Source organism: Canis lupus, chromosome 1, assembly GCF_003254725.2.
Source record: "Canis lupus dingo isolate Sandy chromosome 1, ASM325472v2, whole genome shotgun sequence".
NCBI classification, from domain to species: Eukaryota; Metazoa; Chordata; class Mammalia; order Carnivora; family Canidae; genus Canis; species Canis lupus.
Window position 1 is genome coordinate 83,308,835 of NC_064243.1, and position 101,766 is coordinate 83,410,600.

Below are 101,766 nucleotides of genomic sequence, written 5' to 3' on the forward strand. Positions count from 1 at the left end.
TAGACACGGAAATACACTTAGAAAACAAATTAAACTTTAGACCAGGATGAACGCAAGACCTCCCCCCCAGGTTTTCTTAACTAAAGATTCCTAATAAACTCACCGAGGCTGAACTTCCTGCCGGCCCGCCCCTCCTTTCGCCTCGGTTCAGCTGCCCGTCCCACCTCCCAGCGCCCGCAGGCTCTTCGGCCCCACCTCCGCGGCTTCCCGCAGGTGCCGGCCCCACCCCACGAGGGATCTCCCCGGTCGCCCCGCCCACCTGACCCTTCGCCCCGCCCACTGGGCGCGTCGTCCTTCCGGCAGCGCGCCGTCGCCAAACCCGGCAGCGAATGAGCGCGGGCGGCGGCGGCCCTCCGTCGTACCCTCGCATGCGCATGCGCGCTCGTGCCGGGCGCTCCCGAAGACCTGGCGGAGCCCGGCGCGGATGGAGGCCTGAGGGCGGCGGGGGCGGAGCGCACCGCGAGCTGGGGGCATGTCCGCGGCGGGCGCCGTCTAGAGGAAGGCCGAGCAGCCGCCACCACGCTCTCAGTTGCGGCGAGACGCAAGCGAGCCAGGCCTCGGGCCGCGGCGGCGATGCAGCGACGGCGGCGCCCTCCGCCGCCCGCTTCTCAGCTGCCCGAGGGCTGCGGGGGAGGCGGCGGCGGCCGCGGCGGGAGCGAGGAGGTGGAAGTGCAGTTCTCCGCCGGGCGTTTGGCCTCGGCCGCGGCGGTTTCGGCGGCGGCGGCGGCCGCGCGCAGCACGGAGGAGGAGGAGGAGCGGCTGGAGCGCGAGCACTTCTGGAAGATCATTAATGCCTTCCGCTACTACGGGTAAGAAGCCCGTGGCGGACCCCGGCGCAGCCCATCGAGGTGCCCGCTGGTCGCGGCCGAGCCGCCGGAACGGGGGCGCCCGCCGCGCTCGCCCTCGCCCTCGCCCTCGGCCTCGCCCTCGCCCGCGGCCGCCACGCCTCCGGGCTCCCGGACCGGGCCGCCACAGCTGCTGACCTCCGGGCCCCTGAGTCACCTCGTACCACCTTAGCCCCCCCCCCCCCCCCTCCGCCCCGGCCCGGCCCGGCCCTGCACAGCCGCGTGCCTGCCGCGCCGTCTGCTGCCCAGCCTCGTGTCTTCCAACCTCAGGATCAGATTAGCTCTCTTGCCTTCCATCATCCCTCCTTAAAGGTTTGGCTTTGAGGCCGGTGGGGGTGACCGGAAAAGTGCTGTTAACAATTGCAGATAGAAGATGATGGTGGTCAAAGCGTCCAGTGCTGGGCATGATCTGTATGTGTTGTCGATGTCCTCCAACCTGAACACGCCGAGAACCCAAGTTCACCTACACGTGGGATGCCGTAGGACGAATTTCCCAAACTGTTGCCAGTTCTTGCGAGAGCAGCTGCGTAAGATTTCCACCCCAACCCCCCCGGGCGCTTTGAACGTCCAGGCACAGTAGTGGTGAATGATGGCGCTCAAAGTCTTTAACTGGTGGGTGAAATTAAGGTCGGAGGTGGTCCGGATGTTCTAAAATTTGCTCATTATTGAAGAGGGAAAGGAGAGGAGGCACAGTAGAGGATCACTTTTTTTGATATTTTATTCTGCAAATATGTATCGAATTCTCACTACGGGCTGGGCACAGTGATGGGACTTTTAAACTTGCTTAACTTCCACTTTTTTTTTCTTCTTTTTAGATAAGGTGTTAAAATAGCCTAGTCACAAAATTATGATTCCAAGATCTGAAAGGGACTTAGATTTTTCAGGTAAATCTAGCACTTTTATTCGTGTTAAGAGTTGAGTTCACCGACAGCGATGTTCTGAGTCTGCAGTTGGAATGAGATAGACAGGAACTGCACGGGTAAAACTGTTCCCTTAGATGGGATGCTGCTGTGATTTATGCAAACTTTTTTTTTTTTTTAATTGGTTGACTGTGACCTCTTCAAGGGCAGGGACTGAGCCTTATTTATTTTTGTGTCACCAGTGCTTGGCATATGTTGTTGAAGCTCTATTTTTAACAAATAAGACAAGTAGTAGCAAAGAAATACATTTGTGCTGCCCAAATAGCCTGTAAGTTTGTGACAAGTTGGTAGTTTGTTACTATTTTGAATTTGGAAACTTGCTTAATAAAAGCCTAAAGTTATTTAGAATCTGATTGCATTTCTGCAACCTGAAATTTTGAAGTGCAAAGATCTTGATGAAATAATCTACTGATTAAACCCAGGCGTAGGAACTGGACCGCACTACTAATGGAGCCCAAAAGGGAATTAACTAGTGTGGGGATTGTATTTAGTATCAACAGAGGGAGGAAGGCATACAACCACAGAATTGAACTTGATGCAAGTATTGTTGTTTGAAAGAATCACACAGGGAGGAGAAACAACCCTAGATTTAGGTGAAAAATCTAGAAAAGGATACTGGAATATGTCCTGGAAAGGAAGTGGACCCAACTAGTTAAAATGTGTGTTTGTGCTGGTTCCAATATACTAAGACTAATTTAAAATCGATATTTAAGATTAGGTATCAAATGGGCCTTTTTATGGGGGGGGGGGCAGGAACCTTTGACCTAGAAGTAGGGCTCAACTGTGGCAATGTAGAGAAGAGTTTTTATGTGCATATTCTAGTTGTTGTGATATAGTTTCCTATACTGTAATCCCTCTTTAGCAGTTTAATGTGAGATTTAGGATAATTTTATTTTTTAAAAACAATCCTTCTTATTTGTGTGTATTCTCTTGATGAAACACTTCAAACAGACTGTAAATATTGTTAAAAATATGCTTTTAAAAACATCACTGAAGGACTAGGGGTATGGGAAGCATTTTGTAGCAGAAAACACACTAGGTTGTTCCAACAGTTTATGATCTTCTAGACCTGCACTGTTCAATCCTGTAGTCGCTAGTCACATCTAGCTACATTAAAGCTTAAATTAATTAAAATTTAAAATTCATTTCCTCAGTCTTACTAGCTACATTTCAAATGCTTAATAACCAGCCACATGTGGCTGGTGTCTGTTATATTGGACAGTGCAGATGTAAGCCTTTCCATTATTGCAGTAAGATCTGATGGACAATCCTATTCTAAACCTTTAGCAAGTACTTCTAGATTTTAAAAAGCTTAGTTTCACTGCTGTCTTTTAGTGATTATATAGGGGATTTAGATTAAAGGTCAAAGGACAAGAAATGTCCTGATTAATATGTTCTAGTAATATGGCTTCTAATTTTGTGTTTCCTACAGGTTTTGCTTAGATGACATATTTTTTTGAGTTCTTTATTTTTTTTTTTAAGATTTTTTATTTTATTTATTCATGAGGGACAGAGAGAGAGAGAGAGGGGCAGAGACACAGGCCGAGGGAGAAGCAGGCTCCATGCAGGGAGCCCGATGTGGGACTCGATCCCAGATCTCCAGGATCACACCCTGGGCTGCAGGCGGCGCTAAACTGCTGTGCCACTGGGGCTGCCCTAGATGACATATTTTGATTAAGGCAAAAATTATTGTAGCATTGTAGTGAATAGCAAAAAAAAAAAAAAAAAAAAAAAAAAAAAGTTTTTAGGTTGTTAGCCCTAAAATACCAATCTTGTTATGAATGAAGAAAAATAAAGGTCTTCTGAGAAACATTCTACTTTTCGAAATAGCAGTTAGGTAAGATTTTAAAAATTGAGATGTAGAGTTCTTTTGTACAGCTGAAGGAATAGGCATATAAAGAGGTGAACAGATTGTGCAGGCTTACACAACCAAATTATGGTAGAGTCTGGCCTGAAATCCAAAATTGTTGACTAAAATTTTACCCTGCATTAGTAAGCAGAGATACTAGTAAGACCATTTAAAACTTGTGTTTTAATACATTTTAATTTATAATTATTTTATTTTATTTTATTTTATTTTATTTTATTTACTTATTTTTTCTGTGTGTGTGTTTTAATACATTTTAAAAATGGATAGAGAAGGGGTCACCTGGGTGGCTTGGCCAATTAATAGTGTCTGCCTTCAGCTCAGGTCATGATCTCAGGGTCCTGGTACTGTGAGCTCTGCATCGGGCTCCGTGCCCAGCAGCGAGTCTTCTTCTCCCTCTTCCTTTCTCTCTCTGATCTCTCTGGCTCTCGCTCTCTCTCAAATAAATATACACTTTCCTATTTGGAATTCTAGAGTAGCTCAACCGGTGCAGAGGAATGGGTCTATGACCTTGGCCCTTGGCTCAGACCCAGTATCAGACCCACCCTAATGAATGGAGACTGAGTCAGAGTTGGGGTCACTGCCAAGACCAACCTTCTAGAGAGAGCTGAAGGTAGAGATACTCTTGAGCATATGGCTGGTCACTCTATTTTCTCCCCTTAGTTATCAGAAGACATGGCCTCTTAACTGCTGACTGAATTCAGAACCAAGGAGAGTCTGAAGGTTGTAAAACATTCTTAAAAGAATGTTGGGAGAGTTGGGAAACTTTCATTAAAGGGCCAGGCAATGAATATTTTTAGGTCAGAGGGCCTAGGTAGTCTCTGTTACAGCTATTTGACTCTGCCTCTATGTGGGAGCAACCACCATAGGAAGTATGTGAACAAATGGGCATGGCTATGTTCCAGGAAAAGTCTTTACAAAATGGACCCAGTATCCAGGGAGCCATAGTTTGCCCACCCCTGCCTTAAAGTACATTGGTTGTTTAAGCATTTCCAGAAGAGTGAATTTAGCCCCATTTAAAATAGTATTGCAAAGATTGGACTTGTATCAGCTTCAGTAAGACCTCACTTATTTCAGGAGAGTCATTGTGGATGGATGTACATTATGGACAGTTTTGCAGACCATTTTAAAAATCAGGGGTTAAGACATATCCTGTATCTCATAACTGTTCTGTTGTAGTTACATCACTTCAGTATCAGTAATTGACAGTAAATATGTGTGGGCTCTTCTGGCAAATCCATAACTTCCTTCAACTACCCTACAATCTTGGAAATTAGTCTTCATGGAGAATGAAACATGCCACCTTGGGAGCATAACATTTGTTGATTGTTATTTGCATAGGTTGAAATCTGGAGATTCAATATAGGGACAAAGATGAGACTTATATTTTAGAAGAATTCATTGGGTGTGGTAGATTTAATCTGGGGACAGCATTCCTAGGGAGCAGGCCTCTTAGGAATCTTTGGGAGACCGAATGAGGGTTTGGGAGAGGTAGTGATTTGCAGAGAGTTTATGAAGTAGAATCAAAAGGATCTGGGGCTTGTGATTGTGGGGTCTGTAAGAAGAGGTGTTTTACAGTGACTCATTTGTTTCTGACTTGAGTGGATGTATGGTATACCATTCATCAGTGTCAGCCATAGAGCAAGAGGTGCAGGGTTTTTTTGGACGGGCTATTGTGTGCGAAGTTCAGTTTGGATATGTTGAATTTTGAGATATGTTGAGAGGGAGATTGTGGGGCATCCAGTGCTCAGGAACACTAGAAATGAAGTACTCTTTAACCAATTGACTGTGAGTTGTAACCCTTCATAACTCTGCTGTTTGCTGTTATAGTCACTTTAAATAGTTCCTTTAGTGTCATCCTTTATTTTCTAGGAATGTAACTTGATTCATTTTCTAGGAATGTAACTTAATTCATTCTGAAAATGAATCTGTGTCAAGAGCCTTAAAAATACTTTTTTTTTTTTTTTTTTTTAAGATTTGCTTATTTTAGAGTGAGCTGGGAAGGGGCAGAGGGAGGGGGATAAGGAGAGAAGCAGACTCCCCACTGATCATGGTGCCCACTTGGGGCTCCATCCCATGACCTATGAAATCTTGATCTAAATCAAAATCAAGAGTCAGATGCTTAACTGAGAGCCACCCAGGCACCCCAGTACTTAGCCTTTCTGACTTGGTAATTATCCTTTTGGGAATTTGTAGTAATTCCCCCCCCCCCCCCCCTAAAATATAGACAGATTTAGAACACAAAGTCTTATCATGTAGACAAGTGAAAGTATATAGATACCCAGTGTTTGGGAAATAACTAAATCAATTTTGGTTGCATAGATGGTATAATGAACAGTCATTATAGTCATTTGTCTTATAGTCATTAGAGAAGTTTTTTCTGATCTGGGAAAATTATTTTGATAAAGCTGAAGAATTACAAGTGCTTCTAAAAAGTTGATATGCATGTGAATCATTGGAGATCTTGTTAAAAGGCTACATTTCAGTAGCTCTTAGGTGGGCCATGAGATTCTTCATTTCTAGTGATCTCCAAGTGATGTGCTGTTCTGAGTATTACTTTTTGACTAGAAAGGCAATTAAAAAAACTATCTTAACAACAAGGAGAAATATGCAAAAAAGAAGTGATTACCTTTAGAAGAGGGATTATTAATAGCTTTTTTCCTGGAGAATTTTTACTTTACATTTTTTTGTATCTTCACTGTGAACATATATAGTTAAAACTACCACATTTGATCTATGTTTCAGGCCCTGGGCTAAGTGATTTGTATGCGTTATTTTGTTACATTTTTAGTGAAATCCCATTGGATTGGTAGAGGAATATAATGGTACCCAACCTTGTAGGGTTTTATGGAGATTTCTCAGAGTAATCCATGTTCAGTGACTTTTGTAGGGCCTGGCTTTTATTAAATCTCAACAAATAATAGCTTCTATAATTATCATCATCATTGCTGTTGTTATGTATTACCTTGTTTTGTATGTGAGACAATTGAGGCAGGGAGAAAGGAAGTAACTTGCAAAGGGTCTTGTAGCAAATAGGTGGCATAACCTGGATTTCAATCCCTATCTCTTTGACTCTACAGCTCACTGTTACACTGTCTCTAGGGGGACCAAAGCAAACATCAATGCAGAACCTGCCAGCTTGATCTTTTCACACTACCCTACCAATTCCCCTTTTGCCCCTGACCACCACAACCACCACCACAACCACCACCACATACCAGTTTCTAAAAACCTGATCAGGTTATTGCTTTACTCAAGAGCTTCTTCAGAACTTCTTTATTACTATTCAGAAATTAAAGAGTAATTTGGCATAAAAACGAGACAATTAACTTGAGTGAATAGAAAGATTCAGACAACCAAATGAAAACGTGTTTTTCATTTTCATTTAGTACAGAGTAAATGCCAAAGAACTTTGAGGAGAAACACATTTATTTATTTGTTTATATAAAATGTAAAGAATGATACAATGAAAACCCATGCACCTAACACTTGGTTAAAAAAAAAAAACCCTTTCCTTTTCCCTGCAAAGAACATCACTTTCTTAATTTTCATTTCTTTGCTTTCTTTGTAGTTTTTTTTATGTGTTCAGTCCCTGTAATATATTGTTTATTTTTATATAAAATGGAATTGTACATTTTGTATTTTTCTGCAACTTGCTTCTTTTCAACATATACTTATATTCATAAGTTTTATCCATATTATTGTGTATAGTTGTAGTTTATTAATTCAGTTGCATTCAATTGTTTGATTATACTGTACTTCATTCATTTTACTGGTGATTAACTGTTAGGTTATTTGCAGGTTTCTTGTTTGTTATATGTAACAGTGGTAATAGGAAGATAGTTTATGTTTCATGGTGCCCCTGTGCAGGAGTTTATCTTGAGTATATAATTGAGTATCTAATTGCTAGGGAGTGTGCATATTAAGCTTGTTTGGGTAATGCTAAATTATTTTTCGAAGTGGTTGTACTAATTTTGGCACCTGTCATCAATCAGTATGTGTATATATATTCAAGTTGTTCCATATTTTTGGAATATTTCTTAATATTTTTTCCCATATTTCTTATAATCAGGCTTTTAGATTTTGCCCATCTGATTGATGTAAAATGACACTCATGGCAAATGTAATGTTCAGCTTTTAAAAATGATGTGTTTTTTTGTTTGTTTTCAGATTTTATAAATAGGTAATTCTCAAAGTGACCATTAGAGTTATCTGGAAACTTCTGGAATGCAAATTGTGAATAATATGTAAAATGCTATAGAATTTCAAGTTTTCCATTGTTTACTACTTTTGTAGTACATAAGATCCTTTGTGTGTGTGTGTATGTTTAATTTAGCTTGATTGGTTCTTAGTTAATTTCAAAACATATATTGTATATTGTCAAGTAATTTCAGAGCAGTATTTTGCTATTTGATGGAGAAATTCAAAGCATTCATCTAGTTTGCTAAAAATTCCAAGTTTGGAAATTATAATCATAAAAATAAACTAATTGTACATTAATCTTCTTTATGTTTCCTTTTCCCCCTCCTAATTGGTGCAAATGTTTACTTTGCTAGTTGTAAAATATTTGTCTTTTGTTTGGTTGCTTAGAGAATTTGTTAAAGTGATAACATAAAACTTTCTAAGTTGATATCCTTTAAGAAACCAGAAGATTGTAAATGACAGTCTCCCAACATCATAAAGAAATAATTGTACAGCAAGACAACCTTTAAGTTAGATTGGCCCTGGTGAGAATTCTTTTGCCAATTTAAAAAACACCTTTTATGTTTTAGCACCAGTATGCATGAGCGAGTGAACCGAACAGAAAGACAATTTCGATCACTTCCAGATAATCAACAGAAACTACTTCCTCAGTTTCTTCTTCACTTGGACAAGATTCGGAAATGCATTGATCATAATCAAGAAATACTACTGACCATTGTGAATGATTGCATACATATGTTTGAAAATAAAGAATATGGAGAAGATGTATGTGAAAGTTTGTTCTATTTTTATTTTAGGGTTTAACCTCTGTATTTTGAGGTCTTTATCTTTCTGGATTTCACTTTTATATTTTGCATGGGCCATTTGCTCTACTTAGAGAATATTTTCACTTTTATGCTCAGGCATTTGATTAGGCTAAACAGATTACCATGCCAGAAACTAGGTTTGTTCAGGGATTATTTTTTTTTATAAAAATAGTAAGATAATTATTGGCATATTGTTGTATGTTTCACATAATGTCCTGACTGTTCTAGCATATGGAGTTAGTGACAAGTTTTTATGACCAACTTTACTAGCTGTGTAAAATTAATTTCCTTTGCTAAATGCATTTTCAGTATCTTGTATCTGTTGATATTTATCTTTTACTTTAAGAAGTTATTTTCACTTATAAATCTCAAGGGACTGGCAGTAATAGAAACTGAAGTCCTCTTTTTGTATCCACAGGATAGCTACAGTTAGGCCACTCCAGTGTGAGCCTCTCCATGCTGCCCCATCAATGACCTGGAGGGACTTTCTTCCCTCTCTTAGAGAAGATGTCCCGTCTCCATAGCAGCTCAGTTCTGGTCCTCTCCTGAGTAAAGACTGCTTAATTATATGGTGGTTTCATGATTAGTGGACCTTAAATCTATTGAGGGTAGAAGTGAGACCACCAAACTCTTTTCATGTAGGATCTCAACCCTACATGAACCCTGGTTGAGGTGAGAGGCTAGTGATTTATCCACCAAACCATCTATATAGCCCCTTAGTAGCAAGTCTGTTTAACCATATTCGTGATTGATTCCTTGATCAGAAGCTAATTGATTTCTGTTTTCTAAACAGGGGAATGGAAAGATTATGCCAGCATCTACATTTGACATGGATAAATTAAAATCCACACTGAAACAGTTTGTGAGAGACTGGAGTGAAACCGGGAAAGCAGAGAGGGAAGCCTGCTACCAGCCAATCATTAAAGAAATTTTAAAAAATTTTCCAAAAGAGAGATGGTAAATAGTATCTTATTTTTAACCAATTTGTCTAAGATAATGTAAGCACTAAGTTTCTCTATAAGAAATTTCATAGTCCTGATTCATTTTTATAGTCACTGTGTGCCTGTATTTTCCATATATGGGTGTGTGGTGTTATACGTGTTCATAGATGCCTTGTATGAGGTTGAAGTTAATATTTTGAATACTCTCTACACTTAAGGGAAAATCATTCTGTATAGAAATTAATAAGGTTAAGTTGAATGTTCGTTATCAGTGATGTTTTCTTTTATAATTTGCTTATGGCATCACAAAAAGCTGCAGGCTATTTGCATTTTCCTCATTATAACTAACTTGTAGATAGATAAGGGATCTATAGCTTAGAGATTCTTTTTTGTGCCATGAAAAGCCTAAGCAGTCCACTTTTCAGAATAGCATTGATAAACGAATAAAATAAAATGCATAAGGTTGCAAGATAACCAGTTTTGAATAATAGTTATCGAAGTATTTAAAAACCAGATTTGTGCTATGACATGCTTTGTATTTTGTATCACATTAAACAAGATCTAGCAGCAAGTATAATTCCTGTATTTTTGAAAATACCAGTGTATATGTCATTTTGAGAATCTCAACAACTTCAGAATAACAGATTCGTTGCATGCATTTTACAGCACTCTATCCTCTCTACTTAATCACCAATTCTTAAAGTTTTACATTTTATTTTTTCTTCCTCCTACTTCCCTTGTTTCCCTGCTTTATGATTATGTCTAAAACTGCATATATGCACAATTATTACTTAAAGCATTTGAAAGATCAATTTATATATCATTTTTTAACCTCTTAATGCTTCAGAGTTTATTTCTTAAGAACAAGGATATTCTCTTACATAAACACATTGCAGTTATCAGATTGAGAAAATTTAACCTAGAATATGATTTTCTAATCTGTAATCTGTATTCAAGTTTTATAAAATTTTCCTGAAAATGTTCTTTATAACACTTCTCTTTCCAGTCTAGAATCCAGCCCTGGATGTTGCATTGCATCTCATTATCATACCTTAGTTCTTTAATCTGGAACAGTGCCTTAGCCTTTCTTTGACTTTTATGATGTTGATATTTTTGAAGAATACAAGGAAGTTATTTTATGGAATATGCCTCGGTTTGAGAATATCTGATGAAATGATACCTAATTGATTATCCTTCTCAGGATATCACATTCAGAGTCATACAGTGTCTATTAGTCCATCATTGACCATTTAATTTTGATTATCCATTTAGAATGTCACTTAGTTTCTCCATTGTGTGGTTACTGTTTCTCCTCTTGGGACTAATAAACAATTTCTGAGGAGATGCTTTAAGACCATACAATTAATATCCTACTTCTTCTCAGACTTTCTCCACCTTAGAATTGTCAGCCACTAATGATTCTTGCATGAACTGATGTGTCCTGTGCTGGTTATGGAATGGTGATTTTCTACCTTTATGATTATCAGTTGGCGTTCTACTGGATCTGTAAACTATTACCAGAAAGGACCAATGGTTCCTATTTTACTCATTGGGTTATGATCCATTACTGTTGGATTTCTGTTGTTGTTGTTGTTACCTCACATTTAGCACAGCAGGAGTCCCTTCAAGTTGGCTCCTATGTCTTTTCAAATGGCCCATTTTTTTTTAGTGCTTCCTTATTTTCTGGTACAGTAAGTTATTTCAGTCCCATTATGTATCTTCCCTACTTTAGTCCTGGAATTGGAGATTTTTCCAAGTAACTGGTTAATGTGGAATGGTATGTAGAAACCACGATCTGGTACTAGGCATGTTCATCGTTACTAAAATGTCACGGCTTTTGAGCCTTTTTTTTTTTTTTTTTTTAATTTTTATTTATTTGTGATAGTCACAGAGAGAGAGAGAGAATGAGGCAGAGACACAGGCAGAGGGAGAAGCAGGCTCCATGCACCGGGAGCCCGACGTGGGATTCGATCCCGGGTCTCCAGGATCGCTCCCTGGGCCAAAGGCAGGCGCCAAACCGCTGCGCCACCCAGGGATCCCACTTTTGAGCCTTTTATAATGGATAGAACATACATGCATACACACATTAGAAAGCATTAATTCATACTGATCCCTTCAATTCCAATCCACCCCCCAAAGTTTCCATCTTGGCTTCACCTGTTCTCTATATCTGTCTGCCTTTTTCCACAGTGAGAACTCGGCTTCTGACAACATCTGTACATTGACTCATCCACTCAATCCACAGTACTCACATAATGGTTTCAGAGTTGTTATCTCCATACCACTATGAAAAACAAACTACTGGCAGAAGTTTAGGATTTGCTAGCAATTATTTTTTCCCCCTAAATGAAGGGTATTCACAAAAATAGGCTTCACAAGTTCCTCAAATTAGCTTTGAAGCAAAGCTTGCTTTGCTTCAACCCCCTCTCCTCAGTGTGATTGTGTTTTTTATTTGAAATCCAGTATTTTGAGGTTTGTTTTTGTTTGCTTTCAATTTTCAGGGTGGTTATGTCTTGCCCCCACACCACAACCTTGCTGATTTATATTTTTTTGATGGGTTAGCTATCAGTTATCAACTTGTGATATTCAGAAAAAGTGTATTCCCTTCTCTGTTCCTTTGATAGCCAATCTCAATCCCTCATTCTCAATCCCATGCCCCATGTAGCTAATCAGTATCACTGATTTCTTGTTTATCCTTCTTTTTATTTTTTTGTTTCTTATGAATGTAAGCAGATACAGGTTTCTTCATAATTACTTGTTTGTTTCATACACAAAATGTAGCAGCCTGTATACTTTATGTTGCACTCTACTTTTTTCCCCTAAATAGTCTTAGAAAAGCTACATTTCAGTTCATGGAGGTCTTCCTAGCCTTTTTTATAGCTGTAGAGTACTTCAACCAATCTCCTGTATTTGTTTTTTTTGTTGTTGTTGTTGTTTTGTTTTTTGTATTTGGTTATTTAAGTAGTTGGCAGTATCTTACAATTATAAAGTTACAATTAATAACTGTATACAGGAGTATTTTTGTACTGTTGAAAGTATATCTTTAGTATAAATTCTTAGACATGGGATTGCTGAGCCTGCAAGGTAAATGCATATGTAGTGTGGTAAGTGTGTTAGTTACCTATTGCTGTGCAACAGATTACCACAAATTTGCTTAAAACAGCATACATTTATTATTTCACAATTTCTGTGGGTCAGAAGTCTGGGCATAGCTTAATTGCATCCTCTGTGTAGGATTTCCGAGGTTGCAATCCAGATGTCTGCTGGGCTTTGTTCCTGACTGTGGAAATACCTGCTTTCAAGCTCACTCATGTTGTTGGCAGAATTCATTTCATTGTGGTCGTGGGACTGAGGAAGGGCCCTGGCTTCGTGTTAACCTCCTTGGAAGCCGAGGTGCCGCTTGCAGTTCCTTGTCTTGTGAGCTTTCCCAAAATGGTCATTTCATCAAGCTGTCAAAGAGAGCCTTTAGAGTGAGCAGGCTTTCAGTGGAGTCTTTTATGATGTGATGTTACCACAGAGGTGACTCTTGGTTAGGAGCAAGTCCTAGATCCCTGTGCATACTAAAGGGTGGAGATTATAAAAAGGCATGAACACCGATAGGTGGTGCCGACTTTACAGTCTGTGCCAGTTATTGCCACATATGCCTGTAAGGGTTGTACTGTTTCCCCTTCTGGCCAGCAATGTATGAAAGTACCTGTTTACTCACAGCCTTGCCAAACATTGTATTACCAAGCTTTTGAACTTTTGCCAATCCAATGGGTGTTGAAGTGTATCTTGGCCTACTTCTCATTTGCATTTCTCTTATGAATGAAATTGAATATCTTCATATGTGTAAGGGCCATTTTATACCTTGTTTTGAGAAATATAAATGTTTTTCCCCTCATTTAAAAAAGTTGAGGTGAAATAAGTATAGTAAAAGTGACCATTTTTTAGTAAACAATTTGATGGTATTTAGATATTCACAGCATTGTGTATCCATCATCTCTACAGAGTTTGAAAAGATTTTCATGAGCCCAGAATAAATCCCATACCCATTAGGGTATGGATACTCCCCATTCTCCTTACCCCACCTGACCTCTGTCAGCAGTTTATGAGGTGCCTAGATGTAGTTTTCTTTGAGTTTATCCTACTTGGGGTTTGTTTTGCCTTGGAGGGTTTGGGTAGATATGTATTACTAAAGACTATTTGCTCTTATTTTTCCCTTCTGGGACTTGAGTTGCTTGTATATGAAACTGCTTGACATCATCTCTCAGGACTCTTTCTATATTTTAATTTGGATAATTTCTATTGACCTAACTTGAATTTCACTGATTGTTTATCATGGCAGTCTGTTGATAAACTCATTGAAAGACTTACTCTGATACAGAATTTAAAACACCTGTCTAGTACCTCCATATACACATTTATTTCTGTGTGTGTGTGTGTGTGTTCACTCTGTGCTCACATTTCCCGTTTATATCATGTGATCTGCCTTTTCCACTTGATGCCTTAATGTATTTTTTATGATTATTTTTAAATCCTGTCTGATAATTCCAACATATGTGCTGTTTGTGGGTCAGTTCTGATGATGGTTTCTTCCCATAACAGTGGGTTACATTTTCTTTCTGGTTTGCATGTCTCATTTTTTGATTGAATGCCAGATGATGTATGTAAAAAGAACAGTAGAAACTGAAGTGAGGGATGCCTGGGTGGCTCAGTGATTGAGTGTCTGCCTTTGGCTCAGGGTGTGATCCCGGGGTCTCAGGATAAGTCACGCATCAGACTTCCTGCATGGAGCCTGCTTCTCCCTCTGCCTGTGTCTCTGCCTCTCTCTCTCTGTCTGTTTTATGAATAAATAAATAAAATTGTAAAAAAAAAAAAAAAAGAAGAAGAAGAAACAAGTGAATAGTATTGACAACTAGAAAAAAGGCATTCCCTGGCAAGCTGTGAGCATGGGGGGGGGGGGAGGGATTGAGTGAATCTTGTGTTTTTAATTTTTAATATTACATGTATTAGCTGCTTCAGTCACTTAAGAAAATTATCTATAAACCTTTCATCTAGAAATGTGGCAATGTAATGTGCTTTCTAGAAAATGAAATAGTTTCTAAGTTTTCATCTGATCTCACCTTTTACTTCATGTACATTGATTGAATCTTTCCTGCAGTAGATTAGTAGGACGATTTTTGCAATTTTAAAAAACACTTGGATTCTCAGTTGTGAAAATATAGTTACTTCTTCAGCACTAAATGAACTGCTACCGTGTCCACAGGAAACCATTGGTGTATTGGAATTGTCATCTGCAAAGGATAGGATTGGGGCTCTTGTATTGTCTAGTTGGCTTTTAACAGGTAATGGCTGCTAATCCATCTGGTTTGGATTTCTACATGGGTATGCCATGTAGATTGTAGCTGGGTGCCATGAAAATCATCCAGTTATTCTTGTGGACAGTACGTTTTTGACATGCTGTGCTATAGTTACCTGCTGAACACATAGTTAAAGGGATAATAGGTTCATTATAGGTTTGTGATTCCTGTATCACTTAAAGCTTTCATTATTCCATCATTGATGGCAGTATGGCACTTTACTGATTTTCAATTCTATGAATATTTCTCCAATCAGATTTATAGAGTTCTGGGGTCTGAGACCCAGAAATAACTCTGTAAGTGACTAACATTGGAAGCACAGGTGAAATTATTATATTCCATACCATGTTATATTATATATATATTATATTCCATTATATGCCATGTTATATCACTCTTTAAAAAAAAAACAAAATAGCTTCCAGTGCTTGTTTTTGCATGTCCAAATATCTGATGTACAAGGTTCAGAAGTAATGTATGTAATAATTCACTGACTTTTTAAAAGATAGAATTTAGGAAGAAGTGTTTTTTTTTTTTTTTTAAGGTTTTATTTATTCATGAGAGACACACAGAGAGAGGCAGAAACATAGGCAGAGAGAGAAACAGGCTCCCTATGGAGAGCTCAATGCAGCACTCGATCCCAGGACCCTGGGATCACCAGAGTTGAAGGCAGATGCTCATCCACTAAGCCACCCAGGCGTCCCTGGAAGAAGTTTTTTAATGACATATTTTTCTAGAAAGAAGTTTACTTCTTTCACATTTCAAATACTTCAGCCATTAGAAGTGATTGACATGTATAGTACTCACTTAAGCTCTTGATTCACATTTTTAGCAGCCACAGACTTGTTAACGCATTTTGTATTCTCAGGTTTATCAGTGAGGGTATAGTATGCTTGGGGTTCCTAATTTTTTAAAATACTGACTCTTCATGGTTTTTGTAGTCTTTATTATGTTTGAGTTAAAGATGATTTGCATTGGTGAAACTCTGTAATCTTTGACCTTTTTTTGGTTTTTATGCAAGTATTGATTCTTTGTTGGATATATGATTTGCAAGTATTTTCTCCAATTCTGTAGTTTGTCTTTTCACTTTCTTGATGTCCATTGATGTATAAAATTGTATAATTTTGGTGAAGTTCAATTTACCTGTTTTTTTCCTTTTGGTGCTAGTGCTTTTCATGTCATGTTTATGAAATCATTGTCAAATCAATGCCATGAAGATTTTCCCTAATACTTTCTTCTAAGAATTTTTTAAAAAAATTCATGAGGGGGGCGGGTTGGCAGAGACATAGGTAGAGGGAGAAGCAGGCTCCCCATGGGGAGCCTCATGTGAGACTGGATCCTAGGACGCCAGGATCACAACCTGAGCTGAAGGCAGATGTTCAACCACTGAGCCACTCAGGCATCCCTCTTCTAATAATTTTATAGTTTTAATTCTTTGAGTTCATTTTGTATGTGGTGTAAGGTAAAGGTCTAACTTCATTTTTTAACATATGGATATCTGGTTTTCCCAGCAACATTTGTTAAAAGACTATCCTTTCCCTCATTGAATTATCTTGGTACTATTGTTGAAAATCAATTGACCTTACATGACAGGGTTTATTTCTGGGCTCTCTGTTCTATTCTGTTGGTCTGTACGTTGGCTCTTATGGCAATTCCGCAGTATTTTAATTTCTGTAGCTTTTTAAGTTCTGAAGTCAGGAAGCATAAATCCTTCAACTTATTCTTTTCCAAGATAGTTTTGGCTCTTTGGAGACCTTGCAATTCCATATGAATTCCAGAATCAGCATTTTCATTTTTGGAGAAAGGCTATTGCAATTTTGTTAGGAATTGTGTTAAATATGTCAACTGGTTTGGAAAATATTGACATCTTAACGATGTTAAATCTTCCTATCCATGAACACAGGATGTCTATTTATTTAGATCTTCTTTATAATTTTTTTCAGCACTGTTTTGTAGTTTTCAGTATAAGTCTTTCTTGACCTTGGTTAGATTTATTCCCTAAGTATTTAGTTCTTTTTTTTTTTTTTTTTAAGATTTTATTTATTTGAGAGAGAGTGAGTGTGAGAGAGAGAGAACAAGCGGCGGGGGGCGGGGGAGGGCCAGAGGGAGAGGGAAAAGCAGACTCTGCTGATTAGGGAGCCCGATGGGGGCTTGATACCAGGATCCTGAGATCACGGCCTGAGCTGAACACAGCTGCTTAACCCCAGGCACCCTGTATTTAGTTCTTTTAGATGTTACTGTAAATGGAATTGCTTTCTTAATTTCCTTTAAGATTGTCCATTGCTAATGTATAGAATCACAGCTGATTTTTATGTATTGATTGTGTAACCCTGCAACTTGGCTTAATTTGTCTATTGGAGAAGCTTTCTTGTGGATTCTTTGCAATTTTCTACATACAGGTTCAGAGCATCTACAGATAGAGATGGTTTTCCATCTTCTTTCCACTCTGGCCAGAACTTCTGGTACAATGTTGAATAGCAGTGGTGAAAGGGGGCACCTTTATCATGTTCTGGGTCTTAGAGGGAAAACTTTCATTCTTTCACCATTGGGTATGATGTTAGCTGTAGGTTTTTAATACCCTTTATCATATTAAGGAATTTTCCCTTGATTCCTAGTGTCCTGAGCATTTTTATCAATAAAGGGTGTTGGTGTTTTATCAAATGTCTTTTCTGTGTCAAATGAATAGAACCTTTGTTCTGTTCATGTGATATATTGATTGATTTTCTTATGTTGAACTGCTCTTGCATTAATGACATACTACTTTTGGTCCTGGTGAAGAATCCTTTTAATATGTTGTTGGGTTCAGTTTGCTAATATTTTGTTGAGGATTTTTACATCTGTAAAAAAGGGTTTTACTGCTGATTTGTTTTTGTGACTTTTCTTTTCTTGTGATGATGTTATCTTCTTTTGGTATCAGGATACTGTTGGCCTCATAGGATGAGTTATAGGAAGTGTTTTTTATTTTATTTATTTTTAAATTTATTTATTTATTTATGAGAGACACAGAGAGGCAGAGACATAGGCAGAGGGAGAAGCAGGCTCCATGCAGGGAGCCTGATGCAGGACTCAATCCCAGGAACCCAGGATCATGCCCTGAGCCAAAGGCAGACACTCAATCGCTGAGCCACCCAGTTGCCCAAGGAAGTATTTTTTAAATTTGGGGTAAGTTTGAGAAGAATTGGTGTCCATTCATCTTTATTATTATTAAAGAGGCAAAGATGTCTCCCAACAAAGAAAAATCCTGACCAGATATTTAATAGAATTTACTTCTAAAACCATCTGGTCAGGATTTTTCTTTGTTGGGAGACATCTTTGCCTCTTTAATAATGGAATATTGAAGTGGCAATGTTGAAATACGCTTTTAATTTTCCTTTAAGATATGAAGTCTTCCTCAATAATGCTTGTTTTGAAAAGTAGGCTTTAGTTGGAATAAGTAGCCAAAAATCACAGAGTTTTTAAGGAATACCTTTGTTTAATAAATGCTACAATTCTTTTTTCTTTTTTTAAATTTTTTTATTTATTCATGAGAGAGAGAGAGGCAGAGAGGCAGAGCCGCAGGCAGAGGGAGAACCAAGCTCCATGCAGGGAGCCCGACATGGGACTCGATCCCCAGACTCCAGGATCATGCCCTGGGCCAAAGGCAGTGCTAAACCGCTGAGCCACCCAGGCTGTCCAAATGCTACAATTTTTTTTTAAGTGCTACAATTCTTACCAGTAGTCTTACATTAAATATTCTACAACTGTTACAATTGTGATGTGAAGGCAGCTTGGGTGACTCAGCGGTTTAGCACCGCCTTCAGCCCAGGGCCTGATCCTGGAGACCCGGGATCGAGTCCCATATCGGGCTCCCCGCATGAGCCTGCTTCTCCCTCTGCCTGTGTCTCTGCCTCTCTCTCTCTCTCTCTCTTTCTCTCTCTCTCCCCCTCTCGAATAAATAAATAAAATCTTAAAAAAAAAAATTGTGACGTGATTATTATGGACTTTTATAAACATTGATATATTATAGGATGTATTGTATTGTAGGATGTGAGTTTCTAGTTGGTTCTCTGTCATGTATATATCCAGTGCTCTAAAAATAATCAATAATAGTTGAATAGTCTGTAAACATAAAGTCCAGATCTTTCTCAAAATTCAAAATATATCTGTTTTTGAAAAGTAGGTTATAAAGTAAGGCTCTTTACAATTAGAATGTACAAAGTTTGTGTATATTTGAAAGGCTGAATGCCAAATGCCCATGTTAACATCATTTCTAGCACTTTAAACATGATTTTGTTCATATTCATTGAATCATGTATATTACCATGGTGTCCAAACAGGATAACAATGTCCACTATGCCAAAGGGCATGCCATTGTTAAAGGTACTTAGTGAACTGACACAGAGTATTATTTTACTGTTTTCTGTCTACTATTTTATTACCATCATTGCTACTGACAGAATGTGGGCTGATGAGAAAAGAATGAACTAACTCTTGATGATTTTAATAGGTTATTTTATTTTTTAAAGATTTATTTATTTATTGAGAGAGAGAGAGAGAGAGAGAGAGAGCATACAAAGGGAGAGGGAGAAGCAGCCAGATGCAGGGCTTGGTGAGCCGAAGGCAGATGCTCAACCGACTGAGCCACCCAGGCGCCCCCCCTAAAAGGTTATTTTAAAATAAAAGAATAATTTTTTCAATTAGTTAAAACATACCATAGTGCTCAAAAATTTTAAAACTTCACAGAATTTAAAGTCTCTTTGCCATAACTTTTACCCAGCCACCCATTTCCCTTCCCTGAAAATAATCAATGTTATCAGAGTAGATAGATAACCTTTAAATGAAGTGTGCCAAAATATCTGTCAAACTTTGTTTTTGTGCCATTCTTGGACCCAGTGGAAAAATTTCATTATCTCTTACTATGTCATTTGTTTTGCTTAATTAATTTAGATTGATTTTCTTACAGTTAATAAGATGAGCTATCAAAAAACCTTAAAGAAATAAAGTTAATAAAGTCCATATCCATGTTAAAGTCATAATTTTGCCATAAAAAAGTAAACCCCTAGTCCTGAAAAAAGGACATTAATTACAGCCCTTCAGTATCCAGATTGATTCTTAGGTAAATCCTGGTCAGCTGGGTCATATAAATTTCCAGGATCCTGTTTATGCCACAGCAAGCACATGAGAATTTGATGTCTTTATGCTTCAGACTAGATTTGACTCAAATTTGTGTCAGCTTTTGTTCGTCCTTTTTGAAATTTCAGTGAAGGCCTTTTCTAACCAAGCTGCGTATTAAAAATAGTATACTTAAATATGCATAGAATTAACTATACCTGTGAGCATTAAAATATTTTTTCCTGTGAAAACACACTGTTTTGTTAGTTTGTCCAGTTTATCTCTGTTTAGAGTTTATTATTATTTTTTTAAGTAGGCTCCACACCCAATGTGGGGTTTGAACTCACAATCCTGAGATCAAGAATCAGATACTGTACTGACTGAACCACTCACACCCACAAGCAGCTTTGAAGTCACAGATTCACATTGTATTGGGTCTATTTGTTAATAAAGGAAATGTTTTTTTAATTGTGCTGAATGCCAACCATTTTGGTAGTTGGTAGCCTCTAGTCTGTTTGGAGTTTTAAATAGATTTGGACTGTACTTTAGTGAGCAGTTGATCATTGAAATGAACAATGTAATTTTTCTTGAAGTATGAGCTCAGAGTTTAAACCTTTTTCTCAAGTATGAACATAAGCACAGTAACTTTTCATGTCATGGTTTGAACAGTAATAATTGAGAGTTTCAAGTTTTCAAGTGACTTAATTATGTTATCATTTGAATTTAAGAATTTTGTGTGATCGAGGATCCCTGGGTAGCTCAAGCGGTTTAACGCCTGCCTTTGGCCCCGGGCGCGATCCTGGAGACCCGTGATCAAGTCCCGCATCGGGCTCCCTGCATGGAGCCTGCTTCTCCCTCCTCCAGTGTCTCTGTCTCTCTCTCTCTGCCTCTCTCTCTCTCTCTCTCTCTGTGTCTGTCATGAATAAATAAATAAATAAATCTTTAAAAAAAAATTTGGTGTGTGTGTGATCAAGTTTATAGTTGCTAAGGAAAGAAATTCTTAAGTTTGAGTCCCACCTGAAATGAAAAATCACAGCCGTGGGGAACCATATTCTTTTGTGAATCCTGAAAACTGTTGGACTGTATTTTTATATCTTAATTTCACTAACCCATCCTATTTTAGAAGAAAATGAAGTGATACTTTGCATGTGGGAGAAATCTATTGTCTTTGCATTTCACTCCAAAGAGATACAGATATACTATTGACTAGATGAATGTATTATTTCTTTAATATAGTTGGTCATTAAAAAAATATATATATATATATAGTTGGTCATTAGGGAAATATATGGTGAACTTTAAAGAAGCGTTTTTTTCCTACTTACATTAAACTATATAAATCATAATTTATGAAAGGATTCTCTTAGCTAAAGAAACCATTTAAAAAGAGAAAATGGAAGAAACGTAGACTGCCAAATAATGCAAGAGTGGAGACTGAAAATTTAGGTCTATCCCTCATCCTAAAAGTTCTCTTAGACCAAAGACAAATATTTATTTCAGATCTTTCAAACAAGATCCCAGCTCTTAAAGTTCAGGATTTCAAGTGCTTATAAATCTAGAGTAATAATAATTCAGTGGAAAAACAATTCAAGACTAATAACCCAGTAGAAAAATGTGTAAATAGTTCACAGAAAAAAATACAAGACCTCAATCTCATAAGAATATGCAAATGTGAAAACCACACTAAGATGACATTTTTCACCTATTACTTTGCAAAGTTTAAAAGTTATATATCTTACTAAGGGTAGAGAGACATACAGCTTGCTGAAGGAAGAATAAATCAGTAAAATCTTATGGAGGGCAACTTGGTAGTATTTAACAAAATTTAAACACATATCTTTTGACTCCTGGAATTCAATTTTGGTGAAGCTTTCTACAGATTCTTGCATTTGGAAGATCATTTATGCCAAGGATATTGGCTTTAACATTATAATAACAAAAGATTGGGAAAAAAATCTAAATGTTCTTAATTAGTGGATTTTAATACATAATGGTACAGTCATGCAGTGGAGTATTTATTCAGTCATAAAAGAGTTAAGGAAACTGTATATAAATGGGAAAGGTGTTTAAGATCCATTTGATCAGGGATGGCCAACTTAAAGGGACAGCTAGTATATATTTTAGACTGTTCAGGGGGTACGCAGCCATAGACAATTTGTGTGCGTGACTATGTTCCAGTAAAACAAAAACAAGTGACAGGCCTGTGGGTCATAGAAAACTTGGTATATAACTATAACAGAGGTATGAAGTGCTGAAATTACTGAGAAGTGAGTTCAAGCTTTGCCTGAGATATTTGGGAACGGCTTCAGAGATAAGGCGATAATTTAAACTGAGTTTCTGTGGGTATATAGCTCTAAAGATTAAGGTGAGAAAGTGTTTTTCTGGAATTGGTGAGAAGCTGTTTGCTACATGGGAGTTCTTTGTTGAGAGTGGATGAAGAGGTAAACTGGGATATTTTTGAAGGGACCAGACACTAATGGAAGTTTTAACCAATTTTCTACTTTGAATAAAAAATATTTCAACACCTAGCTCTTAAACCTTGAAATTTTGCCATAGTTACTTCAGGGTCTTGTTTTGTTTGTGTGTGGATTTTTTGGTATATTTTTTAAAAGAAAGATTGCAGATACAGTTGAAACCATGCCCTGTAAACCACACTGAGTATATTCTTCTCTCTTTCCAGAGGTAACAACTAATATGAAGTTGTTACTCTAATCTTGCTTTTCCATAATAACTACATGTTTATATACCTTTAAGCAAAACATTTTATTCTTTATATTGTGGAAGTTCATAGAGTGGGTTGTGTCATTTCACAATTGGCTTTTGCTCAAAATTATGTTTTTACTATTTCTCTCTGTGGATCAGCACTGGTCAATAGAAATATAACACAGGCCATATATGTTATTTTAAATTTTCTAGCAGCTACATAAAAAGCCACAGATAAAATCAATATACTTTAATAAGACAATTTATCAGAAATATTTCAGCATATAATCAGTATGTGAGATTATTAATGAGGTATTTTACATTCTTTTTTTATACTGAAATCTGGCATCTGTTTTACACTAGCAACACATTGGACTAGCCACATTTTAAGTGTTCAGTAGCTACAAGTGGTTAGTGATTTTTACTGTATTGAACAGAGAACTGGGATTCAAACAGAACCGAATGCTTCTAGTGCTTGAAAGTGTATACACTGCTAAATGCCAAAGGCCAGCTAAGTGTCAGCATATTGACACAAGAGAAGTATTTTGTGTGTTGGAACTTGCTAATCTGCAACTGCAACACAAAAATCATTCTGTGTCCGATAAAGGAGACTTCTCAGGAACATTTACTGCGGGTAATAGTTGGAACACAAAACATGGTACAAGCAGGATCCACAGCTTCTTTACATTCTGTGTAGGTACACACACTTCATTTTTGCTTGTATGGGATAAACTGTTGAAATTTTTCCTGCTGTTATCAGGGGTATCACATTTGTAACAAATATACTGCTTCTGCATAGTTGGACCTAAATAACTAGGTAAACTATTATGCTTTATTTCCCCTTAGAATCGCTAGCAGCACCATTTGATTATTGAGTGCCATATTATAATGCCTCTATTCCTGGTTTTCTAAGTTTCAGTCAAGTATAAAGTCACATCACCCTAATGGTCCGTATGTAGACTTTATTTCCCTTATTTTGCACAGAAATACCTTCATAGAAATGCCCTAGAGTTGATATGGAGTCATAGCAGGAACTCCTTTTTAAAATGCTTTAGTTTTATACATATTCATTGCTTGATTTTTAAAATCTTTTTTTCAGTTCTCTGGTGTTTGTTTTAATGTATCTCCTTTTGTATGCCCACAGAAATCCTTTTGTCATACTATAGATAATTGATTGATCTATCATAATCTTTGCGAACTTTTAATCTAGGGCCTTTTTTTTTTTTTTTTTTTTTTTTTTTTTTTTAATCTAGGGTCTTAATACAGTCTGCATTCCCTGGCTTGAGGACACCTTTTAGTAGCAGTTTTATACAGCACTTCCTGCCACAAGGTGGGGTTAGAGAGTTCTGTGGGCCTGTTTAGATTTGGAGAATTTGATCTTAGGGGTCATAAAGTTACTTTCCATAAGTTGACAAAATAACTGTCAATTCTATTATTAACACAGCTTTCCCTTAGGGTTAGCATGTTTTCTAATTTCTTCTTGGTAGGTTTTTCTCAGCTCATCAGCCATCCAGACAATATTAGTGATTATTTATATTGCTATTTAAATACTCTTCTATGAATTTACTTTCAAGTCCAGTTACTTTTGTTGCATTATGTTGCCTTTTTTTTTTTTCCCCCTTAATCTAAGGTGAGAACAGCTGCTTGGGAAAAATGCATGTTTTGATTGGGCAGATGGGAACTGAGAAAAGAAAAGAGGTAATTCTGGGAGAGTATGGGTTTTGGTGGGTCTGATAGGGAGTGGAAAAAGAGAGAGAAGCTTGGGTGGGATGCCACAGTGGTAGGTCTGTCATACAAAGGGTAGCATAGAGTTCTGCGACCAGTAGTTTTTCAAATTCTTTTTTTTTTTTTTTTTTTTTTTTTTTTTTAGTTTTTCAAATTCTAATACTGAAAATATGTATATGCTTTTGTGCTTGTTAGATAACTGATACAGGTAAACCACATGAGAGGATGTTACCCATTTTCTTCATTAGGAATTTAATCAGTTACATCAGTTAAAAATTAAAGTGTTTGCAGACAGACATTGTGTGTAATCTGAAATGAGAAAACATTTTGTTTTATTTTGGTGAAAACTTATAATGGCAGCTTGGCATCAGTTTGCTTATATCACGTATTAAAGAATGTTGCCTAATCCTAATAAGCCTATTTATCAGAAATCATTTTTAACAAATTTTGATTTATGCTTTATTGTATATATAAAATTCAACAGTTAAACTAAATAGACTTTGTTAAAATTCTTAAACAAATACATATATATTTCAGACTGGATGACCCGGGACAAGTTCCCATGTTACTATATTCGTAGACTGAATTTTCAAAAGCCTGGGATGCCTGAGTGGCTTGGTGGTTGGGCATCTGCCTTTGGCTCAGGGCATGATCCCGAGGTTTCAGGATTGAGTCCCGCATCAGGCTCCTTGCATGGAGCCTGCTTCTCCCACTGCCTGTGTCTCTGACTCACTCTCTCTCTCTCTCATGAATAAATAAATAAAATATTTAAAAACACACACACACACAAAAGTCCGACAGTTGTGTTTGTTTGTTTTTCATTTCAGAGTGGGAAATGCAGAGATTACATTATAGGGGCCACTAATAAAAGGCCTGCTGCAGTTTAGAGCACACCAAACTTAAAGACCATATAGTATAAAGATAGGAAAGAGAGAGGATTCTACATGGGGATAATTTGGAAGTTGGATTTGACTTAGGAACTAAATTTGGAGAATGCAGATAATCTTGAAATCTTTTTCATTGACATGATGACAGCTGATTATACACATTTGCCTTTAGTTTTCTATAAGAATATCATTTTGATTTCCTTAGGGTTATATTGATTGGCTGGAATTCCTGATAAAGTCCCTTGCTTTGCTAAAGTTTTTAGCTGTTTGGAAATGGATGGTGGATCTTACAGTGAAGGGAATTTGTGACTGTCGTGTGATGCTAATAAGTGAAGAGCAGTCTTGTTGTGAGCCTCTTGTTTGGTGTGATGTACTTTTCATTATTTATGCTCAGTTAGAAGGCAATTCTTCATTTTCCCTCCCACCAAATTCTTTTGCCAGTTAAAAAATATAGGACCTTAAAGATGTAACTAAAACATTAAAATCTACATATATTTTCATCTATTTAGTCACACAAACCATTGTATTAGTTACAGAATTTAGAAATAATGTTTTGTTTCACTGTCTTATAAAATAACTATGTTCAATCTCTGTGTATTGGGATCCCTTTGGGATAATTTTTCTTGAGATAGTTGTACAAGTGACAGCTACTTTAGGAGTATGAGTGTCTTCATAAGTCTTATTTAGGGCGTAAACCCTCATATGATATTTGAACTTATGATAATTCCTCACACCTTTATTTTTTCATTTATATTTAGAAGTATTTCTCTCAATTTTAAGAAGTCAGTCTTGAGTGAGCTTATTCTTACTGAATATCTAAGTTTTTAGTTGTTAATGTGGATTTTGTGTTTTGTTTTTTTCTTTCTTTCTTTCTTTCTTTCTTTGAGGGGTTGGACATAATTGCCTTATTTCATTTCAGGGATCCTTCTAAAGTAAATATTCTGGTACCTGGTGCTGGACTAGGAAGACTGGCCTGGGAAATAGCTATGCTAGGTTATGCTTGTCAAGGAAATGAATGGAGTTTTTTTATGCTCTTTTCTTCCAACTTTGTACTCAACAGGTATTTAATTTACTTTTTGCTGGAAATAGTGATTTCTCAGAATCAGATTGACTTAACCTATTTTTGAACAATTCTGAATTTGAAGATAAATATATAGTGTTTAATGATGCTATGTATCATACGTGTTTCTTATATTAAAATCAAGTTGCTTATACAAATTACCACTTTTAATCAGTTCTTAACACTGAAACAGGATGGATAAGTGACTTTTTAGAAAATGATGGGACATCCCACGAAACTGGAATGCTCCCTGTGCAGAATTTCAAGACTGTGCATGATCCAGGAAGGAGTATTTTCTCATTATTTCTTAAACTTCTTCACCCTTTTGTTTCTTTAGTAGAATAAGAGTTCAGTGTAGCAATTGTTACTTTTCCTTTAATCAGATTCTTATAAAATGGCCAAATATGCTCCTATGACTGAGTTGGAAACATCTCTCAGAATTTCTGTGGCCTTTAGAAAATAGTGGAAAAGAGTTGTTATTTTTAAAGCCAGAAGAGGTGCATTGGAAAACATAACTAGTTGTTTTGTTTAAATTATATGCTGTCCAGGATGGGTTAGGGAATGGTGAGAAGTTAAAACAGGGAATTAGAATAGTTGGGTAGCATAGCAAATCCATACCACTTTTTTCAGGAAGGGTTGGCCTGTTTTTTACTTGAGTTTGAGGTTTGGAAATACATTTTTTTAAATGTGAATGAACAACACACTTAGATCTCTGAATTTACTTTAGTTGTTTTTTTCCTGTTTTTTAATTCACGATTGGTTACTCATCTGCATGTAGATGTGCATTTTCAGATGATTGGTTGGGGTGTAGTAGTAACACTTTAAGTATAAGTAAATCTTCAATCAGATTAAGTTTTAGTATTTAAAGTAGATTTTCTTGATAAAACTTTTAGTTAACACTGAATTTTGTGCTCATATTTTGCAGATGTTCTGAAATTAATAAATATAAGCTTTATCCCTGGATCCATCAGTTTAGCAATAACCGGAGGTCAGCTGATCAGATTCGACCCATCTCTTTCCCCGATGTTGACCCCCACAGTCTTCCTCCTGGTTCTAACTTTTCCATGACTGCAGGAGATTTTCAGGAGATCTACTCAGAATGCAGTAAGTCCAAAACAAGCATTGATAAGTTCTCTTTATTCTAAATTTAATGAGCTAAGTTTATACTAAGCCAAAGTATTGATCATTCATTTTGATAGCAGAATAAAAGATTTACTTCAGTGACAAGTTAGGATATTTTCAAAATCTTGTCTAAGGTAATGATGGGAAATATGAAGAAGTATAAGATCCCACAATTAAGAAATATAGCATCTGTTGGGTCTATTAATAAACGACAACATGTAAACAAATTCAGTGAGTAATGAATATGATAGAGATAAAAGTAGATTCGTGTGGGGAAGGAAAACTTTGTAGAAAGAAGGCTGTCACTTCAAGAATGGGGAGGCAGGGATCCCTAGGTGGCTCAGCGGTTTAGCGCCTGCCTCTGGCCCAGGGCGTGATCTTGGGGTCTCCGGATCGAGTCCCACGTCGGGCTCCCGGCATGGAGCCTGCATCTCCCTCTGCCTGTGTCTCTGCCTCTCTCTCTCTCTCTCTCTCTCACTGTCTATCATGAATAAATAAAATCTTTAAAAAAAAAAAAAAAAAAAGGAATGAGGAGGCAGAGTTACGAAGGTAGGAATGAATGAGGTAATCGGGGATGGTGGGACAGCATGACTGGAAGGGAAAGAGAGCTTGCTTTGGTAGTTTAATAGAAGATATGCCTAGAAAGGGAGATTGGTTCCAGATTGTGGGAGACCTTTATAATCAGGCCATGAAATTGGAACTTCACCTTGGCAAACAAAGTTTGAGCTAGCATTAGAGAAAGGGAGATGGTAATGGAGAGAGGGTTCGGTGTGGGGGGTGGGGAAGTGGCAGTAAAAGGAAGAAGAAAAATAGTATACTGAGAGGTCAGCAAGATCATTCATTCAAGAAATACTTATTTCAGCCCCTGCAAAGTCCCAGGTATGTTCTAGGCACGAGAAAGAGAGCAGTGAGTAAAGCAAAGTTCTGTACACGGGAATTTGTATTCCAGTAAGGACAGGGAGCAAGAACAAATTTAATATTGTGAGGAAGAATACTAAGGCAGGGTAATAGGGACACAGAGGGATTGGGAAGAGGCTGTTGTATTTATAGAGTTATCAGGGAAGGCTAAGCAGAACTTTTATTTTATTTTATTTTTAATTTTTATTTATTTATGATAGTCACAGAGAGAGAGAGAGAGAGAGAGGCAGAGACACAGGCAGAGGGAGACACATGCACCGGGAGCCCGATGTGGGATTCGATCCCGGGTCTCCAGGATCGCGCCCTGGGGCAAAGGCAGGCGCCAAACCGCTGCGCCACCCAGGGATCCCTAAGCAGAACTTTTTAAAAATGTTGAGCAAAGGAATGCCTGGGTGGCTCAGTGGCTGAGCATTTTTCTTCGGCTCAGGTCATGATCCTGGGGGTCCTGGGATCGAGTCCTGCTTCTCCCTCTGCCTGTGTCTCTGCCGCTCTCTCTCTATCTCTCATGAATAAATAAAAATATCTTTAAAAAAAAGTGTCGAGGGCAGCCCAGGTGGCTCAGCAGTTTAGTGCCGCCTTCCGCCCAGGGCGTGATCCTGGAGACCCGGGATTGAGTCCCGTGTCAGGCTCCCTGCGTGGTACCTGCTTCTCCCTCTGCCTGTGTCTCTGCCTGTTTCTCTTTCCCTCTGTCTCACATGAATAAATAAATAAAAGTCTTTAAAAAAAATGTTGAGCAGAGAACCTTGAAAAAGTGAAGAGGCAAACCATTCGGTATTTGGAGGGAAGTGTTGCAGACAGAAGGAATGGTGAGGGAAGAAGGATTTGGGTGGGGAAGGTGCTTATTCTGCTCAAGCAAAAGCAAGAGGCTACTTTGTAGTGAGCAGCAGGCACAGTGGTGGGAGAGGAGATTGGGGAGGGTTGCTGAGGCCAACTTCAATTAGAGAGGTAGGAAGCCATTGGAGGGACTGGGCAGGGACTTGACACAACAGTCAAGTTTTTCTTTATCTTTTCCTGAACTCTGACATTGGGATAACCTGTATTCTGAAGGTAGAGAGAGAGAGAGAGAGAGAGAGAGAGAGAGATGGAAAATGTTAGGGGTTGGAGATAGGTTAGAGAACAAGTTCTCGAAAGAGAGGTGACATAATGGGAAATATCACTTGGGTGAGTATAGGTGACCTTGTTCTGTAGCAGGGCTTGAGAGAGCAGATGGTGAAGGTCATCCTTGGTTGGATCAGTGCCCTTATGGCCCTGAAATTTGTGGACTCCAGCCTCTGCCTGTGTGCTGGGGCATGGCCTCCACGGGGCACTGTTCTCTCTTGGGATCCCTTGCTCTGCTTCTGACTGCCTCCTCCCCCTGTTCCACTGGCGACTATCCGAAGTCCTGGTGGAGAGTTTAAATATTGTTATGCCGTTTGTTTCTTGCTTGGCAACAAGTGCATACAGCCTTTTTTGTAACTTGCCAGAATTAGTGGTTAACACCAATTACATCACAGTTTAAAATTCAAATGACTGTTACTTCATCTTAACCTATTTGAAAGGAAGACTAGACATTGAGTAGATTATAAACAAAACTCTTACAAGTACCATTTGATAAAGATACGTAGTTACATAGGCTATCAAAAATGGTTTCCAAGTTAATTATCAAATTATCAGTAAAAACTTTCATGAATTGCGAAGTCTCTCATAAATGATTGTTTGGTTATCCTAATTACAGTGTTGATTGGAAGAGTTTAGCTACTGTATTCCTCCAGTTAAATGAAATATTCATAATCTGTAAGAGGTAGCTGGTACATTTGTAGAAGTAATTAAAAGAAAAGGCAGCATAACATAATGAATGTAGTAATGTGGTTTTCCTCAAATAGATACCTGGGACTGTATTGCTACCTGTTTCTTCATAGACACAGCTCACAATGTAATTGATTATATTGATACGATATGGAAAATTCTCAAGCCAGGTGGAATTTGGATAAATCTAGGTAAGTTCTTTGGTGTTTATTAGAATCTCATATGTTAATCTGAGTACTTACAGCTATTCTCTGATAACTTTGTAGTATCAAATGTTCACGAAGGTTATAGTTATGTTGTGTAAGTTCCTTTAGACTGTATCCCTGTTAGTATGTAGTTCCTCTGAGAGCAGTGGAAGCCCCAAGAATTGTGTGTTCTTAGTAGATCATTCTCATAGCAGTCATAATTAATCTGATGGTAATCCTTCTCTCATCTTCCACCACCCACCCCTCCATCAAGACTGCAACCTGTTGTGTTTTTTTCCTTCTATAATGAAACATTTGAAAGAAAGCACTTACCTCTCCCATAGAAACTTCCTCCTCAGTACATATGCTTAGTGGGAAAAGACTAGGTATGGTGACTTTCAGGACTACCTTAGTTTAAGGAAGAGAGTCATTTCATTTATGCAGAAACCTTTTTACTGCATCCTACTGCTAGGTGATGAATATTCCTATCCAGGATCTAGAGGAAGTTGCCAGTTTTACCCTCCTCTTCTAAAATAAAGGGAGACTAATGATAACATTAAGGTAAATATACTTTTCTAGTGAGATGTATAATCCATGTTAAGAAAGACATCATGGCTAGAATATAAACATTTTCAGGATCTGGGTTATTACATTACATAAGAGGACGGACAACACATTGTATGTGAGTCCATGGCTTTAGGATTGGCCTAGTTCTGTTGTTCTGCCTTGTGCTCTTTTTTTAATGATTGGACTTTACCACAGATTTTGCCATTAGGACTAAGACTAGAGAGAGAAGTGGGTCTTTCCAAACTTCTCTTTAGAATTTCATGGGACATGGGATGCCTGAATGGTCGCTTAGCGGTTGGGCACTTGCCTTCAGCTCAGGTTGTGTTCCCAGGGTCTGGGATTGAGTCCCACATTGGGCTCCCTGTGAGGAGCCTGCTTCTCCCTCTGCCTGTGTCTCTACCTCTCTCTCTCTTTTTGTGTCTCTCATGAATGAATGAATGCATAAATAAATAAATAAATAAATAAATCTTAAAAAAAAAAAAAAAAGAATTTCATGGGACAGACGAGAGTGGCTGTAAAATGTAACCATAATTTGAAACAGTTATCCCAAACCTTAGGTCCTCTTTCAAAGTAGTCACTTCTCTAAAATAAATTTCTTTGAAAATTTCCCAAGGAAAGATTGAAATGTGATACAGTTGAGCCTTGAACAATGTGGGCCTTAGGGATGCTGACCCCTTGCACAATCAGAAATCTGCATGTAACATTTGACTCCCCAAAACAACTACTGGTAGCCTGCTGTTGGCCAGAAGCCTACTGATAACAGTTGGCTCGTATTTTGTATATTGCATGTATCATATACTATATTTTTACAGTAAAGTAAGATAAAGAATGTTAAGAAAATCGTAAGAGAAAATACATTGGCAATACTGTGCTGCATTTATCAACAAAATAAAACGTGGAGAAGTGGCCCTGTGCAGTTCAAACCTGTGTTGTTCATAGGTCAACTGTATTACCACCATGGGTGAGCAAATAACCTTATTTAATCTCAAAACAACCCTATGTTGAAATGGTACTTCCACTGTTTTATAGTTGAAGAATCGGAGTCTTGCTTTAAGTAACTCACAGTGGGGTCCTAGAACTTTATATATATGGCAGAGGCAGGCTCACAGCCCAGAGCCAACCCCTTGAATGTCTAACCAGCTAGTTCTGTAGCTGGGGTCAGTTTATAACATAGCATTAACAGGTTATGTTAAATTATGTGACTAATATTTTTGACCCCAGTTACTGATTTTGGTAAGGTTTCTTGTATTTCCAAAGCGTTAACTTTCACAGAAACAGCTTTTGTTTCCCTTTTTTTTTTTTTTTTTTTAAGATTCTATTTATTTATTCATGAAAGACAGAGAGAATGAGAGAGAGACAGAGACACAGGCAGAGGGAGAAGCAGGCTCCCTGTGGAGACCCTGATGCAGAAGTTGATCCTGGGACCCTGGGATCACAATCTGAGCCAAAGGCAGACACTCAATCACTGAGACACCCAGGTGTCACCAGAAACAACTTTTCTGTTTGAACTTTTATTTTAATAGGTTTATTAATATTTTCTTATGTAACAGGAATCATAACTGCCTGGAACAAATAAAATTTGCTCTCCATAAGCACACTGTTTGATAAGAGCAGACATGCTGGGCCACACTACATAGGTCAGAGGGGAGATCAATTAGGAGAGCTTCTGTTCTTTATACCACAGAGTTCCAAAACAATCCTGAGCATTGGAATAATGGAGAAGCGTGGTCCTTAAAAATAATTACTCAGTAGGTTAGTACTTTCCAAATAAAATTCTTTATATATGTAAGCTGAAGAATGTAAAGAATAATGATTATCTCATAGTGAATTTTCCCTTAATCCTGGCATGTTCTGGGTATCTGTTCAGAAGAATGTTCTCACTTTTCATGCCCTTTGCTCACTCATCTTTACCACATGTAATTCCTACCCTGACTCCACCTAGTCTTTCATTTCCCAATCTGTGTATCTGGTCCAGATATCTTTGTTACATTCCAAACCAACTTGGATACTTTAGAATCCAAGAAAAACTCCTGTCTTTTCTGATCTTAGCATATTCTCCCAACCAGAAAACTGTATATCCTCCTTTATTCCTCTTCTTCCTCACCACCTGCACCCAGTCAGTCCACAAGATGTGTCTCCTAAAGCTTCTCAATAGGTCTTGAATTTCTTCCTATCCCAGGGTTTCTTAGAGGCGGCACCATTGGCATCTGGGGGTGAATGGTTCTTCCCTGGCCCTCCCCAGTTATGACAGAAACACCCCCGTTGAGAACCACTGTTCCAAGCTCATGCTAGTTCCTTAGTTCAAGCCTGCATCACTGCAGTAGTTTCATCAGGGTACCCCCACCTTCAAGTTGTCTCCAGCCCTCCGTGCCTCTTTTATATCAACCTCTGTATGTTACACAAGCATGATCCTCCTAACCCGTGAATCTATTCCCATCACGTTCCCTACATAAAATTCTGGCTTTCTGGATCACCGAAACTCTTAGGATTGTGCATAGTACCCTTTGCAATCTTGTGTCTTTTTTTCTTCCACCCTGGCCCCGACTACAGGTGCCAGTCCTCTGACCTAGAAGGTCCTTTCTCTGTTGCCTCTGTTCTCACATTGGCTCTTTCCTAGGTGCTCGTAGCACTCAGCTGAGGTGATCCTTTCAGGTTGCAGTAAATATTTGTTGTATTCCTCTTTTATATTCTCACAGAATCTGTGAGCATTTAACACAACACACTGTTGCCACCCATATGTTTGTTATTCCTGGTAGTCTCTGAGCTCAGTGGGGCCAGCAGCTAATGCTGTTTACCTCCCACAGAGCCTGGCAATCAGTGGCTCTTGAGTGACTGTTCTGTGTATGAGTGCATTGTTGCAAAATTTGTAAGTGGAAACAAGTAATGTTAAGATGCCACAGTAGATGACAAAGTGGCATTTATGTTGGTAAATTTCTAACATTACCATGGTTTTGACCTTAGCCTTGTGGGCCTGGAAAAATAATTTTATCTGTAAACTGAGAGTGCATCAACCCCTGGGGGACGATTTCACCCCAACCGTGCTGACATAAGACCGGCATGTCAGTATACTCCTAAAGAACGAGAATGGTCTCTGCCAGCTATAATGGAATACCGAAAAGCTACACTGGAAGTTAAATTATCATGAAGATAATTGTCTACATTCTGTGAAATCACAACTGGGATAACTGTTAATTTAGAAACCTCTTTAAGGGCAGTCTGAAGTATTGTAATATTCCTCAGGTTAGGGAAAGCTAGTGAGCTTTTTAAGGGAACTATCTGCATGTGTCCTTTGGGAAAGGCTGTGATTTGGCAAAGTGTAGAGGAGTGCCTGTGTATCCTGTTCTTCAGTTTTTCATGGTGACCCTTAAACACATGTATGTGTGATTTATTTTAAAATCTGTGTGTGAGTATACATATTCGTGCACTGATGCAGGCAGTTAGCAAAGGGAATCTTAATTTCATCTGGAAGTATAAACAGGTTAAAGTACTAAAATGAAAGACCTGCAGATTTTTCCTTCCTGTGTAGGGAAACACCCAGTTCTTCCCTGTGTGTCTCTTTTATTCCTCATACAAAACACTCACACTTCTGACACATCTGGTCACCAAATGTGGGCTTTTTTTCCTTCACAACAAGCAATTCTCTGTGACACCAGCTGGGTGCCCTGTAGTTTAACCACTTCCCATACTGTCTAGCTGGAGATAGTGTAAGATACCACAGATTAAGGGTTCAGTCTCACAGAACCCCCACCCCTCTACTTCAGACACTAGTCACAGATGGTCACCTGTGCTTCTGACCAGCTGTACGTCTATAGGCTGCAGATTGGAAGTTCTAACAACTCCCTCTTTGGGTTTGATTGCTAGAGTGGCTCACAGAACTTAGGGAAACACTTAGGTTTACCATTTTATTCAAGGATACAGATGAACACCCAGATGGAAGAGATATGTAGAGCAGAGTATCTGGGAAGGGATGTGGAACTTCCATGCTCTCTGTCCAGGGGTTGCCACTGTCCCAGCACCGCCACATATCCACCATCCCAGTAGCTCTCTGAACTCCATGCTTTGGGGATTTGATGGAGGCTTCATCATGTAGGCATTACCAGTCATTCAATTTTTAAGCCCTTCTCCCTTCTCAAGAGAATTGTGGTGCAGGGCTGAAAATTCCAAGCTTCTAATCACCGCTTGGTCTTTTTGGTGATGAGCCCTTGTCCAGTAGCCACCCAGAAGCCCACTTACAGTTGTCTCATTAGAACAAAAGATGCTCCTGTCACCCAGGAAATTATGAGTTTCAGGATCCCTGTGTCAGGGGCCAGAGTCAGAGGCATAATATCTGAATAAAAGGTGCTGCTCCTAGTGTTCTTACCACTTAGGAAGTTAGAAGGATTTCAGGAACTTTGTGCCAGAGACCAGTATGTATTTTTTCTATTATCTCACAAGTCCCAAAGGAGATTCTTATAAAGTATAATGAGTCCTGTCAAATTTTAAAGTATTTTAAAGCTGAATATTTTTTGAAACATGAGAGGTTTTGTATAAAAGGTAGATAAGTGACACATTATCTCACACCGAGACCTTGTTATAGTTGTAAAAATAGAAAAAGGGTCTAAAACAATGACAATGGCAAGGAGGGAACCCTCCCTGTTCATCAGGGAACAACACAATGTAACAAGTTTTTCAGATGGGGTAGCTGGATAAGTTTTACAAAAAAAAAAAAAAAAAACCAATGAGAATAGAGCCGGTTGACCTGCAATAACCCTGGACGATGACTGGCTATGTGATGGACTTGGAATAATCCTGGAATAAGAGTGACTGTATAGGAAAGATAGACATTGAAGATTTATGTATAAATCAACAAGTCGAACCTCATGTGACCAAGTAACCAAGATGCCTACCTTGGGCCCGTTCTAGTCCATGCTCAGGTAAAGACCAAAGTTTAATTTAGTGGATAAAGTGAATGGGAAAGAAAATTTATCAGTCTGCTTGAAAAATGAGCCAGCAGTGACTGTCCTCCTACCCAACCTGCATTCCTGCACCCTCGATACATCCCTACTCAGCCTATTCAACTTTTTGCTGAGGTTTGAGTGCCAGCTCTTTTGTTTTGAACAGTTGCATGCCATGTTTCTTTAAGTGGGCAGTTTCGTATAGCTACCACAAGCTTTTTCCTAGTTAATGTGTAAGGTATCTTTTCCTGTATCTTAAATCTTTTCTGTATCTTTGTTTTAGATCTGTCTTATCAACAGCATAGTTATATTTTGTTTTCCAATCTAACAATCACTGTCTCTTAACTGGAATTTTAGAGCCTTAAGGATATAAATGGTTTAAATTTACTTGTCCCAGATTTAGCAAGTGGGGCCCCCTTCTCCTGTGTCTGTCTGATATATCTCTGTCGTGTTTGAACACCTCCTTTCTGGCATAATCAGGTGGACCCGGCTCTTCTTGTACTTTCTCTGCTAGGCCCTCAGATCAGCCATTTTTTCCCCACGGGTTCCTGGTTCTTTTTTAATATAGAATGGTATATAGAAATGTTAGATTAATTACACTTGTAGAAGTGAAATATGCACAGAGTATTTGTCGAAGTATCTGTAATAGACTATAAAAAATACACAACTGTAATACAGGTTATCTTTGGGTGGTAAAATTTACAGATGCTTAACTGTACATTCACTGCTATGCTGGGCATTATTGTGGACTCACAAGAAACTGAACATGTGATCCTTTACTCATGTAGCTTGTAATTCTAGTTTAAAAAAATGCAGATTACATGAAAAATAATCAGGGAGCCATGCAAATGGTACATTTAATGAATTTTTTTTTCATTTAATGAATTTTTAAACTAGGGTATATTAAGAGGGTGAGCAGTAGGGCTGGAAATTTGGATGGATTATATTAAAACTTGATTTCAGCAAGGTTTTGGAGCATGGCTAAAGCTTGAGTTAGAGAGTTGGAGCTTTCTAGGTGGAATACAACATGAGTAGAGGTACAGTATGACCGGACTATGTAAGAATCATTGGAGTTTTTATTTAGACATAATAAGACAATATTGCTGGAAGCTCTTAAAGTAATGGAGCAGGAGCATCATATACTTTAGAGCTCCTGGACAAACTGCTATGAGGCTCTGCATGTTTATAAAAAGGCTTCAAAGGCTTTGCGATGGTCTAACACAGCAGGTGCTCAATAAATGGTAGTTATCGTTTTTACTAGTACTAATAAAACTAACAGGAAGTTAAGCTTGACAGAATAGTTTGATGGTAAGCCATTGTTGTCTTCTGAAAAGAGTACTAACATATATTCATAGCCATTTTTTTCTAGTAGTTTATGTTGGGTAAAAAAGAGGAAAGGAAGAAAAACGTTTTAACTCTTAGTATGTTCCACAGAGAGATTAGCCTTTTGGGAAGAAAAGCTGTCCTGTTGTTACTCTTATTTCCTGTGATTAGCACATTGTATGAGGGGTAAGGATGGTGAGTTAGGTATAGTTAACCCAATGAAAGGTAAAGAAAAGATTGTTTAGATTAGTACTGGAGCATAACTGTTGAATGATTGGGTTGCCTGGATGAGGCTGATGATGGAGGCAAAATGTGAGAGATTGAAAGATTGGAGACTTTGGTTTGAGTCAGATGGTAGGTAGTACCTTGGATATATGGAATGAAATCATAGTAAAGGGGGAGTATCATTTTAAACAGTTGTGATTGCTCTCGTTTACCTAATGCCTTCTATATGCTAGGTGTATTGGATGTTACCTCGGATTAAAGTCAAATTATATGGAGCAGAGCTAGTGACTTGTCCAATGGCACAGTTAGTAACTGTTAGAGCTGGGATATGAGCTGTGCACTTAAAAAGCGAGCTCTGGTGTCACCTCTTCCTTTCAGCAAGCCTTGCCTATAACTTCCACTATCCCTACACACTCTCTAGACCTAGGCTAGCTTGAGGGCCCTTGATAGCCAGTTTGTAGCTGCAGTTGTGCATTTATTTAAGGAATTATAATTACAGTATACCTCTGGAACTTAAGGACTTCACATCCTCTGATCCACTTGCTCCTTCAGTAACTTAAGAATTACAGGTGTAAGGCTCACGGTGTGGAGAATCACATTGCAATCCTGGTATACCAGAGGGTCTCAGCCCCCATAAGTGTAAGCCCAGCACTCGAATGTGGGGTGAAGTGCTGGGCTTACTGGGCCAGAGTTTCAGGGGTCTGGACACATGCCCTTGGCAGATGTAAAGGTTCTGCTCTTTTCCTTTTTATGTTTGTTTCATCTACGACACATCTTATAATTCAACTTGGAGTTCTAACACAGCAACTAGTGCAAGTTTATATTTAAGTAATTCATTCATAATATCTTTAAACCGTAGGTCCTCTGCTGTACCACTTTGAAAATTTGGCAAATGAACTTTCCATAGAATTGAGCTATGAAGATATAAAAAATGTCGTTCTGCAGTATGGATTCCAGGTAGAGGTAAGGATGGAATGAAGTACTGCCACATTCTAACTTCCAGTGCTCTTAAACAGGAATAGTAATAATATGACAGTTCCTGACTTCACCTCTTTGTTCTCATCCATAAAGTAGAAATAATACTTAGCTTTTTGAATTATTAGGATTTGGCAGAATGTGTATGTAAATGGAAAACTGCAATCCCTGGTGTAATCAATCACCTTTTGGTACATGGTAGCTTACAATTATCACAAGATCAGCCCTTGCAGACTGATAGTTATAAGTAGACTGGCTTCTGGAAGAGTGGACGGAGGTGGAAGGGCAATGATATTGTCCACTGTATTCCTGCAGGTGTTTCTGTAGTGCTCATTTTTTTAATCATGTGATTATAAGGTTTTATGATATTTTGACTTGTGTTTTAGTTGTGTTTATTTAGAACCATTCCATTCATTTGAAAAATAAACATATTTGTTTTTAAATATGAAGAGAAGCAATATATCAGAGTCATGTAGAGCTCTTATTAGTGATGTGACCATGAGCAATCTGTTCTTTGTAAAGTGGGATTACTAATAATGCCAATCTAAAGGGGATATTTGTATGTAATGAATGAACTAGTAAAAAGTATGTTTAAAATAGCATCTGTCACAGGTACTCAGTATTTGTGTTATCATGGTCATCATCATCATTATGATTATTGTTTGCATTCCAGGTGGAAAAAGAATCTGTCTTGTCAACATATACTGTGAATGATCTCTCCATGATGAAATACTACTATGAATGTGTCTTGTTTGTGGTCCGTAAACCACAGTAACGTTCTCAAGCAGTATCAGCAGGAAAAAAAGTTTGATAAGAGCAAATGCTGAAATAAACAACTCAAAATCAACTATATCCCGATGACAGGACACAACCTCAAATCAGTGGTGCCTTCTTATTCCTAACAAAATTTAGAAATAGCATCTATTTTCTTAATATGTCTATCGCTTTTTCAGAAATATACTATGCCATGCATATTTGTACTACAAAAGTAAAAATGGAGGAAATGTCTTCAAGTATACTTTTTCCTTGAAGCCCAGAATTGTCTTTCAGTAGAAAAAAACTAAACTTTTATCTCCAGTGGTCTTCACGAAGCTGTCTATTGCAAGTCTGCCATTCTAATGACTACTAGTATTGAAGTCCCCAAAAATATCTGTTTTGTGTGCATTGCACATGTTATTTTTAGAAGAGTCTGAGGATCCTCTCACATTCAGCATCTGGAATTGGGACTTTTGTTTGCTCTGGACCTAAGCAATCCATACATGTGTGTCTATCCTTTTATCATTCAAATTATTTTCTTTTCTAGCTCAGCTGAACTTAGAGAAGCATCAGACATTTCATTTTTATGAAATGCTAAATTTAATAAGATCACAGGCCAGTCAAATGCATTCAAGCATTCAAGTAACTGAAAAATTAGTCTTTGGGGTACACTAAACTGAACATTATTTGAAAGCATACTCATCATGAATCACTCTGAAATGTATGAGATCTCAACACTTTTAGGTGAGGCACAAAAAGCCTTTATTCAAGGTACTTCTCGGAAAATGGGGAAATAAGAATAAGATCTGCCCATTTGAAATGTATGATTTTAAACTAGAAGTGAATACAGTCTGTCAGTGAATGTTTACAATAATGTCTTTTCTTTAAATTACCTGGATCACAAAAGCAAGCACTTTTTTTTCATTAACCTGTCATGATGGTATTAACCGTGGGGAAATTTTGAATATGAAATTCAGGGATGAATTACTGCCCATGGTCTGTGTCTTCAATATTGTAAGCAGCAGCCATTGATGTAATTTCAGATTAACACCAATTTTGTTCCCTGATAGCTGGAGTTAAAACAGTATATGCTGCTTTAAATTTCTACCTCTAGCAGATTTTTTTTCTATTGGAGGGAGTTTTCCTTTGTATTTTTTTATGTTTATTATTTTGTTTCCAGTAGCTTGGAAAGCAGAGATGACTAATTTAATGTTTTAACCTTTTCTTGGGAAAAGGAAGTATTCTTGTTGGATATTTTCACAGGTGATTATGATGGCATTAAATGACCTCTGTGGCAATTTGAATTAATTATATAAACTTAATCTCAATAATGTGCTATAGGATTAATGTCCTGTTCTAATAGGAAGACTTACTTGTGAATCTTTAGGCCTTTTTTGTCAGTTATGTTGGGGGAGTCTGCGCAATTTGGCTTCTTACTAGTAGGAGCTTTGCTGTGTAAGGGAGCTCTTGTGGCCTTTGCTCCTGTTATGCAGTTAAAGGTCTCCATGAAGATTATCTGAATTGGCTAAATTTGTAGTGTTTTGAGTTACAAAAACAAACAAAAATCTATTTCTTTTTTGTGTATCCCCCACCCCCATAGTGTTCAGTTAGAATTCTCATTAACTCCCACGTGAACGAATTTGAAATTAATTGGTGGGGAGGGGGAGAAAACCCAAAATTTGTTTTTAAGAAAAAAAAAGCTTAAAAGGATCCTAAGTATTTAAAAAATTCATTGAAAGGAAAGGAATGCATGCTATTTTTGAGTCATGTAGAAAGGCTTTTTATTCACTGACTAGTATTCACTTTTTTACTTGTATCATAACAAATGATATTGTTTTTCTCATAAAGGCAAAAATACGTTGATAGCAGGGAGTTGGCTTTATTACTTAAAATTTTGGCTATCAGGTTTTATTCTTTAATAATGTTACTTATATTTCTAAATTATACCTTACATTTTAGTTAATACTGAAATTGGCCACTTCATTTGTTTTTAATTTCTCATATCATGACTACTGTTTTTCAAATGTTCTACACAAATTTGCATCACTTTTTTTCTTTTTGCTTTTGTAGTTAATATATTCTGAACTTGAAAATTGTGGTATCAATCAATAATAGAAGTGTCACTGGAGGATTTTTTATATTATGTGTAGTCCTAGCTACTAAAGTATGTAAGCCTTAAAGTTTTTTGTTCTTTTTCCTTATATTAGCTCTATATACAAATGTTTTCATTCATTTTCATAAAGCAGGAGGAGATAGGTCATTGTTCTTGCTTCTGCTTCCCCCCAACCCCCACCCCCGCCCTTTTCCATATTCTGAAGCGGTGCAGGTTAGGGTATTTTAATCAAGCGAGCAAGACGGGAAATGTAAAATATAAAGAGAAGCTGTCTAAATCACAGTATAAAATTATGAAGTTTGGGAACTGTAAAATGTACTGTATTTATATGTAATTCTCATTCTAAAAGTTGCCACAAAGGCTGAATTGGAAGCTTCATGTCTGCATGAAATTTCCTATATTTTTAATGTGTATGATGGACTTAATTTTTCTTGAATATTAAAGTCTGCCAATTGCTATGAAACAGTATTTGCTTGGTTGTTTCCATCTAAGTAGTAGTAACAGTGGATGTGGGAATTTTATTTTATTTTTTATTTTTTAAAAGATTTTATTTATTTATTCATAGAGACACACACAGAGAGAGAGGAAGAGGCAAAGATACAGGCAAAGTGAGAAGCAGGCTCCATGCAGGGAGCCTGACATGGGACTCGATCCCTGGTCCTGAGGATCACACCCCGGGCTGCAGGCGGCGCCCAACCGCTGCGCCACTGGGGCTGCCTGGATGTGGGGATTTTAATTCAATGAACACATACTTTTAAATCCTTACACGAGCCTATTCTTATATGCTTCTAGAAAGTCAATAAGAGTACTTGGTCTTTTGAGTATGTCAGGTCTTACACTAATTAATCTTGATCTTTGGTTTTGTCAAATAATTGAAAAATAATAGGAAATAAAAGGAAACCAGTACAAGAGAGTTCCAGGACCAGCCATTAGTAGCACAAACTACTGGACTTGCTACTTACTCTGGGTTTGTTTTCCTGAACTATTTGATCTCAGGCAAGATGGTTGTAAGTGTGTTTCCTCATCTGTAAGAGGATTGATACCACCTGTTTCAAAGGGTTTTATGAGGTCATGTGCTATTATGTGCAATATTATGTGAAAGCACCTGAGTAGACAATGTAATTTCCATCTATGTTGACTGCTGTATAGTGATAAAAAAAAAAAAGATGAAGATTAGTAACAGGACCTTAGTTTTAATGTTATGGTTAAAAAAAAAAAATTCAGTGGAATCCTGGGGGGAAAAATCAAAGATGACAAGTATGTATGGATGGATTCTTGCATATTTAAAGTTTGGTGGGAATTGTAAAGAAATGAAATAGTAGGTAGTGGGAGAGAAGGCACAAGCAAAACTTAATGGAGGGGCCACTCACTTTTAGAAACATGCTAGCATCTGCCTCTTATATGTTTGATTATTTCTCTTCAATAGATACATAGAAGTAGAATCATTCAGCCAGTGTGTGTGTGCATTTTCATTCAAGTTGCCTTTCAAAAAAATGAACAATTTACACGCCACACTGTTTTGGAGTAACTCTGCATCTATTCTCTGGCCAATACTGGATTTTGCTAAACTTGTCATTTCTGTCCATATAATAGGAAAAAGTATCTAATTTTAATATTCATTTCCTTATTAGGTTGAGCAATTTATGTAAGTGTAATGCTCAGAAAAAGGTATCTTTAGTCTGCCAGTCAGTAGGTTTTCAGCTGGCATACCAGACAGGTCATTGGCAACAATCCAAAGTTAGTAAAAATGTATGATACTGAACAACTGCAACCCCTTGGGCGCTCCTAGGTTTCAACTTAAAGAACCAGGGATCTAGGCCCAGGAATTCAGAGAATGTGAGTCCAGAGCCCCCATTAAACCAGCGGCTTTGCTGTAGGTGGTAAACTGGGGCATGAAGTTTACCCCTAAAGGAATAGCTGCCATTTTCTCGTAGCACCAAAAAGCTGCCTAGGGCCAGGCCAGCTACATTCCTGAATATGCTATTTGACTTGGAAGGCTTGTTGGGTCCTTGTCGCTGCTTTACTCATCAAGTTCAAACTGACCCGCCTCCAAAGGAGAATGTCAAACCAAAGAGGCATTCAGTCTCAAAAGCACAGTCACAGATTAATAGTTTCCCTGTTTTGTACAAAGGTGTCTTTGGTGATTGTCAGGCAGTTGATCCTACTGTCAAGTACCTGGCTGTGTGGCCTGTGAGAATTTAGGCAGCCAGCCATTAAGTCTTTGAAGCTGTGGTTTCTCCCTCCTGGAGTTCAATACCATTTCTGCTGGCCCGCCCAGGAAGGGACAGTCCATGCAGTAGTCCTTGAATGTGACTTACTGGAAGGAAAAGTGCAGGCAAATAATATGTCAGATCCATTGTACATGTTTTGAATTGGCCCAAAGCGCCTCAGTGAGAGGTTATTTTCGAGGTGTCTGACTCCTTGGTAAATAAAAAAATAAAAACTGTGATTTTTTTTTTTTTTTCCCCAGGCCTAAACATAGGTAATTACAAAGGCTTTACCTGGCTGGCTCATGGAACAAAGCTGGCCTCCCTGTACCAGACCTGCTGCATAGCTAAGGTGCTGCAGTCTCTAGTGGGACTTATAATCAAGGGCTCAGGCTCTTGGTCATAGCTTCAGTCCTAGCCCTGTGCCTCCATTCAGAGCCGCTTTATCAGAGGCTCTGGGGGAAGCCTTCCTCAGGCGCCTCTGCTGAGACCTGCTTAGAGGAAGGAGAGGGGTTAGCATGAAGGCACATTTCTGCACCTTGACTTGGTGCTTTTCCCATGCAGGCCCTCCTCCTCTTTCACCCCATCCCCCCAGGTCTACAAGCCTGCAGGAGTTTTTCTGGAAATCCACCATGATGTCTGCAGATCCACCTGCCCCTTGACTGGGGTGGTGGTGGTCTGTGGTCCATAGGAGACAGTGGAGCAGGGAGGAACCTATGGTTTGTCCAGTAGAGCCTCTTGCTTTTACTGTTTAAGTGATCAGAGGTTGCACCTGTTATTTTCATTTTGGCTCCTTATATCAACCTGCTATCCCAACACTTGGCAAATCAGCTCTCCTGGCTCAGGTGAGCCCCTAAAAATTTCCGCTTCCTTCCCACTGTGAGCGCTGTCCAAAACTATCATTTGAATTCTTGTCTTTTTCCTCTATAGGATCATAGACCAAGAAGTTTAACAAGTACATCAGGAGCCACACCACAGCCACAACAGACCAAGTGACCCCAGCTGGGAGGCAGGGCAGGCTGGTCCGTTGAGACAGTGGGAGGAAGTGGTAGGAAGCTAACCCAATTTTCTCCATTGACCTCTGGCTCCTGAGTTTATGTGCCTGAGCACTGCTGCCACTTCCTCCCCGTGCTTGCAGCATCCAGTGAGTGCCCAGCCCCCAGGGCCCTTTACTTTCTGCTCATGCACATGCCATTGTGCTCTCCGGCCCACAGTCTTCTAGCTTTGGCCACTCTGGCACCCAGAGCCCCAACTTCACTGCCAGCCATGTTTAGTGGTGGCAAGACTGTGCACTAATAGGCAAGGCTTTTTCCTCACTTTCCAGTGGCCAACTACACTCACTTCTACCAAATGGACTTCTATTTTCAGATCACCCAAAGCTCTATATTGAATAGCAGATTCCTCATTGCTGACATTAATCTCAGTTGAGGGCACTATTTAGCTGTAAGAATTCAACTTCTTACAATATATTCCAATTCCTTTCTCACATCATTCATGCTATTGTCACACATTTTACTTTAATATGCATAATAAACCCCAGAAAACATTGTTACTATTTTTGCTATAACTGAATTCTTTTAAAGCAATAAAAATATATTTTTTGTGTTTTATAGTTTCTGGTGTGTGGTGTTTCTAAAATATCTCCACAAATTTCTCCCTTTGCTATAGTTTCATTCTTCTCCCTCTTAAGGTGTGGGCTGTAGTGACTCACTTCTAATACATAGATGGAGGTAGAAACGTGTGATTTACACCAGCCCCCATCAGCAGCAGCTATACTGTATGTAATACTTTAAGCCAGGAGGACTTCCAGCCTCCTGATCTGCTCCAAGTCTTTCTCTTGAGCACCCAGTGGAAAGCCATGAGAAAAACCAAATCTTGTGAGTGCAAACATCCCCTGTGTCTGAGACTTCCACTATTCCAAACTGATCTGGTAACCCACAATTGCCAAGAATGTAAAATTTTTTGCAGGTCATAAAAGTCATTGTACCTTCCATTTTTCTCTCAAGTCACTTAAATTAAGAGAGACAAAAAAGACATGTCATGAGGGCATTCACCTAACTGGAGAATCCCATGTGATGAAGAAACAGTTATACGTGTACAATGAGCTTGGAAGTGGGTCCCCCAGCTCCAGGCAAGCCCGCTGATGAAGCCCCAGCCAACATCTTGACCGCAACCACATGAGCAACCCTAGTCAGACCCTTTAAGTCTGAGCTGATGTTGAATTCCTGACCCACAGACAGAAAATGGGTCAGGTTTGTTCATTTAAGCCGCTGAGTTTTGGTGTAATTTATGACAAAACACTTATCATTTCTTTGTGTGCATCCAAGTTTCCATCTGGTAGCAAGCCTGCACCTTAAGAACTTCCCTTAACATTTCTCGTATCTGGTCTGCTAGCAATGCATTCTCTTAGATTTTGTCTGACAAATCCTTTATCTTAAATTTTATTTTGTAAAAGACTTGCTGAATACAAAATTCTGGGTTGACTTTTATTCATTAAAGATGTCACCATTATTTAGATGAGTACTCTGCTATAATCCTTACTTTTGTCTCTCTGAATGTTTTTCTTTTTAAACTGGCTGCTTTCAAGTAGTCTCTCTTCAGTTTTCAGTAGTTTGACTATGACATGTCTACGCATGTGTTTGGTTATCCTTTTTGCTGTAACTGTGGCTGATGTTATTACTTCAGAAAAATCTTATCTCTTCAAATATTCCTTCTGCCCTATTCTATCTTTCTAGGACTTCTATTGAATGTACATTAGATGGCTTGTTATTGTCCATGATTCCTGGATGCTCTGTTTGGAGGTTGCTTTTTATTTATTTTACTATTTTAATTTTCCTGTTTCCTTATCTTCAAGTTCCTTGAATCATTCCTCATCTGTGTCCATTCTAATAATGAGCTGGTTAAGAATTTTCATCTGTTATGCTTTTTAATTTCAAGCATTTCCATTTATCTTTATAATTTAATTTCCAACTCTGCTAAAATTCCCTGTGCATCAATGCATGTTGCTCAACTTTTCCACCATATCCTTTAATATATTACAGGAATTTGATTGATAAAAGATTGATAATCCCAATATCCTGTTCACTGGAGTCTACTTCTGTTAATTGCTTCATCTCTTGATGTTTTTGTTTGCTTTCTCCTATTGCTTTTTCCCTGAGTCTTTAAGTATTGAATTCTATCTGTTGTGTAGAAAAACAACAAGCAAACAGAGATAAACAATATAGTATTTATGCCTGGGTATAAATATATGCCTGGGATGCTGAGTCATCTTGCAAGAAATTGAGCTGGGGGACACCTGGGTGGCTCAGCGGTTGAGTGTCTGCCTTCAGCTCAGGCATGATTCTGGGGTCCTGGGATAGAGTCCCAGGATCAATTCCTGCATTGGGCTCCCCGCAGGGTGCGTGCTTCTCCTTCTGCCTATATCTTGTCTCTCCCTCTGTCTCTCATGAATGAATAAATCTTTTTTAAAAAATAAACTGTACAGTATGTAAGATGGGAAAATATTTTTAAAAGTTGAGTTGGGCTTGCATTTTATCTACAGTGCATCATGGGCTTCAACTTCTGCTAGCAGTAACTTGTTACCTTGTGCTTAGAGTAGAGGACACAATGCCAGAGGGTTTTTCACAGCATTGTTGCACACTCTCCAGCATTCAGCTGTGTCTGCGTGCCTGTGCCACAGAGGCATTCTTGCTACACGCTCCTACCTCTGCCCCAAGAGTAGACTACTCTGTTCCTTGTGAGTCGGTGCTAGGTTCATGATAGAGAAAATGGGAATTCATGTTTTCTTAGTGTAGCCTCTGTCTTAGGCAGGCTCTGTCACCCAGGCCTCATAGTGGGGTTTTCTCAGCATTCCCTATGTATTTGCGGTTGGTTTTAAGTAGGAATTTCCTTTTGCTTCTACTTTTCCTCCAAGGATCTTTGCCCTTGTCCTGGGAATAAGGTTTTCCTACCCCTCCCCTGAGGCAGAAGAGTTTTGCTTCCACTCCTTCCCACAAAGAAACAATGTCTGTCCCTTCCAGTCTCCTGCTCTACCTCGTCTTTGTCTTGCACAATAGAAGGCTATGAAAAAAATCTTATGAATGTAAACATCCTTTGGGTAAGAGACCCAGCTATTCCAAACTGAGATGCTAATCCACAATTGCCAAGAAAGAAAATCTTTTGCAGATTTCTTAGCTTATAAAAAAAATAGCCACTTTGGGGATCCCTGGGTGGCTCAGTGGCTTAGTGCCGCCTTCGACCCAGTGAGTGATCCTGGAGTCCCAGGGTTGAGTCCTATGTCAGGCTCCCTGCATGGAGCCTGCTTCTCCCTCTGCCTGTGTCTCTGCCTCTCTCTCTGTCTCTCGTGAATAAATAAAATCTTTATTTTTTAATTTTTTTTTATTGGAGTTCAGTTTGCCAACATACAGCATAACACCCAGTGCTCATCCCATCAAGTGTCCCCCTCAGTGCCCATCACCAAATAAAATCTTAAAAAAAAAAAAAATAGCCATTTTGAACACAGAACTCCTACATCAAAATCAAAGGACAATTTATAACTTATAGCAATAACATTAGCCAGAGTATTAATTTTGTACAGTACCCTGAGACCCAAATCTCACAAAATGACACAAGAGAACGCTAGGTGATACCTGCACAAGCACTGAGTTGCATTACAGGAGAACTTGGAGCTTAGGAAGCCTTACTCTTTTATGATGGGCACATAGTAAGTGTGACTGACTTTTTGCCCTAGGAGAAGATACTATGCTAGATAGTAAATAAACCTACCCTTTGTTCCAGAAGGAGACACTGCCTCTATATTCCAGGCCTGTTGACTGTACACATATCCTTGAAAAGATAATCTAGAATAAAGTGACCCAGTACCTCTGCTTGCAAAATATGCTGAAATGCAGAAACTTGTAACCCACACAAAATACCAGTGTCACGAGATAATGAGATGGCCCAAAGATGTGTCCCATATGCCCTCTACCCATGTTTCCTAATATCCCACCCCACTGATTTGTGATAACATTCTTGTCCCAGGAACATTTTATGCAATACCAAAAGAATGCACATACAAATGTGTATATGTACTTGTATATAACATACATTATTATATATCTTCTCTGCTCTTTCATGTTTTTGGCTTATATATACTATTGTGAACCTTATTTTTTGACTAAATATGTTTTGCCAATTGTTCTATATCCATACACATAAATTCCTTTAATAAAATCTGTATGTCTCCATGTATAATACACACACAATGCTAACAATGCTAACACACACAATGCTAACAATGCTAACACACAATGCACACACAATGTAAAAGATTGTTTACAACCTTTTGCTATTCAGCATTACATTACAGTGAATAGTCCAGCACATCCTCAGTAGACACATTGACACATCTGCGTAATATCTGAAGGTGGGCAGTGCATTTTAAAATTTTCATAGATGTTGTCAGATAGCTCTCTTAAAAGGTTACATTTTAAAACAAGGAGAGTGTCTGTTTCTCAATATCTTCACCAACACAGTCTATTAAACATTTTCATGATGGCCAAGGTGATGTTGGAAATTGCATTAAAATTTTTTGCAACTTACAATGTCTTTGTTTTTTTGTTTTGTTTTGTTTGTCTGTTTTGCTCTTTATTATCACGGGCCGCCTGGGAAGGAAGAAACAGTGTGGAGAAACACAGAATAGGTCAGTATCTTAGCCTCACTATTCAGCGTGGTCTTCACTTTTTCATTCACCCCACAAACATTTATTGGGAACTTGCACTGTGTCAAGAAAAAAGCTTGTTCTTGGTTAGAAGTTATTGTTTCTCCCCCCAGAGCTTACACAGCAGAGGAAAGGTGTCAAACAAGTCATTACCTCATTGTAAGAACTGAAATCCCCATTATAAAGTTATAAAGGACAGGTGCAGGGTACTCTGAGCAGTAGGGAGGTGCTGACTTAGAGAAGAATGCCTTAAAGAAATGGTATTTGAGCTGAGACCTGAAGGAAGAACAGAACTTACCAAACACATGTACGGATATAACTAAAGATCTCTATTTCATTTTTAACTGTTCCTGCTATACCCTAATTTACTTGTACCCTAATCAGTACAAAGAGGAAAACTGGCATTTTTCCAGTCTGGAATAAAATTTATACATTTTTCTTTATACTGGCTGAATTCTTATAGAATAACATCAGGTATGTCATAGTCAGTGGTTTGAATATTACAAGGTTGATGAATTGTTTGTCTTATACATTGATGCTAGCTACATATTAATAGATATGAATATATATATATATATATATATATATAATGAATAAGTACAATTTCCTACAAGAAACAAGGAAACAGGCATATCTCAAAGTTAAAAGTTATATAACCTTGAAGTCAAAGTAAAATCTTACAGATAGGCATTGTCTGCTTCCAGTCAAGATGGAATAAGGGACCACATTTACCCTCTCACCTAAAACAACCAAAAACCTGGGCACAATGTGTAAAATAACTGCCAACAAAGGAGACTGATAAATGAGAGAGAGAAACAAGGTGAGCCCTACTCTCTCTCACTTTGAGTCTCCAGGATATGGCACTGGGTGGGGACACCTACACAAAACCTGGCATTGTGCCTGAACTGAGGACATGGAGTTGTTGACAGTCCAGGAAAACCAAGGCAGCTAGAGTCCGCAGGACAGAGTAACTGAGAGGAGGAAACCACACACAGAGCACTCTGGAGATCAGAGCAGAGCACCCTCCTCCACCCCCGCCTCCTCTGGCCAAGAATACTGACCTACAGAGTACTGATCAGTGCATGTGGTTGAGGGAACTACCCAAGGGTAGAGGAAGAAGCACCAACAAGCAAAACTTATAATACCTGGTATCCAATAAAAAATTACCATGTATGCAGACACAGAACAAAATAACACCTATAGAGAGGAGAAAGAATGATCAATGGAAACCAACCCAGAACTGATACAGATGTGAGACTTAGCAGAGAAGGACATTAAAACAGAGAACATAACTGTTCCATGTGTTCAAAAAGTTATACAGAGATGTATTATAAACCAACCTTGAACTTCTGAAGATAAGTCTGGGATGAAAAATACAGTGTATGAGATTAACAGCAGAAAAGGCATGAGAGAAGAAAAGTAAATCATAGCAGTAGAAATTAGCCAAAACACTAAGAGAAAAAAGGCCACATTGACTTTCTTGGTGTCCCAAGTTCAAGTCAGACATGCTCTTGCTTTAGCACATTTGCACTTCTTACTACCTTCACCTATAACCACTCACCATTAAAATTCAACTCACCCCTAATTTTCCTCAGGTCGCTGCTCAAAAGTCTTATCTGAGAGACCCTTCTTGACCACCTAATATAACCTCTGCCAACCTTATTCTGCTTTGTTGTTTCTCAGCACTTGACAGATGTACTTTTTTACTGTCTGTTTCTCTCAATATAAGCTTCAGTGTGGGAATCATGAGACAGGGATTTTTGTTTTGTTTATTGTTGCAACTCTTGAATTTTCCCTGGTCCTTAGCATACACTATATTTCAAAGAATAAATTAATGAGGTTATGAAGGGGTACAGTTCTATTCCTGATAGGAGTACCTGGTTAGATGAATGATGGGATATAGGAGACACAAGAATGGACTATGAGATACTTGTGAAACATCCAAGCGAAAATGATGAATAGTCATTTGTTCAACAAATATGTACCGAGCACCTGATCCATGCTGGGCACTGTTCTAGGTGCTTGAGTGAAAAAACAAAGAACCTTACCCTCAAGGAGCTTACTTTCTAGAGAAGGACACAATAATAATAATAAGTGAATCATGTAACAGATCGGAAGGTGATATGTGCTCCAGAAAAAAAAAAAAAAATCAGGCAAAGGCAATCTCAAGAGTCTTGGGCAATGCTGAGTGAGTTGCGACTCACTGAGAAGTTGACAGCAGTCCGATCCTCTGGGGTGAGGTTCATCAGCAAGCTAGCAATATTTGCCAAGGAGTTCTGAGGATTAAATGAGATATGTAAAAGGTCTGGCAAATACATAGTCGCTAAAAAAAAAAAAAATGTTTAAAACCACTTCCCCACCCAAACTGCTGTAGGGCTTTAATCAGTCTGAAACAGGCAAATTTTAAGATAAGCAGAATGTTTCTGAGTGTGCATCCAAGAGAAAAATTTCCTCTTTGTTGCTTTGCTGTTACTAGTGAGTTCTGAGTCATTATCCGTGAGAAGTACTGGGGAAAGAAATCAGAGAGCTGTTTAAACAAAATTATAGGATAGGGAGAAGATCCTATTGGACTAATATGAAAATGTACCTGGACGGGGTGAGGATGGGAGTGAAGGGCTACAGGATTTCTGCTTGAAGTGGTACTTTAAGTGTTAACTTTAAACTGTGAAACATTAAAGATGTATATATTGTGATCCTTAGAGCAACAACTGAAAATTCATGCAAAGTGGTATTTAATAGATTAAAATTAAATTCAAAATGATACTAAATTAATCCAAAAGAGGTCTAGGAAGAAGGTTTAGAGTCAAGAAAGGGAAGAGACAGCAAGTAAAGAGTAAAAGAATAGACCAAAATCCAGTCATATCTATAATTTATATCAAGTGCTAAAGCACTAAACATTCTAATTAAAATACAGAAATGGTCAGAATGTCAGGAAAACATGATCCAACTATACATGATGTCTGACTCCAAGAGAAACATTAACTATAAAGACAGATAAAGTAAATGGATGGGAAAAAAGATGTACTATGCAAATGGTAAGCCAAAGGGGGCTGGAGCTGCAATGATATCAGACATAGAAGACTTCAAAATAAAGAACATTACCAGAGATAAAGAGGAATTTTTCAAAAGAACAAAGGGCTAATACATAATAGACATAACAATTGTAATATGTGTGTGCCTAATAAAGGTGCTTCAAAATACACAAAAACTGACAGAACTAAAAGGAGAAACAAAAATTGACTGTCGTTGTTGGATATTTTAACACCTATTTCTTAGCAATTCATAGAACATTTAGGCAAAAAACAACAAAACAAAACAACCCAAATCTGTAAAGACATGTAATATCTGAGAAACACAACCAACCACCTTGACCTAAGTGATATTGATAGAGCACTCTGCTGAATACTCGCAGGATATTATGTTCTTTCCAAGAACACATATTCCATGTTCCATGATAATTCATATGCTGGATCATAAAATAAATCTTAACAAATGTAAAAGGATTAAAATCACATACAAAATGAATTAAATGGAAAGGAATTAAACTAGAAATCAAAAGAAAGATATCTAGGAAAACCTCCAATACTTGGAAGGTCAACACAAATAGTACAGAGGTAAAAAAAATAAATTAGGGAATGTAATGTACAGCATAGGGAATATAGTCAATAATTCTGTACTAACTTCATATGGTGACAGATGGTAACCGCAATTATCACGAGGATCATTTCATAATGTATAAAAATATTGAATCAATATGACATACACCTGAAAATAGGAAACAGCATGTCAATTACACTTCAGTTAAACCAAAACTCATGAACGAGTATGCTTGCAGCACACTATTTCTCACTGCAAAAATCTGAAAAATCTCAAATGTTTATCAATAGAATGGATTCATATGATGGTATACCATACTAAGTATAAATTAATGAAATACAATTATATGCACAAAAATATAAAATAAGGAAAACAGTAAAGCAAGCAGCTCAATATTTTAAGTGGACAAAAGATTTGAACATTTTACACAGATACAGACAGCAAAAAAATCTATCATTAGTCAACATCATTAGTCACTAGGGAAATGTAAATTAAAACTATAATAAGGACCATGAGATACCTAGTTAGAAAGATTAAAAATAAACTCTGATCATACCAATTGTTGGAGAGCATGCGTAGGAACTGGAACTCTCATACACTGCTGATGGGAATGTAAAATGGTATAACCACATTTGGCGATCTGCTAGCAAGTTAAACATACACCCACCACATGGTCCAGCCATTATTCTCCGAGGTATTTTACCCAGGAGAAAAGAAAGCCTATGTCCATAAAGCCTTACACACAAATGTGCTCAGCAGCTTTATCTGTATAGCCCCAGACTGGAAGCAACCTACATGTCCATCAACAGATGAATGGAGAAACAAGTTGTGATAAAGCCACACAATGGAGAAGTACTGGGTAATAAAAAGGAAAGAACATGTGATAGCTGAATGAATCTCAATAGAACTGTGAAGGAAGCCAAACAATAACAGTATATATGATTCTGTTTATACAAAACTCTAGAAAATGCAAATTAATCTATAATGACAGAAAGTAAAGCGGTGGTTAGTATATATGATTCCGTTTACACAAAACTCTAGAAAATGCAAATTAATCTGTAATGACAGAAAGTAAAGCGGTGGTTAGTATATATGATTCCATTTATACAAAACTCTAGAAAATGCAAATTAATCTATAATGACAGAAAGTAAAGCGATGGTTAGTATATTATTTCATTTATACAAAACTCTAGAAAATGCAAATTAATCTATAAGGACAGAAAGTAAAGCGGTGGTTACATTTGCCAGGAAGGAGCCAGGGGTGGAGGGAGGAATTACAAAAGGGCAAATGGAAACTTCTGGGGGGGTGATGGGTATGTGTATTATTGTAACTGTGGCTATGGTTTCTTAAGATCTTATTTATTTATTAGAGAGAGAGAGAGAGAGAGATTGCACATGAATGGGGGAGAGGGACAAGCAGACTTCTTACTGGACCATAAGTGCAACATGGGGCTCGATCCCACGACCTGAGCAGAAGTCAGATGCTTCACCTGGGCCACCCAGCCCCGACCCCGCTGTACCTATTGTTTCACAGGAATATACATATGTCAGAATTCAGCAAACTAAACACTTTAAATATATGCATTTTATTTTATGTCAATCAGGGCTCCATAAAGTGTAGAAAACACACACACACACACACACACACACACCAGCAAAACCAAAAAAGTCACTTAGAAACACAGACAGCAAAATTACAAAGTAAAGCAAAGGGATGGCTGATTCAAAATACAAAATAATTGTATTTTGAATCAGCCATCCCTTTGTATAGCATTTACCTGGAGTATAATTGTATAGCAATTACCTGGAGTGGAGGAAAGGGAGGAAGGCAGGCACCAGTTGGGAGAAGCATGTGGGAACGCTCTCATGTTCTGGTCCAAGTAATACTCTATATGCGAAACTGGATGCTGGGTATCTTACTACCATTCCTTTATCTACATATATATATATATATATATATTTTTTTTAATTTTATTTATTTTGAGGGGGGTGGGGTGGGGAAAGGAGAAGCAGGCTCCTCCGCTAAGAAGGGAGCGGGACGCGGGCCTCCATCCCAGGATCCTGGAATCCTACCCTGAGCCTCCCAGGTGCCCACCAGCCACGTGTGTTCCACACAACCTTTCTCTACACAGGATGGAGTTCACAATTTAGAAAAACAAAGAGAATCTGTGGTGAGGACCACAGAGGAGCGGACCTCCATTAGCTAAACTGCACACCTTTTACCATTATTGGGAGGCACAACCCTCAAAACCGTTCAAATAAAATGTAGATCTTCCACATCTGATCTGTGTGACCTGTTCGTGGGGGACTGAGGAGTCCCCAACTTCAAAGAAGGAATGGAAAGATCAGACGGAAGAGCTGGTGTCTCCCACCCTAACTTGGCGCCGACCAAGTACTGGGTTGCCTATCTTCTCGCGACCTCGAGGCTCAGGGGCCAAGGGGCAAGTGACAGGTTAAGCATTGACCACCTACGAGAACAGTTACCTGCCTTGCACTTCCTCTAGAAGATCCTGCAGCTCAGCTCCCTTGCTCATCTTGGTCGACTTGGCTACTACCTTTACCAACCGGAAGATACACGCTATATAGTAAAGTCACTGCGCTCATCCCCCTCTCTTCGCTTAGTAGCAACAAATTCCGCCCGGGGGGGGGGGGGGAGGGGGAGGGGGCGGGGGGGGCGGGGGGAAGGTCTTGGAATCTCACTTCGCATCATCGGAAGAAGGGAACTCCGTGCGCTTCCCACGTAATTTAAGAGCCAGGCAAGTCTTGGTTCGGTTGGCCAGGGGAAAGCGCCGTGCTGCAGGCTTGGCTCCGGGACGCGCTATTTTGGCGAGCACACGTCCTCCGCGGCCTCATCAATGGATTTTTAATCAAAAGGTCTTCGAAGAATTCGGTGCCTACTGCGCTTTCCACGACAGCCAGCGCCAGACACGCCCTTGGTCCTGCTTCGAGCCCGCGCGCGGGCCGCCCCCCCCCGGGCCAGCAGTCCGCCGGCGGGGACCGCTTACCGTGGCTACCGCCTCAGCCCGTCGGCTCGCAGCCGGCCCCGCGGCGAGGGGCCTGAACCTCCTGGAAGCGTCCCCGAGGGGAAGACTAACACCCACACGTTACAGGTCCGAAGCCCGCACCGCTTCAGCGCGCTCCGGGGCGCGCACGGCCGCTCCCCGCCCCGGGGGAAGCAAGGTCACGCCCCCCGGCCCCGGGCCTTTAATAGGAGCGGCGGCCGATTTCCCGCCTCCCTCCGGGGCCCGCACTTCCGGCCGCGGGGGCGTTCGGGAGCGCGCCCTGCGAGCCTCCACCAACCAACCAGCGGCTCCGCCCGGCCGGCGCGAGGGCGCGCGCGCGCATTCGTGCGCAGGTTCGAATCTCCGCCGCTTCGCGGTTTGCTCCCCAACGTCCGGCAGCCCCTCGGCCGCAGCGGGGGCGACGCGCGCGGGCAGCGCCGGGCCCGGCCGCCCCGCCCCCCGCCCTCCGTCGCGCGCCCAGCCCTCGCCCTCCGCCCCCGGAGTTATCGGCGCTGGGCCTCCCGCGCCGGGCGGGCTCCGCCCGAGGCCCCGGGGCCCATGGCCAAGCGGCGTGCGGCCGAGCCGCTGACGTTCCACGTGCCTTGGAAGCGGCTCCTGCTCTGCGACTTCCCCGAGGAGCCGCCGCCGCCGCCGCCGCCGCCGCTCTGGATCCCGCCGCCGGGGCCCTCGCATCCCGGGCAGCCTGTCGGCGCCCCGGAGCTGCCCCGAAAGCGCAAAATCGACGCCGGGGCTATGACTGAGCCTTCAGCTTCGCCCAGCAAGCGTCGCGACGGCGGGGACACCGGCGTTCCGGGCGGCGTGCAGCGCGACGGCCGAGGCCTGGAGACGGGCGAGCCGCCGCTGCAGCAGCCTCCCGCGCGGCCCCGCGGGCCGGGGGAGGAGCCCCGGGGCGCCCGGCCCCCGAGGGGCGGCGGCGACGACGGGGCGGGGCGCACGGAGCCCCGGCGGGGAGACTGGGGGGCAGCACCGCGCCAGGTAGGGGCTGGAGGTCCGCCGAGCGCCCCGGAGGGCGGGGGGAGAGGAGGGCCCCCCCTTTACGCAGCCAGGCGCGCCCCGGGATTCGCGTTCAGGAGGCCCCAAGGAGCCGGGGTCCCCGACTCCCGGGCTCCACAGGATGGGGCCCCGCGTTTGCGGGGGGGGGGGGTCCTGTGGGCTGAAAGCACTTGCCAAACAGACGGTCGGGCGACGTGGACGTGGGCTGGCACCGTCAGTGCCCGTGCTGGGAAGGAGGGCAGCGGGAGCGTGGGGCACGACGGCGCGCGAGCTCTCTGGAGACCTGGACCGCGAACCGCGGCAGGTCTGCTCAACGACAAATGGAGCAAGGTGTAGCGCGCCTTCCGTGGCTTAACGATGATTTCGTGTAGAATTCGTGATCGGGTTCTTCCCTAAGAGGATGAACGATGTGGTAGCCATCCGTTGGACGGCCTGTAGGCATGGTACAGCGCTTTGGGTAGAGAGAGGAAGGACCTCGCTCTCTCGGGAAGAGGCATTTAAAAACTCACAGTGTTAAATCGCATCCTGTGATTATTGTTGAAGATTAATTTGGATCCTAAAGTAAAGCTATGCTAGGATCACTTTTAAGCGTTCTTATTCTTTGGAAACGACCCTGCCCCATCTCTGCACCTTGGATGTAATTTGTCTAGGTTTGTGCTGTTCGGTATGGCAGCCACTACCCGTGTGGGAACCACTGAAAACTTGAAAAGTGACTGGTCCAAATGGAGATGTGCGCTAAGTATAAGATACACTAGACTTCGGAGATCTCAAAAAATATATATAGATATATATATTTTTAAAGATTTTATTTATTCACGAGAGATGCCCAGAGAGAGGGGCAGAGAGAGGCAGAGGTGGCAGGTTCCCTGCAGGAAGCCCGACGCGGGACTCCATCCCGGGTCTCCAGGATCACGACCTGAGCCCAAGGCAGACGCTCCACCGCTGAGCCACCCAGGCGCCCGGAAGATCTCAAAATTTTTCCATTGATTACCCATCGAAAGAACTTGGAGATACTGGATTGAATAAAATGTATTAAAATTTAGTTTTTTAGTATGGCCACTAAAAACGCTTAACATATTTTTGGGACAGCCTTGGTCTAGACTTAGGAATTGAGGCTGCTTTTTGGCAGTTCTGTGTATTGACTTACCAGGAGTTTTGGGAAAAGAAGAACCAGATGTAGGGCCAGAATTCACCAAACTCTTGAAGCACTACATCCTAGCGTCTATCTCACATTTTTCCATTGTTTTAATTATCTTATGCAGAATTCACTAAATGCCTTGCTGGAAAAAAGTGAACTGAGATTCCTTTGGTAGGACTTCTTGATGAAAAACCCAATAAAATGAGAATTTTATAGATAGGAAAGGACTTTTTCTCTGTGGGTGAGAAATTACCTTCGGACGATAATGATGAGCATTTCTGGATGAAATTCTAAATTGTAAATATTTCCACCTCCAGTTTATTGGAATTTAGAAAACTTGAGAATTTTTTGTTAGACTTTTAAATTCATATTTCTTTTAGATGTTCAAAATCCAGTTACTTAAAACCAAATGATAGCACTTATGTTTTGAAAACCGAATAATTAGAATTTCCAATTATATTGTTTCTGCCAGCAAAACCTAAAAAAACAAACAAAAAAACCCCAGAATGATAGTCATCCAGACCTATTTGATATAGAGATGACTACTGTGTAGTTTGAAAACCTTTCCTCTTCAGACCATGTCGGTGCCCCACCCATACATAGGCTTGTCTTTTCTACCAGAGTATCCTGACTGCAGTATGCCACAGATTGATAAGAAGGAAATATGGAAATTGTAGGTAGGCAAAGAAGGAGAATTTTTTAGTGGACTGATATACCTTCTTAGAATCTCTTAGTCACACCTGTCAAAGAAGGAGAATTTTTTAGTGGACTGATACAGCTTCTTAGAATCTCTTAGTCACACCTGTATCTGTCACAGCAGTAACTACATCTGGCAGCTCTCTGCTTCCTAGTCACTACAGGCCCATAGCAAGGACTAAGCTTGGCCATAGGGATACCTTTTTCACCAAGACAATCCTTGTGCTCTTTTCTTTCAGCAAAAGCCCAGGAATCTTTATGTTTATTCCTTTTGTTAATTCTGTTCACGAGCTTTTTGTCTTCTGCAAATTTAAGAGAGAAACATGTTTCCTTCAGCACCTCTCTTTTGTGCCTCCAGAGGTAGAGGTTCTTTGTTTTAAGGGATTTGTAGCAAATTACCAAGATACAGGGTATGACAAAATCATGGAAAAGTTAGAAAGGCTTTTTTCAATTTATGCAGTAAATGTCTCCCTGGTTCCTGGCATTCAGAATAGAGCTTAAGTCCCTACCCTCACTCTTGGGATCTCATTTAGGAGAAAGTTTCTCAGATGTGTCCTTTCTGCATTGAGGATTCAATTTAGACAGAATAATGGTACCTTTTTTCCTGTCCTAGAACCTCAGAATATCTTTTGAGTTGTCTCAAAAATTTTTGTTAGCTTTTTTCTAGGATTTTGTTTCGGTGTGTTTAACCAAAGAACTAAAGTAAGACCAGGTATTTCTTCAATAAATATTTATGTGTTTTCTCGTGATAGTGTCACTTTATGCAGATTCATTGCTCTGTCTGTGCTATCATTGTTAGCTATTTTTATTGGAAAGTAGGCAGAAATGTTTTATATATATATATATATTCCTACGAAGAAAGTAATGGATGATTCATGGGTTTCTTGGGATATAATATCTAGCGCTATTGAGCAATTACACTACTAATCCTTAATTTGAACGAGAGGCCTAGGGGTACCTGGGTGGCTAGTGGGTTAAGCATCCGACTCGATTTTGGCTCAGGTCATGATCTCAGGGTTTTGAGATCAAGGCCCATGTTGGGCTCTGTGCTAGGCATGAAGCCTGCTTAAGATTCTCTGTCTCCCTCTCTCTCTCTGCCCATCCCCCCCTTAAAAGAAATAAATTTTTTTTAAAAAAAGAAAAAGAGTCTTGAGTTTTACCAGTGAGGAAACAGACTTAGATCAAGGTCAGAGTTAGTGGATGGTGGAGTTATGCAAATCCCAGGTCTCTCTCGAGGCAAAATTTGTGCTCTTAGCTACTTGGTTATACTGATGTCACTATGGGATCTTTTTGGGCTCTGTTTATAAGTAGGTAATTAAAACGGTCAGCTTGGAATCCTGGATATAATTCCAGGGCTGCTTCCTTACACAAAGTATTTTGGGGATGCTTTTGAAATTCTGTGTTAATTTTAAACTTCATTGGAACATCAGTTTCATTTCATAGTTACTTGAAACAATAGTATAGCTATTCAGAGGAACCTGTTGAATTTTAAAGGAGCCAATACTCAACTTGGATTTATCAGTGTTAGTATATTGATTTAAAGTCCTGCAGTGTACCAAATCTTGTATCTTTATAAATATGCTAAGTAGCAAGAAAATCTGAAACTGATTATTAGTCAAAAATTTTTTGGCAAGGTGTCAAAATATTTTAGCCTATGTAAAGTCAGTTCCTTAAAATACCAAACCTCAGGGGAAAGACCAAAAATAAGTTTTAAGATATGTTTGTATTACTTAAATAGTTTTCCACACTGAAAGGTAAAAAAAAAAAAAAAAAAATTAAGACCAATTTCCAACATTTTCTTTGGTTGAAAAAAAGAAAATTATCAAGAAGAGATGTTCTTGGAAGAAATTCTTTTAAATTTAAACTACTAACAATATTTTTACAAATCCGTGAATATGAAAATGCACAGATTTGATGGAGTCCATGAAGTACTTTGCTTAGGCAGAATTTAAAGTGTGTTTGTTGAAGAAGCAAAGTAAAAGGCCACAAAATCTTTTTTTTTTTTTTCTAAGATTTTATTTATTTACTCATGAGAGACGGGGGGGGGGGGGGGGGGGGGGGGCGGTGAGGCAGAGGGAGAAGCAGGCTCCACACAGGGAGCCCGATGTGGGACTCAATCCCGGGTCTCCAGGATCACGCCCTGGACTGAAGGTGGCGCCAAACCGCTGAGCCACCCGGGCTTCCCAGGGCCACAAAATCTTAATGTGTGTTTGCTTTTAAAATAAGAAAATTTGTTTCCTGAAAAAAAAAAAAAAAAAAAAAAAGAAAAAACTTTCTATAAGCCTTTGATGTGCTTTCATCTTTCTTTTTTCCCTAAAGCTCAATGAAGAATTTTGGCAGTATAACACCTTCCAGTACTGGAGGAATCCTTTACCACCTATTGATCTGGCTGACATCGAAGATGTGATTGAAGACAACTCAACAGAAGCAGCGCTTCAGGGCAAGAATGAAGTGGTTGAGATTGACATGGAGTCCTGACGGAAGGAGCTGAAGAATAGGTTCTTCTTAATTTGAGGAGACATCTCTTAAGTGAATTTACATATTCTTAAGAAGAAAAGTTATTTTCCGTACTTGATGTGATACCATTCCCAAACCTGAAAAATGAGGAACAGTTATTTTAAAGATAAATGCCTATAGCCACTACTGAAACTCCCAAAAAGGATTTGTCAAGGATCTAGTGCAGTTACAGGGGAAGTATTTTATATATGTACTCTTGCAGAGAAATTTATGTTTAGACTCTAAATTCGAAACATTGATCTCATAAAAAGGAATTCTGACAGTTTTAGAAGTGGGAAATGTTTAAATATTCTTCTTCTCTGTACCAAAAAGTCAATTTGTGGTACATGAAATGAGTATTGTTTTATAATAACTTATTAATAAAATGCTTTCTAGTACATTGTATTGACTCTTAGTTGAACAAATAGCCCACTTAAACATCTATGCAAACTTAAAATGTGGGAGATATTTAAAGGTGGCATAGTTTTAAGAGAACTTTCTAAATGTAGAATGTAAAGTAGTGAGAATTTCAATTTGGGTAGCATGTTTGCATAGTTTCCAGTGTTTGATATTTGTTTAACTCTACTTTGGGGAATCATAAATGGATAAAGAGCAAGGAGAGGCAAATAGGTGCTTTCCTCCCCCTTTTCCCAGGATAAGAGGAAAGAAATTCAGTTGCATTTCTTAATTTCTTGGTTTTGAATTGTTTTGAGGGTATGGTTTTTATTGCTTATTACTTTAGACTTGTAGTTCTCAATACTGACAATACTTCAGAAATCCTTGCCTGAGCTTCACTGGAGAGATTCCTGTCTGAATGGGGCTTGGGTATAGCTATTTTTTTAAGCACCAATCCTCCTTTTCCCCAATCCTAATATGCCGACAGCTTTGAGAACCACTAGACAGACTAATGGTAGTTTTTCCTGTTTAAAGGAGATAACTAATTAGAGATGAAGCAGCTCCTCTTAATTAGCTTTGTTTTTATTTCACTCTTTCAGTGGCTTTGTTACAAGTAAGTTATTGTGTTACTACTATTTCGTTGTTAACAAAATAAAGTAAGCAGTTTGTGTTTGAGTATCAATGATTAAGTTAATTAACTTTTGTACTACATCCAGAATGTTGGCTTTGTAATCGAGTAACTTGTCCTTGTATATATTTTGTTGTTGATAACAGTAGATCCAAAATTCAGAAAGGATGACAAATGCTAATGAGAGGGGGGAAAAAACCAATTTGTGTATACTGTAGGATTTAAGTATGGGTTGACGTTAAGAATATTCTAGAACAAAAGACATGTACCGTGGTTAAGAATGAAGGCTTTGGTGTCAGACGTGGTTCAAAGGCTTGTACTGCCGCTTTCTACCTATGTAACATTAAGCAAGTTATTTTTCATCTTTAAGCCCCAGGTTCCTTAATTGTAAACTGAGAAACAATAAATAGTATCTACCTCAGAGAGGTTATGTTTATTGTCTAGCAATGTACTAAGTACTTTACCTGCATCGTTTAATTCTCATAATAACCTTATTGTAGGTACAAAAAATAGTATAAATGTGTTTTTTGTAGTTATACTTCATTCCACTTTAAGTTGCAACTAGAAGTTTCAGGATACGAATTGGAATTGAAGTAGCAAGGATGGCAAGCAAGTGGGGGAAGCATTTAAATTACTGCGGAGGGGGGGAAGAAAATGGTAAACTTTCTTCCCCCTTCTTTTTGACCTGAGAGTAGGAAGGGGTCTGTTTTTGTTCACTGCTCTTCCTTGTGCCTGGGACAGTGCCTGTCACACAGTAGACAGTCACTAAAAATTGCATGAATGAATTAGTTAAGTTTTCTTCTCTATTGATGGGAAGGTAATGCTAATGATTTTCTAGGACCATATCACAAAGCTAGGCATTTTACCAAAGATGTGCATATAAAAGATGTGTCACGGGGATCAAGCAGTAAGATGCTGGAAACATAATGTAAAAACTGAGACATGTACACCTAATGAACTATAGGAGGTAGTCATTTACTTTAATGAGAAATTTCATAGGATACTACGTTGCAGGTGAGTGAATAGGAGTTTCAAATAGTAGCTCAAACAGGGATTCTTGGCTGGCTCAGTTGGAGCTATGCAAACTCTTGATCTCAGGGTTGTGAGTTCAAGGCACCCATCAGTGTTAAAGCTTGAAGAAAAAAGTAGCTCAGACAATCTTTTTTGAGCATTATGTGTCAAATAGCATACAAAACTAAGGTAAAGATTCAGGGAAAATATTTGCTATCCAGGTTGAAGGTTGAATGTTTTTATATAGGTATATATATTAATGTAAACATTTAAATATGTTTAAAATATGGAATATGAATATATATGTAAAGATGTATACATATGTGTATATATAGAGAGATTTTAAAAAGTCCATCCTTTTAGAAAAATTTGTTAGTGAATCTCAAGATAATTAGGCAAAATTGCATGGTGGATAAATTAAGATAGAAATTTAAAAATTCTTTTTTAGTTGTATACATTTCACCCAGATTCCCTAATATAACATCTTACATTACCACAGTACAATTATGAAAATGAGGAAATTAATGTTAATATATTTCTATAATGCTATTATGAGGACATGGAAAGAGTTACTTCAGGCAACTCTTAATAGGATATGTCAAAAAGTGGACAAAATGTATAGACTAAGTTTTGCCATCGTCTCACTAACATCCTTTTTCTGGCCCAGAATTCAATCTAAGGTCACATGTTCTATTTTGTTGTAAAATCTTCTCAGCCTCCTTTAAGTCAATTCCTTGGAATGTATTTGCCTTTCATGACCTTAGTACTTTTTGTAGAGTACTGAGTACTTTTTTGTAGAGTATAGTTATTTCATAGGGTAGCCTTCAATTTTGGATTGTCTGATGTTTCTCATAATTACACATTTTTGGTAAGAACTCCATATAAGTGTTGTATCCTCAGTGCGTTACTCCAGAAGGCACTGGATGTCAACTTGTCATTGGTTCCTGAAACTTTGATTACTTGATTAATGTAGTGTTGGCCATTTTTTTTCTATTATAAAGTTAATATTTTCTCCTACATAATAATTATCTCTTGGAAGATACTTTAAGACTATGTCCAATTTCTCATCATATTCTGCCCATGAATTTTAGGATATGTTGATTCTTACATGAAATATTTATTGCTCTTGGTATAGGTCAAATGGCAACTTTCTATTTCCATTATCCCTCCTATATCTATTATTAATTGGAATTCTGTAAAGAAAGAACTTTCCTTTCACCCCTATTTTTTATTCAGTGACTTAATAACAGTATAGATTAATGAGCATATATTTTATTCTATGAATTATAGTGTATTGCTATCATTACTTTGTTACACAAATTATCCCAAGAGATTTAGCCATTGGGAGGCCCTCTGAGTTGGTCTTTGTGCCCTTCCTCTTTTTTTTTTTTTTAACCTGTTATTTATTGTGTGAATACTGGTTAACATTGGCAATGCACTTTTGCATTTACGGGGTTAATGGATGGAAATTGTGCCACTGGGAAATGCTGTGTTTTTCACTGAACAATTTGAGCCTTGGCATCTCTTCAGAGAATAGGGATGCTAAATCCCACCTCCAAGGAGCAGAGTGGGGATGAAATGACATGGTGGTTGTGCAGAACCCATAGTAGGCACTATATATATATATCTCTTCCTTGCAGTACATGAAATGCACATTTTTGCCATCTTCCTGATAGGTAGGTAGGTAGACTATTAGTGACCTCTAACAATTCCTGAAATTAGGGCAAACTGACTGATTACTTTTAAAGAATTTCAACAATTACCTGGAGGCCACAGATCTAAACAACAGTGTTCTAGCAATTTCTATTTATTGATTGCTGTATCTTGTATCTTTTTGATACAACCCTGTGGTAAAATTCTAAAATAGGCCTCAAGATTCCCAGACCACAATGTATTACCCAGTCATTTAATCAAACACTGATTTAGATACTACTGTGAGAAATTTGGCAAATGTAATCAAAGTCCCAAACCAGTTGATCCTAAGATGAAATGATCCGCGTGGGTATGACTTAATCACATGAGTCCTTTAGGTATGGGTGGACAGATGAGAGACAGAAGTCAGGTGCAAAATGTGAGAGGGATTTAATATAAGAGCAATTCTGGCTTTGAAGATGAAGGGAGCCATGTGATGAACCTGGAAGCTGCCTCCAGAGGCTGAGAGTGAGGCCTGTGGCAGCCAGCCAGCCAGCAAGGAAACCGGGACCTCAGTCCTACAACATCAAGAATCTGAATTTAGCCAACAACTTGAATGAACATAGATGTGGATTCTTCTGTGGAGCCTTCAGAGAGGAATGCAGTGCACTGGCACCTTTCCGCTTTGTGGCACTCTTAAACAGAGAACCTCGCCTATCAAGTGGGACTTCTGACCTACAGAACTGTGAACTGATTGGTGTGTGTGTGTGTGTGTGTGTGTGTGTGTGTTTAAGCTGCTAAGTTTTTAGTAATTTGTTCTGCAGCAATAGAAAACTTACATAGACTATCATTTTTAGCACTTCCATACCTTCTTACACAGAGGTTTTGGCACAAACATTTCTCTTGTAGTATCTCCACTCTAGTCTTGGAGTCATTTCTCCAAACAGCCCTGGTGCTTTACTGGAGAATGCTACTTAGAAATGATCTGGGTGCAAGATTTACTCATTGTACTGAGTATCACTGCTTCTAGATGCTCTCAACTTGACAGAACTACAAAATGTATGTGTATACAGCTATATGTATTCCTTCATCTATCAGTATGCTTGTGCCTATATCTGTATATAGACTTAAAAAAATCCCACATGATTTCATACTGATACTTCCAATCCCTATCCAACACCATTCCTCTCTTAATTCCTTTTAAAAGTAGACTTCATATCCACTATTTATTTTTATTTATTCATTCATTTATTTCCTAAATCCTCAAATACACAGAACACAATTTAGAAACTGCTAACCTTTACTACTGTACCAAACAGGCCTGCTAATTGCAGTACAATGTATGTACTTCTTGTGCTCAGCTTTGGATATTCAGTTAACATTGTCTCTAAAGTTACTTAGGTTAGTTCTTTTCTATCCTTCCCTTCAGAGTGATTGGGTTATTGTAATACAGTTGGATTCATTTGTTTCTAGATCAGTTTTGATTCCCCATCTCTTTTTTTTTTAAGTTTGTAAAACATTCACGTGGTTCTACAAATTAGAACTATACAAAAATGTATAATTGGAGATGTCACTCACCCTAACTTGTCCTCCCCCCATTTTCATTCCCCTGTTTTTCCTACTTTGTTCCCTTTTACTCCCCTGTAAATAAATAATTTCATTAGTTTCTGATTTGTTTTTACTGTTCTTCTTTTGCACTAATGGGCAGATATACATATAATTTCTTTCTATATTCATAACATACAAATTTATTATAAACTGTGATTCTAATAACTGGATAATAGACATAGAAAATAGTTTACAAAAGAAAAAGTATATATAAGCTTAAAAAAATAAACACGTCTGCTTAAGTGTGATCCCAAATTTTAAACAAGAATATTTTTCTGTATAAATTGGCAAAAGTTGCAGATAGCACTTTATTTTTAGTAAAGCCGTTCTGAAAAGCTGCTTGGTAATATGCTTTAAGAGCCTTATCATAATCTTTGAACTAGTTTTCATTCTGTATCTAAAAATATGTCTTAAAGAAATAATCAGAAAACTAGATGCAAACATATACATCACTGTAATAGTAAAATATTAGAAATAAATAGCTTAAGAGAATTGATGGATAATTAGAATATAACGAGATCATAAATTGATGTTATTAAGAGTTTTAATGATATAGAAAAATGCTTACAAATAAAACAAATAGGAATGGGATGCTTGGGTGGCTCAGTCAGCTAAGCATTTGCTTTGGCTCAGATCATGATCCTAGAGTCCTAGGATCAAGATCCACGTTGGGCTCCCTGCTCAATGGGGTGTCTACTTCTCCCTCTCCCTTTTTCCCTCTCCCAGCTCCTCTCTCTCTCTCTCTCTCTCTCTCTCATAAATGAATCTCTATAAAAAAGAGAAAAAATTAAGACTTTCAGACCTGATCAAACTCTCCCACTAATTGCAACTAAAAGCCCAACTAAAATATATTTGTAGTCTCTGAAAATTAAATGAAGGCATTATTGGATAGGGAATGGAAGTTAAACTTGGCAAAGCAACTCCTACAGAGTAAAGTTTTAGGATTTTATTTTTTACTCTTTCCCAGCTTTGATCCAAGAGTGACCACCCAGCAGAACTGCAGTGGCCAGCATGAGTAACCCAAACTCTGAAAGAAACTTGTCTTTGACCAGAAGACCAGGAGAGGGAGCTACTTTGAACAAGAGTGGAGGAATGGGGATGAGAGGGCTGGGTAAGTAATCCCACATTTCTGTATATAAACTGGTACTAGTCCCGGGCTCATTCTGGGTTTTTTGTTTGTTTTGTTTTTAATTACCTTTTTTTAAAAAGTAGGCTCCTAACTGAGCTAGCCAGGCACCCCAATCCTGGGCTCATTCTTAAGGGACACATATCTGAGATAGATTGTGAGCTATATAGCAAAGACTTTGAAACTAAAACAATATAAACCTACACTTAAATCCCTCACTAATGTCTAAGTGATACATGCATGGGACATGCCTAAAGCAACATAGCCAAGCGTTGCTTAGACCTTAGAACCATGCCCATGGAAGAAGAGACAGTATTTACAGTATGAACCTAACTGGGTTGAGTAGGGAAAAAATATCGTCTAGAAGATTTAAACATGACCCATAGTCTCACAAAGTAATATTCAAGACACAATACAAAATACTTGACATTAAAAGAATGAAAGAAAAATGTGGCCAGTTTTATTTATTTATTTTTTTTATTTATTTATGATAGGCACACAGTGAGAGAGAGAGAGAGGCAGAGACACAGGCAGAGAGAGAAGCAGGCTCCATGCACCGGGAGCCCGACGTGGGATTCGATCCCGGGTCTCCAGGATCGCGCCCTGGGCCAAAGGCAGGCGCCAAATCGCTGCGCCACCCAGGGATCCCTGTGGCCAGTTTTAAAGGGAAAGATAATAGTCACATGTAAATCATCAGGAAAATGTGACCAATTTTGAAAGACAACCGACAGATATCAATTCCAATATTACCCAAATGTTAGAATTACTCCAAGTTTTTTTTAAAGATTTATTTATTTATTTATTCATGACAGACAGAGAGAGAGAGGCAGAGACACATGCAGAGGGCGAAGCAGGCTCCATGCAGGTAGCCTGACATGGGATTTGATCCCAAGTCTCCAGGATTACGCCTTGGGCTGAAGGCAACAATAAACCACTGAGCCACCAGGGCTACCTGAATTACTCCACATTTTAAAGCAACTATCCAAACTGTGCTCCATAAAGAAAATGAACTGAATGAAAACAAAATTTCTCAAAAGAGAAATATAAACAATTAGAAACAAATGAAAATTTTAGAAGAGGAAATACGATACCTAAAATAAAAGACTTAGTAAATGTGCTAAGCAGCAGAATAAAGATGACAGAGGAAATAATCAGTGAATGTGAAGATGGATCAATAGAGATTGTCCAATCTAAAAAAAGAAGAAAAAAATTTTAAATGAACAGAGCCTCTGCAACCTATGAGACAATACCAAAATATGTATATATTTGCATCACTGGAGCCCTAGATATTATGAATGACTATATTCCTATACATTTGACAACTTAGATGAAGCAGACAAACTTCTTCAAAGACATAAACTACCAAAGCTCATTTAAAAAAAAAGATATTTGGAATAGCTCTTTATCTATTAAGGAAATTGAGCTCCTAGTTAAAAACCTTCCAAAAGTAAACCTGCAGACTTACATGTTTTCACTGGAGAATTGCATCAGATATTTAAGGAAGAAATAATACAATCTCTTACAGAAAAATAAAAGAGAACATTTTTCAATTCATTTTATGAGGTCAACATTAGCCTGATACCACAACCAAATATATTGCAAGAAAAATCTACAGATCAATACATCTTATGAATATAAACACAAAAATTCTCAAAAAAATATTTACATACCTAACAATATATTAAAAGGATAATATAGGGGATGCCTGGGTGGCTCTGGTTTAGCGCCTGCCTTCGGCCCAAGGTCTGATCCTGGAGACCTGGGATCAAGTCCCATGTCGGGCTCCCTGCATGGAGCCTGCTTCTCCCTCTGTCTGTGTCTCTGCCAATCTCTCTCTCTGTGTCTCTTATGAATGAATAAATAAAAATCTTTAAAAAAAAAAGGATAATATAGAGAGAAGAAGATAGTGGTAGACTAGGAGGACCTTAGGCTCTCCTGGTCTCACAAACACAACTAGATAACTGTCAAGTCATCCAAAATACCATAGAAATCGACCTGAAGACTGACAGAACCCCAGAAAGAACAAACTTCACAACTAAAATTCAAGAGGTTGAAAGTGTATCAAAGAAAGTGGGAGGTGCAGAGATGTGATTTTGGGGAGAAAAGTATCATGTGCTGCAGAGGGGAGGGAGTCATCATTATGGTAAAAAGCAAGAGAGGAATACACAGGAATGCACAAGGAGAACCCTTCCCAAAAGCCATTGCCTAATTTCTGAAAATGAAAGGGCTGACTTTCATGAATTTTTGCAACCAGTGGGGCTTAAAGCCTGAAGTTTTAAAGGACAGAGGGCTTGGCAGGAATAGGGCCCGGAGGACACTGCACCTGCTCCTGGAAAGAAGGCAGGCAGCCAACCCAGACAGCTTGGCAACAGTGATCTAAAGAACACCTGGGGCACACAGGGAAGATTGTTTACTCTTCTCCAAGTGCATCCCTGAGAGGCAGCATTCATGAAGATACCTATTTGGGAAGCAAGGAGTGCCTGGCAGCACCATTTCCCTCTCCCACCCCTCAGCATAAACACAGAGTCACCTGCAGGAAGCAGCACATTACTGACACTCATTGCCTAACTTGCTTACACCAAGCCCCACTACCCTGTGCCTTAGTGGAACAGCTCTTCTCAGTCATGCTTGCCTTAGTCCCAGCACAGCAGACACCACTCCCAGAAGACCAGCACAAACCTCTGCCCACACCACATCTCCCAACTAGAGAGTTCTGCATAGCCTCAGTTCTGGTGGGGGTGATGTCAGGTCTCATATCACAAACAGACCAGAGCACACCCAGTTAAAACTCACCACATTCAGGCAGGGGCCTCTGCAGATTACTGGCCTAAAGGATAAAGTAGGCAAAACAAAATAGCAGAGTGCACACAGCACACACCAGATTCACTCTAGAAGCTCCAGGGCCTGGGCACTATGTGACTTTTTCATAAGGCCACTAATTTCAGGAGCAAGAGACATAACTAGCTTTTCTAACACACAGAAGAAGGCAGGGACAGAGAAAATGCTAAGATGGAGGAATTTATCCCAAATGAGAAAACAAGATAAGGCCATGGCCAGAGAGTTAAGTGAAACAGATATAAGTAACATGCCTAATGGAGATTTTAAAGCAACAACCAAAAGAAAACTCACTGGGCTTGAGAAAAGAAGACATCAGTGAGACCAGTACCAAAGAGATAAAAGAGTTAAAAAATCCATCAGAGTTGAAGAATGCAGTAAATGAGATTAGAAATAGGCTTGATGCAAAGAACAGCAGGCTGGAAGAAGAGAGGAACAAATTAATGACCTCTAGAGTACAAAGTAATGGAAAGTAATGAAGCTGAACAAAAGAGAGAAAGAAGAATTATGCAAAACAAGGATAGACTTGGGGAACTCAGTAACTCCACCAAATGTAATTAACATTTGCGTTATAGGAGTCCCAGAAGAAAAGAGAGGAAAGAGTGCAGAAAATTTATTTGAAGAAACAACAGCTGAAAACTTCCCTAATCTGGGGAAGGAAACAGACATGCAGATCCTGGAAGCACAGAGAACTCCAATCAAAATCAACAAAAGTAGGCCAACATCAAGATATATTGCAATTTAAAAAAAAATGTATTTTAAAAAACATATCATGGGGCAATGACTGCAGGCTCTTGGCGTCTTAAAAGCAGCAAGACGGGTGCCTGAGTGGCTCAGTCAGTTAAGAGTCTACCTTTGGCTTAGGTCATGATCCCAAGGTCCTGGGATTGAGCCCCACATCAGGCTCTCTGCTCAGTGGGGAGTCTGCTTCTCTGTCTCCCTCTGTGTGCTCTCTCTCTTGCTCTCAAATAAATTTAAAAAAATTTTTTTTTTTTTTTTAAAGCAGCAGGACAAAAGAGTCATTAACTTATAAGAGAAAACCTATAAGGCTACCTGGAACTTTCTCAACATAAACTTTGCAAGCCAATATTCAAAGTGCTGAATGGGAAAAACCTGCAACTAAGAATACTCTGTCCAGCAAGGCTATCAGTCTGAATAGAAAGAGTTTTCCAGACAAAAACTAAAGAAATTCATGACCACTAAACCAGCTCTGAAAGAAATATTAAAATGGACTCTTTGAATAGAATGGAATGGAGAGGCTGAAAGTGACAAAGATAAGGAAGGATCAGAGAAAATCTCCAGAAATAACAACAAAACAAGTAATAAAATGGCAATAAATACATATCCATCAATAATTACGCTGAATGTAAATGGACTGAACACTCCAATCAAAAGACATAGGATGCCAGAGTTGATAAGAAAAACAAGACTCAGGACGCCTGGGTGGCTCAGTGGTTGAGTGTCTGCCTTTGGCTCAGGGTGTGATCCTGGAGTCCCGGTATTGAGTCCTGCATTGGGCTTTCTGCATGGAGCGTGCTTCTCCTCCCTCTTCCTGTGTCTCTGCCTTTCTCTCTGTTTCTCTCATGAATAAATAAATAAAACCTTAAAAAACAAAACAAAACAAAACAAGACTCATCTATATGCTGCCTACAAGAGATTCATTTAGAGCTAAAGACACCTGCAGATTGAAAGTGATGGGGTGAAGAAACATTTATAATGCAAATGGGTGTTAAGTGACAAACGGATGTCAAAAGTCAGAGTAGACTTTAAAACAACAAAGGAGGGCACTATATAATCAATCATAAAGGGAACAATCCAACAAAAGGATATAACAATTGTAAATATTTATACCCCCCAACATGAGAGCACCCATATATATAAAATTAATAACAAACATACGGGAACTAATTGATAATGATACAATAATGATAGTGGACTTTAACATCCCACATACATCAATGGACAGATTATCAAAACACATAATAAACAGATATATTCAGAACATTCCAACCTGAAACAGCAGAATACACATTATTTTCAAGTGCACATGGGATATTCTTCATAATAGATTACATATTAGGTCACAAAACAGACCTCAACAAATACAAAAAGATTGAAATCATACCACATACCTTTTCTGACCACAATGTTATAAAACTAGAAATCAACCATAAGAAAAAATCTGGAAAGGCCACAGATGCATGAAGGTCACACAACATGCTACTAAACAATGAATGGGTCAACCAAGAAATCTAATAAGAGAAAAAATACATGGAAACATATGAAAATGAAAACAGAGGTCCAAAATTTTGGGGAGGCAGCAGAAGCAGTTCTAAGAAGGAAGTATATAGCAATACAGGCCTACCTCAAGAAATAAGAAAAATCTCAAAAAACAACCTAACCTTATGTCTACAGGAGCTAGAAACTGAACAATAAATGAAGCCTACAGTCATCAGAAGGAAGGAAATTATAATAAAGATTCAGGCAGAAGTAAATGATATAGAAACTAAAAAACCAAAAACAACAGAAAAACCAACAAAACAATAGAATAGACCAATGAAACCAGGAGCTGGTTCTTTGAAAAAATTAATAAAATTGATAAACCTCTAGCCAGACTTGCCAAATAAAAAAGAGAAAGGACATAAATATGACATATTCAAAGTGCTGGAGGAAAAAACTTCAACCAAGAATACTCTACCCAGCAAAGTGATCATTCAGAAGGGAAGGAGAGATAAAGAATTTTCCAGACAAGCAAAAGCTAAAGGAGTTCATCACCACTAAACTGGCCTTAGAGGAAGTGTTAAAGAGACTTCTTTAAGCTAAAAAGAAAGGGCACTAATTTGTAACAATAACACATATGAAAGAATGAACTTCACTCATTAAGATAAATGTATAGGAAATGTAGTTGCTTAATCACTAACAAAGCTACAAAGAAAGTTACAAAACAAAAGTACATCACAGAAAGACAATTATAAGAGAATATTATGAAAAATTACATGCCAATTAATTGGACAACCTGGAAGAAATGGATAAATCCCTAGAAACATAAAAGTGAACAAAACTGAAATGGGGAGAAATAGAAAATTGTAACAGACCAATCACCAGCAAAGAAATGGAGTCGGTAATAAAAAAACTCCCAACAAACAAAAGTTTAGGGCCAGATTGGTTCACAGGCCAATTCTACCAAACATTTAAAAAAGAATATCTACTCTTCCCAAACTATTCCAAAAAAAAAAAAAAAAAAAATAGAAACGGAAGATAAACTTCTGAATTCATTCTATGTGGCTAACATTATCCATGTTTATTTATTTATTTTTTATTGGTGTTCAATTTGCAAACATAGAATAACACCCAGTGCTCATCCCATCAAGTGCCCCCCTCAGTGCCCGTCACCCAGTCACCCCCACCCCCTGCCCACCTCCCTTTCTACCACCTCTTGTTAGTTTCCCAGAGGCTGACATTATCCTGACAGCAAAATCAGGTTAAAGACTCCATTAAAAACAAAACTACAGGCCAATATCCCTGATGAACATGGATGCAAAAATTCTCAATGAAATACCAGCAAACCAAATCCAACAATACATTTAAAAAGTCATTCACTATGATCAAGTGTGATTTATTCCTGGATTGTAAGCATGGTTCAATATTCACAAATCAAGCAATGTGATACACCACATTAATAAAAGAATAAGAACCATATTATAATTTCAATACATTAACAAAAAAGCATCTGACAAAGTACAACATCCATTCATGATAAAAACCCTCAACCAAGTGGGTTGAGAATGAACATACCTTAATGTAATAAAGGCCATATATGAAAATCCCATAGCTAATATAATTCTCCATGGGAAAACACTAAGAGTTTTCCTCTACTGTTAGGAATAAGACAGGGATGTCCATTCTCACCAGTTATTTAACATAGTACTGGAAGTCCTAGCCAAGCAATTAGACAACAGAAAAGAAATAAAATCAGCAAGGAAGAAGTAAAACTTTCACTATTTGCAGATGACATGATACTCTATATAGAAAACCTGAAAGACCACCAAAAAAAACCCTGCTGGAATTGATAAATGATTTCAGTAAATTTGCAGGATACAAAATCAATGCACAGAAATCTGCTGAATTTCTAGTAATCTATAATGAAGCAATGGAAAGAGAAATTTATCAATCCCATTTACAATTGCACCAAAATCAATAAGATGCCTAGGAATAAACATAACCACAGAGGTGAAAGACCTGTACTCTGAAAATTCTAAAATATTGTTGAAAGAAATTGAAGATAATACAAAGAAATGAAAAGACATTCCATGCTTATGGATTGGAAGAACAAATATTCTTAAAATGCCTATACTATCCAAAGCAATATACACTTTTAGTGCAATCCCTATCAAAATACCAACAGCATTTTTCACAGAGCTAGAATGAACAATCCTAAAATTTATGGAATGACAAAAGACCTTAATAATCAAAGAAACCTTGAAAAAGAAAAAAGCAAACCTGATATATCAAAATTCCTGACTCCCTGTTGTATTACAAAGCTGTAGTGATCAAAACAGTATAGTACTGGCACAAATAGACAAATAGAACAGAATATGAAACCCAGAAGTTATCCCACAACTATATGGTCAATTAATCTTTGACAAAGCAGGAAAGAGTAGCCAATGAGAGAAAGACCGTCTCTTCAACAAACAATGTTGGGAAAACTGGATAGTAACATGCAAAAGAATGAAACTGAACTACTTCTTATACCATATACAAAAATAAATTCAAAATGGATTAAAGACCTAAATATGAGACCTAAAACCATAATAAGTCCTAGAGGAGAACACAAATACTAACTTCTTTGACATTGGTTATAACATCTTTCCAGATATGTCTCCTGAAGCAAGAGAAACAAATGCAAAAATAAACTATTGGGACTTCATCAATTTAAAAAGCTTCTGCACAGTGAAGGAAACAATCAACAAAACTAAAAGGCAATCTATAAAATGGGAGAAGATATTTACAAATGACATCTCTGGGGGTGCCTGTGTGGCTCAGTCAGTTAAACATCTGCCTTTGGCTCAAGTCGTGATCCTGGAGTCCAAGGATCGAGCCCTGAGTCGGGCTCCCTGCTCAATGAGGAGTCTGTTTCTCCCTCTCCCTCTGCTCCTTCCCCTGCTCTCACTCTCTCTTTCTCTCAAGTAAATAAATAAAATCTTAAAAAAAAAACCCACAAATGACATATCTGATAAAGGGTCAATATCTAAAATATATAAAGAATTTTAAAAAACACAACACACTAAAAACAAGTAATCCAATTAAAAAACAGGCAGAAGACATGAATAGGCATTTTTCCAAAGGAGACATGGATGGCCAACAGACACATGAAAGATGCTCAACATCACTGATTATCAGGGAAATGGAAATCAAAACTACAATGAGATATTACCTCACATTTGTCAGAATGGCTAAAATCAACAATACAGAAACAACAGGTGTCGGTGAGGATGTAGAGGAAGTGGAACTCTCTTGCATTACTGGTGGAACGCAAACTGGTGCAACCACTCTGAAAAAGAGTATGGAAATTCCTCAAAAAGTTAAAAGTAAAACTACTCTAGGATCCAGCAATTGCAGTACTAGATATTTATCCAAAGAATACAAAAACACTAATTCAAAGGGACGCATGCACCCTGATGTTTATAGTAGCATTATCAACAATATCCATATTATGGGAACAGCCCAAGTGTTCATCAACTGATGAATGGATAAAGAAGATGTAATATCTTTATCTATATAAAGAAGATGTGTTATATGTATATTCATATATATATGCTTTTTAGGGATGAGTAATATTCTGTTATATATTATATAATATACACATGTATAATTATACATATTGTATATATGTCATACAATATGTATATACAATTGTATATATGTCATACAATATGTATAATGTATATGTATGTATAATGTATACGTATGTATATGTATAATTATACATATTGTATATATTATTGTATATATGTATATACATATTGTATATATTATTATACATATTGTATATATAATACATACATAACAACTATATATAATATATACATATATACATAATATATACACATTGTATATGCATATATTATATAGTGCTATTATTACACATATTGTATATATATTATATATAGTATACCTATACATATTTTGTATATATTATACAATATTATATAATATATATACATATTGTATATATTATTATATATGTAATATATATAACTATATATACAGTTTTATATATGTTATACAATATTATATAATATATAATATACATATTGTATGTATGTATTATTATACATGTATATATATTATATAATATACATATTGTATGTATTATACATATTGTTTATATTTATTAATTATACAATATGTATATATTATATAGAGAGTGCTAGAGAGTGTTATGCTAAGCAAAATAAGAATGACAAATACCATATGATTTCAGACATATGTGGAATTTAAGAAATGAATGATCAAAGGGAAAAAAGAGAGAGACAGAGGCAAGTCAAGAAACAATTAGTAGAGTAGTTAAGATAACTACAGAGAACAAACTGATGATTACCAGAGGGGAGGTGGGTGAGGGGATGGTTTAGGTAGATGATGGGAATTCAGGAGTGCATTTGTTGTGATGAGCACTGGGTTTTGTATGGAAGTATTGAATCACTATATGGTACACCTGAAACTAATATACTGTATGATAACAAACTGGTATTCAAGTAAAAACTTGAAAAAATAAAAGGATAATATGTAAAAAAATAAAATAGATACTCCTCTCTGATCTAGTAGAATAAGTTGAATAGATATAAACATCATTCTTTTGTTCTATTATGCTAATTCTGATTTTTGTTTGTTTTTATTTTAAGTTAGAATGATGTTGAATATTTTATTTGAGTATTTCTAAAGTTTAATGAGTCTTTTGAACACTTGGAATTTTTTAAATAGTATTGCTCTCCATTAAAGTGGCTCTATATTTTTAATCACCTCTTTAAAATATGTTGGCTTACCCTTTAGAAGAAAGGCGGTAATTATTATAATTACAAAGGACATTATTACATAACTGTGTAATGCTTATTAAAATTTGAAAACAATATTTCTATTTTTATTAACATGATAGGTTTTCTAACTTGAGCTTGTAAAACTACAGGTGCAAAAATGTGGGTGCATCCAGTAATGTCTAATGTCACTCCAACCCTAAGCTTTACAGGCATCATTTGATTACTGTCTGCCATTGTTAAACAAGCACCTGTAAAGTCTTGTAGGCAAAGGGATTAGTGTAGTACATGGCTCTCTATCTGTACATAACTGTAAGTTAATTTTTAATATATTTCTCCCATCCCTCACTCACCACTTTTGGAAACTGCCAATCTGTTCTCTGTATCTGTAAGCTTGGCTTATTACTTTATTAATTATTTAATTTATAGATTCAAAATATAAGAGATCATGCAGTAATGATCTTTTTCTGACTTTGTCTGACTTATTTCACTCAGCTAAATTCTTACAAGTTCTATCCATGTTGTTGCAAATGCCAAGATTTCATTCTATTTTGGTGGCTAACTAACATTCCATTTTATATATATACTATGGCTTCTTTATTCGTTCGACCATGGGTGGAGACTTAGATTATTTCCGTATCTTGGCTATTGATAAGTAATGCTGAAATGAACATAGAGTTGCATATATCTTTTCAAGTTAGTGTTTTGTTTTGTTTGGACAAATACACGAGTGGAATAACCAGATCATATGTACTTCTATTTTTAATATTTGGAGGAACTTCCATACTGTTTTCCATAGTGGTTTTACCAATTTACATTTCCACCATTAGTGCCCAGGTGTTTCCCTTTCTCCACATCCTTGCCAACACTTATTATTTCTTGATTAATGTTGCAGAGCCTCTTTTCAGAAATGCACCTGTTAGCTCAGATATGTCTTCTTTGGAAAAATGTCTATTCATATCTGCCCATTTTAATTTATTTATTTATATTTGTTTCAAATTTTTATTTAAATTCTAGTTAGTTAACATACAGTTTAATATTGGTTTCAGGAATAGAATTTAGTGATTCATCATTTACATATCATACCCAGTGCTTATCACAAGTGCCCTCCTTGGGATCCCTGGGTGGCGCAGCGGTTTGGCGCCTGCCTTTGGCCCAGGGTGCGATCCTGGAGACCCGGGATCAAATCCCACGTCGGGCTCCCAGTGCATGGAGCCTGATTCTCCCTCTGCCTATGTCTCTGCCTCTCTCTCTCTCTGTGTGTGTGACTGTCATAAATAAAAAATAAAACAAACAAACAAAAAAAAAACAAGTGCCCTCCTTAATATCCATCATTCCTTTACCCCACCCCCACCTCCCTTCCATCAACCCTCAGTTTGTTCTCTATAGTTAAGAGTCTCTTATGGTTTGCCTACATCTCTTTTTTCCCTTCCCCTATGTTTATCTGTTTTATTTCTTAAATTTCACATATGAATGCAATTATATGGTTATTCTTAGCATAGTACACTCTAGCTCCATCAATGTCATTGCAAATGGCAAGGTTTCATTCATTTTTATGGCTGAGTAATAATATTCCATTGTGTATATACACCACATCTTCTTTACCCATTCAAGAGTTGATGGACATTTTGGGTCTTTCCATAATTTGGCTATCATTGATTATGCTGCTATAAACATTGGGGTGCATTTTACCCTTTGAATCAGTATCTTTGTGTCCTTTGGGTAAATATCTAACACTGCAAATGCTAGGTCTAGGGTAGTTTTATTTTTAACTTTTTAAGGAACTTCCATACTGTTATTCAGAGTTGCTGTACCACTTTGCATTCTCGTTAATAGTGTAAGAGCAGAGCTGCCCAATTTTTAATTGGACAATTTTTTGCCATTAAATCATTTGAGTTACTTATATACTTTGGCTAATAGCCCTTCATCAGATATATGATTTGTAAATATTTTCTTCCAGTCAATAGGTTGCCTTTTTATTTTGTGGATGGTTTTCTTTCCTGTGGAGAAGCTTTTTAGTTTGATATAGTCCCACTTGTTTATTTTTGCTTTTGATGCTTTTGCTTTTGGTGTCAGATTCAAAAAATTATTGCCAAGACCTATGTCAAGGAGCTTACCATCTACATTTTTTCTAGGATTTTTATAATTTCAGGTCTATGTTCAAGTCTTAACTGATGCTTTTAAACTTTTAAAAAAGTAAACTGTACCACCAATGTGGGGTTTGAATCAATGACTTCAAGATCAAGAGTTGCATGTCCCACTGACTGAGCCAGTGAGGTGACCCTAGTCTTTATTCCATTTTGAGTTAATTTGTGTGTGTGGTATAAGATAGTGGTCCAATTTCATTCTTTTGCATTTGGCTGTCCAGTATTCCCAGTACCATTTATTGAAGAAATTATCCTTTCCTCATTATATATTTGTGGCTCCTTTGTTGTTAATTGACTCTATATGCATGGATTTATTTGGGGTTCTCTATTCTGTTGATCTATGTGTGTGTGTTTTTTGCTATTATCATTACCATTACTGTTTTAATTAACATAGCTTTTTAATATAATTTGAGATAAAGATGTATGATGCCTCTAGCTTTGTTCTTTCTCAAGATTTCTTTGGCTATTCAGGGTCTTACATGGGTTCATACAAATTTTAGGATTGTTTGTTCTATTTCTGTGAAAAATGCCATTAGAATTTTGATAGGAATTGAGGCACCTGGGTGGCTCACTCAGTTAAATGTCCAACTCTTGTTTTTGGCTCAGGTAATGATCTCAGGGTTGTGAGACTGAGCCCTGTGTCAGGCTCCACAGGGCCTGGAGTCTGCTTAAGATTCTTTCTCTCCCTTTCCCTTTGCCCTCCCCTCTCCCCAGTCTCTTCTCTTAAACAAAAAAGAATTTTGGAAGAGATTGGATTGAATATGTAGACTGCCTTGCAGAGTTTGGGCATTTTATTTTATTTTTTAAAAGATTGTATTTATTCATGAGAGAGAGAGAGTTAGAGAGCGAGCGAGTGAGAGAGAGAGCACAAGCAGAGGGAGGGGCAGAGGCAGAGGGAGAAGCAGGCTCCCGACTAAGCAGGGAGCCCAGTGCAGGGCTTAATCCCAGGATCCTGAAATCATAGCCTGAGCTTTAACTCAGGCAGATGCTTAACCAAATAACCCACCCAGGTGACGGAGTTTGGACATTTTAACAACATTAATTATTTCAGTCTTGAGCATGGAGTATCTTTCAGTCTGTGAGCAATGGAGTGTCTTGTATTGTTCCTGATCTTTAAGGACAAGATTTTAGCTTTTCCATTGAGTATGATGTTAGCTTTATCATTCTGAGGTACATTCCCTCTTACACCCATTTTGTTTAGAGTTCTTATCATAAATGGTTGTTGAATTTTGCCAAATGCTTTTTCTGTATCTATTCAGACAATTATATGTTTGATGGTGATGTATGACGTTGGCTGATTTGTGGATGTTGAACCATCCTTGCATCCCTGGAATAAATCCCACTTCACCATGGTGTATGATTTTTTAAATATAGTTTTAAATTTGGTTTGCTAATACTCCATTGAGGATTTTCCCCTCTATGTTCATCAGGGATATTGGCCTGTAATTCTCTTTTCTTATGGCATCCTTGTCTGGTTCTGATATTAGGGTAATGTTGGCTTTGTAAAATGAGTTTGGAAAAGCTCCATCCTATTCTGTTTTTTGGATAAATTTGAGAATGACTGGTTTTAATTCTTCCTTGAAAGTTTGGTGGTAGAATTCACCTGTGAAGTTGTTTGGTCCTGGACTTTTGTTTGTTGGGAGGTTTTTAATTACTAATTCAACTTCCTTGCTGATGATCAATTTTTTTAGATTTTCTCTTTTTATTATTCAGTCTTGGTAGGGTATATATTTGCAGTAATTTATTTATTTCTTCTAAGTTATTTACTTTGTTGGCATATAATTGTTCCTACTAGTCTCTTATGATTCTTTGTATCTTTCATTTTTGATTTTATATATTTGAGTTCCCTGTCTCTTTTTCTCAGTGAGTCTAGCTAATAGTTTGTCAAAGGTTTATCTTTTCAAAAAACTAGCTTTTAGTTCCATTGATCTTTTCTGTTGTCTTTTTAAATCTCTATTTTATTTATTTCTGCTCTAATAGTTGTTATTTCCTTCCTTCTACTAACAGTGAGCTTCATTTGTCTTTTTTAAAAATAATACATTTATTTTTTATTGGTGTTCAATTTGCCAACCTACAGAATAACACCCAGTGCTCATCCCATCAAGTGCCCCCCTCAGTGCCCGTTACCCATTCACCCTCACCCCCCACCCTCCTCCCCTTCCACCACCCCTAGTTCGTTTCCCAGAGTTAGGAGTCTTCCATGTTCTGTCTCCCTTTCTGATATTTCCTACCCATTTCTTCTCCTTCCCTTCTATTCCCTTTCACTATTATTTATATTCCCCAAATGAATGAGACCATATAATGTTTGTCCTTCTCCAACTGGCTTATTTCACTCAGTATAATACCCTCCAGTTCCATCCATGTTGATGCAAATGGTGGGTATATGTCATTTCTAATGGCTGAGTAATATTCCATTGTATACATAAACCACATCTTCTTTACCCATTCATCTTTCAGTGGACACCAAGGCTCCTTCCACGGTTTGGCTATTGTGGACATTGCTGCTAGAAACATCGGGGTGCAGGTGTCCCGGCATTTCATTGCATCTGTATCTTTGGGGTAAATCCCCAACAGTGCAATTGCTGGGTCGTAGGGCAGGTCTATTTTTAACTCTTTGAGGAACCTCCACACAGTTATCCAGAGTGGCTGCACCATTTCACATTCCCACCAACAGTGTAAGAGGGTTCCCTTTTCTCCTCATCCTCTCCAACATTTGTGGTTTCCTGCCTTGTTAATTTTCCCCATTCTCACTGGTGTGAGGTGGTATCTCATTGTGGTTTTGATTTATATTTCCCTGATGGCAAGTGATGCAGAGCATTTTCTCATGTGCATGTTGGCCATGTCTATGTCTTCCTCTGTGAGATTTCTGTTCATGTCTTTTGCCCATTTCATGATTGGATTGTTTGTTTCTTTGCTGTTGAGTTTAATAAGTTCTTTATAGATCTTGGATACTAGCCCTTTATCTGATACGTCATTTGCAAATATCTTCTCCCATTCTGTAGGTTGTCTTTTAGTTTTGTTGACTGTATCCTTTGCTGTGCAAAAGCTTCTTATCTTGATGAAGTCCCAATAGTTCATTTTTGCTTTTGTTTCTTTTGCCTTCATGGATATATCTTGCAAGAAGTTATTGTGGCTGAGTTCAAAAAGTTCAAAGAACCAACTCCTGGTTTTGTTGATCTGTTCCACAGTTCTGGTCTCGATTTCGTTGAGTTCTGCCCGAATCATTATTAACTCTCTTCTTCTCCTAGGTGTAGGATCTGTTTGCTGTTTTTTCTCTAGCTCCTTTAGGTGTAAGGTTAGCTTTTGTATTTGAGTTCTTTCCAGTTTTTGAATGGATGCTTGTATTGCGATGTATTTCCCCCTTAGGACTGCTTTTGCTGCATCCCAAAGATTTTGAACGGTTGTATCTTCATTCTCATTAGTTTCCATGAATCTTTTTAATTCTTCCTTTATTTCCTGGTTGACCCCTTCATCTTTTAGCAGGATGGTCCTTAACCTCCACGTGTTTGAAGTCCTTCCAAACTTTTGTTGTGATTTAGTTCTAATTTCAAGGCATTATGGTCTGAGAATACGCAGGGAATGATACCAATCTTTTGGTATCAGTTCAGACCCAATTTGTGACCCAGTATGTGGTCTATTCTGGAGAAAGTTCCATGTGCACTTGAGAAGGATGTGTATTCAGTTGAGTTTGGATGTAAAGTTCTGTAGATATCTGTGAAATCCATCTGGTCCAGTGTATCATTTAAAGCTCTCGTTTCTTTGGAGATGCTGTGCTTAGAATACCTATCGAGTGTAGAAAGTGCTAGATTGAAGTCACCAAGTATAAGTGTATTATTATCTAAGTATTCCTTCACTTTGGTTATTAATTGATTGATATATTTGGCAGCTCCCACATTCGGGGCATATATATTGAGGATTGTTAAGTCCTCTTGTTGGATAGATCCTTTAAGTATGATATAGTGTCCCTCTTCATCTCTCACTACAGTCTTCAGGGTAAATTTTAGTTTATATGATATAAGGATGGCTACCCCTGCTTTCTTTTGAGGACCATTTGAATGGTAAATGGTTCTCCAACCTTTTATTTTCAGGCTGTAGGTGTCCTTCTGTCTAAAATGAGTCTCTTGTAGACAGCAAATAGATGGGTCCTGCTTTTTTATCCAGTCTGAAACCCTGCGCCTTTTGATGGGGTCATTAAGCCCGTTTACGTTCAGAGTTACTATTGACAGATATGAGTTTAGTGTCATCATGATTTCTATTCAGTCCTTGTTTTTGTGGATCGTTCCACTGGACTTCTTCTTAAAGGGGAATTTTAAGAGTCCCCCTTAAAATTTCTTGCAGAGCTGGTTTGGTGGTCACATATTCTTTCAGTTCCTGCCTGTCTTGGAAGCTCTTTATCTCTCCTTCCATTCTGAATGAGTGCCTTGCTGGATAAAGTACTCTTGGTTGCATGTTCTTCTCATTTAGGACCCTGAATATATCCTGCTAGCCCTTTCTGGCCTGCCAGGTCTCTGTGGAGAGGTCTGCTGTTACCCTAATACTCCTCCCCATAAAAGTCAGGGATTTCTTGTCTCTTGCTGCTTTAAGGATCTTCTCTTTATCTTTGGAATTTTCAAGCTTAACGATTAAATGTCAAGGTGTTGAACGGTTTTTATTGATTTTGGGGGGGGGGGGCGGATCTCTCTATTTCCTGGATCTGAATGCCTGTTTCCCTTCCCAGATTAGGAAAGTTTTCAGCTATGATTTGTTCAAATACATATTCTGGACCTCTGTCCCTTTTGGCACCCTTGGAACCCCAATTAAATGTAGGTTTTTCTTCCTCAGGCTGTCATTTATTTCCCTTAATCTATCCTCATGGTCTTTTAATTGTCTGTCTCTTTTTTCCTCAGTTTCCCTCTTTGCCATCAACTTGTCTTCTATGTCACTCACTGGTTCTTCCACCTCGTTAACCCTCATCATTAGGACTTGTAGTTTGGATTGCATCTCATTCAATTGATTTTTAATTTCTGCCTGATTAGATCTAAATTCTGCAGTCATGAAGTCTCTTGAGTCCTTTATGCTTTTTTCTAGAGCCACCAGTAGCTTTATAATAGTGCTTCTGAATTGGCTTTCTGACACTGAATTGTAATCCAAGTTTTGTAACTCTGTGGGAGAGAGAACTGTTTCTGATTCTTTCTTTTGAGGTGAGGTTTTCCTTCTAGTCATTTTGCTCAGTGCAGAGTGGCCAAAAACAAGTTGTATTGGGAAAAGGAGAAAAAGAGAGGAGAGAAAGAAGGAAAGAAAAGAGAAAAAGAAAAAAGGAAGAAAAAAAGAAGAAAAAGAGAAAGAGAAAGAAAGGGAAAAAAAAGGGTGGGGGAAGCAAACAGAAATCAAAAAGAAAAAAACAAAACAAAACAAAACCCTCGGCGGGTATCTTCTGATTCTGTATACTTTAAGTCCCTTGACTTCCCCTGGAACTTGTCCGTCTAGCTGGTCTTCTGGGGGAAGGGCCTGTTGTGCTGATTTTCAGGCGTTAGTGCTTGGGGGAGCTGCTCAGCCCCCTGCCTGGTGCAGGGCTCTGTGAGTGATGTTTATCCTGTTTATCTGGTGAGGCCACTGTGAGGCTCAGTGGGGGTTGTTTACGCTGTGAGGCCCCTGGAGGAACAACCTCAGTGGCGGGGCCAGCTCTGGAGCCCTGGAGTCAGCTCCTGCAGTAACTACAGAGCTCTCTGTCCGCAGGGCCTGGAGGCTCCGGGGCGGGGCCGCTGATCTGCTCAGCTCCGGGCAGGAGCGTCCTCGCTGTCCTGGGCCCTCCCGGCCTCTGCCTGTCCCCGGGGGAGGCTGGATCCTGGGCTGTGTCCCCGGCGCCCTGTGCTCGGGAGCCTGCGCTGCTGGATTCGCACTCCCTGCGCAGCCCCCTCCGCGGAGCTGCCGCCCAAGCCCCTCCGAGCTGCTCCGGGTCCCGCCGTGCGCGCTGCAGCCCTTAGGGAGCTCGGCGCACTCTCCCGGGGCGCAGGTGTCTGTTAGTGTCCCAGGGAGCCCGAGGGCTTCCCCGCCCTCCTGGGGTCCTGCTCCAACTCCCTGCGAGGCCTTTCCACCCGGGAAGATTGGTGCAGCTCCTGCTCCTCCAGGACGGGGCTCTCCTGTCCTGGGGACACTCGCCCCGGCCTCAGCCAGGCTCCTCGCGGGGCCCCTCCCCCTTGGAGGCCTTTTGTTTCTTTATTTCTTTTTCCCCGTCTTCCTACCTTGATAGAAGCGCGAACTCTTCTCACTGTAGCATTCCAGCTGTTCTCTCTTTAAATCTCAAGCCGAATTCGTAGATTTTCAGGATGATTTGAAGGTTATCTAGGTAATTTGGTGGGGACAGGTGACTTGGGGACCCTACTCTTCTGCCATCTCGCCCCTCCTCAGTCTGTTTCCATTTGTCTTTTTTATCTAGTTACTTGAGGCATAAAGTTAGGCTATTTACTTAAGACCTTTTAGTTTCTTGAGGTAGGCATTTATTACTATGAACTCTCCTCTAAGAAGTGCTTTTGCTACAACCCATAAATTTTAGTATGTTACATTTCTATTTTCATTTATCTGAAGTTATTTTTTGATATCTCCTTTTATTTCTTCAATGACTCCTTGGTTATTCAGTATCCTGTTGTTTAATCTCCACGTATTTGTGTATTTTCCAATTTTCTTCATGGAAATTAATTTCTAGTTTCATACTATAATGATAAGAAAAAAATGTTTGATATGATTTCAATCCTCTAAAATTTATTAAAACTTGTTTTGTGGCCTAACATATGATCTGTCTTGGAAAACATTCCATATGCACCTGAGAAGAATGTGTATTCTGTTATTTTGGGATGGAATGTTCTATAAATATCTGTTAAGCCCATCTGGTCAAATGTCTCTTTTAAGGCCAATTTTTCCTTATTGGTTTTCTGTTTGATCTATTCACTGATATAAGTGGTGTATTAAAGTTCCTTACTATTATTGTTTTGCTCTATTTCTCATTAGGTATGTTAACATTCATATGTGTGTGTTAATATTCATATATTCCTATGTTGGGAACATAAATATTTACAAATGTTGTATTTTCTTGCTGGATTTACTCTTTATCATTATGTAATGTCTTTCTTTGCCTCTTATTAGAATCTTTGTTTTAAATTCAATTTTTTCTGATATAAGTACGGCTACCCCAGCTTTCTTTCGGTTTCTATTTGCATGGAATATCATACATATGAGTCTCTTGTAGGCAGCATAGAGATGGGTCTTGTTTTTGCATTTATTCAGCCACTTTATGTCTTTTGATTGTAGAATTTAGTCCATTTATATTTAAAGTCATTATTGATAGGCATGCACTTATATATATTAATAATGACTTTAAATGTAAATAGACTAAACTTACCATTTGGTTAATTACTTTCTTGCTGTTTTTGTAGTTCCTCTGTTGTCTTTTCTAATTCTCTTGCTTTGTGGTTTGATGAATCACTTAAGTGGAAGGCTTATATTCCTTTCTTTATCTTTTGTGTATTTACTTTAGGTTTTTGTTTTGTGGTTACCATGAGACATATATAAAAAATTTATACCTCTAATAGTGTATTTTAGCTGATAAAAACTTAAGTTTGATCCCACTGGAAAGCTCAACATTATTATTCCCCCTACCACATACTATGTTTTTAATGTTATGTTTTATATCTTTTTATCTCATGTATCCCTTAATTATTGTAATTGCTTTTAGTACCTTTATTTTGTAACTTTCATTGTAACTTTGTTAGTGATTAAGCAACTACCTTTCCTATACATTTATCTTAATGAGTGAAGTTCATTTTTTCGTATGTGTTATTGTTATAAATTAGTGCCCTTTCTTTTTAGCTTAAAGAAGTCTCTTTAACACTTCCTCTAAGGCCAGTTTAGTGGTGATGAACTCCTTTAGCTTTTGCTTGTCTGGAAAATTCTTTCTCTCTCCTTCCCTTCTGAATGATCACTTTGCTGGGTAGAGTATTCTTGGTTGAAGTTTTTTCCTCCAGCACTTTGTATATGTCATACTACTTCCTTCAGGCCTGTAAGGCTGTTGGTGAAAAATCTACTGATGGTCTTATGGGGTTCCCTTGTATGTAAGAAGTTTTGTGTTGTTTGTTTCCTTTTTTGTTGCTTTTAATATTCTCTCCCTGTCTTTAACTTTTGATATTTATTTAATTTTTTAGGGATTTTAAAATTTTATTTGACAGAGAGAGAGAGAGAGAGAAAGAGGGAGTGAGCATAAGCAGGGGGAGTGGCAGGCAGAGGGAGAGGGAGAAACGGGCTATCATCTGAGCAAGGAGCCTGATGTGGTGCTCAATCTCAGGACCTTGGGATCATGATCTGAGCTGAATGGAAATACTTAACTGACTGAGCCAACCAATTATATTTTAATTATAATGAGTCTTGGTGTGGATTTCTTTGTGTTCCTCTTATTTGGAACTTTCCGAGCTTCCTGGATCTGGATGTCTGTTTCCTTATCCAGGGTAGGTAGGTTTCCTGCCCCTAGTTCTTCAAATAAGGTTTCTGTCCCTTTTTCTCTCTGTTTCTTCTGGGACTCCTAAAATATGAATGTTAGTCTGCTTGATGTTGTCCTATAAGTCACTTAAGCAACCTTCATTTTTAAAATTCTCCTTTTACTTCACTACTCTGATTGATTGCTTGCCTTCTAGTTAACTGATCCTTTCTTCTGCTTCATCTTGTTTATTGTTAAACCCCTCTATTGTTTTTTTTTCCATTTCAGTTATTATATTCTTCTGCTTTGTGACTTCTATTTGGTACCTTCTTCTTCCTCCTCTTCCTCCTCCTCCTCCCCCTCCTCCTACTCCTCCTCTTCCTTTTCTTCTTCCTTTTCTTCTTCTTCTTTCTTCTTTCTTCTTTCTTTTCCTTATCTCTCTGTTGAGGTTTAATTTTGTTCCATTGTCTCAAGTTTAGTGAGCATCTTTATGACCATTACTTTAAATTCTTTACCAGGTTAATTATTTATCTCCATTTCTTTAAGCTTTTTTTTTTTTTCCTGAGATTTTATCTTGGTATTTCATTTGGGACATCTTTCTCTGTTTCTTCATTTTGCTTTATACTTTGTGTTGGTTTCTATAGCAGGTGAAACAGCCACCTCTCCTAGTCTTGAAGGAGTGGCCTTGTTTAGGAGATGAACCTTGTTGCTCAACCCACCTTGGCTCTTAGTTGTCTCTCAAACGTTTGTACTTGTTCAAGCAGCCTATTATATTTTTAATAGCTCCCACTCATTCAGGATATGCCAAGACCTGTCAGTGTCCCAAAGAGGAAGATCTTAGCACCTAGATTCCAGCTGACTGAATGCCAGATCCTCAGGCATCAGCTTTTAAACCTGTGCAACTATATACAGTCCTGTTGGACCACAAACATAAGGCCCATTTGTCATCCAGGGCTGGGTGATCTGGAGGTGTCCACTGCACAACAGTCACAAAAATCAGGGCTGCAGATCTGTATAAAAGCCCTTCTCTGGGAGATTCTAGCAAGCTGAAACAAGGCAGAAGGAGAGCACCAAGGTGGCATCCGTAGCCTCAATTCCTGGAGAGCAACTCTATAGGCCAGTAAATGTGTGCCAAACCTGCAGTGTGATCCTCAGGCCAAAACTCCAGGACAAGTAAAGGAGCCTCCTTCATAGAAGATCGGGGGTTCTTCCTCAGCTTGCTATCTGTGTAGTACCTTAGGGGAAGTAGTCCACCAAGAGACATCTTTCTGATTGTCATCATCCCATGGGACCTACAACTGGAAGCACCCCTGGCCATAACTACAGTTATGTGATCAATAGTTGTCCCCTGGGTAGCAGCCACAAAAACTAGTGTTGCAGAAAGATATCTGTAAAGCTACCCTTCAGGAAACAGTGGTGTTCCAGAGCATGTCATCAGTAAGCTTGAATGTAATACATGCCCTATGAGGTCTCTGGAAAGTTTTCCAGTCAGCCCCAAGATGCATGTTTAATTAGAATCCTGTCCCTGAGACCTCAGTCATGATAATTAGCTAATAGGGCTCCTTCATGGAAAGACTGAGTTCCTGGGTCTGTTGCCTCTTGCTATCCTCTGGAGATGGTAGCTGATTAAGAATTATTTTTCTATTGGTCATAATCTGTGGGACTCATGAGTGGAAGCCCCACAGGCCACCAGAACCAGGTTATATAGAGGTTTCCCCTAGAAGCAGTCACAAAAATTAGGAAGCCAGACAGGGATATGAATATCTTTCTGGGTGATACCAATTTTTACAGTCCCATGGGTGCAGGAACAAAAGTTCCTCTGGGCCCCAGAGTCAGGAGATCAAGAAGCATGCCCTAGGCAGCTGCTGCAAAAATCAGGGCACCAGATGCCTGTAAAATCTCCCTTCCACAAAATACTGGGGCTTTGGAGCATAGCAAAGAGAAAGTATGAAGATGGTACCTGTCAGTCTCCATCCCTGGAAAGTGTTTTGGCAAGCTCCTAGATATGCATGTTCAGTTGGATGCCTGCCTCTCAGACCAATGGTTTTAACAAAAGCACATGTCCCTTCTTCACTCTTTAAGTCTGGGTGTGATGGGCTCCCTTTGGTTTAAGGCTCCAGGCAGGTGAGTCTGAGCACATAAGCCCTTTGAGAGGTATTTCTCAGATCATTTCAGTCTTGTGTGTCTCAGGGCATGAATCCCATTGATTTTCAAAGTTAGATGATTTGGCAGCTCATCTCTCAGGTTCAGGTCTTAAAAGTTAGAGTGTCTAATATGGGTTGTAAGCCTTCACTCCTCAGGAAGAAGCTCTGGATTTTGAGTTAGTTCCCAGTTGTGGGTCTCCTTGAAGGGGATGGAGTTTAATTGCAAGATTGTGTTCTAGCCTTTCCTACCTGGTTTGATGTTGTTTTCTTGTAATTAGCCTGATGTGTAGTTGTCACTCAGCCAGACTTTAAGCTTTTTAAAAGGAATATTTTTCCATATGTAGCTTTAGCCTCAGTGTTGGAACAGATGAATTCAGGATCTTCCTATGTCACCATCTTGAATGAGAATGCTATAAATTAATTTTTTTAAATAATGAATATTCCTTTCCTGACTATATAAATATATAATTATATAAATAATAAATTCCCATTTTGGAAGTTCATGAAAGCAAAAAAAAAAAAGAAAAAATTAAAGACTTTTTATGTAAAACATAAAATTAAAGTCCTATATATAATAGTTATATACATATATATAGACACACACATATATATATGTAATTCATCATTATTTCTTTATTTTTACATTTTTATTTAAATTAATTAACATATAATGAATTATTAGCTTTAGGGGTGGAGGTCAGTGATTCATCAGTCTTATATAATACCCAATGCTCATTACATCACATGTGCTCCCTATCCTCATTTCATTACCCCTACCCTCTTCCCTCCACCGACCCTCAGTTTGTTACCTGTGATTAAGAGTCTTTTATGGTTTGTCTGTCTCTGATTTCATCTTGTTTTATTTTTCCCTCCCTTCTCCTATAATTCTGTTTTGTTTCTTAAATTCCACATATGACTGAGCTTATATGATAATTGTCTTTCTTGGACTTATTTCACTTAGCATAATATTTTCTAGTTCCATCCATGTTGCAAATGACAAGATTTTATTTTTTGATGGCTGAGTAGTATTCCACTGTATATGTATACCACATCTTTTTTATCCATTCACTGTCCATGGATATGTGGGCTCTTCCATAGTTTGGCTACTGTGGACATTGCTGCTATAAACATTGGGGTGCAGGTGCCCCTTTGGATCACTACATTTGTATCTTTGAGGTAAATCTCTAGTAGTGCAATTGCTGGGTCATAGGGTAGCTCTATTTTCAACTTTATGAGGAATGTCCATACTGTTTTCCAGAGTGGCTGCACCAGCTTGCATTCCCACCAACAGTATATGAGGGTTCCCCTTTCTCCACATCCTTGCCAACATCTGTCGTTTCCTGACTTGTTCATTTTAGCCATTCAGACTAGTGTGAGGTGGTATTTCATTGTGGGTTTGGTTTGTATTTCTCTGATGCCAAGTGATATGGAATATTTTTTCATGTGTCTGTTGGCCATTTATATGTCTTTGGAAAAATGTCAGTTTATGTCTTCTGCCCATTTCTTGATTGGATTATTTGTTCTTTGGGTGTTGAGTTTGATAAATTCTTTGTAGACTTTGGATAGTAGCCCTTTATCTGATATGTCTTTTGAAATATTTTCTCAGTTCTGTCAGTTGTCTTTGGTTTTGTTGACTGCTACCTTTGCTGTGCAAAAGCTTTTTATCTTGACAAAGTCCCAGTAGTTCGTTTTTGCCTTTGGAGACATGTATAGCAAGACATTGCTGCAGCCAAGGTGGAAGAGGTTGCTGCCTGTGTTCTCTAGGATTTTGAGGGATTCCTGTCTCACATGTAGGTCTTTCATCCATTTTGAATCTATTTTTGTTTATGTTGTGAGGAGATGGTCCATTTTCATTCTTCTGTATGTGGCTATCCAATTTTCCCACACCATTTGTCGAAGAGACTTTTTTCCATTGGATATTCTTTCCTGCTTTGTTGAAGATGAGTTGACCATAGAATGGAAGGTCCATTTCTGGATTCTTAATACTGTTCCATTAATCTATGTGTCTTTTTTTTTTTTTTTTGTCAGTACTACATTGTCTTGATCATTAGAGTTTGGTAATAGAGCTTGGAGTCTGGCATTGTGACACTACCAGTTTTGGTTTTCAACATTCCTTTGGATACTTGGGATCTTTTCTGGTTCCATACAAATTTTAGGATTATTTGTTCCAACTCTGTGAAATAAGTTGATGGTATTTTGATAGGGACTACATTGAATGTATAGATTGCTCTAGGTAGCATAGACGTTTTAATAATATTTATTCTTCTAATCCATGAGCATGGAATGTTTTTCTATTTCTTTGTGTCTTCCTCAATTTCTTTCCTGAGTGTTTTATAGCTTCCTGAGTATAGGTCTTTTGCCTCCTTGGTTAGGTTTATTCCTAGGTATCTTATGGTTTTGGATACAATTAGGGTTGACTCCTTACCTTTTCTTTATTTTGTCTCATTGTTAGTGTATAGAAATGCAGCTGTTTTCTGTGCATTGATTTTATATCCTGTTACCTTGCTGAATTCCTGGATGAGTTCTAACAATTTTGGGGTGGGGTCTTTGGGAACATATGTTTCTATGGAAACATATAGAGTATCATGTCATCTGCAAAGAGTGAGAGTTTGACTTCTTTGCTGATTTGGATGCCTTTTATTTCTTTTTGTTGTCTGAATGCCGAGGCTAGGACCTCCAGTATTATGTTGAACAGCAGTGGTGATAGTGGGCCTGCACTGTACACTGTACAAGGGGTTCCTGACCCCAGGGGAAAAGCTCTCAGTTTTTCCCCATTGAGAAGGATATTTGCTGTGGGCTTTTTTTATATGGATTTTATGATATTGAGGTATGTTCCCTTTCTATGCCTACACTGTGAAGAGTTTTAATCAAGAAAGGATGCTGTACTTTGTCAAATGCTTTTTCTGCATCTATTGAGAGGATCATATGGTTCTTGTCCTTTCTTTTATTAATGTAGGGTACCAGATTAATTGATTTGCAGATATCCCTTGCAGCCCAGGGATAAGTCCCACTTGGTTGTGGTGAATAATCCTGTTAATATACTGTTGGATCTTACTGGCCAGTATTTTGGTGAGAATTTTGACATCTTTGTTCATCAGGGATATTGGTCTGTAATTCTCCTTTTTGGTGGGGTCTTTGATTGGTTTTGGGATCAAGGTAATGCTGACCTCATAGAAGAAGTTAGAGGTTTTCCTTCTATTTCTATTTTTTGAAACAGCTTCAGAAGGATAGGTATTAATTCTTCTCTAAACATTTGGTAGAATTCTCCTGGGAAGCCATCTGGCCCTGGACTTTTGTTTGTTGGGAGGTTATTTATTTATTTATTTATTTATTTATTTATGAGAGACATAGGCAAAGGAAAAGCAGGCTCCCTGCAGGGAGCCTGATGCAGGACTATCCCAGGACCTCTGGGACCATGCCCTGAGTGAGCAAAGGCAGATGCTCAACCACTGAGCCACCCAAGCACCCCTTGTTGGGAGATTTTTGATTACTGCTTGAATTTCCTTGCTGGTTATGGGTATATTCAGATTTTCTATTTTTTCCTGTTTGAATTTTGGTAGTTTATATGTCTCTGGTAATGGATCTATGTCTTCCAGATTTCCTAATTTGTTGGCATATAGTTGCTTATAATATGTTCTTTTAATTGTATTTATCCAGTGTTGCTTGTGATCTCTCCTCTTTCATTCAGGCTTGTTTTTTATTTGCATCCTTTCTCTTTTCTTTTTGGTAAGTCTGGCCAGGGGTTTATCAATCTTATTAATTCTTTCAAAGAATCAGCTCTTAGTTTCGTTGATCTTTTCTACTGTTCTTTGGTTTCAATTTCATTGATTTCTGCTCCAATCTTTATTATATCTCTTCTTCTGCTGGGTTTAGGCTTTATTTGCTGTTCTTTCTCCAGGTCCTTTAGCTGTAAGTTGGGTTGTGTATTTGAGACTTTTCTTGTTTCTTAAGAAAGGCTTATTTGCTATATACTTCCCTCTTAGGACTGTAAGCAAAACCTTTGCTGCATCCCAAAGGTTTTGAACAGTTGTCCTTTCATTTTCATTTCCATGAATTTTTAAAATTCTTCTTTAATTTCCTGGTTGATACATTCATTTTTTAGTAGGATGCACTTTAGCCTCCATGTATTTAAATTATTTCCAAATTTCCTCTTGTGTTTGAGTTGCAGTTTCAAAGCATTATGGTCTGAAAATATGCAGGAAATGATCCCAATATTTTGGTACCAGTTGAGACTTTATTGTGACCCAATATACAATCTATTCTGGAGAATGTTCCATGTGCAATCAAGAAGAATATGTATTCTGTTGCTTTAGGGTAGAATGTTCTGAATATATCTGTGAGGTCTATCTGGTCCAGTGTATCATTCAAAGCCCTTATTTCCTTGTTGATCTTCTGCTTAGATAATCTATCAATTGTAGTGAGTGAGGTGTTAAAGTCCCCTACTACTATTGTATAATTATTGTTGTATCTTTAATTTTGTTATTAATTGGCTTATATAACTGGCTTCTCCCATGTTAGAGGCATAAATATTTATAACTGTTAGATATTCTTGTTGGATAGACCCTTTAATTATATAGTGTCCTTCCTCCTCTCATATTACAGTCCTTGATTTTAAATCTAATTTGTCTGATACAAGGATTGCCATCCCAGCTTTCTTTAGATGTCAATCAGCACCACTCCTTTATCCATTTATCTGTCGATGGACATCTGGGCTTTTTCCATAGTTTGGCTATTGTTGATATTGCTGCTATAAATATTGGGGTGTGAGTGTCCCTTTGGATCCCTAGTGGTGCAATTGCTAGGTCATACGGTAGCTCTATTTTCAACTTTATGAGGAATGTCCATACTGTTTTCCAGAGTGGCTGCACCAGCTTGCGTTCCCACCAACAACGTAAGAAGGTTCCCCTTTTTCCATATCCTTGCCAACATCTGTCATTTCCTGACTTGTTCATTTTAGCCATTCAGACTAGTGTGAGGTGGTATCTCATTGTGATTTTGATTCGTATTTTTCTGATGCTTAGTGATATGGAGCATTTTTTTCATGTGTCTGTTGGCTATTTGTATGTCTTCCTTGGAGAAATGTCTGTTCATGTAAAGGAAATATTTTATTTGAAATATACAAACAGGAAGTGCACACACATGAGTATATATCTCATTGAATTCTTACCTAGAGAACACACCTGTGTAAGTACCACCCAGATCAAGACATAAAACAGAATCAGCACTTCAGATGATTGCATCTTTCCAGTTCCCCTCCTACCACCAAAGGTAATTAACATTTTTACTTCTGTCATTCTAGATTTGTTTCTGCATGTTGTTAAACACACACACACACACACACAAAAATATATGTAATTTTCTTTTGTGTTGGCTTCTTTTACTTAATATTATGTTACTGAGATTTATCCATTTATCACATGTAGCTATTTAGAATTTATAATTGATCCATTTTACAATTGAAGGATGAGTGAGTTAGGATGAAAGAATTATAATTTTATATTTCAACCACTCCTTTTTCTAATTTTAGCTTTTTGAGGAACAATTGAGAAGCATAGTTATATATTTTTAAACTATACAACATGATGTTTTGATATATATATATATATCTATACTAGAATGATTACCAAGATCAAAATAATTAACATATTTATCATCCGACACAGTTAAAGTAGGTAACTCTTTTTTTGTAGTGAGAATGCTTCAGCAATACTCTCAGCCACATACAGCCAGTATATGCTATTGTTATTAACTATGGTTACCACCATGTTGTGAATTAGATCTTCAGAACTTATTCCTCTTATAACTGAAAATGTGTGCCCTTTGACTTTCCCCTTCCCCAGTCCCTGGCAACCACCATTCTATTCTCTGTTTTTATGAAATCAACCAAGCAGTGTGTTAAATGCTTTATGTATGCAATATTATTTATCTTCATAATAATCATAGAGTTAGGACTTTCATTCATCCATTCATTCATTCATTTATTCCTCTTTCAATTAACAAATACTTATTTATACCCATTATATATCAGGTACTCACTCTTCTAGTTGTTAGGGAATCAGCCAAAAGAAAGAGACATATATCTGTGAATAATAGTTAAATAGTTAAAGTGGATAAGAATCTATGCCTTCCTGGAGCTTATACTTTATAAGCAAGATATTGGTATATTAGATAAATGTCACTGAGAAAAATAAGGCAAGGAAGTCAGTGTAAGTTGCTGGTGATGAAGGAGGAATGTTTGTTATTTTATTTTATTTATTTTATTTTATATTTTGAGAGAGAGAGAGCATAAATGGAGTGGGGGAGCAGAGGGGGAGAGAGAATCCCAAGCAGACTCCACATCCAGCATGAGCCTGATGTGGAGTTCATCTCATAACCCTGAATCATGACCTAAGTCAAAATCACGAGTTGGTTGCTTAATCAGCTGAGCCACCCCGGCACCCCAGCATGTTCACAATTTTAGATTGTAAGTGAAGGAATATATACCACTGAGAAAATGACCTTTGAGTCCAAGCTTAAAGGAAGGGAGGGAATAAGCCATGCATAGAAGAGCATTCTATGCAGAAGAAAAGGCTAGAATAAAAGCCTGCAAGAAGAAGCTTTTTGATGTTTTGAAAACAAGAAGGGTGGTGTGGCTAGAAGGTGAGTGCAAAGAGATAAAGTTATGCAGGCAAAGGTTGGGTCAGATCTTGCAGGCAACTAACTATAAGGACTTAATTTTTGCCTAAATGAGACAGAAGGCACTGGGGTCTTTGATCAGAGGAGGGACATGGTAGGACCTATATATTAACAAAGTCATTCTGTCTGTTTTATTGAATGGGGCAAGGGCAGGGTGCCCTGCTATTAGCTATTAGTCTCCCCATTTGGCAGGTCAGGAGAATGAGACTTGGATATGACCCAGGTTATAAACTCTTAACAAACAGAGCAGCAGCATCAGTATCATCTGGGACCTAGAAATGAAGACTCTCAGGCCCCACCCCAGACCAGCTGAATTCCAATCTGCACTTTAGGAGGAATCTCAAGTGATTTCCATGTGCCTTAAACTTTGAAAAGCCTTGGTCTAAACCTCTGCAATATACTGTTGAAGCTCATTGACCAGGGAAGAATACTATTGAAGGGATGTTCTAAGAAAATGTTATTTGGTAGCATATAAATAGAGAAGAGAGAGAGAGATCAACCAGGAGGAAATTGTAATAACCCAGAATTATGGCGCTGAATAGCTGAAGTAAAAGAATAACAATGGGAGTGAAAAATAATTTTTAACAAGGAATGGAAGGAAGTGTTTTTAATGAAGGAAAAAGCCCATAAAACTTAGGCAATGATTAGCTATACTCATGAGTGGGAAGGGACCATGAGACAAAGAGATAAAACATGATACTGAATTTTCAAACCTTGGTAAGAGGGTTACTGGATCATTCCTGGAAAAAGAGAAGTAAGAACAGGGATCGTGAGGATGAAGTCAAGGCAAGTTTCAAATTGCTGAACCAAACTTGGTGTTGGTTGCAAATGTTCAGCAGGTAGTCAGGAATCTCTGAATAGAGAAGACTTGGAGCTGAACTACTAGTTTTGGAGTTATTTGCCTAGAGGTGCCTATTGAAGCAAAGTGAGTGATTGAGATATTGAGGGAAAAGACAGAAGTAGACTGACCACATACCTAGGACCAACACCCATTTTGGAAAGGGTAGGAAGCAGAAGAAGGGCAGTCAGTCACAGAGGGAGATAGAGAGTGTAGTATCTTAAAATCAAGGATGGTAAGAGAGTTTCTCTTTGGCTACATGCCATGGAGGTTAGGAGAAATCAAAGAAGATGTATCTTAGCAACAGACAAATCAAGCTGTTGGTGTATTTCAAAGAATGATTTCACAGGAATGAAAGCCAGAGTCTTATACAGAGGGTGGGAGATCAGGAAACATGATCTTCACCCTTAGAGATGTCCCAATCACCAGAAAGGTAGACAAGATAACCCTATTAGGTAATTATCTAAGAACATGCACTTATTGACAAATGAACAGTTATATATGTATGATTCATATTTTTTTGTAACCCATCAATGTATTATATAGATATATACATGGTTCTAGGATTTGCAAAACTCTAAATGAAAGTCAAACTTCAGACAAGATATATTTCTTTTTGGCTTTTTTGAAAAACCTGATTAGAATTTTTTGGGTCACATTTTATCTAACCAGTGCACACTTTTGCTATGGCTCTTATTTTATTGTTCTAATTGCTGATTACTTAGTGTAAAAGATATGTTTTTTGTTTGCTGTTTGTTTGCTTGTTTGTTTTAGGTCATCTTTGCTGCTTATCAAGTGTTACTATAACTGTGACTCCATTGCTATGGAGCACTAAGGGGGTCCATTAAACAATCAGCCTCGTGTAAATGACCATCACATGACCAAGAACTACAGCCTCATGGGGCCAAATGTCACTCAGTGATGCCAAGTCAAAAGAATGCTTCAAGAGCTGCCTCTGCAGTAAAAATCACTCGTGTATCACTCATGGGATACACTCTCTCAGAATCATAATATAATTTATTTACTCTAAATAAATATTTGATAGTGTTCTATTTAATGACTTCCTAAAGATCAAATATGCCAAAATATATCCTTCTTTAAAAAAGAAAATGTGACTGAGAATATGAAAAAAGCGTGAATATTAGTGTTTGCAATTCCATTTTTTTTCAAAAAAGTCAGGAATCAGGAACACTTTCATTGTTGTCTCTCCAGCTCCCTGCAGTGGTGATGGCTCTATACTGGCTCACCTCACACTTACACTTGAGGGGCTGTGTGTGTGCAGATGAATTGAATGCAAACTCTGGAGGATAAGAAGCCAGGGAGGCAGCAAGTATAGTATTTCTTCAGAAATGAAGAAATAAGGGTTTACGCTAAATGAGAATAAACAGAAGCTAAAGATAAAATGTTGTAATGAAAATTAGAGAGTTCTGGTACACATCTTTCCAAGTTGTACTACTTTCAGCTTAAGATTTGGTCTATTAAATGGGAATAAATATGGTGCCTATCCTATAGCATTGTTGTGAAGAATAAATGAGAAAATAAATGTAAAGCAAACATACGATATTTTATAGGTGATTGAGAAATGACAGTGGTTGTGCTCCTCACACGTACTCTCTCTCCTCCAAAGCATTTATTGGGGAAGAATTGTATTTACTTTCTCTCCTGTGGAAGGAATTTGGGGCAGGGTAGAAGTTGGCAAACCTATGGAATCTTTCTAGAAAGGAAGCAAGACTATGGGAGAAGCAATAGTTCCTACCTCCTCCAGATGCCTGGTTCCCACAGAAATCTGTGGGTTGTCCAGCTGTGACAGTGGTCTATGGGGCAGTGTGTTCTCCGCATCAGAGACATTCCCTGCTTGGTTCAGTTGCCAGCTCTAGGCTTTAATTTCCTGTCCTTCATTTCCTGTATTCTGTCTTCCCTGTTTCTTTTGAAGCTAAGATGGGATTCCTTCTCTCTGCCCAAATGCCAGATATGCAGAGTTCATTTCTTTGGGACTTCTCTGCACCTCAGCACCAATTCTCAGATGAGGGTAAGGATGAAATCAATCGCAGGTAGGACTCAGCTAGCATCCCAGCATGATGCTTAAGGCTTAGGGTTATGGCAGCTATTAACAAATTAAAGCATGAAAAGAGAGAAATTTGATTTGACCACATAAAGGTAATGTTGGTTTCAGGCACTTGCATTTCTTTATCATTTGTGTCTAATTACCCTGTAACACCACATATATATGGCTATCATTAACCGACTCTGACTCAGTTGAACCTGTACCATGATCGTCTGTTCATTTATGTTTATTGCACTATAATGATAGTAAACTTATATTATTTGTAATAAAAAAGGTAGTGATATTGTATGTTGTTCAAAATAGTCCATATTGTGTTTTGCCATAACATGGAGATACTATAATCCTTTCCTGATACTCTCACTCTAGAATCTACTTCACAAGCCCACCCCCTGGAGACTACATTTCTTTTTTCCTTTCCTTTATTTTGGAGACTACATTTTTTTTTTAAGATTTTTATTCATTTATTCATGAGAGATACAGAGAGAGAAGCAGAGGCACAGACAGAGGGAGAAGCAGGCTCCATGTAGGGAGCCCGATGTGGGACTTGATCCCGGGACTCCAGGATCACGCCCAGGGCCGAAGGCAGGCGTTAAACTGCTGAGCCACCCAGGGATCCCTGAGACTACATCTTTTTAATACTTCTCTGGGGTGGTAGTTCTTGCCCTTTTCTCCGTGTGTCATTGACCCATTTTATTAAGCATCTGATGAACCCTAACAGCCTTTTTCCCAGAAAAATGCATATAATCCTAAATTTTACATACAATTCAGGGTTCAGAGAACCCTTGGTTGCATTAAAATCTAGGTTAAGAACCTCAGTTCTGGAAGATTTGGAATTTTTTTCTTTTTTTCATATGGACAACAGAGTAATAATTACAAATGAGTATTTGGTGCTTACTATGTGCCAGGCACTGTTGGAAGGTGACTTAAAGCTTGCACATGCATGCATGTGTGCGTGCACACATGTGGCATTTTTTTCTCCAACTTCTCAACTGTTTGTTGTGACCCAACAAAAGGAAATGAGGGAGTAGCAATAAAGACTTTAAAGTGTTCATCATTTTAGGCGTCCTAAGAGTATGTGAGATTCACTTAGAGCGCTTGCTAAATTTCAGAGACAAAGCAGTGTATGGGTATAGAGGGAGAAACTCATTGAATTTATTTGGAATTGTTTTACAGCTTTGAAACCACTCCCATTTGTGGTGGTGGTGTGGAGGGTGGGGCGGCGTGGTGATGCAGCTGAGTTCCTAAAATGAGCTTGGCAATTCGTGGAAAATACCTCAGGAAGGGTGATAAGAACTCTGAGTCATCAATTTACTTCTAAGTCAGTAATCTAAGGGCTATGAGGAAAATGAAGTTTATAGCATGATAAACACAACCGACAGCTAGCTCTGAAGTTCCATACTCAGCACTGTATTTAAGACCCAGTTTTGGCTTTCCTCAGCCACTCAACAGGAAATGCATAATCTACTTTGCCCTCTTGGCGGAGTGGAATACCACCTAAAAGAAACCATGTGTTTGCAGATATCATATCAGGCTTCTGTTCACAAGATACTGCACAATTTATGTAAATAAATCTCTGCCATTTCTTTCTCAAATCTTGGGTGGAATTCCCTGCCCCCCCAACTCCTGCTTCTTCTAGAAGCATTTATGAAGAAGCCTTTATGTAACAATCATCTAAGAACAGGAATCATCCTTGATGGCTTTCTGGTGCCTCCAAGTTCTGCACATGGATTAATTAGTTTTTCCTCATCTTTTCATACCCATGGTTTCCAGAAAATGAGAAAGGCCAGTTCAAAAGGGCACTGAATGAAGTTCTTAGACTCAAGTATGGTGGGGAAGAAAACAGGGCTGAGGGAACCTAGGGGCCCTGCAAATGTTTCCTATCAAAGTTGGAAATTTTAAGAAACAGGATCTAAATGATAACCCATCTTTCAAGGTAGGGCACCAAAACGAAAGGTAAAAACAAACTCTTTTATACTTCGGTGAAAATAACCACTAACAAAGTTGGCAGAGGTTCTAAATGAATTTTTATTTTATCTAACTTAACGC

The 101,766-nt window shown here is 38.5% G+C and overlaps 2 protein-coding genes and 2 long non-coding RNA genes across 7 annotated transcripts; 2 read left to right on the forward strand and 2 right to left on the reverse strand.

Moving 5' to 3' along the window:
- The first annotated feature begins 414 nt into the window (after positions 1 to 414).
- On the forward strand, positions 415 to 41,756 carry CARNMT1 (carnosine N-methyltransferase 1). Of its 4 annotated transcripts, none has more exons than XM_025423290.3 (9): positions 676 to 809; positions 1,212 to 1,457; positions 8,405 to 8,600; positions 9,435 to 9,598; positions 26,250 to 26,390; positions 27,316 to 27,494; positions 30,293 to 30,406; positions 38,309 to 38,412; positions 39,098 to 41,756. In XM_025423290.3, the coding sequence occupies exons 2-9, from the start codon at positions 1,432 to 1,434 to the stop codon at positions 39,197 to 39,199; spliced, it is 1,026 nt and encodes a 341-aa protein (XP_025279075.1). In that variant the 5' UTR covers positions 676 to 809; positions 1,212 to 1,431; the 3' UTR covers positions 39,200 to 41,756. The 4 variants fall into 4 exon arrangements, with proteins under 4 accessions (XP_025279073.1, XP_025279075.1, XP_025279076.1 ...); XM_025423291.3 differs by lacking the exon at positions 676 to 809 and adding an exon at positions 1,661 to 1,729 and having other exon boundaries at positions 1,216 to 1,372; XM_025423288.3 differs by lacking the exon at positions 1,212 to 1,457 and having other exon boundaries at positions 415 to 809.
- LOC112644710 (uncharacterized) lies at positions 23,933 to 56,160 on the reverse strand. The gene is made up of 2 exons (XR_007401051.1): positions 55,801 to 56,160; positions 23,933 to 29,811 (listed from the first exon to the last, which is right to left on the reverse strand). It is a non-coding gene; the product is annotated as an uncharacterized LOC112644710 (long non-coding RNA).
- Positions 47,859 to 55,442, reverse strand: LOC125752186 (uncharacterized). Its single transcript, XR_007401050.1, has 2 exons — positions 52,880 to 55,442; positions 47,859 to 49,142 (listed from the first exon to the last, which is right to left on the reverse strand). It is a non-coding gene; the product is annotated as an uncharacterized LOC125752186 (long non-coding RNA).
- Positions 56,161 to 56,205: 45 nt separating the features above from the next.
- C1H9orf40 (chromosome 1 C9orf40 homolog) lies at positions 56,206 to 62,586 on the forward strand. The gene is made up of 2 exons (XM_025423305.3): positions 56,206 to 56,793; positions 60,965 to 62,586. Exons 1-2 carry the CDS (start codon positions 56,356 to 56,358, stop codon positions 61,121 to 61,123), a joined length of 597 nt encoding a protein of 198 aa, XP_025279090.1. The 5' UTR covers positions 56,206 to 56,355; the 3' UTR covers positions 61,124 to 62,586.
- The last annotated feature ends 39,180 nt before the right edge of the window (positions 62,587 to 101,766 follow it).

Bases quoted from the DNA above. Each gene is read 5' to 3' on its own strand.
- C1H9orf40 (XM_025423305.3), top strand. From the start codon at position 56,356: ATGGCCAAGCGGCGTGCGGCCGAGCCGCTGACGTTCCACGTGCCTTGG. The intron at 56,794-60,964 runs GTAGGGGCTGGA...TTTTCCCTAAAG, and splicing joins GGGGGGCAGCACCGCGCCAG to CTCAATGAAGAATTTTGGCA.
- CARNMT1 (XM_025423288.3), top strand. From the start codon at position 574: ATGCAGCGACGGCGGCGCCCTCCGCCGCCCGCTTCTCAGCTGCCCGAG. The intron at 8,601-9,434 runs GTATGTGAAAGT...TTTTCTAAACAG, and splicing joins ATAAAGAATATGGAGAAGAT to GGGAATGGAAAGATTATGCC. The intron at 26,391-27,315 runs GTATTTAATTTA...CATATTTTGCAG, and splicing joins TCCAACTTTGTACTCAACAG to ATGTTCTGAAATTAATAAAT.